This window comes from Copadichromis virginalis, linkage group LG15, assembly GCF_057382275.1.
Source record: "Copadichromis virginalis isolate Kocher_CV1m ecotype Utaka linkage group LG15, C_Virginalis_male_GT1.1, whole genome shotgun sequence".
In the NCBI taxonomy this organism is placed as follows: Eukaryota; Metazoa; Chordata; class Actinopteri; order Cichliformes; family Cichlidae; genus Copadichromis; species Copadichromis virginalis.
This window is the reverse complement of record NC_140632.1, coordinates 10583438-10695840: the sequence shown is the minus strand read 5'-3', so window position 1 is coordinate 10695840 and position 112403 is coordinate 10583438. Positions and strand designations below refer to the sequence as shown.

The 112403-nt window shown below is 39.1% G+C and overlaps 5 protein-coding genes and 1 long non-coding RNA gene across 9 annotated transcripts; 5 read left to right on the top strand and 1 right to left on the bottom strand.

Moving 5' to 3' along the window:
* The first annotated feature begins 27217 nt into the window (after positions 1-27217).
* On the top strand, positions 27218-31074 carry fam110c (family with sequence similarity 110 member C). The gene has a single exon (XM_085431863.1). The coding sequence runs from the start codon at positions 27385-27387 to the stop codon at positions 28432-28434; it is 1050 nt and encodes a 349-aa protein (XP_085287989.1). The 5' UTR covers positions 27218-27384; the 3' UTR covers positions 28435-31074.
* Positions 31075-35250: 4176 nt separating this feature from the next.
* On the top strand, positions 35251-50606 carry fbxo25 (F-box protein 25). Of its 3 annotated transcripts, none has more exons than XM_085431859.1 (11): positions 35251-35434; positions 36210-36390; positions 43664-43767; positions 44411-44460; positions 44580-44672; positions 44772-44865; positions 45429-45610; positions 45918-46100; positions 46578-46721; positions 47508-47534; positions 48166-50606. In XM_085431859.1, exons 2-11 carry the CDS (start codon positions 36263-36265, stop codon positions 48253-48255), a joined length of 1095 nt encoding a protein of 364 aa, XP_085287985.1. In that variant the 5' UTR covers positions 35251-35434; positions 36210-36262; the 3' UTR covers positions 48256-50606. The 3 variants fall into 3 exon arrangements, with proteins under 3 accessions (XP_085287985.1, XP_085287987.1, XP_085287986.1); XM_085431860.1 differs by lacking the exon at positions 35251-35434 and adding an exon at positions 35441-35641; XM_085431861.1 differs by lacking the exon at positions 47508-47534 and having other exon boundaries at positions 35255-35434.
* Positions 50607-51015: 409 nt separating this feature from the next.
* On the bottom strand, positions 51016-65909 carry LOC146691862 (testis development-related protein). Its single transcript, XM_085431862.1, has 5 exons — positions 65854-65909; positions 65350-65471; positions 59054-59110; positions 54417-54532; positions 51016-52897 (listed from the first exon to the last, which is right to left on the bottom strand). Exons 2-5 carry the CDS (start codon positions 65434-65436, stop codon positions 52444-52446), a joined length of 714 nt encoding a protein of 237 aa, XP_085287988.1. The 5' UTR covers positions 65437-65471; positions 65854-65909; the 3' UTR covers positions 51016-52443.
* Positions 65910-81360: 15451 nt separating this feature from the next.
* On the top strand, positions 81361-94538 carry cmtr1 (cap methyltransferase 1). Of its 2 annotated transcripts, none has more exons than XM_085431858.1 (24): positions 81361-81413; positions 83549-83653; positions 86351-86517; positions 86692-86850; positions 86974-87066; positions 87158-87229; positions 87388-87482; positions 87688-87760; positions 87863-88061; positions 88166-88284; positions 88398-88494; positions 89564-89696; positions 90001-90180; positions 90268-90324; positions 90424-90481; positions 90580-90648; positions 90848-90979; positions 91183-91308; positions 91523-91614; positions 91781-91849; positions 92045-92092; positions 92229-92341; positions 92460-92568; positions 93441-94538. In XM_085431858.1, the coding sequence occupies exons 2-24, from the start codon at positions 83554-83556 to the stop codon at positions 93574-93576; spliced, it is 2496 nt and encodes an 831-aa protein (XP_085287984.1). In that variant the 5' UTR covers positions 81361-81413; positions 83549-83553; the 3' UTR covers positions 93577-94538. The 2 variants fall into 2 exon arrangements, with proteins under 2 accessions (XP_085287984.1, XP_085287982.1); XM_085431856.1 differs by having other exon boundaries at positions 81389-81867.
* A 1461-nt stretch (positions 94539-95999) lies between these two features.
* LOC146691860 (uncharacterized) lies at positions 96000-97193 on the top strand. The gene is made up of 2 exons (XR_014915102.1): positions 96000-96244; positions 96978-97193. It is a non-coding gene; the product is annotated as an uncharacterized LOC146691860 (long non-coding RNA).
* A 294-nt stretch (positions 97194-97487) lies between these two features.
* LOC146691859 (uncharacterized) lies at positions 97488-100986 on the top strand. The gene is made up of 5 exons (XM_085431855.1): positions 97488-97883; positions 98152-98248; positions 98622-98732; positions 99181-99347; positions 99680-100986. The coding sequence occupies exons 1-5, from the start codon at positions 97528-97530 to the stop codon at positions 100725-100727; spliced, it is 1779 nt and encodes a 592-aa protein (XP_085287981.1). The 5' UTR covers positions 97488-97527; the 3' UTR covers positions 100728-100986.
* The last annotated feature ends 11417 nt before the right edge of the window (positions 100987-112403 follow it).

Here is a 112403-nt window from a genome sequence, read left to right as displayed (position 1 = left end):
ACACAAGCACGCACATAAGATTAGTGTAGAAACAGAGTTATAATAGATAAATATTAAAATAAATAGATAAATATATGGATATAGGTATACATATAAATATAAAAGGACGAGTATGTGTGGAAATATTTTGCAGTGTACAAAAGTGACAAGGTGCGTTGAGGTGTGATTAATTCTGTTCCACATGTGTGGACCTGACCCAAGTGGATGAATTAAAGAGTCTGATAGCAGCAGGAAGGAACGACCACCTGTAACGTTCTCTCAGACAGCGAGGGCGAAGGAACCTGTTGCTGAAACTGCTCTTCAGATTGTCCAGTGTGTTATGGAGGGGGTGGGAGTCATTGTCCATGATTCCCAGCAGTCTGCCAGCATTCTGTCACTGATGACCAACTCCAGGGTGGCGAGCTTCATGTCAACAACAGACTCTGCCTTCCTGATGAGTTTGTTCAGTCTGTTTGCGTCCTTTGCTTTGATGCCTGCACCCCAGCACGCCACAGCAAAGAAGATGGTGCTCGCAACAACAGACTGATAAAACATGTAGAGCAGCCTGCTGCATAATTTGAAGGATCTGAACCTTCATAGAAAGTAAAGCCGGCTCGAACCCTTTTTGTAGGCAGCATCCGTGTTGGCAGACCACACCAGCTTGTGATCCAGTTGAACTCCCAGATACTTGTAGGATGTGACTATTTTGACATCAGTCCCACGAATGCAGACAAGGGGAGGGTCGGGATCTGTTTCTGCCAAAGTCCACCACCAGCTCCTTTGTTTTGGCCACATTCAGCTGCAAGTGGTTCTCCTCACACAACCTCATGAACCATCAATCATTCCTCTGTACTCCTCTTCCCTTCCCATCTCCACGCTTCCAATAATGGCCGTGTCATCAGAGAATTTCTGGAGGAGGCACATTTCTGTGATGTACTTGAAGTAGGCTGTATAGATGATGAAGAGGAAAGGGGACAGAACAGTTCACTGGGGTGCTCCTATGTTGCTCTTCAGACTCTGACACACAGCTCTGCAGTCTCACAAACTGCGATCTGCCTGTCAGGTAGTCAAATGGAGAAAATGAGAGACAGGAGCACTGATGGAGTAACTGATGGACCTGCTCTACCACCTGCTCTACAGCCACATGACTCGTTGAAGCTAGTTCAAGAAGAGAATCAGCAATATGATTTCATGCTGAGAAAGAACACTACAGATGCAGTGTTAGCAAAGATTAACACTGTGGTACTGCGTGAGGAAGTTAGGCGTGGCAGAGAAGTATGTGAGGGTGGTAAAGGACATGTATGAGCACAGTGAGACAATGGTGAGGTGTGCAGTAGGAGGGATGGATGGGTTCAGGGAGGTGGAAGTTGGGATTATATCGGTATACACTGGCTTTGAGCCCATTCTTGTTTGCAGTGGTGATGGACAGGCTGACAGATAAGGTCAGACAGGAGTCTCCATGGACTATGATGTTTACGAGCATTTGGAAGAGAGCCTGGAGAAGTGGAGATGTGCTCTTTAGAGAAGTGGAAAGAAACTTAGTAGAAGTAAAACAGCATATGTATGTGGATGACAGTGAGACAAGTGGAAAGTTCAAACAGCAAGAAGCAGAGGTCAAATGTCTAGTTCTGCTGGTTCATTATGAGTCAGTAAAGGACTAGATGTTACAATCCCAGACAATGCATTGCTTTTAATGGAGAAAATCTTGAGGGATGGTTGTTATGAGGAAAAGCAGCCCAGAAACTTTACCACATCGTTGTGTGGCACAACTTTAGTTCTTTTACCCAAACTAACCTGCCATTTTCCGCAGTTAGGTTTAGGGATTAGAGATCTGATCTAAATTGTTAAAATTTGGGACACATCGTCAGTAGTGGACCTTGGATTCATCGGGTGTTTCGGCCATTATCGCTAGACACCCTCATCCAAGGAGGCCCTGCCAGGGTTGATCAGGCCCTGGAGCATGTCAATAGTTTATGTTAAAATAAACAATTAAAGGTGGAGTGGAGAATTCAGAGTTATAGAAGTCCAAGCAAAAGACAAACCTCAAAATTAAAAACTAGACATTGCAGGAAAAATTGAAGCAAGAAATGTAATGATAAATTTGAGGCAAAGACTTGCAAAAGACTATTTAATTCTGGTCCCAAGTCGTCAGCTTCAGACTGACTAAAAGGGAATAATCAGAAGAGCAGGAACCAAAGTGAAAAAGCATGTAACATGGCAAGAATCTAAGTGTTATGTACTGAGATCTGAAAATTTGCTGTGCCATGCTTTTTAATCTCTTTTTCTGCTTCTTACCCTCACCTTAGCCAGTGATGACGTCTATTGCTAATTGAAGGGGACACACTAGTTCTAAGAAGAAGCTCAAAATGACATGGGTAAATAGACTGTAGAATGACAGATCAAAATATTACCTCGAAAAACATTTTAAAGAGCAACCTGCCAGGAAATTGTCAAAAAAAAAAGTTAGTTTTAGTTGGTTTTCTTAAATATGTTGCTATTTAAGATAATCTTCAGTGTTTCATTAAGTGAAGCAAGTTTAGGCCTGTGATTCACCTTTGAGGAATGTCTTTTTTTAATGATGTCTTTAAGTGGAAAACCTAGCAATTAGATGCAGGTGGTATTATCTATATCCACCACTGGCCCCAAGCCTAATCCCCCCTTCAATGCCAACTCGAATATGATAATGAAGGATCAAAGCTGTGTAAGTTCAAGCAGGTAAACAAATGTATCTGGATAACAAATTTTTGTATGCTTGAATTATTTATAGGTCAGTGTTAAGTGACTTAAACAAACAGACAAAAGACATTCCTCTGAAAATGATCAGGTACAATGACTGGACTGAAAATTATTTAAAATTCAGCCAGTATCCAAAGAAAATAGGCCCATGAAGTATGTTTCAAGAAGGATAACAGTCATGCTTTCTGTGTACTAGTTTCAAATAATTATAGCATTTAAGTGATTCTCGAGTCATTGCATTTTTATGATATTTACATTTTAAAACAGTTCCTTCCTTGTGGAAATAGATGTTGTTTGCTCATTTCCTCTGGTTTGCCGCTGTATTAAATATGCTTCATTACTAAATTTAAAACACTGTACTTAAGAAATATTATTCCTAAAACCATGTTAAAGGCTGTAATACAAAACAGTCTTTTTTTTGGCACAAATGTCAAAACACAATAAAACTACATTAAATTAAAAAAAAATGGAATAGCAAGCACTCTGCAAGTTCAGACAGTATTTATTATAAATATTTCAAAAGAAATGAACATTAGTACAAAACAAGGCTGTTTGGGGAAGAATGGTTTCAATGCATTTTAATGGCTGGCTTTACTGTTCTGAGAGCATGAATGAATTCCTGGAAAAAATGCTCCTAATTGACTGAAAAACAGCAGCTTTTCATTATTGGTCATAGCATGCGCTCATTACCATGGTCGCCTTCTTTTTCTTTTTTTCCCAAGCTTTATTTTCATTTTTAAATTAGAAAACAAACACAAACAAACAAAGCAACAACAACAACAAAAAAAAAACCCAGAAAACTCACAACTATGGGACAGAGCAAGTATCAACAAATAACCACAACATGGCAGGCCATTGTGACCACAGAAGCACTCCCAGGTACACACTCTTGTATCTATGCCTTTCAAGGATAACCTCAGACATCTGAAAACCAAACACAGAAAATACAAGCATAATAATAATAATGATGACAATAATAATAATAATAACATAACAACATTGATAATTACAGAATTTTTTTTAAAAACAAACAAACAAAAGAAACAAAGAACTCAAAAAAAGTGAGCAAAACACATCATGTAAACCCCCTCCCACCATCCCCCCACCCCTTTACCCCTGTATGGCTCTCAACCTCATCACATTCGTGTATCCAGACAGTTTCTATAGAAACTCTCATGCACAGGAATCAACATCCCCCACGATAAAACTGCAGCATTCAGGAAATCGAGTCAGGAGGGCCTAACCGGGGATCAAATCAAGGCAGACCCAGGGGGATTTGCGTCATCTCTATGATCTATTAGGTCCAAAGACGGTAGTACTGCCAGGAAGGGGCCCCAAATTTCTTCAAAGGTTCCATATTTCCCTTTTACACTATGCGATATCTTCTCAGGTGTGCAGTAGGACGCTAGCTCATTAATCCAGTGTCTCAATGTTGGAGAATTTTCAGATTTCGAATATAGCAGAATACATTTTTTCACTGCAGTACTCGCAAGTAAAATAAAATATCTCTTATGGTAATTCACATTAATAGAACCTGTGTCACCTAGAATTATAGTTTTGGGTCCAGTTCAATTTGGATCCCCATTACCCTTGAGATTATTTCAATGGCCCGTCTCCAGAACTCTTCTATCACTGGGCAATGACACAGCATGTGCAGGAGATCATAATCTGTCACCTTACATCTCAAACATTTGGGGGAATAATTATTATCAATTTTATAAGATAAGATAAGATAACCTTTATTAGTCCCACACGTGGGAAATTTGTTTTGTCACAGCAGGAAGTGGACAGTGCAAAAGTTATGAGGCAAAAATTAGAATACAATAAGAATGTATGTAACCTATAAGGGGTGTAATATATCCTATGAAATATATTAAATTGCATTTGCCTGTGTTTTGTAGAAATTAACATGGTCTGTGCCTGTTCCAGTAAATGGTGCCATTCTACCTCTTCATAGACATGGCCCAGGTCTGTCTCCCATTTTCTTTTTATACACGCTTTGTTATGGTCAGGTAACTTTTCATTCATAATAGCATATATAGAAGATGCTATTCCTTTTATTGACTTCCATGGTTTGGTGCAAAGATGCATTTCTCTTGGTGAAATATTTACAGCAAAGTACTGAATTTTACAGTCAGATATAGAACATAACTGTATAAGGGACAAATAAATGGTTGATCAAAATGTAATCACACTCATCCAGTAGGGGGTTGATATCATGATCATAAATGCACACAAAATCTGTACTTTTATGAATTCGTACACATTATTTTAACTGACTAACGAGCAATTATTTCTATTAGTTATCAAATACCGGATTACCATACGTCGTATCTCCAATTCGTCTGAAAAGTAGAGGATGGAGAGTTTCTATGTCAATGCTTGATGTTATAGTCTTTTCTTCCTTCATTTTGCCCCCACCCCCAAAGTTAACAGTGGAGGCCTTCTCATCTGAGAGTATAAGAGCGAATTGCTTTGTTGAAATCACATTAGATCACTTTAGTCTAATCACTCGGAAGATCTTTCAGGTAACGTTGCGCTTCGGCAGGAGTGGGGAAAATTTTGATAGATCCCTGGTGCCTGATGCGAAGTTGCGCTGGGTACATCAGAGCATATTCAATCTCCTTCTCTCGCAGCCTCTGTTCCACGTCACGGAACTCGTCTCTTCTGCATTGCAGGTCTGCGCTGTAATCCGGGAAAAAAGATATTTTCTTATTCTCATACGTCATCTCTCCCCTACTTCTAGCCAGTCAGAGGACTTTCTCTTTGTCTCTGAAGTTCAGAAACTTAGCAATGAGGGGCCGTGGTCTGTCAGACTTCTTCCCAACGCGGTGTACTCTTTCAAGGGTAATGTGTGAGGTGAAGTTATCATTCCCCAGGATTTGTGGTATAAATTTCTCCAAAAATCCAACAGCGTCGCAGCCTTCTGCTTGCTCAGGGATGTTCAGTATCCTAAGGTTGGACCTTCTACTGCGGTTCTCCAAGTTGTCAATTTTGTCTTTTGAGTTGCGTTGTCAATTTCTCCATTTTATCGACACGGTTGTGTGCATCTTTAATGTCGTCTTTGTTTGCGCTCACTCACGCCTCCATCTCCTCAACCTGCTCTGAAAGCGCATTGTGAGAGGATTCAATTTTCGTCAGGGTTGTTTGTATGTCAGCCGTTTTTTTGGGGGTTTTTTTGTTTGTTTTGTTTTTGGTTCGTGAGGTCCTCTTTAGTGTCCTTGATAGCATTGAGTAATTTGCTAATTGGCAAATCCTCCTTCCCATCCGCCATATTTCTTGTTGCTAATATGTGCAGGTGTCCTGAAGTTTTAGCCGTTTTCTTTCATTTTGAGTGTCGCAAATTATAACTTGCCATACAGAAGTTTCCTTAGTAACCTTGCCTCTTGCTATGGTCCAGAATTATATGAGGGCAAGTCAGGATAAAGATAGATTCCTGGGCCTACCGCCGAGAGCTCACAAATACACGTCTACTCTCTTCCGCACTCAGCCATCTTTTTCATGATCACCTTCTTAAAGACTTTAATCAAGATGGCAATTGTTTTTTGTGGGCTAAACTGTGATTTTGGCGTAGAAAATATTGCAATGGTGCTTTTAATTAAAAGAGATTCCACACATGAATACTGAAACTTAAACTGGCGAATGATTTATGGTGGAAGGAAAGATGTGGCCAGGTTGTAGTCACAGGCTGATTTATTTAATATAGAAAAACTACTACAGAGCAGTTCAAGCGCAGCTGTGACATATTGTACTCATGAAGAAAAAAGTTGGCAAGCAAAACAGCTGATGGCCTTAGTTGTTACTAATTTGAATGCACACTTAATTATTATTTTTGCTCACATTAGCCAGCAGAATATGTTCTTAATACTACTAGCTCACTTTAAAATTAACATCTGGATTTACTGAACATGATACTAAAGTGGGTTTATGGTTGGTAATAGTGTTTTAAAGCTTACACCCAAATCCTTGTTTAACTATTGAACTCTTAACCCACCAGAAACTCTTGGGATTTTACACCAGAAATAAAACAGGTTCACAGCCTGGTAAAAAGTATTAGTTTCTATAGCTAATTTCTGTCATTGTGACAACAGGTGAACAGGTTATTATAATAATTATTATTATCATATAGTTATTTTTAGTTGAAAGTTTAAAGCTGATTAGTGTGTAATCACTTCTTCCAATAAATTGATGAACTCTGATAAACTTAGAAATAATCCATTTAACATACAAAAGAGCAGATTTGTGGAAGCTGTCATGTTTTGCCCCACAATCTTGAATACAGTGGATAAGATCTACATCACTACAACGCTGCCTAATTACATTTTATGTATGTGGCTATAGACTGGCCACATACATGCTTCAAAGAATGTTTCAGTAAAGCTGCCTTACAGCAGCTAATGGCAGCTAACAGGGCCTAACAACATCTAAAACAGTGGCTAACAGCAGCTAAGAGGAACAAAAACAGTGCTCACTAACAGCAAAATTCAGCAAATCCTCAACAGCTCACCTCACTGTCACCAAACAGAAGTGAGCTTTTCTGACCTATTGACTCGCATTAGACTCCTTTCACAAAGTTTTACAGACTCCTCCAGAGTAAATTGATATGGACACATGTAGAGCTGGGCGATAGAAGGATAACGATATGTATCGCGATATAACTTTTACTCGATAGAGAAATTAAGCTATCGCGATAGACCTCGCCGCTCTTGTCCTCTTTAAAAAAAAAAAAAAAAAAAAAGGTCAGCCAATCCAAATTAAGTAGCGCAGAGCCGAACCAATCACAGCCGCAGCGTCACGTCGCGTGACTTGTTACGTACAGCACAAGTGCCAAGCCGCACGTGTGTTTGTTTGGGAAGCAGCCAGCGGGTAATGGAGCCAGCGCGTAATGGAGGAAATGAGTGTGCCGACTAGAAAAATCAACCGAGCGTGACCGAAGAGAAAACAGATGATGGTTCCAATGCCGGAGAGATTGTCGAACGGAAGAGCCATAGAAGTTCCGTAGTGTGAAGGTATTTCGGCTATTTCAAGTCTGACAAAAAACAGAGTAGCGTGCACTGTAAATTGTGCCGAAAGCAAGTCTGGAAATACAATAAACTGGTGCATGCGTCACACTGTGCGCCACGTTATTGTTTCGGTGAAATGAATTTCTACAATACTGTTACTGTTAATTGTACTCTCTGCAGTGTTTAAATGCTTACATACACACAGTTACTGTCCCTCCACACATACGACTCGGTTCTGCTTCTATGCCCCAGCTTTGTTTACTTTTTCCCACCGAGGCTTCTAGACTTCTGATTGGCCAACATTTCTGCACGGTTAGGAATCTAGCTCCACCTGCTGCTTTGGCATGTTCATAGCAGCGTTTTCCTTCATTTTTCCCTTTATGTGTGGACGGGATTATTTTTTAAAACGAAAACGGAAAATCTCCGTTTTCAAAAATACCCGTGTACGTGTAGACGTAGCCTCAGTCTCTGAATGGAAGCGCTAATTCGTCATTCGGCTTTTGTCAGACTAAAGTAACTGTTAAAACTGTTTGAAAAGCTCAGCTATACAAGAAGGAGAGATTGAGAATTTCCTTTTAGTTCTCAGTTTATTTGATATTGACAAAAGTTAGTCAGTTTTGTCTGTTCTTCTGTAAAACAAACTAAGATTTATTTTTAGAATTAATATTTTGTTTCTAAGTGGAATTGACAATTTAGTCTGTTTCGTTTGTTCTATTTTGAAACTTAAACGCTTTAGCGGCTGCCTTTTGTGTAGTTTGCAATATTTGCCTTTATTTATCTGAAAAAGTCTCATGTTCCTTAAGTACATCTACCCTGTTGAACTTATTATGGGAAATAAATATTTAAATAAAAACAAGCTGCTGATTATTTCACATTTTACTTGTGAGCAACGGCACATTTAAATCTTACAAATATAGTTATTTGGCTTATATCGTGATAGATATCGTTATCGCCTGAAATGGAAAAAAACATATCGTGATATGAAAAAATCTCATATCGCCCAGCTCTAGACACATGCTAATTGCTCAGATAAACATTGGACTAACAACCTACACTCACTACAAATGAACAACAGTAAGGTTTCCTTGCCCTATGGTGGCCATCATAGTTTAGATTATACACTTGAAATGGGAGCGGTAAGAGAAAAGTATTCAGTTGATTGTAATGTACAGGGAGTGCAGAATTATTAGGCAAATGAGTATTTTGTCCACATCATCCTCTTCATGCATGTTGTCTTACTCCAAGCTGTATAGGCTCAAAAGCCTACTACCAATTAAGCATGTTAGATGATGTGCATCTCTGTAATGAGAAGGGGTGTGGTCTAATGACATCAACACCCTATATCAGGTGTGCATAATTATTAGGCAACGTCCTTTCCTTTGCCAAAATGGGTCAAAAGAAGGACTTGACAGGCTCAGAAAAGTCAAAAATAGTGAGATATCTTGCAGAGGGATGCAGCAGTCTCAAAATTGCAAAGCTTCTGAAGCGTGATCATCGAACAATCAAGCGTTTCATTCAAAATAGTCAACAGGGTCGCAAGAAGCGTGTGGAAAAACCAAGGCGCAAAATAACTGCCCATGAACTGAGAAAAGTCAAGCGTGCAGCTGCCAAGATGCCACTTGCCACCAGTTTGACCATATTTCAGAGCTGCAACATCACTGGAGTGCCCAAAAGCACAAGGTGTGCAATACTCAGAGACATGGCCAAGGTAAGAAAGGCTGAAAGACGACCACCACTGAATAAGACACACAAGCTGAAACGTCAAGACTGGGCCAAGAAATATCTCAAGACTGGTTTTTCTAAGGTTTTATGGACTGATGAAATGAGAGTGAGTCTTGATGGGCCAGATGGATGGGCCCGTGGCTGGATTGGTAAAGGGCAGAGAGCTCCAGTCCGACTCAGACGCCAGCAAAGTGGAGGTGGGGTACTGGTTTGGGCTGGTATCATCAAAGATGAGCTTGTGGGGCCTTTTCGGGTTGAGGATGGAGTCAAGCTCAACTCCCAGTCCTACTGCCAGTTTCTGGAAGACACCTTCTTCAAGCAGTGGTACAGGAAGAAGTCTGCATCCTTCAAGAAAAACATGATTTTCATGCAGGACAATGCTCCATCACACGCGTCCAAGTACTCCACAGCGTGGCTGGCAAGAAAGGGTATAAAAGAAGAAAAACTAATGACATGGCCACCTTGTTCACCTGATCTGAACCCCATTGAGAACCTGTGGTCCATCATCAAATGTGAGATTTACAAGGAGGGAAAACAGTACACCTCTCTGAACAGTGTCTGGGAGGCTGTGGTTGCTGCTGCACGCAATGTTGATGGTGAACAGATCAAAACACTGACAGAATCCATGGATGGCAGGCTTTTGAGTGTCCTTGCAAAGAAAGGTGGCTATATTGGTCGCTGATTTGTTTTTGTTTTGTTTTTGAATGTCAGAAATGTATATTTGTGAATGTGGAGATGTTATATTGGTTTCACTGGTAAAAATAAATAATTGAAATGGGTATATATTTGTTTTTTGTTAAGTTGCCTAATAATTATGCACAGTAATAGTCACCTGCACACACAGATATCCCCCTAAAATAGCTAAAACTAAAACCAAACTAAAAACTACTTCCAAAAACATTCAGCTTTGATATTAATGAGTTTTTTGGGTTCATTGAGAACATGGTTGTTGTTCAATAATAAAACTATTCCTCAAAAATACAACTTGCCTAATAATTCTGCACTCCCTATATTGACATCTATAGAGATTTATGAGATTTTATACACTGCACACTGTAATTTTAATGTTGTGCTAGACCAGGGGTGCTCACACTTTTTCCGCATGTGAGCTACTTATAAAATGACCAAGTCAAAATGATCTACCCACTACAAAAATCCAAAACATATACTTATTTATAAATATATTGAGGATTCTTTATATCTACAATGTATATACATGCATAACCGCAATATCCAATATTTCACAACACAATTAACTATGTAAATTTTTTGTCATTACCTGAGTTTACTCTGATGACTTGCACTGAATTGAATCAGCCAGGGATGCATAGTCCGGACAGTAGCTGCTGACGGCCAGGTTTAAGAGAAAAAACCGAGAGCTAAAAATTGGAGTTAACTCGCTGACTAGCTTGTCAGTTTTACTACACTTCGCGCCGCTGTTTGCGCATGCGCAGCGACCTAAGCGTCAGAAAAAATCTGCTGTCATCTGACTGGCTTCCCTGTATCAATCAAGTGACGGGATGGATGATAGGCTGGCATCTATTTTTTTTAATGCCATGCGATCTACCAATATTACCTTTGCGATCGACTGGTCGATCGCGATCGACGTATTGAGCACCCCTGTGCTAGACCAAAGTGAGCAAATTTGAGTCCCTGAACTAGACCTCACAGACACCTTTGAGGTGTTGGTGCTTTTTGAGCATTTTAAAGCAGCGATCTGACAAATAGTAAGTTCGGCTCTGTGGTTGATATGTAAAAAGGCTGCGCTTTAATTTTGGTGAGTATTTTATTTCTACATTAGTTAACAGTAATTATCAGGTCTGTGTCTGAGTGATTTACCCAAACAGTTTAGGGATACGCCTTGCTAATAATAATGGCTGATGAAAATTTAGTACACCATCCTCTCATCCAAATTTGTTGTTCTTCTCACAAAATGGTCACAGCCATAATTAAGGTTACCTTTTAGAGGTCAAATGCACTCTTAGTTAAGAATACACCAGCAAATTTAAAAACAAAACAAAACAACAACTGCAAAATCACACAAAATATGACAGAAGCTGAATAAAACACAAACAAATTACAAAAAAAATCTCAAAAACCATAGCAGTAGTGTTTTCGGGCAGATGCTAACATGACGAAGCAGCTGCAGATCCTACAGAAACCAAAACTTGTGAAGATTTGCACGGAGACAGTTTTAATCGCATGACTTGCATGTAATGCTGTTAATATAATATTAATGTTTGCTATTAACTGTTTACTGTTATCTTGTCACTTTTGCATCTGTTTCGTCACCTTATTGTCTCCCCAAAACACTTTTTGAGTGCTTTTGCAGTGTTTATCCTATTAGCTTTTTTTTTTGCTTTTTTTCCCCCCCCATGTTGCAGTATTTGTTCTGTCAGGGCCAGCGTACATGCTGCTAAAACTGAGGCTTTGAAATGGTCCTGTGGAACATCACATTGTGCATCTTCTACATACAGTCTATGTGATGCATAGGGTAGGGAGGGGGGAAAAGGAAAAAAAGATTTGTAAGAAAACATTTTCATGTTTTCTTACAAATACTGATACAAAGAATATACAAATACTCTTAAATACTGATTTGATTTACAATCTTATGAAATACATTTAAATAAACGAGTATCTAAAATTAAGTTCAAAACACACTAGTGTGATAACAACAGATTGAGATCTTGAATAAAGATAATTTGAAAAATAGTTAAGAAAAAGTACGATGTTTTAAGGATTTATACTGCTGAGCTGAAAGTTATAGTTATTCAGATTATTTGAGTTACATATTAATAAAAACATTTCTTTTATGGAGTTCTAAAGAAGCACTTCAGTAAGATAAATACAAGTTTGTTGTGTAGTGAGATTTATGGTGGACTCATGAGGAGATATCTCCAGAGAAGGTGAGTAGTTCAACATGCCATGAAGAATCCGATAATGAGCATATGTATGAGTTCAAGCGTGTTTGAAAAGCATGTGTCTAAAGGTGATGGAGACGATAAGGTATTCACTTAATGTAATTTATGGTGGTGAAAGTGAACTGTGGTCTATTCATGCACATGATAAAACCTCAAAAATTTAATGTCATCCTTCTTTTTTGGTTTCTAAAATTAAAATAATAGTCCATCCTGCTGATCATGCAAAGTCACTTCATCAGTGTATGAGATAATTAATCTATAATTAATCTTCAGTTTCCCACTTTTATAGTTTTAGCAATTCAGGTCAAAGGTCAGGTCAGATAAAAGGTCAGTTTTAGCCCGTTCTTGTGGATTACTGGCTTCTGCATAACTGCTGTATGTCTCAAGAGAAAGCCACTGTTGTTCAGAATCTCTAATAAACTGTAAACATTGAGCCTTTACTCACCTTATATCCTTAAATTCCTGTAATCCTTCTATCTGCATATCTAAAAACTATAGCAACAACCTCACCAGAACTTCAGATTGGCCTTAAACCTGGCCCTTATTGTGTTGATCCCCATCCATGATGATTTACAGCATCAATAAGCTAAAGCAGAAGAAGCCATTTGGGAGTTCTCACCTGGCAGAAAGAAAAGGAAACACTACTCCCATAACAGAAGTAACACCCACCTCAGGGGCCAGCTTTCATGGACCTAGATACGGCCATCTCGTTAGCCTTGTCCAACATCCAGTCTGTCATGTCAATTGCAGACTCCAAAGCCTAAAGTCCGGTTTATTCACCAATCGGTCTTCCTCTCACTCTTCCTCCTCGTTAGCGAGGCCTGGCCCCTTCTTCGATGTTGTCGATAGCAACAGAGCCCTGCTGAGATGACTGAAAAGTGTAGTCCCAGCCTCCACTTTATTTCCTCCCACTGCTGTAGTGTTTTTTTTTTTTTTTTTTTTTTTCTCCAATTCATGAAACCAAATCCTAGCGGGGACTCTCCTTTCTTTTAATGGATTATTAGCTTCTAAGTAGTATACAGACGAGGCCTCCAGGGGTTTTTACGTGGGTTTTTTCAATAATCAGTGCTCTGCTGACCTACAGCCAAAGAACTGTCATCCTTGCAAATTCATGCTTTCTCCAATGCTGGCTCATATGTACATGTTATGATATAACCTCTTGAGTTATGTTTATAAACTCTCTCGTTGTGTTACCTCAAAGCCGCAAATTTGTGAACCTTCAGTTAGTCTTACTACACGTCATACAAGTCTGTTTTCCTTTCCCACGATTGCTGCATGTGCGCTCTCTACCTTGGATTTTCTACATGTGCACACCAGCAGGCATGGAGGTTTGCCCAGAGTAGTTGGTTTGGGGGGGGGGGTTTATGGCTATACTTCCTGCTCCAGGCTTTCACTGTATTCACACTGAAGGGGAAAAAGTTGCACTCTGCTTGGCCTAAAACGGAGTTATACTGCCTTATATAAAATGCTGCAGATAGAAAGGATTTCCTTTGACAGTCAGACAGTCGTGACTGCTTCAAAGTGCTAGTCTAGGCAGGCCATAAAGTAAAACTCAGCCCACATTCCCAGTGCATCAGCTGATTTTCTTTCCGGCCCACATCAGCTGATGGCTCAGCTGATGCCCTTCTAAGCATGCAGTTGGCAAATCTAATATCCTATTAAAGCTGCTTTAGCCTGCCAATCCAAGCTGCAAGCTGCTTCCTCTACAAACTGCTTTGCAACCCACCTCCACCCCTGCTCATCCTCTTCAAGCTATGCCTGACTTAATCAGCTGTCACTGAAGCCAGCACTGTTCTGTGCCCTATGGAGTTTAGGTTGCTGCTCTCCCTGCCTTATCCTTTCTATGTATACACACTGAAGAGCAGGGAGAAGGGCAGGGCCATACAGCCAAATATAAATGACTGCAGATGGAAATAATTTTCCTTGACTAAAATGATTCTGACTGAAATACTATGATTTGGTTTGCAGCATCTGGCAGGCCTGCTGGATCATGATATATAGTATACATCATATACTATGTTGAAAGAAGACTTTTTTTCTTGCTTTTTCAACAACACAAAACATTGTGCAATATCCGTGTGCACACTGAAATTCAATATTTGTTCACAGTGAAAACAATGTGGCCTTCTGACATTTTAACTTGTCATCCAACATATTGCTTTTCATCTGCTCCACACTGGGGATTTAAAGGATGCACATCATTGTATTGTTATTACAGGTTTATCAGCGTATTCGGTCATTAGCTACAGGAGAATGTGTTATATAACATATTTACATGTGAATGGAGGTGTATTAGCAATGTAATTATTGCTTTTCTTTAAAGCAATCATTAAAACTTGAATATGTTAGAAATTGTATGAATCCATTTCGCAGTTATGAGATCTAAAGAGCTAGGATCCAAGAGATATGTTACCAATTACAGTTTAATTTCTTGTTAACAACATGATTTAAGATGTTAAATTTTATTGGTGTTCGTAATAAAGACATTATGAAAATCTAATTTTCATTTTAAAACAAAAACCATCTGTGGCACTATTTACTTTCAAAGTTATGTAACGAGCTTATATCCCTTGTGTGCTGCAATTTCGTGTCACAGTTGATGCTCATAATCACTTCAGTATGAATGTGGCAGAAAGAAATGCACTGACATTTTTTCAAAGAGAAGTCCACATGTGCAAAAGTAAAAAAAAGAAGGATTTACAATGTTTGGGGGCTTGAATTGACTAGAAAATTATTAGCTAGTGTTGACTAAACCAGACTGTATGACTACATTCAAATAAATGTCATTTGTTTTGTCTTCATAAGGGTTTTTTGCCTTTTGATTTGTTTATTTTTACAGTTTCATGCTAAGCTGCGGCGTCTGAAAGCACAACGCAGGTATGAGTACTCCAAGGTTTGCCAGCAAACTGTGACATCACCGATTCTTACAGGTGCAACAAAGCGAGCCGCCCATCCATCCTTTGTGTAAATTACATGTTCGTGTCAGATGATTCTAGAAATTTTAAAAAAGCTGCTGTTATGTGCATAATACAAACCAAAAGGAAATGATTTTTCCCAGAAATTAAATTCCTTTTCCCAATTCAGACACTGTGAGGGCCAGTTTGCCCACTGTCTACAAGCCTTTTATTTCATCTCATCTTTTGTTAGTATAACAGCATCATTTTCAACTTTACTACAGTTTTTCTCCATTGGTTTGGCTCATTTCTTGAAACAGAAATTACATTCTCAAAACTCTAAGATCATTTGGCAAAACACTCTTACAGTTTAGCACAACACTATAGCTCACCTGCAAAAGCTCATATCTCTTCCAAAACTGTTCACTCAGGCGTCAATCTAAATCCCTTTCGCATTTAAACAGTCAGTGTCTCCAAAATGGCAAAGATCCTTCTCAATAGCTTTGGCTCATTTCTCGGCACAGATCGGACATTCTCATCATTCTTGGTGCTTTTGTCAAAATAAACCAAGATGGTTGATCACAACAACATGGTCCACCTGCAAAAGCTCATATCTCTCCTAAAACAGTTCACTCATGTGTCAAAACTACATTTCTTTTTAATCTGAATAGTCAGTGCCCCCAAAATGCATCGTCCCTTTGGCATTGTGTGAGTACTGTCATACAAAATATTTAGATGTTTTGTCACTATGGCAGAGGACCAACAATATACAACAGAAAAGAGCAGCCTCCAAGGTTTGATATCACAGATTGCACTCACACTACCAAGGAAATTATAACCATTTTTTTATTCACACGGAAAGAAAGTTCTCATGCCAAGTTCTCTTGCAATGCAACGAGGGAAGAAACGGCGTGCATGCCGCAACCATCCCCTGCATTGATCTCCTGTAATGTCGTCACACGCTGCGTCCATAGCATGGAGCAGGGACGGCTGATCCTGAGCATGATGCTCATACACTCTCCACCTCCAAGCAGAGAAAAACTCCTCTATCGGATTGAGGAAAGGAGAGTAAGGTGGCAGGAACCCCATGACCATCCTTGGATGCGTTGCAAACCAGCCCCTAATGAGTGGGCTATGGTGGAAATTGACATTGTCCCACACAATTACATAAATAGGTAGGTGAGGCCCTATGAGACCTCTCTCATTTTCAGGGATAAAATCGGTATAAAGGCGATCCAAGAAGATGAGGAGCTTGTGTGTGTTGTATGGGTCAAGACTGGGGATGTGAGTGGCCACACCATTTTCAGAAATGGCAGCACACATAGTTATATTGCCCCCTCGCTGACCTGGGACATCCACTGTGGCCCGGTGGCCAATAATATTATGGCCACGTCTTCGGCCCTTGGCCAGGTTGAAGCCAGCTTCATCCACGAACACCAGGATGTGAGGGGTCTCATGTCCTTCCAATGACATTATTCTCTAAAATAGAGTAAAGAACATGAAATCAGTCATACAGAAGAGTCATATACTACAGTTAGACAATTACCTGTTCTCCCCCACAGGTTCAATATACTACAGGCCACTACTCCAGTGGTTCTAAACTAGTGATAGGCCTATGAGGAAGTACTGCAGGGGTATTTGATAGAAAGGGGAGTGGGAATAATGGAGGTATTGAAACCAAATAAGAGAACTACTGCTTATTGTGATTACAGGTAAGGTTATAATAAGAGACAACCAGTAACTGACTTACATTTACATACTGGTAGCGCAGCTCCTTCACTCTGTCAGAGTTCCTCTCAAACGGTACCCTGTAGATTTGTTTCATTGTCATCTGATGCTTCTTCAAAACCCGGTCTATTGTGGAGATGCTTATTGTGTTTATATTCTGGAATATATGATTGTCCTGAAGGATGGCATCACGGATCTGTCTCAATGTGATGGCATTATTTGCCATCACCATGTTTTTTTTTTTTTGTTTTTTGTTTTTTGTTTCTTTTTGGAAGTGACATCAGAAACAGCAGCATGTGACATCACGTGATGGCGGAGCTTCAGTTCATCCTTTGTCATCCTTTTTTTTTTTTTTTTTTTTTTTTTTTTTAATAGGACAGGGGGAAAGAATGAAAGAAAGAGGGGGAGAGGAAGAAAGAAAACCAAAGGGGAGAAGAGACGGTGAGAAGGGGGGGAAGAGAGAGAAAAAAAAAACAAAAAAAAAAACTCCTGGGTCACCTGTATGGAGAGAAAGAAAAACAAAAAAAACAGGGGAGACAGCAAACAACAAAGAGCAACATAATAATAAAAAAAAAGCACCATCACAATAAACTAGCTAGTCATAGATATCAATAGTTACTAAATAATAAACGATATTGTGTAGCACGCAAGATAGACAGCGCACAGTGTGCTTTGAGGCAGCAGCCAAGAAAGCTGTAGTCCGCATCTGTGAATACCCATGTGTACACCTGTGTGCATACCTGTGTGGATCAGCATGCTTGCATTCCAAAGGTTTCTCCATGTAATGATCTGCTAGAGAGTGTGGGGAGCCACAGCCCTGTCCTATATGGTATCAAGCAGGTATGCCATCACCATGTTACAAATCTCTCTTTCCTGTTGTTCATTGAGCAGTTTTCCTCTGCCACCCACATGAGGTTGTCGTCCAATCCTACAAAAAGAACAGAATACAGTAAGTTACCAGTGTAATTGTATTATTGTTTTACTCACAGTAACTTCACCACAATCCTAATGCAACATTGCACAGTGACTGGAATACTACTCTAAACTTAATTTTCTAATTATGTAATTCCATAGTTTACAGTAATATGTTCAATACATTTCTTGTCATATTTAGTATCAAAACATTCCACTAGTCCTCTCCACCTGCTAGTATAGACCTACAACTGTAGGCAGATGCACACAAAATCTCTACAGTAAGTTATACATTTTTTGCCTCACGCACAGTGCCCTGTCCTATACAACATATAATTCCATCATAGATTACATGGAGTCCATACCTGTTTTCCCTGCGAAAGGTTTGGATGATGGAGGAGACTGAAGAGTGAGACATATTAGGCTGCACTCGACGACCTGCCTCTGCCATTGTGAGGCAATGGTTTATGAGATGGTCTATAATTGTGGCCTGAATTTCATTCGGGACAGCACAGTGTCTTCGCGCACCTCGGCCTCTTCCCCCTATTCCTCCACCACGCATTCTCACTTCTTCTTCTTCTTCTTCTCCTCCTCCTCCTCCGTCGTCTCCTCCTTCTTCTTCTTCTTCTTCTTCTTCTTCTTCTTCTTCTTCTTCTTCTCCTTCTCCTCCTCCTCGAGGAAGAACTTCCCCTTGTCCGTTTGCTTGGCCTTGTCTATCCATGTTCAGAGATCGGACTGGTCCTGATCAAGCTCTATATATCTGTGTTTGGCAGCACACAATCATGGAACACACCTGTGTGTGACACTCCCTCTTAGTCTAGTTTCACCTGACTGTCAATGACTGTCATCAATTTATCAAATATTCAAAGAAATTCATATATGGTATTCATGGTATTATGTTCTTGACCAATTTTGACAATTGAACAGACAGTTGTGCATGCGAGTACTTATACAATGAAATCATGCTGACATGTTTTGGAGGGAATGATCATTCGACTGAGAATCAACTAATCAGTTTAGATCTACAAGATCTATTCATTTGGAAAATGTGCTAAATGTGGGCTAACTGCATAACTGTAGGCTACTTGTACTTAATCATTTGCAAAGATGCACTGAGACAATTGAGACATGTACTAAGGCATTTACCATTTGATAAAATGAATGAGAAATGCCATTCTGTTGTGAACATTTGCCAAGAGGTTTGGAGGTTTGCCCATGTTATTTTGAGAATGTAATTTCTGTTTCAAGAAATGAGCCTAACCAATGGAGAAAAATTGTAATCCATCGGGTAGGTCCAGGAAATTCAGGTTCCAGTAGCAAAACACAGACAAAAATTTGCCTAGTAATAAAAAATTAAAATAAAAAATAAAGGGGAAAAATGAATATCAATATATAAGCATAAATATAACATATATACATGCATCTATAAATACAACATGTAAGAATAACCAGTGTAGCAGCCAAAATATCTATTGCACAGTATTTTGTTGTGCATTCAGAGATACTGTTCTGCATACATTGGTTATTTGAGTTTAAATCTATCAGTTCAAAGCAGCTTGACGAGCAAGGCATTTTTACACAAAAAAACTCAATAATTTTCTTTATTTCACTGTAAACACTAAAAATGTTTGTGCATGAAAATCCCAGTAGATTAGCAGTTTCTGAAATACTCTGATACCAACAGCCATGCCACATTCAAACTCACTTTAGTCGCTTTTCTCGCTCTCTCTGGTGCTCAGTTTGAACTTTAGAAGGTCATCGTGACCTAGTCTACGAGCCTAAATACATTAGGTTCTTGCCATGTAAACAGCTTATTGGATATTCCGCTAACAAGTAGCTGAACAGGTTTAACTAATAATAATGTGTCCAGAGAGTGTATTTTCCACCCCTTGTTAGACATAAAGCGAGTCTGTTATTCATCTTAGCCCAAAGAAAAAATATTAGGTAAAAGGGGGGGGGGAAATCATTTAATGAGGAAAAAAACATTGCATCATTAATCCCCTGAACGGTTGTTTTCTGAAGAATTGTAAGATGAGCCTTTGATTAACAGACACTGAATAATTGAGAGGGAGGTGACCTTATATTGATGACAATTAGCGCTGTATGCATAATTAGCAATTATCAGTTACTTTACATAACCCTCTGACAAGAACTGCAAGCAAAAGATGGCTGCGGCAATAATATTTGACAATTTGCGAGTCGTTTTTAATTGAGTCAACAAGTTTCATTCACGTCTCAGGATGGATGGTAATTGTGAATGGCTTAATAAAAACACATTTAGCAGACAATACAGTGTCACATTAAAACGCAAAATGTGTGGGGGGGTTTTTCAACAAGCGGCATAAGTTTAGAATTAAATAAATGTGAGAGGACTCGGGGGAGAAGTGACTAATGGTGTCAGTCCTCATGTTTACTTTGCTTCCTTTCATCCCACCCTCAGTTTTTCGAATGAGAAACAGATTTCAGCAATCACTCAGACGATATGTTAAATGATCATAAACACTGTTGCCTGCAATTAGTTTTAGCGCTAATCCTTATATCAAAAGATGTGACACAGGTATGTTTGAAGTCATCCACTTGCAACCCTGAGCCAAAGGACAGATGTGCTGACGAACATCTGTCTTTGTAATTCATTTTGGCCGATAGTCACTTTGGCCGAACCTTCAAAAGAGGGCTAGTTTTTAAGCATTTTTCTATTTTCCTCCTTTTTTGTGTTTATTGGAGAAATGGCACGAAATGAGAGGGAGGAAAAAAGAGGTGGGAAACGACTTACAACAAAGACTTTAAACCCTAACCATCGAGGGTGCCCCCAGGGGGGCTGACTGAGGATGAATTAGCTTTGTGTGGAGGTGATGTGCAAAAGTCTCAAGCAGCACCATTTCTTTATATTTTGCACAAAAACCTGAAATAAGTGTTGTAATTTATTGGAAAATGGATAAATGGATATCAAGCATACAGAGCATACAGAAACAGAGTTTGTAACATTTTAATGACCTTGAAAGTCAATATTTGGTGTGACTACCTTTATTCTTCAACACAACCTGAACTCTGTTATGCAAGCTTTCTTGTCATTTCTTTAAGTAGTCTTCAGGAGTAGTTCTCCAGGATTCTTGGAGGACACTCAGAGCCCTTCTTTGGATGTTAGCTGCCATTTGTTATGTTCTCTGTCAAGATGATCGCACACTGCTTCAATTACAGTGAGGGCCAGGGCAAGTTGTTACCAATCAGATGCTTTCCAGATGGGTATTGCGTGATGGATTAAAACCTGATGGTACTTTAATTCCATCAATTTTTGACAAGATCCCCATAACAGAGCCCCTGATTGTTTTCTGATTGGCATAGGCATTCATTGTTGGGTGTTTCTCCTGAATTCCTTTGAAATTTGTATTCATCAGTCCATAAGACCTGTTGCCACAGATTTTCAGTAGAGCTGTTGAGTAATTTGCCATTTTTGTTACCCACCAGTCTAGTTTCTTTAGTTATTTAAGGATGCACTGCTCACCATGCCGGCGGCACGGTGGTTAGCACTGTTGCCGTACAGCAAGAAGGTCCTGAGTTCAATTCCAACATCAGGCCGGGGCCTTTCTGTGTGGAGTTTGCATGTTCTCCCCGTGTTTGCGTGGGTTCCCTCCGGGTACTCCGGCTTCCTCCCACCGTCCAAAGACATGCAGCTTGTGGGGATAGGTTAATTGGATAATCCAAATTGTCACTAGGTGTGAATGTGCGAATGAATGTGAGTGCGAATGGTTGTCTGTCCCTGTGTGTTGGCCCTGCGACTGACTGGCGACCTGTCCAGGGTGTACCCCGCCTCTCGCCCTATGACAGCTGGGATATGGGATAGGCTCCAGCGCCCCCCCACGACCCTGAAAAGGATAAGCGGAAGCGAATGGATGGATGGATGGATGCTCACCATGCCAAGACATGCCATGTTTTCAGGTAACAGCTCTTTGGGAATCATTTGTTGGTGCCAAAATGTAATTTTATGTTTGTTTTTTGTTCGACTAAAGAATAAGATGGGACTAAATCATGTGTTGTTATACGTTGCAATGGGTACCTAAAGATGCAACTGGTTTATTGTTATCCGTTATGTGTAGACACAGCATTAGTTCATCCTTTGAGTTAGGTGCCTTTTTTGTTTGAATGATTCATAAGTTAAGTGGCTTCATCAAAAAATACAAATAATAATTAAATGAAAAGGACTAGACTGGAAATGAGTGAAAAAGCAGCCAATGTCCAAAGAAAAACTTTGAAAAACCTTCAGAAAGCCTGGAGAACTATTGCATGAGACTGCTTTAAAAATGAGAAATCTACGGCTCCTTGGAAGCAAAATATGAAGAAAGGAGGAGTGGCTCAAAACCACAATATTATATTTTTTGTCTTCACCACCTAACTGAATATGTGCCATAGAATATGCAACTTTTCCATCTTCTTTGCTTTAGAGACAACAGAAACAAGTGAGGTGTATCCTCATAAACTGGCAGAGCCATTGTTGATATAAAAACTATTTATTACAGCCTGCATGTCTGTGATAATGATATACAAACAAAACCTTTCTGCAACATGTGTGTTAGCCTCATACTCCCAGTTAATCGTGTCATTAATCATAATGACATGTCTTGGATACCTCTGAAGTTGACATTCATTTGAAACGGGGGTCAAGAAAGTATAAAATGCAAGTAAACAAAGCTAAAAATTGCATGGCTAAGAAATGTAAATGTCAACATGGAAACAGATGTGGTATGAAGATTATGTACAAACATTGAGATGTCAGTTTAAATTATCTGAATTACAGCTTTGGTTTCCTTTAGTCAATCTAACATGCAGTAAAATAGCATCTTCCTCTTTTTGATGTTTAATGGATGCAATAAGCGATGCTGCATGTGGTCTTTGCTCTTGAAAGAAAGTCTTGAAGTGAGGATATGAATCAGATACAGTCTTCTAAGCTAACTGCGTGGTAGACTTGAGGCTAATGGCTTCCATGCTATCCATTCCAGTGCTGCCCTCTGCCTTTTGAACAAATAATCCTGGAGAACTGTTATCTTTCAGGTTCAGTTTGTAGGCGCATACTTCACCTTCTACTTCAATTACTGTTTTCATTTCCATGAGGAAGGAGAAAACAGGGAGTAGGATATCATTCCAGGTTTTGTAATAAGAATTGCAATGTTTCTGTATACGTTCAAAACTTGATCTTGCAGCTATTATAAGCTTAGAGAGGACAGCTGAGTGTTGTTGTGTTTAATTTTATCAGATATGAGAGATGAGAAACCAGCTTGCATAGATTTTCATGTCTGAGCACGTATATCTACCACACAGACTGCATATAAAGAATGGGAATAGTTTCCAGGTCTAAGAGGTAAAGTAAATGCAGAAGGGCCACAAACCTGCAAATCTTTCAAATGACCAACAGGAGGCATCTTGTTGGAAAAAGATGTCCGACATATATAAATCTATGAGAAAATAACTCTACAAGTCACTTTGTTTGGGATTTAGGACCCAGTGTTTTGATTTTCTTTAACTTTTAGTGTTTCCTGGTTTCTTTATTTCAGTTTGTTTTATTGGGTGAGTCCCTTATGTTAGGGAGAATGTAATTCCTCAGTGTTTAGCCTTTGGTTCTTGTTATTCTTAGTTTTCTTTACGTCAGTGTTTCTAGTTTAGACCACCTTAGTTTTACCTATCTGGTTTCTGCTCTCAGTTAAGTTTGTTTTTATTCTATCCCTTGTTTCAATTATCATGCTTGTCCAGTGTTGCCATGCGTTGTCTAGTTTTTATCTGTCCGTGATGCCATGTTTAGTAAATTCCTTTTTTATTTTGCTTCCTTTGTCGTGTCTCCCTTGATTGTTGTCAGCTGTGTCCTTACCTGTTGCCCATCCTCTTGTCATCTTATGAGTATTTATTGTCTGTGTCACCCTTTGGTCATTGTCACGTCCTATCGTCATGCCTGTGTGCTCACTAGTGTTTTACAGTGGCTTGTCTTTGAACATGTTAAACAGCCAGCAATATTCATTCATTCATTCCACTTCACAATCCTAAGTTCTGCATTTGGGTCTGCAACCTGCCTGTTATACAGCACTACGTGGTACACTTGATATCTGACTGCAGTAAACACTTTTAATGAGGTGAGTTTACGGGCTCAGTATAACCAAATACATCACAAAGTTTATTTTGTAAAGCATGGTACTCATTATAGTTTAAAAAGGACTATAAAGAAGTGTACGCTTTAGGGACACCATATTTTGTGATTGACAATCTGCTATTTTATGAGCATGTACAGTCCCTCGGTTCATTAGTCAGACCCACTCACTCATTTCAAAATTTCACTAATCACTAGGTAATGTCATGCGGTTGTGTCCATCTTTTGTATACAGTCTACAATAATAATAATAATAATAATAATAATGGATTGGATTGATGCGAAGCTCGTTTCTCTCTGCAGTTTTAGGTTTAATTTTAGGTCCCACCGTCCAAAGACATGCAGCTTGTGGGGGTAGGTTAATTGGATAATCCAAATTGTCACTAGGTGTGAATGTGCGAATGAATGTGAGTGCAAATGGTTGTTTGTCCCTGTGTGTTGGCCCTGCGACAGACTGGCGACCTGTTCAAGGTGTAACCTGCCTTTCGCCCTATGACGGCTGGGATAGGCTCCAGCGTCCCCCGCGACCCTGAAAAGGATAAGCGGAAGCGAATGGATGGATTGGATTTATATAGCGCTTTTCAAGGCACCCAAAGCGCTTTACAATGTCACTATTCATTCACTCTCGCATTCATACACTGGTGGAGGCAAGCTACGGTTGTAGCCACAGCTGCCCTGGGGCAGACTGACAGAAGCGAGGCTGCCATTTCGCGCCATCGGCCCCTCTGGCCAGCACCAGTAGGCAAGTAGGGTAAAGTGTCTTGCCCAAGGACACAACGACCAGGACAGAGAGCCCAGGGATCGAACCGGCGACCTTCCGGTTACAGATACGCTTCCCAACCCCCTGAGCCACAATCTTCTCATGTCCTTTGCAAGACATGGCCCCAGCATATTTTAAAATAAAAAAGTGAATGAGAAGCGCTCTATGGTTGGCACTTGATCAATTATTCTTCAAACTATGGTTCAGAACATTTTGTTTCAGTAGCACCATTGCCTCTAGGTGCCACTTATTTTGCTGCCTGTAAGCCTGTCAGTAAGTTGCCAAACACAGTCACTTACTCATACACTGACTAATAACACTTGGTGGAAAGTGTGTGAATCTGCAGTGCTGAGCAGAGGTTTGCTGATTTCTCCACTCCTGCAAAGAGGTCTGTTTCCAAAATTGCTGTGTAGATTCACCATAAATGAAAAATCTGATTTTTAAATGACTTTGTTATGTATATGTATTTTATTTTGGCTATTTTACACTGGCCTCGATGATTGCTTAAATACTTATGTTTCAGTGGACATTCCGTGATTTATTTTTGGCTACATTAATGCATGGATGAAAAGTTCTGGCACATAACACAGAGATATATAGTGTCAGAAACCCAAAATCATGACATAAAGCAGGTGTGTAAAAATAAGATCAAAGTTTACTTGAACCAATATCAAAACATTACCTTCAAAGAAGGCAAAGATTCAGGCAGGGTTCAAAAGCAGGCAGAGAAAAAACAGACTAATACAGGAAGACAACCGAGGGGGGTGGAAATCAGCCGTGAACGTGTGCCGTAATGACTAAGGGGACCAGTTGGTGAAGTGGATGCAGGTGAGCAAAGAAGCTGAAAGGAAAGCAGGGCAGGTGGGAATGGTGGGTTTGGAACAACAGGAGAGAAGTGAATGGGAACATAAAAAAACAAACTGCATGAAGACCAATATACACCCAAAAATCTATAATTTTTTCTGCTAATTGTACCTTCTTCAAGAATAGATAAAGAAGACCATAAAGCAAGACAAGACACAAATGATGGGAGAGAAGGCAAAATTGAATATAGTAGTTGTATATAAACACCTGGTAAGTAAAGAGAGGTTAGTGGAGAAGTCCAGTGCATCATGGGAAGTCCCCCAGCAACCTGAGCCTATTGCAGAGGATCACCTGATCTAGCTCACACTATAAGCTTTATCTGGAAGTAAAGTTTAAAGTCAAATCCTCAATGGAGACAGGTCGTCTGTCTGGAAGCTGGTTCCACAGGGGTCTGACAGCTGAAATCTCTCCCTCCCATTATACTTACTACTGGGAACCAGCAGTCTGAGAGTGAGGTGCACTGTTTGGATAATATGGTACTATGAGGTCTCTGACATATGATGAGGCCTGATTATTCAAGACCTTGTATGTGAGGAGAAGAATTGGAAAGTAAATTCTGGGTCTAGCAGGTAGCCAGTGAAGAGAAGATAATATGTTAGAAACATGATCTCTCTTTCTTGTCCCAGGCAGTACTTTCACTGCCGTGTTTTAGTTCAACTTAAGGCTTTATGGGGAATTTTTAGAACCGTCACATAATAAAGAATCAAAATAGTCCAATCTACAAGTAATAAATGCACGAACTAGTTTTTATCACCACTCTGAGACAGGATGTTTATAATTTTATCAACTTTGGGAATCAATCAGTCATTCAAATACCTCATTTATATTTAGGTGATCTCCCACGCAAGGTCATCTTCTCAGATATGTAGACAGCATCTGGTTTCACCACAGCCCTCAAACTTGCAGAGAGAGCAAGAACATCAACTTCTGTTTCAAATAGACCTGAATTTTGTGTTAAAGTTCATTTCTTCGTATGCAAACAGACACTTTTCAAGCCTGAGGAAAGAAACCAGTTTGTTCACAATTTCTTTTTTGTCAACACTCGTCAAATTGCACAGTCACAGTCACCACACTGAACACAGTGGAGAAATGGAGTTTTTTTCCCCCGAAGTATAAAAAGTTCTAAATTGAAACTTACATTCAACAAACTATTTTTTTATGTTTATGGATTAGTGCCACCATGCTTTAAAAAAGCATCACTGTTTCATACCTACCTCCAACAATCCAACTGTTATATTTCATACACATTCTCCAGAATTTAAGGATGACTAGTTGAGGGTAAACACTTATTGCACAACTTTTTCACTATAATGAGCACCAAGCCCATATGATGACTCAGATTTAAAGTCATTAAAAACTATAAACTGTTAATGATTCAGAAGCCAGTTTTCCTGAATGTTGACAGTATGAAACATCCTGTCTTGTGCAACAAGGCTAAAGATCCACATTTTCACCTGAAGGACTGGGAAACACACTCTGCAGAAGTGTCACCTTTCATCGTTCTCACTTGCGATGGTATCAGGTGTACTTTGAACAGGCTTGTGTCTGGCTAAAACTACCCTTGCGCAGGATGGGTGGGGTAATGTGGTGTGTGTTTAAACAGGCAAGGTAAGGTCCCCCGTCACAATACGTGCTCAGGCAAAGATCGGGCTTGAATGGAATCCTTTACCTGTAGCTCTGGGGAAACTGTACACTGAAAATCTACAACGAGACTTCAGTGCCCGTCAAAACCACAATGGAGACAACTAATGATACCACAAAAATCCTGGGGAAAGGTCCTGAATACCTTCGTAAACAAATGGATTTAGAGAGTGAGACAAAAGGACGCATGAGTGCCGTGGAGAGGCTCGCCGCAAGTAAACCAAAATACGTCAAAAGCCAACAGGTGGTTAACTCAACTCAGGAGCCAGTGATTAGCCTTGGATCGGCCTCTGTGAGTAGCACTGGGTCCTCTAACCGAAGCTCACACCAGGATGGGAATCTTCCTACAGGGAGTCACTTTACAGGGAATACACTCACTGTGCAAATCTCTTCACCAGTGCAGGCACATCGCTCCAGCGCCAAAAAACGACCAGACTCTCTTTTAATTTACAGACAGAAATGTGAGTTATTGAGAGGGCCAGCAAATGAACGGAAACACCATATAACCCGTAAGTTGTTGCTCAACCCTGTGAATAAAAATGCCCCATTATCCGAGGGGACAGATAAGGAATGTGAGTCTCAGGGCAACGGGGGAAAAATCACCACGCCTAAGGAAACAGCAAAGGAATGGAATCCACATGTAGTTATCTCTAAACCGGAGAGCAATGGAGTGACAGAAGAGTGCAGAATCAAGAACAGTGACTCTGGTACAAAACCTAAGGCTGGAGTTGTAAATGCATCTAGTGGTCTCCTGACAGTTCCTGAGGTTGAAAGGAGGTCTGGCAAAGGAGTCAGTCGTTCTCACTCTGATATCAGCTCCAGGTATTCCAAAAACTTTGCAGACTTTGATGTTTTTTTCAAGTACTGCGGGCTGGACGGTGAGGTCATTGAGTCTTTGGGGAAGGACAACTTCTCGGCTCGCTCAGATGAAATTGCAATAATGGTTCGGAGTGTCAGTGTTTCCACGTCAGATGATGGCTTTTCCAGGAACAGTAGTGACAGCGATGCGCTCATGGAGGAAAAGCTGCACGAGAAGATACGTCAAGAGACCTCAGTTATTGAGCGCAACGCACGGATTATCAAGTGGCTGTACAGCTGTAAAAATGCTAGTGACACTGGAAAAAAGTTACGAGATCTTCACTGATTGCACTTTTTCTTTTTACCAAGTGATGTTACATAAAAGTTATATTTTGAGGACAAAGATGGAAGTAGTTTCTTGTTTTTGGCCTTAGAAAACACTGAATGATACCCTACTTTTCCAACTGTACCTAAATCTTAGGATATGTATTGTGTATGCTGCATGTGTGTGTGTGTGTGTGTGTGTGTGTGTGTGTGTGTGTGTGTGTGTGTGTGTGTGTGTGTGTGTGTGTGTGTCCTTTACTGATGACTTTTCTGAGAGCAAATGATGACTGGGTGATTTCTTATTTTTTTCTAATTTTTTTTTACTTGCACAGGACCATCTATGATCTCAGTTACACTGGAAACAGATAAAATACAATGTCATAAAAGCGATACAAAAACAAAAAGTATTTACATTATTCAGCTTCAACATTTTTAGGATTACTGGCTTATTTAATATAATACTTTTGCGTTCTATTCAGACTCTATAAAAAAACATTTCTGTATTAAATATGGTCAAACATGCATACAAGAAGGCAAGCAGTAATTCAAAAGAATTCAGTGAAGTGCTGTGATATGAAGCAAAAACATACTAGTATGAACTAGTTTGGGATTATTTTCTTTTTTCATAAAAATAAAATACTTTTAAGTTCAGTGATTTTGGTTGTGAGCCTTTTTAAAGTAAATGGCCCACAGTCATATAGACTTACATTGTTTATAAAAGCTATACTGTATTTTTATGCGACTATAATTTAAAGCTTTTGAAAATGTACAAAATTTGTCAACATGACATACTTCCTGCTAATGATAACTCAACGTCTAACAATGCTGCAGCAATTCTAGCTGTAGCTTTTTGATGAGTTGTCATCAATGTTACATAATTCATCTACAAAACATTTGTGTGTTTATTTATTATTCATTAACATGCAATTATTTTATACGATCACTTATAAAATGTACTATTTGTAAAGAGTGGTACTATTATTTTAAGATAAAAGGCTCACAGCTCATGGCCTTTTGATTCTTCCCAGGAACATTAAAAGGAGTCTCACACTGATGCTCATAAATTCTGCTCCTCTGCGAATACCTTTAGGCCACCTCAAACATGAAAGCATCCCTAAATCAGAATTTGTACAACCTGCCTTTTAAGTTTATAATCCAATAATGTGCACTCCCATTTCTCTCGGGGTGAAAGGTATACATTCCATCACACCAACACACATGAAGACACACACACCCACACACAACCTGGAGACTTACTCTGAGTTTACCCATAACTACTGCCTGCCAAACTCTGACCATAACTTATCCTAATGTTAAAAGATAGCTTTAATATATAAATTTGAATGATTTAGATCATGAGGATTTGTTCCCTTGTCCACATACAAAAAAAAATTTGCATGTATGTGTGTAAATAAATTTAGGTCACCACAACAAGTGTAATATCTGCCACCCCACAGACACTCAAATGCAAACCACAGCAACTGATACAAAAAAATTTACGTATGGAAGATCTGCTTATATTTAACAGATGTATGAAAAAACATTTGAGAAAGTGGTTATTTTCCTCGCAAACTTTCCCTTAGATCTGTTAGGGGAATGTGCTTAATAATCTGATCGGCTTATGTCCAGTGACCCGTTGTTGTTGTATCTCTCTCCCAAGCTCCGTCTGCTTTGTCTCTTCATTGCTTTCTCTCTCTTTTTGTCTTTTAGCCAAGTTTTTTTTTTATTCTTTGAAGCTCAGTGGCTGAACATGAGCTGGGGGAAAGCAATGGAAAGACTGTGCTTGACGCAGTATGTTAAACGTATTGCCACCTATTCAGTTTCACTCATTGTCTTCTTACAGAGAAAGAAACAAACAATATACGTTATAAGTTCATGTGAGTGGGCACAAAGTAGTTAGCTGGTGCAGACACACCTTTCACTTCTCCAAATGCCTGACTGACTGTTTAGTACAAGCCTCCACTTGTTGGTTGCCAAAAGTAGAGGTTACCTGTTGATAATGATAGTCATCAATATGTGATTATTGATTGTGAATGTGAACTCACTATTGCTACAAGTTTGCATTTAATTTTGTTTTTTATATGTAAAACTTAAAATTTTTGTACTCCTAGATCATTTGTATATCTTTACCACCTTTTGCCCAGTTTTACTGCTACTGAAAACATAAAACACAAATAAAACTGTTTTTACAAGTAAAACACAGAGAGACTGAGGAGGAGCTTCTTCCCGCAGGCGATACGGTCTCTCAATCACACCACCACACAGTACTGACCCACACATATGGTTCTTACACACACACACACTGGACTTTCTGGACATTGTTTTTGCACAACACTGGTCACTATATTCTTCATTTCCAGTTAATACTTGTACAGCTGCTGTTATTGTGTATATATTTATTTATATTTAGATTTCTTCATACATTCTTATATAGTTCTATATTGTGTATTGTGTATTTTGTTGTACAGTTATTTTATTTTCAACTTTAATTTATATATTTTATCTTATTCTTCCCAGTTAAATTTACCCTTCATTCTAATTTGTGTTGTACAGTTATTTCATTTTTAACCTTAATTTATATTTTATTCCTTCCTAGTTAAATTTACCCTTTTTAATTTTTCATATTTATTTCCTATCTTATTCATAGCCTTTCCTTTTTTGTTTTCTTTAGGTCACGAGCAGTTGTCCAAGCATTTCACTACATATCGTACTGTGTATGACTGTGTACGTGACAAATAAAATTTGAATTTGAATTTGAATTTGAAATGTTGCATGAGTATACTCACAGTGGGTGGAATGGAAATGTTTGCTAAAGTTTAAAAGTTTTAACCCAGGGTGAATATATTGTCTTTGAATTACTCCCCTGCGACCATGATAAGCGGAAGGGAATGGATGGACGGATGGATTGATGTTAAACTACTTACTCTTTTATTAGTTGTTCTGTTGGTTATGAGAATTATCAATTACCTATACACTGCCATTTCATCAGTTACACATTGCTAACACTGGGTTACCTTCAGGGCTGCCTTAATTCTTCTTGGTGATGTGATATCATTATTATTATCATATCATTACATTACATTGCTGCTGATTTTTCAGCTGAAGATCAATTATGAGAATCTCCTCCTCCACCACATGCCAAAGGTACTCTAGGTGTCTATTAACTGTTTCTTATATTCTGTTTTTCCACTGTACTTGAGCCCTCCAACTGCTTTATATACAAACACACATTCATCAGTGGCATGCCGTGACTTTTACAGAAAGGCAAGCAGAGACAATCGTCACCCCTCACACCCACTACACACACAAACAAACACACCTTCTTCAAAAACACCAATTTAACAAGATAAACTGGATCAGATTAAAACATGCCATTTGTGCTGTCCATCTGCACATCTTCACGTTTCTACACTCCTTCCTGGCTGAAGAGATGTAAAATATTTCTAATAACTTAGTTAAATAAATATCTACCATATTCCCCCCACTTTTTTGTATTGTTAACTGACAATGACAAGTGGTGGAGGAACTTTTCAAACCAAAAAGCAATAAAAAACCTTACTTTACATAAAACTGTATTATTGAAAAATTGTGTATAAAGTATCAAAACTAAAACTATTCTGCAGAAAAATGTCACTAATCAGTGTTAAATATTATTTTTTATCACTGCTCCATATGTTTAAGGTTGATCACATTTTAAACACTGTATTTCTGTTTAATTTTCAGCATCAAATTCTATAAATCACACATTTGTCGTGGCTGTCCTGTGAGGACCGCATATCTATGAAAAAAAAATCATTTGTTCGTTGCCCATCTTTTCTACATCACAAATGTTCTCCAAGGTGGCCAGTAAGACAACTAGTTGTGTTTCCATACGAAGCATATTACTGATCTCAGAGCAATGAAAGCTCCCCTCAGCTTACCATGAAAGACCAGTGGTTTATCCAAAAAGGACATGCACAAATCACCTGAAACAAACTGCTGGCCTCCTAGCTCCAGTTATTGTTAATAGGAGACAGACACGCCTTCAGAGATGGAAACAGCTACATTTTTCTGTGAGATAAAATAAGCACAGCTTTCAGCGACAATAGCCAACTGCAGTCACAAAATAGCAGTAATGTAAAGGACAGATTAACTGACAGGAGGAGCTTTATGATGAGGGATCACTTCACTTTGCTATGTTATAATTCACGTTTATTTTTAGATTTGACAAGGCACGCTACTTGCTTTGCTTGTCCTGATGGAACATCACTGACACTACCAGTCTAAAGTTTGGACACACCTTCTCATTCAATGTTTTGTTTTTATTTTTGCTACTTTCTACATTGTAGATACATAAACAATGTGGGCTTTAAAGATAATTAAGAAACTTTCTGAAGGAAACCTGGGCTTGTTAAGAGAGACGCCATCCATTCCACTTTGGATGGAGAAGCTCTCATTTCTAAGAATCTGGCCAAATATATTAAGCCCCCCAAAACGTGACGATCCAGAGTTGGGACCAGGAAACAGAGTTGCAGTCTTACACGCCTCTCTGCAGCTTCTCTCCTCCCATTATCCCCCCAAAACCCCATCCCCTCAAGGTCTGTGTCAGCTCCCAAGCAGACAAAAAAACAAACAAACTAAAAACCGGCAAAAAACAACTGAAACATAAAAAAACACAAAGAAAGAACAATACAGTATCATCAACAGCACCAAAGACTAAAACAGTGAAATGTGGATTGTTGAACATTAGGTCTCTGTTACTTCATGAGTTAATAATTATTCAACAAATCGATTTATTTTGCCTTACAGAAATACAAAAATGACAGCCTCAACACGGCATTTAATCTGTTGTTAGACTCAATTGGCTCAGATCAGAGCTCAGATAAATGCCATACAGAGTTCCAGTAGCACACACATCCCTACATCAGCTGTTCAAAGGAGACTGTGCAAATCAGGCCTTTATGGTCAAATAGGTGCTAAGAAACCTCTACTAAGGGAAAGCAACAATCAGAAGAGATTTGTTTGGGCAAACAAATGTGTGGGGTTCAACACATTGGGTCTAACCCACAACCCTGAGATTAATAATCTCATAGTCTTGAGCTAATCAAGCTCCACAGTAAGCCTTCAGTTCATGTCATACCAACATTTAAGACAAGTTCTTCCTCTGACCTCTAATATAAATAAAGTATTTACACCCAGGAAACTCTCACTAGATAGTTTTTCTTTTCAAACCAATCTTTGTAAACCCTAGAGATATTTCTGTGAGAAAATTCCAGTAGATCAGCAGTTTCTGAAATACTCAGACCAGTTTTTCCAATGTGACTGATTAACAGGTAAATGTAATAAAGAGGATGTATATAAGTAGCAACAATGCCAGCAGATATGAGTGGGTATATATAGATTCTGGATAATGTTTGAGCTTATTGTATCCAGCTTATGGGACGCAGTATCCAACAACAAGACCAAATTGTCAGTACCTGTTTTACTAGTAATATAAAATTCTTAGTCAGTACTCTCATGTCACTCATTGTTATTGCTTTATCATAAATTAAATAAAATGATAATTGATTTCATTTTAAGACATATTTAATTATTCCAATATTTAATTAATTAATTATTTCATAGTTCCTGTGCTGCTGTCTATGAATTTATTTTCCATGTAAATCTCACTGATCAAAATCAAGAACTATGTCTAACACTGATTTAATCAAAATCATTGCTTTGGTCTGAAGTCAGTTCTTTCAGTGAACACTGCTCAATACAAGTACACAGAGTTTGAACTTGCATGCTTCTAGTTCCTACTTTGCAAGTACACTCAGAAGTCAGGACTTCTGAGCATGGAACATCCAGCTCACAGTGAGACAGTAGAATATTTGATGACATCAGCTCACTTTCACATTGTACTTTACTGCCTTTTAACCCTTATGGTTAATATTCACAATGAATATTGTGAATATTCATTGATTTTTTTCAAGGAGAGGGTAGAGCTGGGTGAATGGGTGGGTGCTTTCACTCCTGCCACTAGCACTGCTACATGATTTTACATTGACGTGGTGGCCAAATAGGTCCTGCAACATTGGGTACGAAGGGGTTGTTCAGTTGGTTGCATTCTCCAACCTTTACCACTAGATGATACTAAATTACACACACAAAATACATAAATGAATACCTATTAAATTCATATTTTAACCACAAAGAACTCCCACTGCAAACCATATAGGACATTAGACTGTATTTTTAAGCTCAAACAGGTGACGTGACAATAACAATAAAATTTTTGAGAGCCGGTGTACAATGAGTCAGGGCTGCTGAATACGTACAAAACTTTGAAAGAAACATGTTCAAACGGGGTGTCGTTTTTGGACATCCGAAATAGCTGCATTTTTTTAAATTTGCATATACAGGCACAGTATTCAATTGACCTTGCTCTGAACGACTTGCGACTTAAACTGAAGAGAATAACGTCATTTGAAACAATCAAAAGTAAACTTATCTTTTCACATCCAGTTTGCAGCTTTACGCCATGCACATCAAAGCAGGAAGGTCCCAGAGTAATAAAACTGTGACCTAGATAACGTGTCATAAAATATACGGCTTAAACTTAAACCATACAACTGATGTGAAAAAACAGTGGGTGGGGTGAGAAAATAGTTATTTATTCAAGTTAAGTCTTTAAAGCGTTTCACAACATTTTTCAGCATCAGTCAGTCACTCAAAGCTCCAGCAGACCAGTTACCATCCCCCATCTCAAAATCAAAACACAAGTACATGTGTGCAGTCCGCTGTCACGTGTCGAAGAAAGCCCCCAACAAAACAAATGGGATTAAAAAAAAGCTGTTGAGTGACAGGAGTGATTATCCAATCGGCCTCCCGAATCTGGGTAGCAACAAGATAAATACAGACCTTTTGACCAATCAGAGAGCAGTAGGGGGCGTGAATTGACGAATTCTCGCGCTTACTTCCGTCAATATTTCCAGCTCCGCAGGAGGGGAAGGCTAGAGACGGAAGCAGAGACACAACAGAAGAGCTGCTTCTCTTTAACGGTTTGTTTGGCCGTTTTTCAGAAATTCACAGTCTTATACCAGCGTAGCGGAGATTCATTATTTTCTTCTTGTCGTCATTATTTGTTTTGGGTCGACTGACAGCTTCGTGTTTGATAGCTAAAACGACTTTAACAGCGCCCGCTAACGCTGTCATTGTCCAAATTCTGAAGGTAGAAAAATATATAATTGCGTCACGGAAATTGCAAGGTATGTTATTTAAGTATATTAAAACGCTGTGGCTTAGTCTGGCCCTTTACATACGAGTGTTAAATCTGTAAACGCGCTGTAACAGGGTAATTGAGAATGGCTGATGGCCCTCTGCTTTATGTGATATGCAGTTGAAAGGTAGCTGCAGGCTACAGTGTCTCTATGAACACTAAGAGAAACCATAATAATACTTTTTATTTTCACCTTTTTTAACCAATGCTGGCATAAAATATAAGAATCTATGTGTGGTGGGATTTGTTTAAAAACAGTCAGTTTCAATTTGTAAGCTTTAAAAAAAATCATCTCAGTGTTTTTGAACTGCCATTAAATTGGTGATATTTATAACTTGTTCACCTTTTCATTTAAAAGTTGTTGTTTTTTTCAGTAGAACCTAATGTGAACATAATGTGAATATAACCGGTTAAATGCTTAAAACTGTTTGTGAAATTTTATTGTAGCATGCTGTATTTAACAAGGACAAATTAGATTTCAAAATTTCTCTCTTCTTTGCATGGTGGCATCAAGAATAAAAAAATCATTTTCTAACAAAAGCTGGTTAAACCTCCAGGTGTGAAGTAGCAGCGGCCCTCTCTGCTCACAGTCTCACACCTGCCAGACAAGATGCCTTTCTTGGGTAAGGATTGGAGATCGCCAGGGTGGAGCTGGACAAAGACGGAAGATGGCTGGAAGAGGATCATCTTGTTCGGAGATGTTTTGGAGGACAACAACGGAGAGATTGATTTGAAAGAGTAAGTTGCCTTCACCTTTATCTACCTTTAATCAAACTTCTTTGGTTTAGTATCATCTCTGTCTGAGCTCTACATATTTAAGTAGTCAAAAATTCACCCAATTAAAGTGCACTTTAGCTCTGTATCACATTGGTGACCTGTCCTGGGTGTACCCCACCTCTAGGATAGGCTTCAACCTCCCTGAGACCCTCATAAGGGCGTGCAAAAGAGAATGCATAACAGTAGTATATCTAAAGTTTTGCTGCTCAAAATATTGATACAGCCTAAAATGGAATGAAAAAAAAAACACGAAATTGCTGGTCATCTTCCTTTAAAAAAACAAGGAGTTTAATCAGTTTTGAGTAAAAGTAGATCATAGTTTATTGGCTTACATTCATTGCCTTATATGGCAATATGTTTGTAGTAGCTTGTATGTACATTGTACTTTGACCATTTTTAGTTTGCTGACGACATTTTGGAGTGCTGTAAAATTTTATGAGTTATATTAAAAGTATAGTAATCAAAACAGGTTGCTTTTATTGTATAATCCAACTGTGCCTTTAGAGGCCAATCTATGCCTTCAGTGGATACTCTAAATTGGATTACAGAATCACAGATTTCTTAGAAAATAGAAAAGGGGAAAAAACTAAAAGGAGCAGTGGTGAATGATTTAATAAGGATACATGAGTGGACAGATATCCGCTGAACAACATTTCTCTGGATATTTTTCACATTTTTAAACTTTGTAAGACCTACAAACTCTTTCAGGCTTCTTTTATATGTGTAAAATAAAAAAAATGTAACCACAACAGTAGGCTAATTACATGTAATACCTGGCTTAATGGATCTAATGTCATGGGTTGCTGTTTGCTGTTACTGAAGAATTTTCTAAGCTATGATATGTGTTAATCCCTAACTGTAAGTTGACTCTCCTTCAGGATAATACTGAAGCTAAAGGGGAACTGGTGTAAAATGACCCGTTTACACAAGTCTGTTATAGAGATACCTAATAGCCCAGGGTTAAAGGGTACATAAGGCAACAATTCACTAATCATTCAACCACTTATTATGAGGGCCATAGCACATACAGTTGTGCTCAGAGGTTTACATACACTCATTATGGGGATGAATGTTGTGGTAATTTGGGTTTTTTAATGATTTCTTTGAACTGTTCTTTTTCAGGGGTGGAATGATTGTACAGCATACATCTTTAATGACTTTAAAAACAGCAGGACTTTCACACAAATTGAATTTATGAGGAGTTTTAAGTTGCACAGGGTCAAAAGTATACATATGCGCCCACTAATATTTGGTTCAGTGTCCCATCTCATGCAGATGCTTTTGCTATCTGGCCCAGCTTCCTCTGTTTTTGCTTTGAGGCAACAGTGATGCTCAAAGCTTTTTCTGTCCAACATTCACACCCATCCAGACTCTGATGAGCACATCGGGAGCAACTCAGGTTCAGTATCTTGGATGCAAACTGGAGCAGGGATTGAACCTTTCAATTTTGTAGGGTACCTGCTTTTCCTTCTGAGCCACAGCCACCATCAGCAATGACATTGGTTCTCACGATGACTGTATGTAAACTTTTGACCTTTTATGAGGTGATTATACTGTACATTCCCATAATTTCAGCTTGGTTTTGCCAAAGAGTGTTGTTACAGAAAAAAGAATTGAGTCGACATATTTTAACATAGTTTTCAATGACATTGATTTGGCAGTGAATCCTGTAGTTCTGTAAGAGCAAAGAGTGTTTGTAGTTGTGTTTATGTGAAAAAGAGTCTCCTAATTATGACCAATTATTTAATTGTGACAAATCTGAATGTGATATCTCATCAAGGTTTCTCAATGCTGCAGACTACTTGCACAGCAAGTGACAAAACACACAAACCGCTCGCTGTGAGAGTGGAGCAAATATTGGTTAGATTCGATTTTCATCTGGTTCTGCGTATAAGTCACATTCTTTATTGATTATTCTTGTGATTCTTCCAGTTTTCCGTGTTAAAAGAAAGTAGGCCTACTTGAGCTTTCAGCGTAATTTCACCTTTTCCTTAATCATCTCTGAGTCTGAACACAGTGTGGAGACTTCGGGTAAAGGCTTGGATGTGACTCGTGTGAAAAAGCTCCACTACTATGAGTTCAGAGTTCAGTTGCTTTGCTCTGTGGTTAACAATTCTAGCTAAAAAAAAACCTCTTTAAAGACACAAAATTCCAGCAGAAGGTCAGTTTAGGTCTGGAATAATGAAACAACCATGTGGTAATAATGACAGAGAGTTCACAGCCAACCTCAGGTAGAGAAGGCTGTTACCGTTTGGGAAAACTTGGAATTTGATTTGCTCAATTTAATACTGGGAAGTGTTACTCCATTTTCTCACAGAGCCCTCAATCGGGGTTTTGAAATCCTACTAAATTCCTAATGAAATAACCAAATTGTTATGTGTGTATGTATGAAGGTCTTTGATCAGATTTATTTATGCTACCTCTACAAGTAGTTCTGTCTCATGCCGTCTTATGAATGTGGTGAAGTTTTAGAATAGTCTAAGCATGTGTGTTTTTGTTTGTTTATTTATTTTAAAGTGTCAAAGTTTTTTGTTTTCGATTTTTTTGGCAAGTTTTCAAGGTTTTAATCACAGCAAGTATAGTCGTGCTTCTCTCAGGGCATAAAGTATTACAGGGTCATAACTTTTTCACTTAAGCATATTAAACTTTATTAGGGTGTTTTGGCTTGGTGTTTCTTACTAAACCAATGTTTCCAATAGTGCCTTAAATCTTAATGTCGCTGCAACTCTTAGTATAAAGATGGACTGACTACAACTGATCGACTGCCAAGTCTCTCTCTAAATGTTGACATGACTGTCAGACACTGTCCAGCATCCGCAGAGCATTCTCAGAAGGTTTTCAAGTAAACATTTTTTTTTCCATTATTAAACAGAAAACAGGGGAGAGTTGACAGGAAATTAAATGATAGGAATATAAAACAAAAGCTTAATGTTTCCAATTACATGGTCCGTCTCAAACCACCAGGACACAGTGGATTTTTCTTGGTGAAATTACAAGAATAAGACCAGAAGTGCTCACGAACCATTAAATCGCTTAGAATTGGTGCCATAACATCTAGGCTTTTATGAGGTGATTTACATCACACAGTTCAACTTTTTTTCTTTCTGACTACATAGTAATATCATACAAACAACTTCTGAATGTGACCTGTGTGCAGTATATACAGCTAATCCTAAACCTCTGTGCATATGACACTTCTTTTTCACACACGTTCATCGTGCATGCTGTTAGATTGTAACAAAATGAGTTGAAGTTAATGTGCTTGTGAGCAGGTTAGGTTTGAAGCATAAGTTGCCATGACTGAGCCTAATCACGGAAAACTACAGGTTACACCTTAGGTTCCCTCTCAGAATTGACATCATAACTATTTTACAAGCCTTGGCTTTTATGATAACAGTGCATAATGATAACCTCCAATTTCAAACACGCTGGCTGTTGTGTGTTCAAATAATGGGGCTTAGTGGATTAAAGACTTTAATGGCAACAGCTTGTTGAGATCAGCTAAACCAAAAAAACATCTTCTGCTTTTCGTCTTTCTGGTTTATATTACACACTGCCCCTGTCTGCAGCTCATGTGGCTTCCCACAGCAGAGCTCATGTTGTTCTCCACAGGAAACTTGTATTGTGCCAACTGGCAGTGAGCAGTTGTAAAAATGAGGAGACAAGAGGGGATTTTCTGTATTCATTCATTTCTTTTTGTATGTATTTTTTTCTGCTCCAGCTTCTTGTTCTGCTTGTGTTTTGGAGTTTTACTGGATGGAGGATTATTAATTGCCTCATTGTATATGACTAGGCATTTATATGTTGGCACGTCCTTCTACATCTTGAATTTATCTGACTCCCTCGCCTCTGTTGTTTAGAAATTTGTTGTTTATTTTGTTGCATTTTCATTAGAGTTTACTGAAAAGTGATCTTCTCAAGTCAACTGGTGACATCTCTGATCATTGTGAGGACCAGAGACTGTTGATATGGTGGACAATAGTTCATGAGCAAGCCTCATAAAACGTAAACACACACGCAGGGTTTGGTTCGTGTCACGCTGGTACTGACAGGGTGGAATTGATGGCATCTCAGTAGCAGTTGGTGACGTCCCCTTCAGGCCAGGGGAATTTTCTGTCTAACTAACAGTACTTCTCGGTACCACAGTGACTCGTCAGCAGTCTTTAGCCTGTCATCAGACAATAACTAATTACATCATTTAGGCAAATTGGCTGCTCTTCAGATGCAGTCTCCCTCCACAAAGCCAGTGACCTCATGGCAACCGAGGTACGTTTGCCAGGCGACCACATGTAGGCCAGAAAGAAAGGAGACAATACACTGGGTGTGTACTAGAATGGTACACAGTGTTACAGAAGTACTTCAGATCACAGTGCGTGTGTAAATCTAAAACAAACTGGTCACTGATCTTCATGCTGTCGAGTGTCAGTTGAGTGTTTGAACCTCAGTTTAATGCTCATTTCTCTTACAAGTAATCGTGTAAATTGATTGAACTTAATCAAATGTGTTTGTCTACTAAGAGACTAGAACATCATCTAAAAGTCTTCATACTATATTTTGTATTCGGTTAATTTCCTTTGGAACTACGTGCTCCCTTCAGGGCCCTGTTTATCTTTTATTTGAGGATTTTAAAATGTCCACAAATCCTTTTGAATAAGTTGTTCCTTTGTGATGTTTTTATTGGTTCCTTGGAGACGGTTATTCCATGTGCAGCCTGTGTAAGAAAGTCACCCTATTGAATTCCACCTTTTTATAATTCACTTTGACAGATTACTGCGCTTGCAAGTGTGTTTGCGTTTATGCCTGTGCAACTGGATAAATGGATAGAGACAAGGGATTACTGTGGAGCTCATTCACTCTGATCAGCTGACTCTGTAGTCAGACAAGCAAAGCCATGTCTTTACTTATGCTGGAGAAAATTTAAGTTGGTCTCTTATTCCATAAGACCAACTTAAATATGCTTCTGGAAGTATATTAGAATTGATAACCAGTGTAATGTAGAACAGCTGTGGCTCAGGAGTTGATTAGATTGTTCATTAATCAGAAGCCTGGTGGTTTGATCCCTGGTTTGACTGTTTTACACGTTGAAGTGTCCTTGACCAGGAGACTGCATACCCAGTACGTCCACTGGTTTATTTGATCAATAAAGTCCACAGAATAATGGACTTAATGGTGTGAATATACGTGTGAATGGTGAAATGTGGCTTGCACTGTTAGTGTTTTGATAAGTTCAAAAGAAAGGACTGTATAAATACCATCCATTTGCCCTAGGGTCTTATTTGGAGCTCTCCTCGAAGATGTTTTCCATGAAAAAATTCCCTTCGTGCCTTAACATGTATTAAATGTAACTCTACCTCTTTTCCTGATTTTATTTTATTTTTTTGATTGTTAGCATGGACAGATCAATGAATATGCAAAGTTGTCCCTGTCCTGACCCCTCCGTCTTCACTAGTCCACCCCCGCTATCTTTGTGCTTCTGCGAGGCCCCACTCGCAAGATCTTATTCTACATTGGGGTAGACAGGATTGGTCCAAACCAACTTGTTTTGCAAAAGAAGAAAATCCAGTGCTTAAGAGCAGGAAAAAGAGAGGAAAAAGTCACAAAACATATCAAATGAAGCTGCATGGGACCAACCGCACTGGACATTTTTGTCAATGCACCAAATATACAAGTTCTTCAACCTCTAGAAAGCAATCGGGTAAAAAAAAAAGGAAAAAAGCATCCACTAGTTCCAAAGGTTAGCATGATGCTAGTCACATCATAGAGATATAGCAGCACAGAAGTTGGAAACACATTTTTAAAAGGTATGAGATTAAAAAACAAGTCTGTGTGTTATCAGCAGACTTTCCAACTGCTCGCTGAGCACTGTTGGGAACTATTTAAAGACTACATGACCCATATGATGACCCTGAGTTGGAAACCCCCACTGACAGGACTCTGACTTACTCAAGGGCTATGGGTGCACCATGGTACAATGTACTATTGCCTCATAGAAAGAAGGTTCTGGGTTCTAATCCCGAGCCTGAGCGGACTCGGTAGATGCTACCTTTCTGTGTATAGTTTGCAAGTTCTCCTTGTACCTGTGTAGATGCATGTTAGGTTAACCAGTGATTTTGAATTGGCTTTAGATTTAAATATAAGCATGTCTGTCTTGTCAGTCATGACAGGCTGGTGACATGGCCGATAAAGAACCCACGTCTCACCCTATGACACCCAGGGAGGGGTTAGCTTACCAAGAATTCTCTCTTAGCTGGCAGTGTTGCCGCTTAATTTAACCAATGGATTATTAATGCAGTGTATCAGATACCAGCTTAGTTCAGTAATTTGATCTGTCTCACAACGCTCATTAGAAAATCAGCGAACCAGAACTCCATAATCACACTCTTATTCATGATTGAAGTTTTGCAGCTTGTTTTTTGTTTTTTATTGTTTTTTCACATAGATTTATTTGTAGATAGTTGTTTTAATTTGTTTGTACTCAACAAGTAATTTGTTTTGTGAGTATTAGTTAATATTTTGACCTGAATTTAGTAAAGACATAGTAATAATTTACCTAATTGGTGGTTTAATTTTGTGGAAGTAGATTGAAAGAGTAGAGAACAGGCACAAAGTAAGCAACAAGTCTCTCGCACAACACAGGACTGTAATCTGAATTTTTAGCCTTTTTATGCAGTAAAAATGGTAAGAAACGTCTTCACAAACCCTGGGAACATCTGTATTCGCTATGTTGACTTGAATGTGACATGTTTTAATTCGTATTTCTGTTGGAGCTCGGCCTTTTTGAGTGTTCTCCGACAGCAATGTGAAGTTGAGGTCAACAACGAAAATGCTAAGTTCTGTGTTATCAAAAATAACACAGCCCTGAGGCAAGAAACAACAAAGATTAGATACAGCACGCTTAATGTTCTGAGACCTCTGTCCGACATGTTTGACCTTGGCCTGCATATCAGTGTAGCAGTAATACAACAGGTTTCCTTCAGTTTCTTTTTTTCCTCTGATCTTTAATTATTTATTTCTCACACTGGTTTTCCCTATAAGTTCAGTAACACTACATCACCTAACTTGGCTATGAGCCATCTTGCCGTGCAACTGTGACACACAGGCTATCAGTAAAAAGTCACTGATTTGCTTCAGGGCGACGCCACAGTGGTTCGGTGGTTTGTAATTACATGGTGTTTTCAGACTTGCGTGGAAGTGTTATTAATGCATTACGCACATGTTTCCTCTGTCCAAACAGGCTCTGCAATGGCAACAATGAAAATCTGTTTGTTGGAGATGTGTGTGAGCTCTCCACCACAAAGAGGAAAAAGGACTTCTACAACAATAACACTAAATCCCAGTGTGAGTTTCAGCTGCACATAATCACTGTTTTGGCTCGGGGAACTTTTTGTGGCATGAAGATTAAAAGCAATGTGTACTAAAGTGCAAAAGTCAGTGAGACAGAAATAAAACTCTCAGGGATTTGGATTAAGGTTGTGCTGCAAATGTTGTCTTTTTTATCAATTTGTAGTGTCCTCTGTCTCCAGATGCAGTGCATCCATTATAATATTAATAAGCACCTTTTGAGGTTGTCTAGCTTACCTAAGTACTTCTGCATTTTATAGCTAAGATTTACATAGAAAATCTGAAGTGAAGTAACTTTTTATACTTTTAATAATAATTTGCCCTTAAATGATCTTGAAACTTTCATAACTATCAGTTCTTCTAGAGAGCACAAATTGATTGTATTATATCATTATCCTACTGTATCAGTAAGACTTGTAATGTAATCCATACAGAAACCCTTAAACAATTTCAGACTTTGGAAATGTTATAATGTTCAATGTTGACTCAAACTTTTGCAAATAAATACATTTTTAAAAAGTCATTAAGTTTCAGGTGAAATATCTTGTCCCTCTCTTGTCATTAAAATATGTAAAATTCAATGATGCACAACTGTAAGAAAGCTTTCATTAAAATGTTTGTTTTTGCATTTTTTTTTTAGTTGTTTTCACAGATAAATGGATCTACATTCAGAAAGGGAGCACAAAAGAAGTGAGTACTGAGGCGTTTCACACAAAGGAGCGATTGTCTTTTAATGGAAAATACACATTAGTCAGTTCTTTAATTAACAGAGCTTGTGTGCACATGTTTTTTCTGATGTGTACCTACAGCGACATGGATACTGCACACTCGGCGAAGCTCTCAACCGGCTAGACTTTTCCAGCGCTATTCAGGACTTGAGAAGATTTAATTACGTTGCAAAAGTGAGCATTGATGCTCGTACATGATGTTAAAGAAACCTTTTAATTGTATGACTTATATAGCGCATCTTAAGCTCCTCCTTTTTTTTCTGTCACCCACAGCTTTTTCAGCTAATAGCCAGATCGCAGCTGACGTCTTTGAGTGGAGCTGCCCAGAAAAACTATTTCAATATCTTGGAGAAGATTGTACGAAAGGGTGAGAAGACCTGACATGGGGTGTCTGAGGGATAAATTGCACATACAGACTCTTTATTTTCATTATTACTTTTGGTGTCAGCGGCTTTCAAACTCTAATTTAGTTTTTTTCAGGGCGTTTTGTGTTGGGAAAAGTAGTTTTTATGTTTATAGATTTTTTGTGTGTGTGCGTGTGTGAATGTGAAGCCTTTGAGCGATCAGAACATGCTTTCTCTCATCCTGCTGTTCAGTCGTTGCAGTCTCATGTTTAACCGCAAAACCAATAGGGCTAGCATGCTCCATCATTACAGGGTTACAAAGGACAGACCAGGACTGTATTTTTTTTTTCATCCTTCAGTGGTGTGTATATTTCTGGTAAACACATTTTAGTTCTTTTGCAAACTTGAAGCTTTTTTGTAAAAAGAAATATTAGTTTTCCATTTGTCTTTTTGTTATGTATATGGGGTGGTTTGCGGCAGGAGCCCGCACAACAACAAAAAATGTGTTATGATCCTTAAAAAAAAATTCCTCAATAGCCCTGGTGTTTTCCTTCATGTTTCTCTTTTGCTTGTGTTTTTATTCCAGTTCTGGAGGACCACTATAACCCACGCCTCGTCAAAGAGCTTCTACAAGACCTGAGCTCCACCCTGCACAGTCTGACCATCCATGGCAGGTGTGTCCTCGTGGGAAACGTCAACATCTGGTTGTGCCGTCTGGAAACCATTGTTAAATGGCAGCAGGAGCTGAACAACCTCCAGATCCCCAAGGTATTTTTATTGAAATCGCAGAGTAGGTGGACCGCAGAACTTCCAGACAGCAATCTAAAATAGCAGCCATGCTGGAAATCTGTCTGCGCTGACTTGTCATAAGAGTGCTGTTTAAAATGAGAAGTAGGCTAAAAATCTGCCTTTTTATTTACAGTGCTATACATGTAGCTCCATTTGTACCTGCTTATGAATTATGACTTATTGACAAGCTGGTCCAATTTACAAGCTGAATTTAATGTGGGAGAAATGTGAAATACAGAAGTGTTGTTAGTCCACTATTTATTTTTGGTGATTCTTGTTTCCTCAGCAAATGTGCACTGGCATGTCATTCAGTGATTTGCCCCTGCACATGCAAAACAAGATCCTCTATAAGTTCTCTGATGCCTGTGACATCATTAACTTGGGACAGGCCACACCAACATTGCACATCCTAAGTGAGAACAACACACTGTGGAAGAAACTCTGCCTCTTTCACTTTTCGGACAGACCGGTGAGTATTACACTTAATCATTTGAGCTTGAATCTAAGGTTTTATTACTTTTAGTCATACATATATAGTCGAGTGTTGTAAAACTGGATTGCTTCAGAACTAGAAGTAGAGCCCATGTTAACCACTAGAGGGCAGAGTTGGCACAATTTATTCACAGCTCGCAAATGAGCTTATCCTCTAGCTCTTACACACACACACACACACACACACACACACACACACACACACACACACACACACACACACACCCAAGCACACTATCTTAGACCTTTCGCACTCTTTCAGGATTGATGTTAATGAGGAATTGTTCTTGATTATATCTAAATACACACTGTTCTTGTTTTAATTGCATCTATCCCCAGAGTGTTTTAAATAGCTGGTAAAAGTTTCTTTCCATCCATTGTGTGTGTGTGTGTGTGTGTGTGTGTGTGTGTGTGTGTGTGTGTGTGTGTGTGTGTGCCCACTGCATTTTTGCAGTTCTGCAGGACTTTAGCCATAACCAGGAATGACAATGTGGACTGGAAGCTGATGTATTTCACCTTGCAGAAACACTACCCCATGAAGGAGCAGTACGGCGACACGTTGCACTTTTGCAAACACTGTAGCATCCTCTTCTGGAAGGTAAACGAGACAATGCAGCAGCAACAGTCTAAGCACGTTTCCTTATACTGATTTATTGATTTTGGTGGGAGATTTGGTGGGGATCAAGATAATCAAAACCTGTAGGCACATATGTAATGAATAAAATCTAACATGACTTGTAGTCATGTAATAGTAATATGACTATTATATTATAAATTTAGTTCACCAGACTGCTATTCTGAAATAACCTAACAGGTTTAGTCCAAGTTTAACTGCTTGCTGTTAAAAGAAAAGTCATATCTTTATATTTTGAATAGTTTACCTTCCTTGGTATTGCTTTTGTATTTTTAACTCTAATTATTTAATATTCAGTTTACTCTAAATTCTTAAAGCCAGCAATAAAAAGGTTTGCTGAATCAAAAAGAACCGCAGAGCACTGCCTGTAGTGCAGATCCTTGTTCACGATTACAGTACAATAATTTAAAAAAAATTATAGTGTCAAGCAAATTAACCGACTGGTTTGCTTTCAGCAGCACAGAAAATCTGATCTTTTAACTAACTAACTAAGACAGAGATCATGTTATAGCAAGATCAGGGAACTTCTAGAGATACAGAAACTGAACAGTGCAGCACTTTTATTAAAAAGTATTCCTATACATTCAGTTTCCTCTGTTTGTTTCTTTATTTACTTGCCACAAACTCGTTATTATCCTTTCCTGGGTACCTAAATTATTTAACCTGCTGCTTTCTCTGCATCCTTCTCCTTGCTTGGCACCCATCCTTCCTGCCTCTTCTCCTGGTTCCCCTTGTCCCTGATACCTTAAGGATTGCCATCTGGCTTTGTTATTGAAGGTACTTTATGTCCCATAATGCTTTTCTATTTCTTAGATTGCCATCTTGTCTCATTTCCCCGATGATTGCCCCGATGGTCCGATTTCATTTCCTTGTATTGAGTTTTGTCTTTTGCTGTCCTGTCATCGTGTTTTGTAAACTCTGACATTGTTTCCGCTGACTTCTCCTTTAACCTGCTCCGGTTAAAATAGATTTTTTTTTCCCCCTGAATGTCAGCTGTCACTTTGTCCAACATAAATATTTGGACACTTCCATGTGCTATCATCCAGAACTTGCTCACCACATTTTTGTAAAATCCTTCCTAAGTTCTGTTTAGTTTTCACAAGCTTATCTATCAAGTGTCACATCACATTTTATCTTTTATATGCACTTAAATAGGCCGTGTGTTTTTACCACGAGTAAACAGTGACACATGGCCCTGAGAACTTTTAATTAAAACTGCCATAACCAGTGCTGTTATGTTCACAGTTTATGACATAATTACTAAATCACCCTAAGAGTAAGAGCTCGCTTCTGTGCTGTAATCAGTTTTAATTCTACTCTAAGTAAATGCTAGAATCATGACTGCGCCAACTCGGAGGTTTCCCAGTGTGCCTTCGTTCTAATGATTAAGCTGTTGACTTCCTTCCAGGACTTTGGCCACCCGTGCACAGCCAACGATCCAGACAGCTGCCTGATGCCCATCTCTCCGCAGCACTTTATCGACCTGTTCAAGTTTTAAACCCTCCATGCTGTTTTTCACCTGAAGCATCCGTTTAGCATCACTCCCACACCAAGAGGTGTGTACAAGAACTTGATGTCTTTAACCCAAATACAAAGGGCTTCAAAGAAATGTTTTCTTTATTTCGTTTACGTCTTTACTTCCTTACGCACAATTATTTCCGTAAATTGAGGAAAAATTAAATGAGAGGATTTCTCAGAATGTTGATAGAAGGTGATATATAAGCAAGGCTTTCTCCTTTCGCATACATGTTTGTCTTTTAAGACAAGAAAGGTTGCTCCTTACACAGGGAATAAAATATGATGTAAATGCAATGTGAATATTTTGAAAGGAAATATATGTAGAGCAAATCTTAGCATGTTTATGTTAAGTACAAAGCCCCCTAAAGATCATGACTGGAGTTCTTTTCATGTGGAATTTAAATTTAAATCAAACATTGAAGATATGACTTTCAGCCTTAAGGGGTTTAACAAATGCTGTAAACCTTAATTGGACACCACTTCTTTGTGAAAATTGATAGTCACCCAAAGCATACTGTAAAAGTAAACAAAAAAGAGTTTCTCAAGGCAAGGAAATGGGATATTCTTCAATGGGCAAGTCAGTCACCTGATCTCAACCCATCAGAGTATGCTTTACAGTTATTAAATACAAAACTCAATGCAGAGACCTACAATCAAGAAGCCATTGAAGGTGGCTGCGGTAAAGGCCTGAGAGAGCAGGTCCAGGGAAAAAGCTCAAAGAATTTTCATCCAAGTATTAAAAACTATCCTCGTACCTGAAATTTTGTTAACTTGTCCAGTCGTTTTTGATCCTCTGAATTTGAGGAACTGTGTATAAAAATGGCTGTAATCCCCAAACAGTTAAAGCAAAATTTCTCTAAAACTGCTTAAATCAAAGCTGAAAGTCTGCACAAATTTTGAACCTAACTGCAGACATGTATTTTTATTTATTTTTTTAAATCACAAAGATGCGTTTCTAACGAACCATAAAATAGTCACATTGATATGAACTTCCTTTCCCCTCACAAGCGGGAAAATGAAAGGATATGATTGCATCATTACAACAAAGCGATCTACGACCATAATACGTTCATTTGTGTTCTGTCAGTATCAAAAGCAGTCTGCCCTCCATTCCCTGTGATTGCAGGCGTCGGTCCAGTTCAGTTACTCTTTAAAACTGATTGGAAAAAGATCTCTGAACTGGTTGGAAGCATTTCTTCTGCCATTAGCTGTTGCTGTATGTTTAGTTAATGTTATTGCACCAGGCCTGTCATAATAGCACTTCACAATATTGATATTATTGCACTACTACTATCTGCTCTATAGGCACACTATATATATTAAAATATTTGAGATGCATTTGACTTTTGTAGCAATAATGCTATCAGTCAAATTCATTTCTAATTTAGTTTTTTTTGTGCGGCTTTGTTTTGTTTTTTGAATATATTAAAATCAGTTACCATAACTATACAAAAAGACACGCCACAGTTATCGCCTTTAGAGAGTTATTGTAACCTCCCCAGCTTGGACTTTGCCCACTGCTGTGTTTCAGTCTGTGGTGCTATGGATGTCCAGCTGTAGCAGGCGTGGTACTTTTGATATTTGTGGTGCTTCTGATTTATGTATCAGCAACATGAAGTAGCATCAACACATTCCTGACCCAGTGCAAGTTTTACTCCCATTAAAAGCAACCATGTTCCAGCCATTATTGCTGCAGTGAAGGCACGGTTGCCGCTAAAGTGACTTAAAGCTGTCTGCAGTCGTTTTCAGAGATCCAGTCTGTTTCTTTTGTATAATACAGCTCAACCTTAAATTCATCAGCCAGATAAAAGGTTATTGCGAGGTAAATGTAGCCTGGCGAACTATTCTGTTGAGTGATCTTTAGGGGGCTCAGTATGTAAGTAATGGTAATGTGTTTAAAAAGAAAGTTTAACATTTATTGTGTGGCAGAAAAAGATGACTTGTGTTAATCTTTTATTTTTAATGGGGTTCAACAGCTTTTTGTTCCGTTTCATTTTGGTGGCATTTTCCTACAATAACTGCATGCCATGTTTGCGTCTCTGTTATGTTGTCCTCTGTGAATACCTGCCGTGCTCTGTGTACATCAAAAGCGTCAATGCGTCACGCACACACACAAAAGAAGTAAAACCCCATCAGCTGATCAGGTTGTTCTACTTTTGTCAGAACTGTCATGTGACAGGTAAATTGCAAAGCATTATTTATGAAAAAAAAGAACATTTTGTATCCTTCCAACTTTTGTAATACCCCTCTACTGTTCCCATACTCTTGATGGTACTGTCATGATTTTTCCGGGGCAGGAAGTAGCTATTCAGTAATAAATATTTCTAAAAACCTGTTTGTACTCTGTTATTACTTGATTGATGAGACTCAATTTTCTGAAGCCATGTAATCAAGTTAAAAAGGAGACTGGAAAACAAGAAGTGAAAGATCACATTTTGCCTATTTGTAAGGGTTAGATTATGTTTTTAATTATTAATAGAACAATATATTTGCAGTATTCTTTCTATTTATCTCGGTCGGTGTGTGTGTGTGTGTGTGTGTGTGTGTGTGTGTGTGTGTGTGTGTGTGTGTGTGTGTGTGTGTGTGTGTGTGTGTGTGTGTGAGAGAGAGAGAGAGAGGGGGGGGGGGATCAGAGTAGACCATTTCTGTTTGGATCACTGAATTAGTCCAGATAGTTTCCAAAAGCAAAGTCCAGTGTGTTTACTTGACTCGCAAAATGTTGAAAGAAGCAGAGGCAGCGTGTCAGTCTAGATCTTTATTCTGGAGAAAAATGAGTCCCAGCCTTTTAGTGAATAAATACAAGTCACAGGCATCCCGGCCAGTGGAGCTGCATATGTGTAGATCTCTGGTTGTGATGAAGCAGATTTTAGTATCAAACAAATAACCCATTTAAAAAGAAGAAAAGATGAGTACATATCAATGGAAAGCACGAAAACAAAAATCATCGTAGGAAAAGAAGACTCTTCATTGTATGTGTTATAGCCAATATACATAATATATCACACAGCATTTAAGAATTAACAAAAACAAAAACACTTCTGCTGCTCCTGCTGGTGAAGCTTATAGCATCCCGAGACACTGGTTTGTAACTGGAGACAGGAAGTGTGGTCGAGCACATACAGGTGCATCAATGAGCTCAGCGGATTGGTCGTTTACAGCAAACACATGATGTCATTTTAATGACAAGGCACAAGTGCACAGAGCTACTGCTTCTCATGAGAAATGGTCCTAGTATTAGTTTGGCGTTTACTTTTTCCATCATTAGCAAAATTACAAATATCCAGCATCAGATTTAAAAACATCCGTCCATGAAACCACCAGCAGAGCTGCTTTGCCATCATATGGGATAGATGCTACAGATGAGATCTTACAAATGTTCATGTCAAAGATGGTGAGTTGATCACAAAGTTGGTCATCTGGGGATTAAAATGCAATGTATTGTCAGCATATTACAAAATCCATTGAGTTTTTAATCACTTTTCAATTATTACATGCCGGAAATGTAGTTTTCTCCGTTTTAATGTAGATTTTGACATGAATGTTGATCAGAAATCCTTATTATAAGTCTGATATGGCACAAGTGCAGCATCAGCCCCAATACAACAGCAGAGATTCAGATCTCAGAGCCGTGATGCCAGCTGTCTTCCCACAAAGTCATCTTCTGTCACTCTCAAACACACACGGGTATTTTACACGTAAATGCTATGTCATAAGCTGTTTCGTGATTGCACAGCCCATAATTAATATACAAGTTAAGGCTTAAGACATTCATCGCTCACATACTGCGACTGCATAGACAGGAAGGAAGTGAGAGCCAACAAAAACGTCTTCAGCAGGATATTCTTCATTGAGTCTCTACCAGTGACGCCCCAAAGATTAAATAAAAATCACTTTTCTTATTTCTTGGCAACATTATTTATGTAATTGCCATGCCAGTGAGTATTGCAGATAAAAATGTACAGCAGTTGAAGGTTTTCCTTTGTTCAGTTGTAGTTTTTGTGATTTAAAAGTCACAAATTCAGTCAGAATACTTCGTCTTATATTCTGATTCACTACAACATGTCAGCATGATGTTGACATTAACATTGGTTGTGTCCAGAGCTAGATAGAAAGAAATATTTGGTTCAGATTGTCAGATTTATTGATAGTACAGAGGTATAAAGTGCTGCTATTTAAACCCCTCCCATACACTTGCACTCTCTGATACAATCCCTCTGCTCATCCTGCTGATGCCGGCCAGCTTGACTTTAGCACGGGCCGTCCACTTGACGGCAGCTGTTGAATCATTGGAGTCCAACAGGTTAGCGTAGCGGGAGGAGTCCTCCTCTTGACCCCGTCCACACCAGGAGGGGAGCTCTAACGCCGTCGCCGGGATGCTCAGGGAGCTGGGGGATGACTCTGCCACGTCCCCATTTTGGCTCTTGCCTACCAGCGCTTCATCAGGAGCAGTCTCAGCGAAGTTCTCCAAGTGTGGTGGTTCCCAACCTTCTATCTTCTCCAGTTTTTTGGCAGGGGAGATTTGCCTCATCGTCATCGTAACACTCTCCCAGAAGCAGTTGGCCTTCTCTGGCTTGTCCTTCTTCTCTTTCTCCTTCTCCTCATCCTTGATTTTCTTGTGAGACCTTTGAGCAGGAAATAAATATACAGTTGTGGTCAGAAATTTGCATTCACTGACATTTTAATATCAAGGCAATTTTGGATTTTTTTAATCATTTCTTTGATTTTTTTTTTCTGGGTGGAATGATTGTACAGCATACATCTTTGATTACTTTTTTAAAAAGCACATTCCAGTTTATAGCAGATTTGAACTTTTTGAATGCTGAACATTTAAGCAATTTTCTTTCATATGAGCATGACAGTTTGGGGTTTCTTCCAAACCTTGGAAAAGTTGTGCCACATCTGAAAAACATCTGATTACGCGCAGTTGTTTGAACTGATGATTTCAAACAACTGGAGAGATTTAAATGAGTGTATGCAGATATGTGAGCCTATGTGGATTAGAAAAAAAAATACTGTAACGGTGGACCCAAGAAATACCAGCCGGAGCGACTTTGACAATGCAGAACTTTTTATTAAACTCGGGGTTGTACGTGGACACATATACTCCCGCGCTCTCTTTCTCTGCTGTCACCTCCGTCTCCGTCTGTCACTGCCAACATATAAAGAGACACAATCACTGTCAGATCCCAGCACACCTGTTCACCCCGCCCCTGCGCCGCCCCGGGAGCTCACTGCGTCACCCCTCCTCTGCAGCTGGCCAAGGACCACACCCACGCCACAAATACATTCACCCAATTCTTGATTTTTAAAGTCATTGCAGATGTTTGCTGTACAATCATTCCTGGTAGAAGAAAAGTTAAAAGAAATCATTCAAAGTACAAAATCACCATGACATACATTCCAACGATGAGTGCCTGTAAACTTATAACCATAACTGTAGTCTTAAACATGTTGATATATAACAGCCACTTACTAAGAACCACCCCTCCATCCTCCCCCTCCTCCCCCGTCCTACATAAACAGGAGTGTCTGGGTGGGAAACACTTACAGTGAGCTATTATATGGGAATTCCTGTTGTTTATCAAAGCAAGTGAACTGATTAAGATTTCCACCTTCATACATGTTCCACTTCCTCAAGGGGTCTGAAAGTTAGCAACAGCTGGACAATAAAGCTTTGGCATGCATGCATACATATATATATATATTTATTGTGGGTAGCTGTGACATGACTAAATATACACACAAGTGGTTTTGACATGGATCCATTATATTTAGTGAGGAGTGTAAATGTTTGTACTTCACACACTTGACCAGTAATGGCTACTGAGTGCCTCTGTATAAACATGATGGAAACCAGAAATGTTGTGGGTAGTTGTGACGTGACTGTGCATTTACTGCATGCTATTAACCAATATGTCTATATAGAACTGCTGATCGGTAATCAATAATTTCAGAAAGACCATTTCTTACAACATTGCCTTCTACACCATGATAGAAGCGAAAACAGTGGAGCGCTTCTTATTCTTATTATTCATTTGGAGTTATTTTCTGTCACATATTCTACTTTGTGTTAGCTCAGTTTTTCCCCCTAGTAAGAGAAATATTTGGAATATGATAAAGGTAATAAGCGCATAACCTCACCCTTTGCGGTCAGCCAGCTTCTCTCCAGTTAGCAAGAAACGCTCGTCATCTTTAGATGAGAACATCTTCTTCTCCCTCCTGTCTTTCTTGGACATGATCTTCTTCACTTTGGCCTCCTGAGAGACACCAGCAAGACAAGAGTGTTTTTGAAATGCCGATCTGACTCGATTTCACTCATCTGTTGCATGTTAGCTTGATATCTCTGTATGCCTGTTTGTGAGTGATTGATACACCCTGAAGACGAGGATTTCACAAAGTTGGCTTCGCAGGAATTGAGAGGAGCAGCATGTTCATACTGATGAACGTGCAATCTTTATTTATTTTTTTGGATTGGGGAGGGGGGAATTTCTGTTATGGGCCTCACTGGCATAGAGCACATTCCACCGGGAGATCCTCCACTCCCTCTGAAAATCCCAGCCTCCCCGTCACATCAGAATTCCTCCCTGCCATGCCCTCGCAGATTTCCGCCGAGCACTGACGCAGCCGCCCTTAGCGACCGCGGAACAAAGTTTTGGCTTTGTTTCTCGCCTGGGAAGAATTCCCAAGGTCAGCTATCAAGGTCTTGACTCCTACTCACATCCGTGCTCGCCTTTGCTTGAGTGTGCATTCTCAGTATACACAATATTACATGATTAATGAGCTTAACCCTGACATGACCTTTCAACTGCTTTTATTGTTCTCATACCTATGAAGGACTTTAGTTCAGGGCTCTGTGTGCAGTACCTGCACAGATCTCTGACCAGAGGATGCCACCAGCAGCTACAACAAACAAACAAACAATGAGCTGGATATGAAATCAGCTGTCTCCCAAAGCCTAACAGGAACACGTATGATAAGATCTGTCACCAACAGATAAAACAAACTTTACAAAACTACCACTACATAGGCTCCACCAGCTAAAGTCATACACATGCAAATACTTAAGATACAGCTCATATCTCTGATGGATCTTTAAACACTTTACTCAGTGAAAATGCATCATATCTCCCTCTGCATCTCACTCAGAGGAAGTCTCTTTGATTATAAGTAGAAAAAAAAAAAATCCCAAATATCCTCCACTCACTTCTCATTCTGAACATGCCTGCAGGCATACTGCCCCCCTACCAGTTTCCTGTTGTTTATTATCATCAAAAAACATTTACAAAACCTCATCTCAGCTGTTTCAGCACCCTGTCTCAACTCTTGACTGCCCAGCTCTTGTTCTCCGAGTGCCATCGAGTGTAAACTGCATAAGGTTTGCAGAAGCAGTTCGAGCTGTCCAGCAAAGAAACCGGAGATCCCGAAAGAGTTGGAGCCTTTCTGAATGGACGTATATGAGTGTATGTGCTTGCATGCATGCCTGCACAAATAGAGGCCTGCCTATTCTGCCACTGTGCTCTAACCTCTGGGCCTCTAGATCCAAAGCAGCTCAGTGACTGGCCAAGAAGGTAAAGCAAATGGCTCTCTGGCTCTCTGTGTTATTCACGCTTGGCAGAACAATGGAGGTGTTATGGACCAAATTCTTCTTTCCATACCTCTGACATTGAAGCAGAGGGATTGCTGCATGAATTGCACACATTGGGGATAAATTCAGGGGGGTTTTAAGCTCACAATCAGGCCTTGGTTATTATGAACATTATTTATATCACCAATTAATTTCATAATTGATCTAAAAACTGTCCAGTGCACCAAAAGCAACAGTTTAAAGGGGTAGAACCACAAACAAACCAAGATACTGAACTTTCATATACAGGAATCAAACCACTGACCCTCCAATTAATAAACAACCCACTCTACGCCCTGTGCTACCTCTCCTCTGCAAGGTGAGAGTTGTCTTCTTAGCCCATATCTTAACCCAATCTTCTTTTTTTATGCATAATTTACAGTCTTTATATTCTGTAAACAGAGCCCAGAGAAAACACAGGACTATGGGTCAAGTGCAATACCTTGAAAAGTTCTAGTGGATTTGCTTTTTCGAATGACACCAAAAACAGCTTTAAATAATAATTTAAAAAAAAACAAACAACAACAACAACAACAACATTTAAGATATAAGCTTGTTTGAATTTGATAAGGTGAATAATAACATGTTCCCATATTTCCCACAAAATTTAAGCCAGCAGCTGGTTGTTTTAGCTTAGCTTTGGACTGAAAGCACACAAGTGGTTTTAGGGGCCTCATGTGGTAGTCATTGGGGTATGTTTTTTGTCCATTAATTTGCAGTTTGACTCGTTAACCAATTAATTATTCAATTCATTATTTTTAGCATTAGATAAAATGTATAGAACAGAGTGGTAGTTCTGAAAGTAAAGAAGCATCTGCCCATGAAAGCCTATTTTTAAGTACAAAAGCATGTTCATTAAGCTTAATGAACATTGTTGAAGCATCGTAGAGTGAAACAGCAACAGGTAACCTCCACTTTCAGGGCTCCCTGTGCACTTAGTGAGTCCTAATATGAGCTGGAACAACAGAGGGTGAAAGAATTGCAGCCTTCCACAGTGTCTGTGGCTATTTTCAGCCTTGTTTTTCTTCCACACTGATTGTTCCACTCCAAAAAGCCCAGCTCCTCGAAAGAATGCTCAGTTTCCTTCCCTTCTCCAGCTCGGCCACCCCGTCCTCACAAACAGGACGGTGTATGAAATATGTCCTGTGAACTGAGTCGAATACAGTGGCTATACAATAAAGCGAGCGACCAGCCGGGGTTGAAAGACAATGAATCACCTGTGTGCGGTTTCAAATCAGACTTAACAAGTTCACACACAGCACGCCTTTGAGTAAAGGACCGCCGTCAGCACAGATTATAAGATGAACAGAGCGCTGAGATAAAACTCACCTCCACAGACAAAGGACACATGTCCTCAAACCCTCAAAATAAAACCACTGTTTATTATATTTACAGCAGTGATGACCAAGCTGATTTAGCTGATCAGAGCTTTCCTCCAGCAGACTCACTTTCAGCTCAGCTAATTTGTGACTCCTTAAATCTTATATTAATTATTTTGGTCATTGTTTCTAAGAGCTGTGAGGATGCAGTACTGACTGACATAATTAGTGCTACATGTATCAGTGCCTGGACAAAGTCAAATATAAGCAGTCAGACAGGTTTTAAGATGCTTGCTTATTAAACAGAAAAAATGTACACACGCACTAGAAGTTTCAAATGAACCAGGAAGGCTGTGTGCAAACTGTGATGGATGCTTACACACAGTCACAGTAATACATTTCAATCATTGTTTCTTTCTCATAAACATGTTTGGTTAATTTTTGGGGTTTTAAATGTATGGTCTTAATGAACATCACTATGATTACACAACCTGTATGCAGTGTGGAGCAGGCCTGGTTGAACCCTGAAACACATCTTAATTGGATGTCCCAAAGCACCGAGAGATGTCTGCTACAGGCTGAGGCATAATAAAGCCGTAAGAGAAATCACCAAATGGACGGTCAAAGCTAATAAACTCCAGGCCGTCACCACTTGAGGCTATCAGCCTCCAAAGGGAAGGGGATGTTGCTTCAAAGGCAACAACAACTGCCTGCCCCACATTTTGCACCACACCTCTAACTAGGAGATGCAACCAGATCTCAGAAAGTCTTCCCGCACTCCACCCAGATGTGATTCTCCTATGTAGGTGCACAAAAACCATCTTGCTAGTCAAACTTGTTGTGCTCCAGGAGGACACGCTGTCCATTTTTCATGATCTGAAGAAAGCCACGTAGTAAAATCTGGCTGATGAGGCCTTTGTCAAAGAATGGCACGCAGTGTCATTTCCTGTCAAAGTTGGCTGTGAACAGTGCACGATTTCCTGCAGAAGATCAGCTAGGAAAGTAAAGCATTAAAGAGTGCCACTAGAGAGTTAGCAAGCCCAATATGGTTATGGTTGATGAAAACTCGCAGGTTGAAGCCTTCTGCAAGTGAAGACTAACTTTATTTTCTCTGATCCACTGAGGCAAGGCATACAAGTTAAGGGGCAAAATGCTGGTGACCCTCAAGTACCTGCTGAAAAACAAGAGGATTCCCAGAAAAGTGGCCTTGTACTTGTCTTCAGCTACAAATGCACCTGCATCATGATTTTGAATGGAAAATATTCCAATTTGTAATTTTGCTTTGCTCAAACTATTTACAAAACCATGTTGTGATATGACATCAGAGGTTCCTACAAAATAAAAACCGATACCTTAGATGACTGAACTGAAGTGATTTAAATAAAAGAAACAGTCCACTGAAAGGTCAAAATAACCTATTTTTTTCTTTCTTGGGATAAGGCTGACAATACAAACGCACACAGTGACAAAACAACCCAGACAGTTTTCCAGCGATAAGGTTAAGGATAAGACGGGGGATGATGGCTGACAGCTGGTGTGTTTACAGATAAACAGTGCAGTGACACTGAGCTTGTGCATGCGTGCGTGTGTGAACTGACAGAGCATTGGCCATTTAAAGCATCTGGATGTTTTGGGCGACATAAAATTGACTCTTTCAGGGTCGATTCCTGCAATGTTCTGAGCGTGTGCACAGAAAGATAAGCGTGGGTCGCCTGAGTGCATATCTTTGAGCGGACAACCATCACGTGTCAACTGTGTAAGCTGATGTATGTTTGGAAGCAGATAGTGTGTTTACGTCTGTGTTCTGTCTGAATAGCTGTGAAGGTGCTGTTTACCTTGGAGACTGCAGTGACGGCTTCCTCATCCTCTTCCTCTCCTTGTATGTCTTTGTCCTAGGACACACATACACCCGCAGTGAGTTAAGACAAATAGCAACCTTTCCCCGCCCCAAAACAGAAACTCTCACATTTTAAAGCAGGGATTGTGTGTTTGCGGACTGTGCGCATGCCTTCCTGTTAAAAAATAAAATTAAAAAAAAAAAAAGGGAGGCAACCGTTTTCAAGTGCTAACACAAACACACCGTATTTGGAGTGCGAGATAGAGGGATGGAGGGATGGAGGGATGGATGGATAGAGAGCTGGGAGAGATGGGGGGAAACCACTAAGCTCTGAGGGCAGATTTAAACAAAAGGGAGAGAAAACAAACCCATGACCTCTTCCCTTAATGGTCCTCAACAATATGTGGACTGAACAGAGCTATTTTGGTCTCATTGTGTTTCAGTCTGCAGACTGTTTTTAATATAGACGTTGTATTTGTGTTATTATTTGACACCCTTTGTTTAGGCTTTTATATAATTGCCAATGGGCTTGTGCATTTTGTTTAACCATGTAAATAACTCCATTCACCAATATTCTACCTCTTATTATTTATATAAGCAATTTTTATGGTCTGCTTTAATCCTTGCATGTTTATCCACTTTTATTCCACAATGACTCCTCAAGACTGTAGTAGGTTATATACATTGTTAAAGGAATATTATAGTGATTAGAGCAAGCTGTAGGTAATAAAAGCACTGCGCTGCAGTGGTTTGACTCATATCTATCTAATAGACTCCAATTTCTTCATGTAAATGGGGAGGCTTCTTCAAATACTTTAACTATGGAGTTCCACAGGGTTCTTTCCTAGGACCAATTCTGTTTACATTACATATGCTTCCCTTAGGCAGCATCCTTAGAAGGCATAGCATACATGTTTTCTAGAGTATTTAAAAGCAGACTGGGATGCAGAACCAGGCTCTCTGAGCCTGGTTCTGCTGGGGGTTTCTTCCTGTTAAAAGGGAGTTTTTCCTTTCCATTGTTGCCAAATCGTTTGCTCATAGGGGTTCATCTGATTGTTGGGGTTTTCTCTGTTTTCACTTTATTATTGTAGGGTTTAACTATAGTTGCACACCCACAAGAAATATGCAAGAAACAGAAAGAAGCAAACAATAACAGTTCACTAAATTTTCATTTTTTTTCCAAGACCGTTATATTTGCACTTCCACAAAGCTCCTCTAGTCTACAATTTGAAGTATCCTCGGCAATCATCCCAAACCCAGAGTTGCCCCTGATGCGTGAACACTAGCTTAAAAGTGCTTAGGTATAGGAAAAAGGGCATTTGTGTGAAATGGATGAATTAGGCCTGCAGCAAGAAAGCACTTGCTCTGAAAGTAGAAGTACTAAAGTTTACTGTAAACCTAATGGAGTTTTTATCAGAACAGTAATCATTTAGTTACATGCTACAAGAGTGTTTTCATTTGTTAGCGTCATAAAATTACCACGATAACTGAATGAACAAGTATAGTTTAATGTATTCAAATAGAGGTGGGTAAATAAAATCGGCATTCTTTCATATTAAATTTGAAATACACTTTTTTATGTTTTTGTGGAAGTACACTCCTAGTAAAACATCACACCTAAATACAAACCACTACAAAATATATTGAGGATCATTATCTTTGTCACTACCTCAGTCATTCCCTTACGACACTTTTTCCACCTCACTTTTTCCTGGAATTCTTGTGGACATTTCCAGGTCCTTTTCTTTTACCACCTGCCCACCAGTTTCAGTCACCTGACACCTCTGTCATCTCTTCCAAATCATGGCATAAGTATTTATACCAGCCATTATTTCGGCTTACAGTGTCAGTGTTAGTTCACGCCATCGTTTTATTTCAGCTGTATTTACATCTAACTTGTATCTCTTCTTAGAGTCTAACTGTCTCAACTTCTACACCAAGATGCCAAATGTGACAATAAGCAAAAGCATTTTTCAAAAGCAATATTTGCACTTGAAAATACTTTACAGTTTGATAAACTTCAGACTCCTTTAGAATTTTAAATGACACATCCCATCATCCATATCTTGCAGTTTTATTACTTAACTTGCCCCAGAAGACTTAAGGATATTAAATCATGATAAGTAGGTTGATTGAAGTCATTAATTGTACAGCCAAGCCTCTATAGGAGCGGCGCCAGAATTCCTGCTAAATGATCAAAGCTGCATTAACTTTTAACATCTCCAAACTCTATGGGACAAAGGAGGAGAGATGGTGGTTGGACATGTCTGAGCAAAGTCTGCTGGGTCTCCGCCACCTGAGCTGATCAAAGATACAGTCTCACACAATTGCTGACTACTGTTTGAGCGTAAAAAGCATTAACAACTTCAGAACAGAGAGTGTGAGGGGGGGGAGGAGATTCAGGGCAAGGGGGAGTAGTGTTTTGGAAAAAAATCCTCCTAACAACAGAGATCAGGAGTTCTTATTTCACACCCCCAGGGCGGCCTTTTTTGCATTCTCACTTTCCCTCTTTGTGTCTGCACACATTTAAGCGCAGTGTTTCACAACCGAGCTTGCCGGGCGATAAAGAACCACTCTGAATTCCAATACCAAAGAAGCGATATTTATACTCCACATTCTCCAAACCCAGGGACACAGAAAGCATTTAAGGAAACAGTTTAATGTCTTGGGAAATATGCTTATTTACATTTTTGCCAAAGGTTAAATGAGGGCATGCATGCCAGTATCACGCCTGTAGACTGAATACCAAGCAAGTTTGCTCGGCTTAAAAGAAAGCCTGTAAATGGAGAGAAAGGCCACATGCTTGTTCATGGAAGCAGAATGAACAGAGCACCACTATTAACACTCTAGCCACATCATTTGAATTGATGTATACCTACATTTTTTGGGCTTATCATCATCTGCATTTTATCCCAGTTGTCATTACCCCTACTTTTCTCTTTGTTTGTGCTGTTGATTCCTTAACATGTACCTCTTTCAGTTTATTTCCTGTTTTATTTTGAAGGTTTGATCCTTTTGTGGCTTTTACTTCCCTCCTTTGATCGTTTCCCCACTCTCCCAAGTGTCGGATTAAACTCACCTGTTCCTTGTTATCCATCCGTGTAGTCTTTATCAGGTTGTTTTTGCAATCCCCATATTTTCTCTGCTGGCTCTCCTTCTTTCTAGATTCATCAAAAAAAAAACTAAATAACCTTATACTAAACGGCTTCATAAAATAGACTCCCCCACTGTTCCCATTCTTCATCCCAAGTTAAACAAGCCATCTCCTGGTCCCCGTATTGAACAGCTAAATGTAGAAAGCATTCAGACAGATCCTATTTATGACATTTTTAGTGTTGGACTGAGGCAAACTTGTGAGACCAAACAAGTGTCTGAGGTCCAGGAACTCAACTCTCTTCCCTTCAGCAGGGGATCACATTTCCTTTACTATCCTCTTTATGACTCAATGATTTAGAAGTGAGGCCTTCAAAGGTTCGCTAGACGTGATGTATACTCTTATTACCCCACTTCACAGTCATGGTGGTTTTATATAAGCATTTAGGAGTGTTACTGCAGTAAGCCACAGACAAACAGGCAAACACACCTTCTGCAAGCTGACAGCTGCTTGCAACTTGTTGAACTTCAGTAGAAGTGAGTGGCAAAAGCAAGCAGGCACAGGGCCTGCTGTCACCCCGGTGCACTGTTCATAGACAAAAGGAATGATAGTAACTTCAGGCTATGCATTTCTCTGCTCTTGCTCTTTTCTCCCTCCCTGTCTTTGTGTTTTACTTGTCCGTATCTGTCCGACTGCAGGTCTCTCCACTATTACAACCAAAGAGATCTGCTGTCTTGTGATGACGATAAGCAAAAATAAGATTTTGATCAGGAGATTTAAATACGTGGAAGTATATTTGTCAGACAAAATAACAGAGGAAGAGGTGTGAGATATAACACAATGAAGGTCGCTGGCTGACTCTTGGGCCACCTGGATATATGTGGGTGGAGAAAGCTAAAGAGCAGGATTTCAGATTCTCCTAAGCAGAAACTTGACCCCTGATGGCTTGAGTGTAGGCGCACAGTAGCCAACAGATCAGACTATTGTTGTTTTGAGTAGTTTCCAGCAATGTTCTCTTTTTCAGGAAAGCTACACTTAATACCGAAAAATGGTACAGAAAAAAAAACTCCATACAGTGTGACTCAGCACAAAGTTCAGGACAGAGCTCAATCGACAGCCTCAACAAGACCATTTTGGTTTTCTTCATGATTATCACTTAAGTAGTCATGTGTTTTTCCCATGTTGTGCTTACAGGCTGTCATCTCGTCTATTTTCTGTCCTCGATTTGTCAAGATAATTAGTAGATTTGGTACTTTTTGTAGCTTTAAAGTGAATTAATCCTTTTTTTGGGGGGGGGGGGGGGGGGGGGTCTTTCTTGTTTTTTGTTTAAAAAGTACAGAAGAATTCAAAAGGCTATCCCTGCAATTTCATTGTGATACAAAAATGCTGCAGATTCGCTTCGCTCTCCTCTTCGGTTGCTCTGCATGTGGTAAATCAGACAGTGCAGCTACGTCAGTTTGAATAACTGGAAGGAAAAAATCTTTCCTTTGCAGACTTTGTTATCATAACTTTAATCCTGACTTCATCCTGTTGGGTCTTTGCTGTGTTTACAGCATTTTATGATCTGACCCCTGACCCTTTTATGTACTTTACTGCCATGCAGACGGGACAAGACCCCCCCTCCACCCACCTCCTCCTTGATTGCTTTCCCAGGATCTCTAAAGAGCAGCTGCTGCTCTGATCCTAGGTCAGTTTATAGTTTTTTGTTTGTGACCACTGGCGACAGAGACACAAAGTGAACTCAGAGCAGCTCTGTCCCCTACACATGTAAGGGAAACATGCGTTATTACTGGAGGTTGATAAAACTAAGCCAAGGGTCACAGATATCAGCACTGTCACAACAGCAGATGAAAAATGTTGGGAAATGATGTTGGTGGATTTTCCCAATTGTGTACTGCATGACAAATGTATACATGTAGTCTGAGGTGTATACAGGGATGGAGGTGCAGGCAGTGAGTAAAATATGACACTGATATGATTAAGGAGAGCATTTTTATGTAATTGGTGTTGCAAATGTCCTTAAAAATGTGATTCACTACTCGCTCTACCAAAAAGAAACCTAAAATCATGGCTGGCCTTTTAAAGAAGCTTTGATCATGCATACAGTAAGCTGATTACATACCGCAAGCATGACAAAGGCACATTATTTTGTGCCTCCAACCTTTATGAGGAATAAAATATCCCATGAGTTTTAACAGATTTATCTATGTATCCAGAGATTTGGAAGCCGCCCGTCCTCCTCCTCTTTCACTGGAGCTTCACTATTCAACTAGATGTGAGCACCTTATGCTCACTCAACATAGGTTTTTACTCAAAACCTGATCCAAGTGGTTAAAAACACCACCACAAGAATCTCAACTGATAAACATGTCACCTTGCTATTTCTTATGAGCAATGAGTCGTGGCTGGCTATCCTTGTGTGTCTGTGGGTGCGTATGCATCCTCCCCCATGCTCCCATCAGCATGACAGAGCCCAGCTGCTTACAAGTGGTGATACAGAGGTTCTTTAGACCTCTCACACTCTTATTGTTTACCTGGAAAATATGGGTAACAAAAAAAGAAGAAGAAAAAAACACAACCCACAACAAACAGGCATTAGTGAACCATGCCTTCTTAAGTACCAATCACACCTCTGACCTTTACGAAAACTGCAAATAGATTCAAAGTTGCATGTAAAACCTAACCTACTGTACATTAAATCATATCCATCTCTATAATAACATGCTGAATTTACCCTCCTGTATTTTATTTTATTACGTTTTAATTTAAATTATATTTCTTATACTTGAGCAGTATTGTGCCAAAATTAGTCCACACACTCTAGCTCTTAGATTCAGGCTCCCTTCTTTGACCTCCAAGCTGCATTTTCTAACCTGAGTTTCAGCACTTGTGCACCTCCTCCATTTCTTTGTTTGAAGTCTATTTGGCAACTTTTATGAGAAGAAAACATAAGAAATAGAAGAATTATGATTTGTCATTATTTAAACAGATGTATAATTATTCAGGCTACTTTATATTCTTATTTGTGTTTATTAAAGTCATTTTTAAAAAGCTTGAACAGGTGAAATCAATCATTTTGATACAGTTTTCGTTTTTTTGTTTGTATTGCTACAATTTTACAGCTTCCCGAGTTCATCAGAGTATAAGCGTACCATTATTAGCAGTGAATGCCTCTGTTTGCTTTTTATCCGTGTCATTACCTTGTAGGAGTGATGATAGTGCCAGGACATGTCGTCCTCCTCTGACGCGTAATCCACCAGCACTTTACTCTTGGTTTTCTTAAACATATCTCCACTTGTCGCTGAAATGGACCGTGTCGGTCCTATAGAGAAAAAAAAAAGTTGTATGAGAAACTCTGAAGTCGACCCCGCACTGTCCTGCGTCGCTTTGTCCGTCTTTTCTTGATAACTCTTTCAGCGACGCATCACCCTAGCCTTTGAACTCTCTCGGTGGTTTCTCCAGCCGAGAATCGAGACCGCTTTCTCCGTTAGCGGCTCATTCATAGACGTGTCAGAAGCTAGGTGACGATCGCGATTCGTTTCGTAATAGTTTGTCGTGCGTTTTTACGCAGTCTGAGCGACCACCTGGAGCTCAAGCGCTCGCTCCTCCCATATCCCCCTGCTCCTCCGACTGCTTGAAGTTGCCATGGAAGACAGAGGAAGAGGTCACACGTTTCATCTCCAGCCAATAACAACGCAACTCACCTATAAATGAAGAGGAAGTATACAAGTATACGCCAAGAATAGCTGTTGTCACTCTCTCCCCCTCTTTTTTTTATCTCTTACCAGGGAGTCAAAATGTATAAATAGCGACATCAGTCTGTTTTGTATTTGAATTAAAGGCGCAGAAGAAAAACTACAGTGTCAAAACTATTAGCTTCAACATGCTCTTATTAGTATGTTGCTGCGTTGTTTATTCTGAAGTGGCACCAGTCATAATTTATTTGTCATTGGGGACATTAATTTATAACATGTTATTGGTCTTGAAAATAACCAAGACTAACATTTCTATGTGTATGTGTTTCGTATAAAGACGCACCAACATGTAACACAGTCTAGAGTAAATTGACAGAAAATCGAGATACCTTAAGGTGCATGGAAACTGTAATTACTCGAGAAAGGCTGGACATGCCTGTTGTGTCACATTTGCTGTCTTATCATTGTGGCATTGTATTTCCATAATCTGTTTCCCATTTGCAGCAAGACTCACTGGAAGATTGGGGAAAATATTATTTTGGTCTGTGTTTCAATTAAGTACCAAACAACTTGTGACACCTGCGCTATTTTCACCCTTAAGAGCACACAGTATTCTTTAATTTTAAATATTTAGTTTAACATTGCACTTTACTTATCTTTTTAAAGAAAGTTTGGAGAATCACCAATTGACCTAATCTCTCACATGTCTTTGGACTGTAGAGGAAATCCATATTACCAGGAAGGAACATACGCAGACATGCAAACTCCTCACAGAGAGACCCCAGCCTGCATTTGAACCCAAAAACTTCTTCTTGCTAAGCGGCAACACCGATAACCACCAGACTACTGCGCTGTCCCAAACTTTTGTTTTTATATTTTAACTGAGCTTCTGTAACAAAGCAATTTCCCCCCTGGGATCCATAAAGTATTTTAATTCTGATGACCACACAGAAGAAAGAAAAATTAAATAACAACAACAATGTACTTCTGGGGGCATAGCTGTGATCCAGACCCTGTTTGATTTTTGTTTTTTCTCACAGCCATTGTTTAAATATTTTTAGCTACTCAGTTTCAGATCAGAGTGTCTCTTAAGATGTGTTGAACTGTTCAAAGGGGTTTTTTCCTCTTGACTATTAGCAGTTGAACTTCAAACTTCAATAAAAAGCTGCTGAGTCATTCATTAACAAGAAAAAAACATGCTCAAAATCTTTAACAGTCTGATCTCATGTTTACTATAGACAGCGACTGCTGGGTTAAGCATGAGCCACTGTGTATTCATTTAAAAATCTCTTTTTCAAAGACCTCTGGTGCTCGGGGAAACAAATGACACATTATCCTGGTGGGCTGGCCTCTTAAAATAGCTGCAGTTTAGCTTAGCTGTAGCTTAAGACCATTCACCTGATTCAAAGATCCTTAAATTCCTGTCTCAATGCCTCATTATACAGTAAGCCAGCTGGAAATGCAAGCCAGGTTGTAAGACATGTAAGAGAGAAAAAACAAATGTTATCAGATTTTTTTTTTTTTTTTTAGAAAAGCACACACACACATAGAGTGAGTGTTTTTGTGGCTTTTATGGGTGTTTCTAACGCCTAGAATAGTGTATGTTTTTGGTCACAGGTGTTTTAACTCAAACAAGTTGTTGTGCAACACTTCACTAAGGTTGTGTTCTGAATTCATTAGTGGGGTAATTTTACTACTTACGCCACAATAAGGTGCAAAACAGAATCATTACACGGCCGACACTGAAAACAGGGTTACATCACAGACAAATGTCCCCAATAACCTGTTTCGGTTTATTCTATTGCTCGTATATAAAGTTTAGTGTCAGCTGACGTAAGCCACGACTGGCCGTCAGGATCCATCTTCAGTCAGATCAGTGACCTTTGATAATAAAGTTAATCACAGGGTCAACTGTTCACCTGAGACCATTTCTTGGAAATGCATCAACACATTCTTACTGTATCAACACAGAGGTTATTTACGGGCGAGGTGGCTCTGATGCAAACAGGCACATCACTAATCAATCCCCTTAATTGTCTTTACCCACACACAATTACCAGCCCCCCAAATTAGAAATTCAAAGGATGGAGTGACGTGTGTTCTTTTATACTTTACTGGGACCTCCTGATTGACGTCTGTACATTTTTGTGTTCCCTTTATTTACGGGAAAAATTATGTTTTACCATTTAAAAAAACAGCATTTTTAAATTGAAACCCATTCGAAAGAGTTCTTTTTATTCTCAGTGGTGTTTTCTCATTTAGACATTTATGACATAATTTTAATTCAGACAGTGAAGTTCTTGTTTTTAACATGTCAAGGCTGGAGTACAAACTAATGGGAAACATAATGCATCCCTACTGAATTACAATCCTGTATTTAATGAATTTCCCCAAGGCTTTAGAAAGCACCTACAGTGTTTACTAATACTGGGTGTCTAATATCTAATAGACTTTTAATGTTTCAGCAAAAATATCAGTGAATGTTAATCACTGTGGTCACTGACAGGAAACATGACAGTAATAATACTGTTTAACTAACATATTTACAATTCATTCTTTGAGAAGTGCTTGAAGGTCAAGTATCATAGTTACTAGAAACTAATTACTCATGTTGTGGTAACAATACCCATTAGTGGACTAACTGCTGCTGTACATAGTCACGTATGGTCATACCTGACCCACGAGATAGTGGGTCAGGTATGATCAGTCGTGGCGGGACACAACGGGGATTATCCGGCCTGCTTTTAACATCTGACATGGACACACACGTACAGAGCTTAAACAAGAGATTTGGGCCATTGTAGTGCTTGTTAAGCATGCTTAACCTGTTAATTGTGTACCTGTGCTTCACTAATACACTAAGACATGTGGTTTAAAAAGTGATGCAGCGGTGACGTTGCAGCTTCTTGTCATTTTAAGGCTGTTTTAATAACCTCTCTGTACTACTGAGAGAATGGAAGTCTTGTAGCAGAGCATTTTGGTGTCATTCAGGTGAAAGCTTTGGTTTTGTTACCTTTGACCACCTTCACTCCATCATTTTGGCTTCAACAAAGAGGAAAAGCTTTAAAAGTGAATTACATGCTCTCTTTCCAGCAGAGGATGACACATAGACAAAGTCAGCAACTATTAAGTGAGTGTAATGCAGAATTTTGCAGTTAAAGAGCTGAACTTTTCTCTCAGGAACTGGCAGAGAATAGAAACATGAAATGAACAACAATGTTGCCTCATAATGCTTAATCATTAAATAAGCAACACTTAAACTTTGTTGACTTAAATAAATATGCCAGTGTCATCTTTGCAACTTATTTCTGCTACCATCATGTGGTCAAAATTCAACATTCTGGGTTTACTTTAAACAAAGAAAAGGAAAATACCGATAATCTGAAGTTTCTTGATTTTTAATAGCATTTAAGTAACAAACCAAAACTGTTACTGTAGTCATTCATACTCATTGAGAGATCTTCACGATGGATCAGCCAGGAGGAGGGGAGGATGACCGCAGATGGATGTGGTGAAGGAGGACATACAGAGGGTTGATGGGACAGAAGAGGACACAAGGGATAGGGTGCAATGGATGATCCACTGCTGCAAAACCCTAAAAGGGAGCAGCTGAAAGAAGGAGAAGAATATTAAATAGCAAAAAAAAGGCTGTGGATTATGCAATGTTAAAGGAAAAAAAAACAACCCACAACGTATCAGAGAAGAAATGTGTGATAGTTTGAAAATTATTTGATAGGGGTGTGCCACAGGGATCAGTCCTTGGACCTCTCCTACTGGAATGTCAAGAATGCAATGTTCCTTTTTTTATGTATCACTGTGCATCAGGCTCCAAGACTGAGTTAGTTTCCCACAACAAATAGTGTGGAGTTATAATTGGTAAGTGTCAATTTTATGACTCACAGACGGCAACTGGTTTTAAAAAAAGTAAAGTTGGAGTCTGGGATTTCTGTTTTAAAACTTTGTAATTAAATCAAATACTTCCTTTAATTTGAGGCAGGTAGGAGATTTTTTGCTACCACTTTTGAATTAGTGCAGGGTTATGCTGCTACGCTATCTACTGAGCACTGAGATTCATCACAAATCTTAAAGCATTTAACGGTTACCGCCTATTTTACGCTTGAGTTATGCTAGTCCTTCTTTTAGACTCAGTCTATCAAGGGCTGAGTCTGCGACCCAGCGTTTTGAGTTTATTTTACATTTTACATTCTTATATTGGAAATACGTTAAGTTCTTGTGTGGTTATTACCAGCTTGGATTTAGTTGAGTTTTACTCTAGTTTATGTTTCACCTATGTCTCCTTTTTTCTGAGTCTTTTTCTGTTTGTCATGTGTTGTCTCCTCTTCTATGTAGGTTCCCCTTGTGTCTCTCTCCTCTGTGTCCCTCTCCCTCTCCCTCTTGTATCAAGCTTGCGTGTCCCAGTTCATGTCGCTCCATTTTTAATCTGTTTTATTTTGAAAGTTCTGGTGTTTCCATGTTCAGTGTGTTTAGTTTTACTTTTCCCTGTGACATCATGATCATTTGTGTCAGCTGTGTCCCCCAGGGGTTTCCACTTCCCTCAGTATCCTTCTGTGCATTTAGGTCTTCTGTCTTCCTCTGTCCTTTGTCGGGTTGTCTGTTGTCTTCGCGGCGAGTCATATCTGGTCACAGAGTTTTTTGGCTGTTTTTTTCTTACTACTGCTCAGGTTCATGTTCATGTTTTTGATTCTTCATGTTCATGTTTTGCATGTTCCTGTTCAGTTCCATGTTCCTGTCTCTCACGTCTTAGTTTTCATAGTTAGCTTAGCTGCTCCCAGCTTAGTTTCTAGTTTTTATTTGTCCCAGTACACCTTGTCTTGTTTTCTGTTTTTTAACATCAACCTGAAATAAACGGCTTGCTTTTTTAGTAAGGATTCAGTTCTGCCTCTCCCTTGTCTGCTTTTGGGTCCACACCATAAACACACCAGCGATCCCCGCCGTGACACAGTCACCTGTATATTCATTTCCACAAAGCAATTTTAGCAATTCTGCTCCAATCTTCCTTAATGTCCTACATACGTCAACAAAATAGTTTGGGTCTTAGAGTTATTCCCTCTGTCAACATCCGTAAATCTACTACTTTCAGATACTCCCTTAAAGAGAGAGACACCACAACATGTTTGCAAAGTTGCATCTGCTCCTGAGATCAAACCATAGGTCTTTTGCTTGTAAGGTGTGTAACCCACTACACTACGAAGCACTATTTGTGTCTACAACACATTCACATTTGCTGCTCCATTCACTTACAGACTGCTGCTTATCCTAAAGTTTTAAGTTACCTTAGCTTTGTGGTTGATATTTGGGAATCTTTTCACTTTTCACTCTTTATCTTGGTTTACTTATTTTGTTTATTTTGCTGTGTGTACATTACAAATCTTTGTAACCACTGCTGATTGCTTATAGCCTGTCTTGAGCAGTGTGTTGTTGCAAAGAGAACTTTTAAAATCATCTTTCAGATTTTCCCGGTCTGATAAATGTTGGAAAACAAGTTATTTTTAACACCTTATCGTCTTTACACTGTATTTATGCTCACTGTGGTTGCTCAGCAAACAGAAGGAGACGGGCTGAGATTAACTGTGACTCAGCAACTATCTGATGAGATCCACAGGTCACTGCAGCAGAACATGTTAGCCAAGAACAGAGATTAAAGCTTTAATTACTGTATGTCCACAGGCCAACTCACCAAGATGTTCCTAAGAGAATATCTGCTGAGCTGAGCTGTGCTTTTGTCACATAAAGAGTGACTTAAACTCAAATGTTTGCTCTCTGAACACTGCAGGACATTATATATATGTTTGATTTAAACATTAGGTAAGAGTAAAACCACCAAACACTCATAAAAATCAGGCAATATGTGCCTAAAAGTATCAATGGGCGAGAAATTAAAGGAAACCCTGATGGGTGTGTTGCTGCCTGTATTTATGGGGCACTGAATGATCTCATGAAGATGAATATTATATGAATTTATGCCATGGCCTTAACAATCATCAGATCTCAGCCCAGCAGCCCTCTCCATCACCGTCATCAAAATACCAAATGAGGTTGTACATTCACGCATCAAGTAAAGTTTCAGAATTCAAACCTAGACCATTCTCACTCAAATGCAGCCATTCCTTCTGTATATTCCAATAAACATTAAAGTCATTATAGTTTTCCTCCTCTCTTTCCTTACAAAAGCCCTGCCTGTATGTTCAAGGACTGTCAATGAAGGGCACGTAAAACACTGAAAGGTGAAGACAGAAAACAAAAGGAAAGGTCAGAAACCATAACCGTGAGGGTAAGTCAGTGAAACAGCATGATTTAAAGCTGTTTAGCAGGTTTTGGGGGTTTTGGACACCATCAGGGCCAGAGCTTGGAAAATGCATGCTTTTTCAATCCTGCATTTGGGATTTTAAACGTAAATATAAATCATGTTTCCACTGGTCTCAGAGGCAATTGCACAAATTGTGCTGTATGTCTGAGGGCATTTCCCCTAAGATAGATGACTTGGCAGTAGCAATGTAGCTCAGCTGCACTGTTATATATGCCAGAGGATTTTCTACATAAGTGTTATCAAACACTTGTAACTCACTGCTTCAGCACAAAGAGAGGAGACATTTACGTGATCACACCTCGTTAATTTTGAAGTGTAGGCCTAACACCGGTTAGATGTGTCTTTGCATATACAGCTCGCCCTTAGTGTTTGGGAACAATCACGCACCCACAACGCTGCTGTTTCCTCTTTAAGTCTATAAATAAGCCCAGGAAGGACAAAACATGACAAAAAAAATACATTTCTACAGAATTAAAGATCATTGATTGAATTTCTTTTTCTTTTGACTAATGAATCTGGGAACACGTGACTGTATTTGCATAGAAAAGATAATGAGCTGCTGCATTTTAATAAGGTTCATATTTTATTGATCTATTTATTCTTTTACTTAGTAAATGTGCAAACTTTCCTTTTAGTATTTTTCTAGCAATTTATTCCTTTTAATAGTTCCAGTCATTTACTGTTTAAGCAAACAAATGAAATGAATGAATGAATGAAAAAACTCTGAAAGCATTATATTTTGTTCTTTTTTTAATTTTAAATGCCAAAAATATAACTTAAAAAAATAAAGCTCTTTTGTTGTTAATGAGGTATTTAAAAGAAGAAAGAATGTGTGAGTACAACATACAAATTCATAGGGTTAAAAAAGGAAAAGTGCTTTCTCACATCAATCTGTTTATGCTTCTGTGTGTACATGGGAATCTGATAGAAATATGTCTTTATTTCCCTCTTTATGCTTCACAGATATATGAAACTATTTGCTGAAAAGTTACATTTCAGCCTATAAATCATCTATGAAAATCCAATCATAATTGAATGACATTCTAAAGTCAGAATAGAAACAGGAAAGTATGTAATAAAGAATATTTTGAAAAGCTACATTTTTGATTCTAGTTATCTTGGTGTATTTGAGGGGAAAAGACAGATTAGATATCTATGCGTAGCAAAAGTTAAAGCGTAGGAGTCTCTCCCTGCTGATGCTGCTGGTGCTGGTGTTTGGTTATGTCTTGTGAAACCCCTTGCATAACTGCTGACATTAGTGGGTCTCGTTTTGGCACCACAAATTTGCAAAACCACCTTTTTTTCTTTAATAATGTGTGGAACTGATTCAAGAAGAGGATATAAGCTATAAGAAAGGGACATACAGTACGAGAGGAATGCTTGCTTTTCTTGTGGCCTGCTGTTGGTCAGAGGCGCTTTAATTTTTTGTTGTCTACATTGACAGATTGTTTCTTGTTACAAAACCCACTGGAGGTGCCGCTGTACAATGCACATTATTAAGTCAGGCCATCTTGTTACAATTTCCCTCTTTTCATTAACATGTGCTTGTATTAGGTGATTATAAGGGAGAAATAACTCTGAAAATACCTACAAACACATACAGTCTCACCAACGGTATCAGGCTTATCAGGTTATGTGGATATGCCCCTGATCCCCTCTCATCCATCGCTCTGGTAGAAAAGACATTCAGCTCTTTGTTGTTGGCTTTAAGGGACGTAACAAGAGCCTGCTGAGGTGACGGCTCTGAAACACAAAGGACCTCTGTGTGTGTGTGTATGTGTGAGTGTGTGTGAGTGTGTTTTTGTGAACTTGAATGAGGCAGACTAAGAAAATGTCTCTCTGTCCTGATTCCAGATGTTCTTCTCTTCTTCTTTTTTTGACTGCTCCCTTTAGGGGTCATCGCAGTGGTTCATCTGCTGCAGTCTCACCTCATCATGTATGTGACACCAACCCTCTGCTTGTCCTTCACGGCATTCATGCATCCTCTCTTTGGTCTTCTGTGGTCTTTTCCTCATTTCTGGCAGCTTCATCTTCAACATCCTTCGTCCATTATATCCACTATGCCTCCTGTGCACATGTCTAAACTGTCTCCACATTGCCTCTCTAATGTTTGCTCATTAGTAAGATTTCCTGATGTTCCACCCCGAGGAAACAGGTTTTTCTTAAAACCCAGAAGAATAGGCATGTTTAGCTGTGCCCACTGTGGCCACCACACTGGTGTGACTGTTACCAACAAGTGGTTAAACCCCATTTTAATCACTGCAAGTATCACAAGTTCCCAGTATATTTCCACTCATTTTCCCTGTAAGTAGCACAACTGCAACCATGACTGGCTCCTACCGACATAGAGCAGGGCTTGTTCCCAAAGCAGCTCACATGTACATCTATAAGTGGGTTAGCCTTCACTTGTTAGCAGTTCAATGGAAATGTGACTTTCTGAAGTGTTTGTCAATTTGGCTGATTTGAAACAGCATGAATCTCCAGCTGTTAGAGAACAATATGTTATTTCCCTGCAGAAAGTAACCAACCAAAAACCTTAAAAAGGCAGAAAGCAAAACAAATATCTGTTTAAATCACGAGATATGATTTAAGCACATGCTCTGGGGATTTTCTCTACTTTGTGAACTGAAGTGATTGACAAACCAGGTGGGACTGCAGTGGAAATTTATGAAATACCAGTATTCCTTCAAATATTTGCTTTGCTGATAATGTTCCCTCAGCTTGTGTAAATGATGGGTCATTTCCTTTCCTCCCATATTATCCAGGTTGTGCACTTGTTGCGTCCTGAGAAAATGGCTAAAAACAAGTACGCTGACATCTAGTGAGCACATAAAGCATTACCTTCTTTTCATTTACATAGCAGAAAGTTGTTTTTCTTCAGATCAGGACTCTGAAATTTGCAGGATACACAAAAAAGACCTTGTGTTGAGTTCTACTGATTTATTAGCACACACGAATACACTGAACAGTACAAAATAATGCATTTTCAGAGGTGCTGAGTTGTGTATTTAGAATGCTTCAGGTAAACCTTAACGATCCATGACACCACAGCTCAGTTTTACTACTTATAAATTAAAAAATAAAAATAATAATAACACAGAAGCACTCTGGTGGCATGCAAATAATCTCCTCTGGCCTTTTGTAACATCAAAAGGACCTAGCTAAATAAATAAAGGATATGATGATGGGCTTAAACATACACAGTTCTAATTACAAACTCAGATAATCAGCAGTATTTGAAACATTTTATGCCATTAGTCCACAAACACTAACAAGAAAGCTAAACGAGTAAAGCTTCAGCAATAATAAAGCATAACAACAACATATTATTTAAAATCACCCTACGGAGATTTGAATCTTTGCCATGCAGTTAACAGACATAAAAAAGCACACTTCTTGAACTGCTATATCTATATCTGTATTTCAGAAGCCTCTCACCTTTACGTATAAGCTTATCTAAAAAAAGACAGAAGATCTTTGAGGGATTGCAGCATAACTGCACCTCCTCTGTGACCTGTTCACGCTAAACTGCTTTAGCCAGGTGATTATGACACAGTCATCTTCACAATTACAGTTTAACTGATCAGTTTTATTCCCTGTAGGCAATACATTCATATGCTGTCAAAGTGTTTTTTCCATTGAAATTTACTGTGCACAGAAGATACCCGCCCCCACTCCCAGAAAAGGAGTCTACCTATGTTAAGAGACCGTAGTGGTCATTCATCTACATTCACTTTGATTTACAGTGGGGTGCAAATGGGAGAGATCCGGGTGGATTCACATGGCTGTCCAGGTGGTACCCAGGGTGGCTGTCCTGGTTCCTATGCCTGACACCAACACAGCAGTGCTGTGTGTCAATCCAGCCAGACGTCCCCCAGTCCAGCTCACATCACAGGCTGGTAGCACACCACGTCATTGGCTACTAATCTCATTCAGCATGCAATATGTACACGATTATATACAAAATATGTACACACAACAAAAAAGTGCAAAACAGCATTGCTCGCATCTCAAAGGCTTCACATTTCTTATGTTTCTGTTAAAGCATTTTTCTTTGTGCTCTTCTGAGCAGCCGACTGTGAGCAGGCAGATTTTCTTCACTTCTCTGGCATTTTGATAGAGCGGAAAAAGATATCAGAAACCCACGCTGTCAACTCTCGACAAGAATTGAGAGTGAAAGCAGACTTCAGTTACCCTGATTTAAATATGCTTCTAATTTGATCTCTCTGTTACACAAGAAATCCAAGAAGCACAAACAGGCCAAGACATCACAACGCTGGCTTTCCTCCTCCAGAAAGAAGAGGGAGCTGGGATCTCTGTGTTACATCACAGAGTTTGCCAAAATCTCACAGATAAAGAAAGGAATGATTAAAAGATTGAGGATTTTGGAAGAGATTTCTTTAGGCTTGGCTAAGCTGTATTTAGTGTCTTTGAAGACCGCTGATGCATTTTGCTAAGTGCTTTAGCCTGTGAATCTGTTTCAAAGGCCAGCTCTGACTGAATACTCCCACAGTAAGGCACCAAACATGGGCTGGGACTGTGGCTCGAGTGCAGCATCAACAACGTTCAGCAGAAACATCAAAAGCTGCCTCTGTGTTACTGCATATAGGTTGAAAAAAAAAATGCACGGTACTTGAAGTAAGAGGGATTTTTTAAAATATGTTTTTCTGCTTTTTAACTGCACTATCTGAGCCTTAAGGCAACAATCTTGTCAACTCAAATACCACAACATTATAACAAATTAAATATTGAACTTTAACCACATGAAGGGAATAATTAGTAGGGATGCACATAAGAAAAAATACAGAACAGAAACATACAATGTGGTAACATCACTTCAATCGACAGTTTGAGTTTTTGGGAAATAGCCTTATTTATTATTTATCCCATCATTTTCACTTGTTTCTGCTTATTGTGAATTTTGAGCCAGGAAACAAAATTCATCAACATCCCTAAACCTCACAAAACTGGAAAGTGTATAAATCACTGTGAGGTTTAGAGGTGTTAGACCGTTTCTTAACTACAAAAACAAACTTGCTGGAGTCCACATTTAATAAGCGTATTTCCCAAAAGAAAAAAGAAAAGTCTGTGTGTTCTCCATCCATTTCATCTAAAGAGGTGATTTGAGGGCTTGTAGTGCAGCGTGAGCTGGCGTGAGCTGTAGCCGGACATGCCGATACCCACGAGACCCAGCAGGAAAGCCATGCACGGCGTAGCAGGGCCCTCCCGGCTCTGCACCACAGTCTGGGCTGCCTGGGTCTGAAAGAGAGAGCAGGGGTCACCACCACCACTCAGCAGCTGCGACAACCTCCACCACCGGGCACCACCATCATCGCCAGGGATGATCCTCCTGGTGATCCTCCTGGCTCTGGCTGCGGTTGAATCAGTGAACAGGTGGCCCTGGTCGCACACCTGCTTCAGCCCAGCAATCGTCTTACCATAAGGGAACAGCCGTGCTAGAATCTCCACTTTTGTGAATATTAAGTATTTGTTCAAGTATTTGTATATACTACATATATATATATATTTAAATATAATGTTTTTCCTCTACACCCCCCCCCCCAATTTTTTTGCACATGTCGAGGAGCGTGTCAGGCTACATTTCACTGTGTGTTATACTTGTATAACTATGCATGTGACAAATAAAGAACCTTGAACCTTGAAGCACCCCATACAGCTGATGCCGGTGTTTCAGTCCTCTGTGGGGGGTTTTGGAGGGGTCTCAAAATTTAGTGCCAATCCAACACATGCCCTAAAGTCAGACACAGATTCAGTTACTTTCTGAGCTCAACACTGGTGTGCCAGGCACTATCCAGTGAAAACTAGGAGTCTCCAAATGTATTTATTTTATTTTATAAATGGAGAGATTGAGCGTTATATTATGAACAGTTTTTTATTTAAATCTATTTTTAGATGTCTGAAAAATTGACTTACACAGAGCTAAAAACATGAATATTCTCCATATTTAGGATATAAAGTTATAAATAGTTAGCAAAGGAGTACAGCCTTTTGTTATATTGCTCATAAAAATGAAGTTCTGTTTACACAAATCACAATCCTGTTTTACCGGAGTACGAGTTAAGCTCCTGAACATAAGCTGGGATGAACTGAGCCACAGTATTCTAAAACCAATACAGTCCCATATACCCTCCAGGGCCGCATGCCATGCTTCTAGAGATCTAATTAGAGGGCATTAACCTGACCCCAGGAAGCGAAGGAATCTCTGACTCAAATCCATTTAAGACAGGCTGCTCTAATCCTCTATCCTCAATCCGACCATGACACACACTAAACCTGGCATTTTGAGCACAGCGATGACTTAGTGGAATCATTTTCAAAAAGGATTTGTGGTGGTGGCCAGTGTAATGCAATAACAGAAACCTAATTTTTACCTATGTTATGGAAAATTCTTTGCTCAAATGGCTGCAAAAAGAAATATTACTGAGGTGAAATTTGTCATGGTTTCGTTTAAAATCTACAGCCTTTTGTTTTTCTTTTACTGAAGCACAGTTAAATTTGTAGGGCCTCGGCTCCAGAGCTCAACAGTTGTTTGTTGTTGGAGACGCTGCCTCCACTGTTTGTGCCACTGCAGATGTCCCCTAATGTCTACCCAAAGAAGAAAATTACCTCAAAGCATCTTACGTACCTGGAGGTATCTAATATATCCAGGGGTCAGCCGAGGGATGCGGAAAAACATTGTTGTTGTTGTTGTTCTCGCTGATGCTTCACAGGTGAGACCACAAAACCCCTCTGCGAGTTTCCCTCAGGACGTTCAGCCAGGCAACTGTTTCACTGGTTATCCCTCTGCTTCTTAGTGTTATGTGTCTCTTCCCCAGCCTGAGTGTGGAGGCAACAGCAACTCTCCCCCGTGTCCAAAAACACACACGCAAACACACCTCACCCACTCACTCAGACACACACCTGCACAGTGATGATCTCCCCTGAAGGAGTCCAGCCTCTGTAGGTAGTATATAAACCCTTGACCTGATTGCGTAAGCTGGTCACATGGTTTTGGACGGTGCTTGTGTCTTCATGCGGTTGTGCATTTGTGTCACTGATGGATTAGCAGAGCTATTGGAGGTGCAGTGAATTATTATCATACTTGTGAGCGGTGTTCCAAGTCCAGTGGCCACCGAAACGTTCAATCAACCGACGACAAAGCAGCATGGGATGTCTGCAGTCTAGATCTGCTACCCATTGAAAGCATTTTGTTTATCAATGGAAATCTGCTCTGTCAAGGATGCGGAAACATTTTGCACACAGAAACATCAGTTTCTGAATGAGAACATATTATTCAAAATATTTCTAAATAACAATATATTATATTTTTAAAAACATGTCTGTTTCCACCCTTTGGTAGAATACAGTACTTAACAAATTTATATACGACCAGCCATAAAAATAAGACAGCAAATCATTTTTAAGTCTCTCTAAAAGCCTCCTTAAACTATGTTTAAATTTTGTCAAAAAACAAACTGAATTCATGTTTTTATTCCCCAAAATTTGAGCTGGGACACTGGACACTTTCACAACTAAAACTAAAGTTTCTGTTTAGGTAAGTAACTATAAATAGGCATGTAAAGAATAATAATGTGCGCTACTGTTTTATTTTTCTTCACCCTTCCAAACTAACCATACTTGTTCAGTCTTTTTCTAACTGAACTTTAACATTTAACATGCAAACTGAGGCCTGTAGAGTTTGAGATGTAGCTCTTGGGGTTTTTGCAGGTTCTCTGAGCATTGCATGGTCTAACCTTGGGGTGAATTTGGTGGGACACGTGCCTGAATGGTCCAGACCAGCAAACATCTGCTTTTATAGAGGTGTTGACACTTGCTGATGATCAATTAATTAAGTGCATTTAATTAGCAATGCCTGGCTGCTACTTTCCAGCTGATGGGGTGAGGCAGAATCAATAGATTTGTGTTCTAGCAATAAACATGCCTTACTATGGAAAAGGCCATCTTCACTGCTCAGTAGGAGTCAGGCCTGCTATGTAATAATGGTGACAGTGTTATTGTCCTGCAGTTCAAAAATTGGAAAATAAAAACTGTAAGGAAGCAGGACTCTGGTTATGTGTTTGGTGTCACGAAAGTGAGGATTTGACACTTGCTTCCAAGAAGGATTTCACAGACTCGGTGGTAGCATGTGACTGACAAGCTGCATCACAGAATGAAGAATGTGGAAACTTAATAACTCTCCACTATCCACAGTGCTTTGCTCGGTGCTCGGATTTTAAAAGTACACCAAAGGGAATATAAATTTAGCCTGTGGAAGAAAAATTATTTTCACTCCGTGTGCAGACTGTCTGGAGCCACAAAGGTTATGTTCACTTGTTCCTGAGTGCCTTTCTTTCTCACAGGAAAGTATACAAGATACTAATATTTGTCTTGAAGGGAGAACAGCTCAGGATGTCTTGAGTCACATGCCAGGAACAGATTAGCTCAATCTTATAGACATGCAAGTGTGATTAAAGGAACCTCTAATCACTTAATCACTCAAAAACAGTGCATTTTAAGTTTTCTGTAAATTTGCCTTCGCTATTATTAGGCACGGATAAATACAGATTCCTTGAATGCGACTTCAAGCTGCCTAAAGCCAGGATGTTGACCTTAGTATAAGCAGACACAAGCGAGTCATATGATTCTGCAGCAGACTGAACCACTGTAAGAGAAATCCATATAAAGTCTATCAATAATCTGTTATTCAGGAAAGTTGTGAGGCTAGTTTTAGGTGGGTACCTGAGAACCCGAGAAGTACATAAAGATTATTGGACATTATGGGCTTAGGAGTGGGTTGAACTGGGGAAACAAGTCCCTAGCAAGCGTGAGAGTGACTCCTGAGAAACAGTGATATATGGCCAATAAATGAGATCAGACGAGGAAGCCTCAAAATGTGTGTGTGTTTTTGTTTTTTTTAAATTTAACAAACACAAATACAATATGCAAAAAACAGGCCTTTTTCAGTTACAAAAGAAGCATATGTAAGTTCATTAAGAAAATAATTCAGGGCATTTTTTGTCCATCATATAGCACTAAGATCTAAAAAATTTTATTTTTGCTAACATACTCAGATTATTTGTCAGAAAGTCTTTAAAATATGTTTAATTGTTAAGAGAAATAAAATTTTAAACAAAAAACAAACAGGAGAGGGCAGCAACACTCCAGTCTAGTCTGTCTGCCTCAGAAGAAGAAGAAGAAGAAGAAGACGACGTCTTTACGCATCATTATTGCGCGTCCTCAGGTAAAGAAGGACCCACGAAGGCTCCAAAAACAACGCGGGCTAATGTAAACTTCGAAACCGTATAGTCACTACAAATTCTCCATATAAATAAACTGTAACTGGGAAAGCCCGAAGCATATACGGATGTTACGTTCTGTCGATGCTGTGTTACAACAGAGGAGTGAAGTTTTCCCTCCGAGCTGGTAAAAACGAGCCGGCTAACGGAGCTAGCTACCGACCAAAGCTGCTGTGGCTGCGCAGTTTCGTTTCAGCTGAACTCACCGAAAACACCCAGTAGACCTGCCAAGTCTGTTCTCGTTAGCTGACCAAATATACTTTTTAAATCGACATGGGTCAGTCTGCAAGACACCTGCAGCGAAAGCAGTAGATAACGGGTCATATTTGAAGTTTTTTTTCTCTCTCACCTTTGAAGATTTAACGTTTTATGTCCAGTCCTGGTAACGCAGGCTAACAGGTACTCCTCGGGTTTCCTGTAACGTTAACTCTGTTCTGTTTATGCTAATTTTCAATGTAACTAAATAATTTGACCTGCTTATTATATTCTTAATTGATGTTTAGCCGTGCCTTATAGCAGCTATCATAACAGGAAATACACAACACTAACTTTGCGCGTTTCTTTCTTTTTGTTGTCTTCATATTGAGCATTCATATTTTATAAAACATTTAAGGGTTACAGCAAAAGTTTGTTTCTATCCTCAGCTTTTTTAAAAATTGTTTTGACAGCCTAAAGCGACATCTTAACCATAATACAAAAATTGTCGAGGATGAATATTTTTTAATTAAAGTGATAATGAAATCATCAACTTATTCTATATCAAAGTGATAAACTTGGATATAGATATAGATTCTTAATTTTTTAGTGAAATCACTGAGAATCACTAAGCCACTAGTCTTGAGCCGTCTCTCATTTCTTTATATTTTGCTAGAAAAATGGGATAAAACATCTGCGAACATAAATGGAAATACAGTTTAAAAGGCACAGCGATAGTTTGTAAAATTCAAGAAAATGAATAATTAATATGATCACCTTTACTCTCAACATTGCCTTGAACTCTCCATGGCAAGCTTTCTTGTAGTTTCTTTAAATAGCCTTCAGGAATAGTTCTCCAGGGCTTTTTTGAAGGACATCCAAGGCTCTTCTTTGGTTGTTGGCTGCCTTTTGTTCTGTTTTTTATCAAGATGATCCCACACTGCTTGAGCAATGTTGAGGTCTGGGCCTTTGGGAGTCCAATCCATGACTGATAGTGCTTTAGTGTGCGCTTTTACTGAATTAGCATTGCGTTTGGGATCATTGTCATGCTAAAAAATAAATGAAGCTGTTGCCAGTCAGATGTGTTTGAGATGGTATTGCGTGGTGGATCAGACTCTGGCAGGACATTAATTTTGATTAGATCTCCAACACCACTTGTTGAAATGCAGCCCAGAACATGAAAAGCCTCCATCATGTCTTACAGATGGCTGTAGACACTCACTGTTGTACCTCTCTCCTGACCGCACTTCATACTGTCAACAGTTTGAAACAAAAGTTTTCATCTTTAAGTATGGCTTCTTGACAGCCAACCTTCCACTGAGACCATTTCTGATGAGACTTAAGTGAACAGTAGATAAGATAAGATAACCTTTATTAGTCCCACATGTGGGAAATTTGTCAACTGAAGGACTTGATGCATCTCTCAGGGCATGTCATGTGCTGTAGATAGTTTTTTAGGTCTGCTATTTCTTTTTTTTTTTTTTTTGTCCTCCTTGTGTCCAGTTTCCACAATTAAAAATAAAGGAAAGAAAGTCTGGCTGTTCGTAAGCAAAATATGAAGAAATGGATGTGTCTTAAAACTTTTTGCAAAGTCCTGTATAAATATTAATTTTGTCCTGTAAGAGCTTGTTTGACCAAATGTTTGTTTTTTAATCCATTCATCAGTCACTAAATTAAATCATTAGTAAAGAGTTCATAAAATATGAGTCCATCTCATACATGTTTGCATCATGTGCCTTTGCATTTTAGTTGATATGAACTTGTGCTTTAGTCATCGTAGTTGTAGCAGTTGCTTTATTCCCATCACATATCTTTGTTTTCTGTGTTATAATCTGTATGTTGTTATTCTTATTTTTTTACTGTTATCTTCTTGGCTCTTTTTCAGCCGTAATGAAGAGACGAGCCGATGTGTCTTTTGCATCACTTCATGGGACAAAGAGGCATCGTGATGACAGCAGTTCAGATGACGAGTCAAGACTATCCCGTCAAGGTAGATAATTAAAACAAACAAAGACAACAAAAGAAAATAGTCTTATATATAGGTACAAACCCGATCTTTTCTTACTATAGTTAAAACTGAAGCACCTACTAGAGATTTTTGGTTATACATGGGCCAACAGCACACTAGTATCTCAGTTTCTATTGTTAACTAAATCATTAAACCAGGCGAAGATCATTCCTGCCTTCAACTGCCCAACCAGTTTTATTTTATATGTGCTCTGAAATTCTAAACTAAGGATGCCTCTCAAAAAGCCCCTGCCACAGCAGCAGCAGCATACAGATGATTATGTGGAGGAAGGTGCCACTGCAGGCTCTGGGGAAGCTGACTTTCAGTTTGAAGTTAACTCCAGTATGTCTGCTGAGCCTAATCTGGCCTCTTTGGCCAAGGTGAATAAGACATTCATACAAATTCAAATGGAGAGAGATAAAAGACAGGAAAAGAAGGCCGCCAAGCAGGAGGAGAAACTGGGCGTACTGTCACGTCAGGTCATGCAGCTTCAAATGGACCTTGAAGACGTCAGAGCCGGTCAGCCAACACGAGTTCCAGCCGGAGAACCTACGTTACAAAGGTTAGAAGAGTCGGACAACATTGAACATTACCTTTCCACCTTTGAAAGACTGGCAGAGGTCTCTAACTGGCCACGGCAACAGTGGGCTGTCCGACTAATTCCACTGCTGACAGGGAAGGCGTTAACTGCTATTCTGGCCATGGACCCAGCATACACCAAAGACTATTACCTGCTGAAGACTGTTATCCTGAAAACGTATGAGATTAACAGAAATGCTTACCGCCAGAGCTTCCGATCTTACAAGACACCTGCTAAAGAATCCCCCCAAGAATTATATGCACGTCTGAAGCATTTGTTTTGCAAGTGGGTGGCTTATGACACCTGCACAAAAGAAGACATTATGGAGAAGATGGTCCTTGAGCAGTATCTTAAAGTGCTGTTCCCAAAGGTGAAGGCTTGGGTCAAAACACACAACCCAAAGACTGCTCAGGAGGCTGCTGACCTGGTTGATGCCTACTTGATTGGTCACAAGGGACCAAGGGTTAACTGCTATGCTGGCCTTCTCAGACCAACACGGGGTAAGTTTGGGGTAGGTGGTGGTTCAGCAAACTGTAGTAGACTATATTAAACCCTTCTGCTTGGTAAAAAACAAACACACAAAAAAGTGTGCTCTGTTTAAAATCCTGTAATATTTACTTCCCAAGATACACTCTCTGTCACTTTTAGTAAACATACTGATAAACGGGACATTGTATCCCAAATACGTTCCTAAAGAACTGTGGGATGTAGAAGACAGTACCTGTGTGTACATAGATGTAGTTTGAATTTGCCCACTGTATAACTCTGCAAGCACATGAAGTACATACTTTACCATGACTTTCGAAAGTAGCAGCAATTCCTGAGTTGCCATATCCTGTTCTTATTCTGTTAAATCTAATACAAGAGAGTAGCACCACATTGTGTGGGAACATCACCAGGGCTAGAAGAACGTAATCAGAGGCTCCAGAAATGTTAGAAAAACCAGCGTTAGTTAAGCTAGACCCTTTATGCTCAAATTTGGCCACAGGTGGTTTTGCTCGGATCGTATTCAGTCTCAGTTCACTTCTGGAGAAGCTACACCAGTAACACACGCAAGCTAACAACGTGGATCTCAAGGGCAGCATATGAAGAAAGGCTGGAGAGGTGCAGAGGGCAGTTTGGAGGAAATGCTGGTTCTGTCCTCAGTAAAGGAGTTACCTTTTCTCAAGTGGAAAAAGTTGATCCCATCATGTCTAAAGTCAAGTGATACTTGGACCTGTGGGTTGGTATACAAAGTTCATTCCTAGATTCTCTACACTCTATAACTTGACAAAGAAGAACCAGGCCAGTAGGGTTCAGTGGATTGTGTGGAGTGGAGTGTGAAGAGCCCTTTCAGACCCCTACTGAAGAGTTACAGCAGATATTCATTGCTCAGGCTGATGCCTGTGACCTGGGCTTTGGAGAAGCCCTGCTGCAGGTTGAACCAGGAAGCATGCATGCCAAGTATTTGAGGATGCAGAATGAACGCCTTGGCATAGAGTGGGAATTGGACTTAAGTGTGACTTGTTGGGAAAAAAGTTCATCCTCTAGAATGGCAACCAAGCACTATAATCACTGAAGAACATGAGAGATACCCCCTCCAAGATAACAAGGTGCTTCCTGGCTGTGCAACCCCTTTGACAATCTCTACAAGAGTGTAAAACAGAACTGCATAGCTGACTGCCTCTCCAGGATCCCGCAGGTGTTGTCTTCAGCAGGAGGAGGGGGAAATTGCAAGTCTAGAAAATTTACATTTTCAACACACTAGCAACTCAATTATATTATTCTGTTTCAACAAGCCAGCAAAATCTCATAAAAATATCAACTACATGGGAAAAATGAGTGCATGATTTGTTCCTGTAAGAGGAGCTAATCATAAGTGTGCTTCCACCCCATTGAGCCTGTTCTCATTTACAAGTATATTAATGAAGATATGGTCAGCCATTGCAAAGAAGAATTTTGACCTAGTGAGAGTCCTTTCCAGGTGCAGTGGTATACCAGGAATGGACATGAGGCTGTAGCTTTTAAATGTATTTTATAGATGCGTAAGATGGTCTAAGATTGTTACATTTGATGGATAATTCGTGTGTGTGTGCGTGTGTGCGTGTGTGTGTGTGTAGACTCTAGTCAAAATGACTCCCTTAGTGACCAGGAGGATCAAAGACCCGGGTTCTCGATGCCCTCCATATCATCATCATCATCATCCTTTGATACCCAGGACAATGATGCCCCCTCGCAGGCCTCCGCCAAGTTCGCTATGTACAACAGTGTGTCACAGAAGCTCATGGTAATGTATCAAAACCCTCTCTAAGCTGAGGTGTTTGACAGTTTCTATGTATTTTAAATTTTTTTTTTGGGGGGGGGGGGGTTTCAACTTTTCAGAATATTTCCAAACAACAAAGAATTTGACCTTTGAGTTTTATTAACTTACTTGATTTTTTGCTATTTCTTACACTTTCAGGCCAAAATGGGCTTCAGAGAGGGCGAGGGTTTGGGTAAGTTTAATCAAGGACGCAAGGAGATCGTGGAGGCTTCTACTCAGCGAGGGAGAAGAGGTCTGGGTCTCACGCTGCAGGGTTTCCAGGGAGAACTTAATGTTGACTGGCGCGATGAACCCGAGGTAGGCAGTAGTCCTTTTTGGCATTTGTGTTTTTTAATCTTTAGGTTTGAAATAATATATGTGAATGATCAATTAACTGTCACCTGATCTCTGTTTTGTCTCTTTTCCTGTTTGTCTGCACAGCCCAGTGCTGTTGAGAAGGTTGATTGGTTCCCAGAATGCACCACAGAGATCCCAGACGCTGATGAGCTTAGAGACTGGATGATCCAGGGACCGGTAAAACCAGAAACTCAGATTCTCACTTACAGATATGCATGCATTGCTTTTGCAGTCTATTTATATAATTCCTGATTTTCACTCTGGACAGAGAAAACTTAAAATTGAGGATGAGACTGAGTTTTGCACAGAAGATCTTTTGCACACTCTTCTACGATGCAAAGTGAGTTACATCAAGTATTTGCTTCTGTTAAATTTATTCCCACAAGGTATTTAAATTGTGGCAAGTGTACACCGGGAAAAAAATGATGGAAGGGTCATAGATAACACAAGTTTACATATTTCTCAGCTGTGTAATCACTGCGCCTCTGTGATGTTTAGTCAATTTTTGATGACCTGGAGGGCGAGGAGATGAGGAGAGCGCGGACACGCTCCAACCCTTATGAGACTATTAGAGGCGGTATCTTTCTCAACAGGTCAGTCTTTCGGTAGTAAAACACAGGCAGGATGAGTAGCCAGTGTCAATAATATATAAGTAGTTTCCTTTTTTAATAGTAGTTTGCTGCTATGAGTATTAATTTAGGTTGCTTCTTACATTTTTTAAAATTTTGCACAGCATTCTATGGCCTGACAGCCGTTTAAAGACAATGATGAGCTGTATTATGTGCGTTGTGTATTTAGAGCAGCTATGAAAATGGCCAACTTGGACTACTGTTTCGACCATATGTTCACCAACCCAAAGGATTCCCAAGGGGTGAGTGGGTCAGCTGATTAATACTGAACTTTTTTAGTTGTATCACAGCACAAAGTTCCATATAAACAGATGGTGACATAAATCTTCTGTCTCATTATGCAGAGACCTCTGACGAAGGACCGCGAGGGCGAGCTTCTTTACTTTGGTGATGTGTGCGCAGGACCTGGAGGCTTTTCAGAATATGTGCTGTGGAGAAGACGCTGGCATGCCAAGGGCTTTGGCATGACGCTGAAAGGACCCTGCGACTTCAAGCTGGAAGATTTTTATGCAGCACCGAGCGAGCTGTTCGAGCCTTATTACGGTACGTTTACAAAACCCGCACGTCACACCCAGGGGACAAGAGACACGGCTTTGTGTTTCCAGTGATGAATGATTCAGTGAAATCGTCACCTCTCTGCATCCCAGGTGAGGGAGGCGTGGAGGGTGACGGTGACATCACTCGGCCTGAAAATGTGACTGCCTTCCGAAACTTTGTCATGGAGAGCACGGAGAGGAGAGGGCTTCATTTCCTCATGGCAGATGGGGTAAGACTAATATTTGTAGGATATGAGGATAAAATAAAGGTGGACAAACTTCACAAAGGTTATTATGGCTTAATGTTTGGATCAGTTTCAGTATGGTCTCTGTTTTTTCCCAGGGCTTCTCCGTGGAAGGCCAAGAGAACCTCCAGGAGATCCTGAGCAAACAGCTGCTGCTTTGTCAATTCCTCACTGCAATTTCCACACTCAGGACGGGTATGCATGTCTCTTTAAAAGCTTGTAAATTGACACACTCACTAGTGTTCTTAAACTTTCTCTTTAACCACCTGTCACAGTACAGTGCACATGTGCAGTATGTTTATAACCCACATTATAGCTGTGTCCCAAAACATAGGCTGCATCCTCCCGAGGCCGCATTTGTAGACCAGTTACGTCACAGCGACGCGAAGAAGGCTGTCTTCGCGTCCGGCCAACAAATGCGTCCTCCTTTTCCCCAGATTTGAAGGATGGGTCGGGTGTATCCTTCGTGGCCCACCATATCCCAGAATTCATAGCACAGCCCAGCCAATTCCAGTTTCCAACAATGGCTGCCGCTACTAAGTTTTAATCTTAATCTTATTCATCTTTATGGGTCACAAAATATACCTTTAAGATATTTTCAGGCGAGAAAGTAGCTGTGTAAACTTCAAATATCTGCTTGGTTTATCAAGACATCACATATTTGCAAAAGTGCTGGAACGTTTTCGGAGACGTCTGTTACCCAAACCGCTCGATAGCAAGCCGGGGGGTTCAATGGTCACTCGAGTTTGCGAGAACAGCAGACTCCCGGCTTCATTGTTTTCAGGCCCCCGCGGTCTTTCGCTACTCAGGCTAAACATGATATATAAGTCGCTCGGATAACTTAAAAATGTTATTGTTGGGCTTTTTTCAGTGTTTTATTTGTTCCTGAGTAAATCGGTTTATCTGAGATCAAAGTTATTAGATTAGATTAGATTAGATTAAATAACTTTATTAATCCCTCAGGTGGGTTCCTCTGAATAAACGTCAGACAAAAAACTGATTAAACAGAAGTGTGAGATGGTCGAGAATTTACGCCAGCTGTTATATTTTAGATAGCAAGGAGCAGACGGCCGAGTTTATTAAACTCCACCGAAACAGCAGTGACGCAAATCTGAAGGCTAGACTGTCCCATTTCACAGCCTTGCACTTCTGGCCTTCTCGGTCTTCGAAGGACCCGGCTCATGTAGACCGCGAAGGACAGGTCCTCAGGAGGATGCAGCCAATGACTTTGGACACAGCTTAAGTCTCACTTTCTCTCCCCTAGGTGGGCATTTTGTCTGTAAGACTTTTGACCTCTTCACTCCCTTCAGCGTGGGTTTGGTGTACCTGCTCTACCTCTGCTTCGAGAGGATCTCACTCTTCAAACCTGTCACCAGCAGGCCTGCAAACTCTGAGAGGTGAGCCCACGTTATAATGTGTCTTTGTACATGTGAGAATACGATGAGAGTGTGTTTGTAAAATAGCTACATTTTCTGCCACCTACACGCTACACTTCAGAAGCTTTTGTGGCATCCCATTCACCAAGATGGGCTCATAGGGATAGCTCGCCAGGGTAAATTGTGCTGCAAGTCTAAACTGCTGCAGATTAAATCTCTCAGCTCACTGCAGGGAAAGTAGAATGATCTATAGATCCGATGTAGGATTTATGAGGGGGTTTATGTAAGTGAGGTTACAGATCTCTTCTCACATTGTCATCCACAGGTACATTGTGTGCCGTGGCCTGAAACCCGGCTCAGACGCAGTCAGGGAATACATGTTCAGAGTCAACCTGAAGCTGAACCAGCTGAGGAACACGGACAGAGACGTTACAGAGGTGGTTCCGCTGAATATCATCAAGGATGACACTGACTTCTACCAGTTTATGGTCAACTCCAATGAGAGGTAGAAACACTCAGAATCCACAAAGCCTTCAATCACTGCTCATGAAACACAGTGACTGACAAAGATGGTGTTTAATTGTCTCTTCAGCCTTTGTGCAGTCCAGATCAAGGCCTTGGCTAAGATCCACGCTTTTGTTGTAGACTCGTGAGTAAACACTGTTGAACATTTATCTTTGCTGCACTATAACCACGTGTTTGACATGGTGTTTTTGTCTGGAAACTGACTGGGTTACACTGTCTCTAGGAATCTCTCAGAGACAAGGCAAGCTGACATCAGGAAGGAGTGTTTGAAGCTCTGGGGAGTGAGTACAGAAGCCAAACTGAAAGAGAATTTTGAAAGAATGACTTAAAAAAGACAAGTTTTTATGTGCACTTTATGTTTATTTATGTCAATTTTTAGGTCCCAGACAAGGCCAGAGTCGCTCCTACTTCGTCAGACCCAAAGTCAAAATTCTATGAGCTGATTAAGGTCAGTTAATAAATTTGGGTTTAAATCAAATCCTACTGGGTACTGTACAGCGCTGATAAATGAGCTCTGCCATACAGACCGTAGAAACGAATGAATAATTAAAAGACAAATGATTTTTTCATGTGAAACAGTGTTATAAATAGGCTCATTAAACTTCTGAATGTGTCTCACTTTCTGCTCTTTTTCTGCTTCATATCAGAGCTCAGACGTGGAGTCGTTCCAGTGTAAGCCGACTCCTCTCAACTCCACCACACTCGAAAAGTTGCGCCATGTCCTGGACTACAGGTGCATTGTGGGAGGTGGAGAGCAGATCTTTCTTCTAGCACTGGGGGTGAGTTGGATGAAAAAATGTGGTTTGTGTGACACGGAAAACAAAGCATAACAAGAAGCACTCCAAGACCTCAAACCTCCACCAAGGCAGTGTCATAAATTCTGTTGTGTTTGCTCTTTGTTTTGATTGAACACTGTAACTACCCCAGAGACTTTACCGTCTGCGCGACTTTGATCAAACCTGGTTTTCGATGACTTTTGCAGAAGTCTCAGATTTACACCTGGGATGGGAAAATGCCTGTGCGCTGGAAGAAAATGGAGAATTTCAAGCTGGAGCTGCCAAGAGATACACTTCTAAGTGTAGAGATTGTCCAAGAACTAAAGGGCGAGGTGAGAGAATGGACTAAAACTCTGTGACAGACTCAGGTTTTCTTATCACTTATTATTCTGATCCTCTTGGACTCAAATTTTCTGTTTAAACATTTTTTAAGGTATCGACCTTTTACAGCTAGCCTCAATCAGAATGCGTGACTTGCATTGCGGTTTATGTGCAGCTGAGTAGGATGCTTTCTGAGCTGTGTTACGCTCTCCCTTTGGTCCTCAGGGCAAAGCTCAGCGCAGAATCAGCGCAGTTCATGTAATGGATGTGCTAATACTGAACGGCACTGATGTAAGAGATCAGCACTTCAATCAGCGGTGAGACATTTTTATCCACTAGCTTAAAAATGGGTCTTTGTATGAGAAAAAAGTAGAAAATCATTAAAAAGACTAGTAATGTATTCCCTGTATATTCAGTTTTATATTGTAATAGTTTCAGATAATCTTCGTTGTGTCTGCTAAATGATGTTTGTTATGTTTCCAGGATCCAGATGGCTGACAAGTTTGTGAAGGCGGTGGCTAAACCCAGCAGACCAGACATGAACCCCATCAGGTACTCCCATCTGCCTTCTTTTAATTTTATTTTCTTACTAACTAAATATTAGTTTATGCAATCTCACATGGTTTATAATACTTAAAAATACTGCTTCCAAGTACTGCTGTGGTAGTTGTGATCGAACGCTGAGCAGAAATCTTACTTGCAGTTTGGTAAATTACAAAGATTACAAAGCATCTTTTTTCCCCCCAGAGTGAAGGAGGTTTACAGGCTGGAAGAAATGGAGAAAATCTTTGTCAGGTATGGGAAGAGAACCCTTTGAGTAGCTGCCGTGTATATTTACTACTGCAGCTTCTTAGATTTGTCCTGTTTTTCAAGATCAAGGCTCCTTTTATGGCGCTTGTCAGAAAAACTTGTCATTTCCTTCCCCACCCAGACTAGAGATGAAAGTGACAAAGAGCTCAGGAGGTGTCCCACGTCTGTCCTACACAGGCAGAGATGACAGACACTTCCTTCCCACGGGCCTCTACATCATCAAGACTGTCAATGGTCTGTATGTTGTGATTTGTTTTAACTGCGAGCACAAACAATGCTGCGAGCAAAATGTCTTTATTTATTTATTAGTAAGTAAATAAATGCGGGATTTCTTTTCTCCTCCACCATTCAGAGCCGTGGACGATGGCGTGCAGCAAAAACTCCAAGATGAAGTTCTTTTATAATAAAACAACCAAGGAGTCGACCTATGCAATGCCACCGAACTCTGCTGCTCCTTTCCAGTATGTAGCGTCCTCTTAATTTCTCTCTTTATTCCAGAGATTCACATTTGAAAAAGTTCATATGCTTTTTAAAATAAAAATAATAAGTGAATGTAAATATTTTAAGATCTCATAAGTAGGGCTGTTCGATATAACGATATATATCAGATAACGATAAAAAAACGTCTATCGTTTCATTTTACGCTATCGTTTGTTTTGTGGTGTCGCAAAATAAACTGTTTATGGCAATATTTTTTTTATTGTTTTGATGGTCACTGTAGAATTTCTTAAAGTTCTCTCTTTCTCTTATATTTAGTAACCACATTTAGTAATAACCACACTACGGATGGACAAGCGACTGTTTTTATGCGTTGTCATTAGCAACAATGATCATGTGGCTCCGCCATCCGCTTGTTTACTTTCCACATAAATCTTTCACAGTAAAGCTGAAATTCCTGTTGAGATTTTTCAAAATAAACTGAATCACGTGACAGATGAGCAGCCAAAAAGAGCCGTCAGGTGCTAAAAAATAAACCTTAGAACAGGCTTTTCCCCGAAGCACGCCGTGTAATAAATACTCACGAAGAAAATTGCGGCCGTTTCAACTTATGTAACACTCGACTCCAGGTACACGGCGCCCAGCTGAAAACACTTCACGCAAGTCGAGTTGCCCAAGATTCACAGAATTAGCTGAAAATGTAAACTTTTTGTGATATATATCGTTGTCGGGACGATAAATGTCTTCTATCGGGAAATTAGATTTTGGTCATATCGCACAGCCCTACTCATTAGCTCATGTTTTATTCACAATAGAACACAGGAAACGTGTTAAACAGCATTTAAGCTGTTTCACTATTTCATGGAAAAATATTGACAAATTCTTTTCCTTGCAGCGTGTGCCACTCCGAGCGGCTCTTCTGGGCCTGGGTGGATGGGGTTATAGTTCATGATTCTCAAACCAGAGTGGACCCTGAGAAACTGTCCAAAGATGACGTGCTGTACTTCATACACCAGCATTACCAGCCCTGAAAGACTCCCAGTCACAGGGCTTTGTCAGCTGCAGACTGTACACAGAGTGCGCTGGATTGTGAAGCCTTGGCAAAGAGTACAATCCAGTTCACTAATCGTCATTTCATTTAACAATCAAAGGACGGTTATTAAAATGACTTTACAGCTGATTGTTTTTATGAATCCGTTGCTTACTGTCTTGTTAAATATCAATAAACTGCTTTATGACCCTTTGGAAGGTACCTCCATGTTATCTTGTTATCAGGTTGGAGTTGTTTGCTGCTGTTTTTAGCAGTGGCATGTCCTCGTAAAACTGACGTTTGACAGACCGGTCTATTTTTCAGTCTTTTCCACTTCCTTTGACTCGACCTTTGATTTTGAATTGTAATGAGTAGCATTGCCTTATAGGACAACATGGAGACAAAGGTGTTTGCTGTGCCCTATAGATTCAGTTTCTCCAGTTCCTCCTCAATGCCACTCTTGTTTTTGTGCACACTGCATTAGCAGTGATAGATGGGGTCACAAGGTCAAACTGTGAATCCACATCTGTAATTATTCTTTCTTCTCACCATGACTGGTCTTCTAAAGAAAACACACGGGTCTGTTTGCCTCATCTTTACACTAACAGTGTCGCGGTGCTTTCCTTTGCAAAACTGTGTAGCATGTAAATCACCCTTTAAGTCGTTCTCACAGTCATTTCAACGTGCATTCAGAGATGGAGCAGCTCTCTCCTTTCCACGCTTCTCTGTCATCTAGACTGTGGGAGTGAAGTTTGGAAGGTGTCCCCTTTAGTTTTGAGGTTGTTTGTACCCCACCTGCTCTTTAAAATTGTGCCTCCATATCTTCTAGTTGTGTGTCTGGTTTTTGTTTTGTTTTTTTTAATGCTGCAAATGAGTTATTTTTCTGGTGTAAATTTAGCTTTCAATCTCTTTGATGTAAATATTAATAAGTAAATAAATGGGAGATGCTGTTCCCACAATATATGTTCAACTGCCTGGTGATATTGGGTGGAGACAGTAGTTGGAGTAAAGGCTGGATTAAGCTGTTAGAAGGCAACGGGTGTGCTCATATACCAACCAAATTACACAAGTGCACACAACATTTTGTAGCTTAGTTGTTTTGCTCACAGCTTTAGAAATGTGGTCAGACTGTGGGAATTTGTTATTGTAGATTCAGTAAAACCCAATTTGAGCCCAGTATAAGAGAAATAAAGCTTTGGGAATACTAATCTGTTCACTCTGGAAGCATGAACCATTATGAATCTATTTCACCTGCTGTGTAAGTACAGGCATTAACAAGTGCAGGTCAACCCTCAAGGAAAAGCAGTGGTTTTGCAGGTGGTTGCCACAGAACTTGCCTTCTCCTGTTTTTCAGCAGAGTCTCAAGAGCTGCACGGTGCTGGTCTGTGAGCACTGGCCCCACTAAAGGATGGCAGAAGCTCATGCTGGTCCTTGTTGAGTCTGTTTCTGATAGTTTGGTCAGTAACACACAGGTGAGTAGCCTGCTGGACATCATTGTGCAGGCCTCCAGCAGTGCTCCTCCTGTTCCTCCTTGCACAATGGACCTGCTGGGTTGATGTTCAGCATATCAGGTCTATCCATAGATTCCTCCACTATGGTCCACTGGTATCTCTGGATGTGCCTTCATAATAATAAAAGATCTGATCCTCTGGGTCATTTATTCCACATTAACTTTCTGAATCCTTTCAGTTTCACTGGCAACTCATAAGATTGAGTCACTTCTATTAACAGCAAATTGTCCTCACAGTTCTGCTGCTTTTTACACATTACACAAGAGAAACATTGTCTTTTACTCTTTTACCTTCAACTCTGAACACAATAAAATCTTATTTCACTGGAATTTTCCAGGCACGTTATCATTTCATTATCTTACATCAAAATAATACATCCCAACCAATTAGAGTAGAAGGTTATTATAGATTACTAAAAGTAGATGTGAAAATTGTTGCTGTTAAACTGAAATTAAAATAAAATTGGATGTAAAACCTGTACTGAAATAAATGTATACAGGAAAACTTATGAATTATGAAAAAAATAATCAAACAGATGCAAAGTTTCAGTAACTGGTTTAAAAATCTATATATTTCTAGTAGAAGAATTGTTGTAAATGACTTCATATATAATTGATTTGTCATGATAAAAAGTCTACATGATGTTAAGCAGAAATTGCAACAAATAAAGCATAGTTCTATAAAAACTTTGTAAGTGGCTAGAAAGGACTGAGCTGATTACAATGTAGAGCACAGTATGTATAATAATAAGGACAAGGATACTTTCAAAACAGGTCATTTCTTTATTTTACATATAAACCCTTTTATAAAGCCTGTTGACCACAGCCTGTATACTAATATAAGCAAAGACATTAGACATTAAATAACACACAAACACACACGGAAATCACTTTTTGGTACGAAAGGGGGACGATCTGATTTCCTCGTGTCAGCATTGTTCCCACATCATCATAATTAATGTTGTTCCAGGTTCAACATTGCAAGTGACCAATCACCTTCTTGTGACGTCATTCCTTTGCGACTTCGAAATACCCGCCTTCGAGTATTTCGAAATACAAGTGAAGAAGCGAAAAACCGCCGCCTGTCCGCCGAATTTGAAGTCAATTCGCCTGTCCGCCGAATTTGAAGTCAATTTAGGATACTTTCCTTTAATAAACGGTAAGCATTATACATATGTTCCTCACTTGGCTTGCTGTTTGTTTGCTAGCGATAGGCTACTTGACGACAGCATTAGCTAACCAGTGTTCTCTAGACCAGCGTTCCCCAACTTTTTGGGTGTTTCGTGGCCCGGGGGTTGGGTCAGGCAAAATTGCAGTAGCTTCCCTGATCATTTTACAAACATAAGTGAAGAGAATCTGGACTAAAAGGCCTAGACTTATGGTTGTGTGCTGAATCTATGAATCAAACTATCACCTGGAAACATAATTAACTGGTCCATAGCTGTGAAACTGGACATGAGTTCTTGATTCTATGGAGATTAACAGTAATCCAGAAATTTACAAATTTGTCCTGGTACATCGTGTAAATGTTGTCCCTGGGACATCATGTAGAAGTTGCCCTGGGACATCGTGTAGATGTTGTCCCTGGGACATTGTGTAAATGTTGTCCCTGGGACATTGCGTAATTGTTGTCCCTGGGACATTGCGTAATTGTTGTCCCTGGGACATCGCGTAATTGTTGTCCCTGGGACATCGCGTAATTGTTGTCCCTGGGACATACCATATAAAAGTTTAGCTTCTTTTAGCCCCTGTTTGTTTTATATTATTTTATATATATATATTTTTTTTTAATATTATATTTAATATTTACATTGTATTGCAAAAAACCCCACAACAAGTTAAAATGAATTAATGAATATTGACTAATTAAACCTTCGTTATTTTTCCACCAGAAATGGACGACATAATTAGAAGAAGTGTTCTGAATGACGAAAAAAAAAGAACTGGAAAAGACACACAACTTTGTGTGCATGTGTCACAATGCCAGGAGGACCCATTCAGTGTTGTGTTAGAAAAATTGAACTCATTAACCCTTCATGGACATTATAAATGTTTAAATGTTGCCTCAGGTAAAGACAGGAAAAGAGACTATTACAAATTCAACTGCATCAGAGCTGGGGGAAAAAGTCGAAACAGCTACAGAGCAGTGGGCTGTAAGGCCTATGTTTCATTTAAAGTACTCAAATGTTGGAAAGACCACACAGTCATCGTGCAGCGTACATATGATAAGCATGATGGGCATGATCCTTCGCACCCAAAAGACGCACATTTCAACAATATTTCCAGTGATTTAAGGAGGAAGATTGAGGAACTGCTTTCCCTTGGAACTAAGCCAGCCATCGTACTAACCGAATGTCATAAATGGGCCAAAGAACATGGACACAGATCTTCACAACAGAGCATTTTGTCACACCACGTGACATTGACAGTGTTAGAACCTGCATGATGAGGAAGAAGCACTTTAACTGTGGAGACAGTCAAAGTGTACATACCTTACTTAATGGAAAACATCAAGAACATGTTCTCTTCTATCAACCATACACATCTGACCAAGAACTAATGATTGTTTTGCAGACACCTGTAATGAAATCAAACATGGAGAACTATGCAAAACAGTTAGTATTTGTTGACACCACGCACTGCGTTAACCAGTATTCATTTCCCTTATTCACACTTGTTGTAAGAGATGATCATGGGCATGGAGTCCCTGTGGCCTATGCTATTGTCAGCAACGAAAGTCAGAAAACCCTGGAAACTGTTCTTGGAATAGTTTGTGAGCATTTCCCAACTTCCCCGAGGTAAATAATACATTGACAGCTATTGATTTTGAAATAATTCCTTTTCAAAAAAGTTATAACATGCCAGAATCTAATGCTATAGCTGCAGCATGGGCTGCAAAAAACTTTCCTTTCCAGTTGTTAAAGTTATTCCTATAGGCTGTATGCAGTATTTTATATATCTACTTGTGAGTTGAAATGTTTAATTTGGCATTGAAGTGGTGCTTTGAGATAGCAAAAACATTTTCATACTGTTTAATCTCATTTAGTGTTTTCTTTTTTTCTGTAGAGCATTTATGGTTGACAAAGACTTTGCGGAAATAAATGCTTTGCAGAAGGTTTTTCCAGAGTCAGCTATCCTTCTATGCTGGTACCATGTCTTGCAGGTAAACCACATTGTTTTCTTTTCACGTTGTCTAAGATGCACCTGAAACACATTTTTACAACAGGGTCCTGTTGTCATGATTTGCCTTATTGTGATATTCACCTACTCAGGTTAATGAATATAAAGGGATAAAATGTTGAGTGACTATGTCCATCCATTTAAGACCACAGTGCACTCATCTTCTGGTGGCTGCTTCTCAAAGCTCTTTTTGACATTTAAAAATATGTTTGCCTGGTTGATTTCTGTAATGCACAGGTCCTCTTGTCCAGTGAGTGACAAAGTTATTTTTGGACGTCAGCTTTCTTTTATGCTTTTTGTACAGCTGCTCCTCTGTCTCTCTCTCCAGATTAACTTTTTTTCTCTTACATTCACAGGCTGTTAATCGATGGCTTTCAAAATCAGAGTCCGGGGTCCATGGGCTTTCTAACACCCAAAAGAGAAATGAAATCATTTCTTTCTTTTGTAAGCTGAAAGCTTGCACATCTGTAAGTGTAATTTGTCTATTTCACATTTTGATTTCTTGATTACACTAAGAGTATAATAACTTTCAGTTGCTAAAAAAAGTTACAGAGAGATACAAAATAGATTTTTGAAACAATTTCTAAAACTGGCTTCTTATCTTGCTTATCAAAACAAGTACTTAAGCTGTGCAGAACATCATTGTGTCACCCACTGTGCAGTAGAACTTGTGAGTGGGATTCTTTCACAGACAGATGCTGAAACCAAATATGCTTATAGGTTTAGTGTTCCTTCTTAGCCATTGTAAGGGAAGAAATAATTGCTTCTTAATACAAAAACACGACATATTATTAATAACTTAAAATTCTTAATGTTATTCAATAAAAGGAAAAGGGCTTCAATACATAATATTAAAGATTTCAATAGGTCTGTTAAATGGATTGAAATATATTCTGTTGCATCCAATTCTCTTAGGAGGACGACTTTAAAGCCACATCAGCAGAGTTCTGCCAGACATTTAAGCAATACCCTTTGGTGTGCCAGTATTTTCAGAAGCACTGGGAAGGCATTGGCCACATGTGGTGTGACTACGGCCGTCGCTTCAGTCACGCTCGTTCTGAAACAAACAATGTGATTGAAAGGTATGATTTATTATTTTGACCTCATTCAATTGTATTGCTGAAAAAAAGATATTATGCTTTAATCCAAGAGGCTAAACTGAGTAGGTTCGTCATGTCATTGCCAGAACAGGTTTTAGGCAAATCCTTTAAATTCTAGCAGCGTTTTTTATGTTATCACAACAAAAAACAGAGTAGGTGGATTTGCCTAAATCAGCTAAACCGGCACAGAGCATTCCTTTATAAAAGACGTGTGCAATAGGTATTCCAATTTGTAAAAAAATAATACAGTCTTGATTAAAACTTTAAATTCCTTCAATTACAGTTACTAATCATTTCAAATAACTGTTTTTCAGATTTTTCCACCGCCTGAAATACCAGTTTTTATCTGGCTACAAGAATAGGCGTCTGGATGATCTGATTGAAGTGCTCCTAGGGAAGGCCGACGACTACTTCTCAGTCATAAAAACCCTGCAAGATGTGGGCCGCATGAAAAACAGGTTTGCTGACACCTTGTCTCAAGTTTCAGACTCTGCTTCAAGACTGATGGAAAGTGGTTGGGCTCTTAAAATTACAGTCAAGAGCAGCCATGGAGTTAATGCATATCAAGTCCCATCTGAGTCAAGAGAAGACATGGTGTATGATGTCTGCCCTGTTGAGTCCTACTGCAACTGTACATATGGCTTACGAGGACTTCTTTGCAAGCATCTAGTGTTACTTGCAAAATTAGCAGAGGCTGACAATGACATCTATCCAAACATGGAAACAGACATTTCTACCTTGGCAAGAATTGCAGTGAAAGAAAGGCATTACTTTGTACACTGTGAGGACTTGAAAGTGATAAAAATGCCAAGTTTGTTTGGAAATCTGTGTTTTTTTGCATCGGCTGAAACACTTCAGTGCACTTGTTGTACGTTCTCTCACTATAACACATGTGCTTGCCTGAAGGTGGCTTGTAGCCATTTTAAACAAATGAAAAACTCTCTGAAAAGTCCTCTATCAACTTTGGATGACACTCCTGTAGTTGAAAGCACAGACAAAAAATGCACAGAAGATGCAGTTGGAAAACTAAATGCTGTTTTAGACACAGTTAAACAGTGGGCATTCATTCCAGAGGGTATTACTCCAATGATAGATGAACTGCATACAAATGTCTTAAAAACAAAACAAGTAGGCAAAAGTATATGCCAGTACGAAATAAAGACGACAGATAATGCACGCAAAATTAGGCCATTGTATTCTAGCAAGAAACGTTCGGCCAGCATCGACATTCCAGCAGTCTGTGAAAATGAATGTGAACAGTCGATAACCACTGAAAGAGAGACATCCTCTGGAGAAAATGAAAACCTTTTGGAATACAAAACAAAAAAGAGAAGAGTTAAAGCTAAGTATATGCACAAGTAGACTTTTGTGTGACATTTCAAAGGGACTGCATCCATTACTTCTGTTTATTGAAACCTAAAGCTGAATAGCTGTCTTAACTTTCTGCCAAGGAACAGTTGAAAAGAAATTGTTTGGTCTCTCAAGCAGTTGTTATTTATGTGTGTTATTCATTACTTTGGCTTGGTTGCTGTTTTTGATACAAATTCATCTGTGCCCATTGTAATATTTTCATATGTTACTATTTTTATATTGCTATGCATTATAAATAAAGGATTACTTATTACTACTAGAAAGTGCATTTTCTGAAGAAACTGCAGTGTGAATGCTTGAATCTGAATGTATGCATTGAAATGAAATAATTACTGAATTTAAGTTAAAAATTTTGAATGAGATAAAAAAAAAAAACAACCCGAATTTAACCTGAAAACAAAAGTGCTGAACTGCTAAAAGCTGAAGGTTACACAGAAGAAGAAGTTGGAAAAAAGCTGAAAATGTTTTAATTGTAAATTAGAAAAACCTAAGAAATGAGAAAAGAACATTTAGAGTCAGAAAACATCTGAAAGAATATTAAAAAGTCATATTCTTTGAATCACTGAATGACTAAAATGTGATCCCTCCACTTGGACCCACACAGTTTAAAAAGTTTACATCTCTGAGCTTTGAAAGACAAGATGTTGGAAAAAGAACAACGATGGCGACGTTTTGAGGGTAAAATGATGGCTTTAACACTGTGGACACAGCAGCAGTTGAAAGAGAAGTATTTAAGATGAATCTTGGTACAGTGGCAGGCAGAGCTCGTTAAGCAGGCAGGTGTGAGCCTGGTTGCTATAGTGACCGCACCCAATGGCTCCATACACACGTACACAGACATGCGCCTCACTTTTGCTGCTTAAAATGAACAGAAAAGTCAGGCCGAAACAAATCGCTCCCAAATGAAAAGTATAGGTCGTATTGACAAAATTCTTTCACCGTGAGCGACAGCAATGTCTAGTCTACCTAATTCTCAGTTTTCATGCCTGTGGAGCTTATTATATGGACGTGGTGACAGTGTAAAAACACCATGCTCTTCTGATTTTCAAACGAACCTTCTGAGCCATTTTAACATTAGAGTCTATGGAAGAGTTGGAGGGAGGAGGCTGTGCATTGGTGACATTTATGAAAGAACCATAACACCTAGGACAATAGTAAACACATTGGATGAAAGAGGACAGCCATGGCTACGTTTTGAGGGTAAAATCATACCTGTAGAGCAAACGCTGCGGACACAGCAGCAGTTTTAAAAAAGATTTTAAGATTAATTTTTTTGCTCCTCTCACTCTAGCAGTTGAGCTGCCTCACTCTAGCCCCAACATTCCGTCCCATACACACCCATTATAAACTCTGAAACGGGTGAAAAAACATCATGAAACTTAAACTGGAACTGAAGAAAAAGTATAATAGATATTGAAAAGATAAATACAAGTTGAATAGTTGAATGTCTTGTCTTCGTTTTAAAGTTTGAATGGTGGCTCTATGTCAATGTATGTGGAAGTAGTAAGAGTTTAAAAATGAGTAAGTTGAATGAGGATTTGAAGGGTCTCCCCATTGAAATACATTATAAATTTTTGTTGAATAAAGTTGAATAAAATTAAAAATATAAATGTTAAAAATATGAAAAATAGAAGCAGTGTTGTCCAAAAGAATAGGAATCTAACGGTGTTTGAATGGTTTTTCTAAGTTGAACGGTTTTGAAGGAGTAGGATTACAAAAAACGTACGGAATACAGAATAAAATATAACTAGAAAGTGCATTTTCTGAAGAAACTGCAGTGTGAATGCTTGAATCTGAATGTATGCACTGAAATGAATTAATTACTGAATTTAAGTTAAAAATCTTGAATGAGATAAAAAAAAAACCCGAATTTAACCTGAAAACAAAAGTGCTGAACTGCTAAAAGCTGAAGGTTACACAGAAGAAGAAGTTGGAAAAAAAGCTGAAAATGTTTTAATTGTAAATTAGAAAAACCTAAGAAATGAGAAAAGAACATTTAGAGTCAGAAAACATCTGAAAGAATATTAAAAGGTCATATTCTTTGAATCACTGAATGACTAAAATGTGATCCCTCCACTTGGACCCACACAGTTTAAAAAGTTTACATCTCTGAGCTTTGAAAGACAAGATGTTGGAAAAAGAACAACGATGGCAACGTTTTGAGGGTAAAATGATGGCTGTAACACTGTGGACACAGCAGCAGTTGAAAGAGAAGTGCTTAAGATGAATCTTGGTACAGTGGCAGGCAGAGCTCGTTAAGCAGGCAGGTGTGAGCCTGGTTGCTATAGTGACTGCACCCAAGGGCTCCATACACACGTACACAGACATGCGCCTCACTTTTGCTGCTTAAAATGAACAGAAAAGTCAGGCCGAAACAAATCGCTCCCAAATGAAAAGTATAGGTCGTATTGACGAAATTCTTTCACCGTGAGCGGCAGCAATGTCCAGTCTACCTAATTCTCAGTTTTCATGCCTGTGGAGTTTATTATATGGACGTGGTGATAGTGTAAAGACACCATGCTCTTCTGATTTTCAAACGAACCTTCTGAGCCATTTTAACATTAGAGTCTATGGAAGAGTTGGAGGGAGGAGGCTGTGCATTGGTGACATTTACGAAAGAACCATAACACCTAGGACAATAGTAAACACATTGGATGAAAGAGGACAGCGATGGCTACGTTTTGAGGGTAAAATAATACCTGTAGAGCAAACGCTGCGGACACAGCAGCAGTTTTAAAAAAGATTTTAAGATTAATTTTTTTGCTCCTCTCACTCTAGCAGTTGAGCTGCCTCACTCTAGCCCCAACATTCCGTCCCATACACACCCATTATAAACTCTGAAACGGCTGAAAAAACATCATGAAACTTAAACTGGAACTGAAGAAAAAGTATAATAGATATTGAAAAGATAAATACAAGTTGAATAGTTGAATGTCTTGTCTTCGTTTTAAAGTTTGAATGGTGGCTCTATGTCAATGTATGTGGAAGTAGTAAGAGTTTAAAAATGAGTAAGTTGAATGAGGATTTGAAGGGTCTCCCCATTGAAATACATGGGAAATTTTGGGAAATTTTTGTTGAATAAAGTTGAATAAAATTAAAAATATAAATGTTAAAAATGAGAAAAATAGAAGCAGTCATGTCCAAAAGAAGAGGAATCTAATGGTGTTTGAATGGTTTTTCTAAGTTGAACGGTTTTGAAGGAGTAGGAGTACAAAAAACGTACGGAATACAGAATAAAATAGAACTAGAAAGTGCATTTTCTGAAGAAACTGCAGTGTGAATGCTTGAATCTGAATGTATGGACTGAAATGAATTAATTGCTGAATTTTGAGTTAAAAATTTTGAATGAGATAAAAATAAAAATAAAACAACCTGAATTTAACCTGAAAACAACAGTGCTGAACTGCTAAAAGCTGAAGGTTACACAGAAGAAGAAGTTGGAAAAAAGCTGAAAATGTTTTAATTGTAAATTAGAAAAACCTAAGAAATGAGAAAAGAACATTTAGAGTCAGAAAACATCTGAAAGAATATTAAAAGGTCATATTCTTTGAATCACTGAATGACTAAAATGTGATCCCTCCACTTGGACCCACACAGTTTAAAAAGTTTACATCTCTGAGCTTTGAAAGACAAGATGTTGGAAAAAGAACAACGATGGCGACGTTTTGAGGGTAAAATGATGGCTTTAACACTGTGGACACAGCAGCAGTTGAAAGAGAAGTGTTTCAGATGAATCTTGGCAGAGTGAGAGAGAGAGCTCGTTAAGCAGGCAGGTGTGAGCCTGGTTGCTATAGTGACTGCACCCAAGGGCTCCATACACACGTACACAGACATGCACCTCACTTTTGCTGCTTAAAATGAACAGAAAAGTCAGGCCCAAACAAATCGCTCCCAAATGAAAAGTAAAAGTCGTATTGACAAAATTCTTTCACCGTGAGCGACAGCAATGTCTAGTCTACCTAATTCTCAGTTTTCATGTCTGTGGAGTTTATTATATGGACGTGGTGACAGTGGAAAGACACCATGCTCTTCTGATTTTCAAACGAACCTTCTGAGCCATTTTAACATTAGAGTCTATGGAAGAGTTGGAGGGAGGAGGCTGTGCATTGATGACATTTATGAGAGAACCGTAACACCTAGGACAATAGTAAACACATTGGATGAAAGAGGACAGCCATGGCTACGTTTTGAGGGTAAAATCATACCTGTAGAGCAAACGCTGCGGACACAGCAGCAGTTTTAAAAAAGATTTTAAGATTAATTTTTTTGCTCCTCTCACTCTAGCAGTTGAGCTGCCTCACTCTAGCCCCAACATTCCGTCCCATACACACCCATTATAAACTCTGAAACGGGTGAAAAAACATCATGAAACTTAAACTGGAACTGAAGAAAAAGTATAATAGATATTGAAAAGATAAATACAAGTTGAATAGTTGAATGTCTTGTCTTCGTTTTAAAGTTTGAATGGTGGCTCTATGTCAATGTATGTGGAAGTAGTAAGAGTTTAAAAATGAGTAAGTTGAATGAGGATTTGAAGGGTCTCCCCATTGAAATACATTATAAATTTTTGTTGAATAAAGTTGAATAAAATTAAAAATATAAATGTTAAAAATATGAAAAATAGAAGCAGTGTTGTCCAAAAGAATAGGAATCTAACGGTGTTTGAATGGTTTTTCTAAGTTGAACGGTTTTGAAGTTATAGGATTACAAAAAACGTACGGAATAGATAAAATATAATAATAATAATAATAATAAAGATTCGAATAACAATACTGTGAATGCTTTTCAAGCATTCACACTAATAAAGATTAGAAGAACAATACTGTGAATGCTTTTCAAGCATTCACACTAATAACTAGAAAGTGCATTTTCTGAAGAAACTGCAGTGTGAATGCTTGAATCTGAATGTATGCACTGAAATGAATTAATTGCTGAATTTTGAGTTAAAAATATTGAATGAGATTAAAAAAAAACAAAAAAAAAAAAACGAATTTAACCTGAAAACAAAGGTGCTGAACTGCTAAAAGCTGAAGGTTACACAGAAGAAGGAGTTGGAAAAAAGCTGAAAATGTTTTAATTGTAAATTAGAAAAACCTAAGAAATGAGAAAAGAACATTTAGAGTCAGAAAACATCTGAAAGAATATTAAAAGGTCATATTCTTTGAACCACTGAATGACTAAAATGTGATCCCTCCACTTGGACCCACACAGTTTAAAAAGTTTACATCTCTGAGCTTTGAAAGACAAGATGTTGGAAAAAGAACAACGATGGCGACGTTTTGAGGGTAAAATGATGGCTTTAACACTGTGGACACAGCAGCAGTTGAAAGAGAAGTGTTTAAGATGAATTTTGGCAGAGTGGCAGAGAGAGCTCGTTAAGCAGGCAGGTGTGAGCCTGGTTGCTATAGTGACCGCACCCAATGGCTCCATACACACGCACACAGACATGCACCTCACTTTTGCTGCTTAAAATGAACAGAAAAGTCAGGCCGAAACAAATCGTTCCCAAATGAAAAGTAAAAGTCGTATTGACAAAATTCTTTCACTGTGAGCGACAGCAATGTCTAGTCTACCAAATTCTCAGTTTTCATGCCTGTGGAGTTTATTATATGGGCGTGGTGACAGTGGAAAGACACCATGCTCTTCTGATTTTCAAACGAACCTTCTGAGCCATTTTAACATTGGAGTCTATGGAAGAGTTGGAGGGAGGAGGCTGTGCATTGGTGACATTTATGAAAGAACCATAACACCTAGTACAATAGTAAACACATTGGATGAAAGAGGACAGCGATGGCTACGTTTTGAGGGTAAAATCATACCTGTAGAGCAAACGCTGTGGACACAGCAGCAGTTTTAGAAAAGATTTTATGATTAATTTTTTCGCTCCTCTCACTCTAGCAGTTGAGCTGTCTCACTCTAGCCCCAACATTCCGTCCCATACACACCCATTATAAACTCTGAAACGGGTGAAAAAACATCATGAAACTTAAACTGGAACTGAAGAAAAAGTATAATAGATATTGAAAAGATAAATACAAGTTGAATAGTTGAATGTCTTGTCTTCGTTTTAAAGTTTGAATGGTGGCTCTATGTCAATGTATGTGGAAGTAGTAAGAGTTTAAAAATGAGTAAGTTGAATGAGAATTTGAAGGGTCTCCCCATTGAAATACATGGGAAATTTTTGTTGAATAAAGTTGAATAAAATTAAAAATATAAATGTTAAAAATGAGAAAAATAGAAGCAGTCATGTCCAAAATAATAGGAATCTAACGATGTTTGAATGGTTTTTCTAAGTTGAACGGTTTTGAAGGAGTAGGCTTTCAAAAAACGTACGGAATAAGAAAATATAACTAGAAAGTGCATTTTCTGAAGAAACTGCAGTGTGAATGCTTGAATCTGAATGTATGCACTGAAATGAATTAATTGCTGAATTTTGAGTTAAAAATATTGAATGAGATAAAAAAAAACCAAAAAAAAAAAAAACCCGAATTTAACCTGAAAACAAAAGTGCTGAACTGCTAAAAGCTGAACGTTACACAGAAGAAGAAGTTGGAAAAAAACTGAAAATGTTTTAATTGTAAATTAGAAAACCCTAAGAAATGAGAAAAGAACATTTAGAGTCAGAAAACATCTGAATGAATATTAAAAGTTCATATTCTTTGAATCACTGAATGACTAAAATGTGATCCCTCCACTTGGATCCACACAGTTTAAAAAGTTTACATCTCTGAGCTTTGAAAGACAAGATGTTGGAAAGAGAACAACGTTTTGAGGGTAAAATGATGGCTTTAACACTGTGGACACAGCAGCAGTTGAAAGAGAAGTGTTTAAGATGAATCTTGGCAGAGTGAGAGAGAGAGCTCGTTAAGCAGGCAGGTGTGAGCCTGGTTGCTATAGTGACCGCACCCAATGGCTCCATACACACGTACACAGACATGCGCCTCACTTTTGCTGCTTAAAATGAACAGAAAAGTCAGGCCGAAACAAATCGCTCCCAAATGAAAAGTAAAAGTCGTATTGACAAAATTCTTTCACCGTGAGCGACAGCAATGTCTAGTCTACCTAATTCTCAGTTTTCATGCCTGTGGAGCTTATTATATGGACGTGGTGACAGTAGAAAGACACCATGCTCTTCTGATTTTCAAACGAACCTTCTGAGCCATTTTAACATTAGAGTCTATGGAAGAGTTGGAGGGAGGAGGCTGTGCATTGGTGACATTTATGAAAGAACCATAACACCTAGTACAATAGTAAACACATTGGATGAAAGAGGACAGCCATGGCTACGTTTTGAGGGTAAAATCATACCTGTAGAGCAAACGCTGCGGACACAGCAGCAGTTTTAAAAAAGATTTTAAGATTAATTTTTTTGCTCCTCTCACTCTAGCAGTTGAGCTGCCTCACTCTAGCCCCAACATTCCGTCCCATACACACCCATTATAAACTCTGAAACGGCTGAAAAAACATCATGAAACTTAAACTGGAACTGAAGAAAAAGTATAATAGATATTGAAAAGATAAATACAAGTTGAATAGTTGAATGTCTTGTCTTCGTTTTAAAGTTGGAATGGTGGCTCTATGTCAATGTATGTGGAAGTAGATACAGTTTAAAGAGGAGGAATTTGAATGAGAATTTGAAGGGTCTCCCCATTGAAATACATTATAAATTTTTGTTGAATAAAGTTGAATAAAATAAAAAATATAAATGTTAAAAATGAGAAAAATAGAAGCAGTGTTGTCCAAAAGAATAGGAATCTAACGGTGTTTGAATGGTTTTTCTAAGTTGAACGGTTTTGAAGGAGATAGATTACAAAAAACGTACGGAATACAGAATAATAATAAATAAAAAAATAGAATAAAGATTAGAAGAACAATACTGTGAATGCTTTTCAAGCATTCACACTAATAATAAAGATTAGAAGAACAATACTGTGAATGCTTTTCAAGCATTCACACTAACTAGAAAGTGCATTTTCTGAAGAAACTGCAGTGTGAATGCTTGAATCTGAATGTATGGACTGAAATGAATTAATTGCTGAATTTTGAGTTAAAAATTTTGAATGAGATAAAAAAAAAGTCCGAATTTAACCTGAAAACAAAAGTGCTGAACTGCTAAAAGCTGAAAGTTACACAGAAGAAGAAGTTGGAAAAAAGCTGAAAATGTTTTAATTGTAAATTAGAAAAACCTAAGAAATGAGAAAAGAACATTTAGAGTCAGAAAACATCTGAAAGAATATTAAAAGGTCATATTCTTTGAATCACTGAATGACTCAAATGTGATCCCTCCACTTGGACCCACACAGTTTAAAAAGTTTACATCTCTGAGCTTTGAAAGACAAGATGTTGGAAAAAGAACAACGATGGCGACGTTTTGAGGGTAAAATGATGGCTGTAACACTGTGGACACAGCAGCAGTTGAAAGAGAAGTGCTAAAGATGAATCTTGGCAGAGTGGCAGGCAGAGCTCGTTAAGCAGGCAGGTGTGAGCCTGGTTGCTATAGTGACCGCACCCAATGGCTCCATACACACGGACACAGACATGCACCTCACTTTTGCTGCTTAAAATGAACAGAAAAGTCAGGCCGAAACAAATCGTTCCCAAATGAAAAGTAAAAGTCGTATTGACAAAATTCTTTCACTGTGAGCGACAGCAATGTCTAGTCTACCAAATTCTCAGTTTTCATGTCTGTGGAGTTTATTATATGGACGTGGTGACAGTGGAAAGACACCATGCTCTTCTGATTTTCAAACGAACCTTCTGAGCCATTTTAACATTAGAGTCTATGGAAGAGTTGGAGGGAGGAGGCTGTGCATTGGTGACATTTATGAAAGAACCATAACACCTAGTACAATAGTAAACACATTGGATGAAAGAGGACAGCCATGGCTACGTTTTGAGGGTAAAATCATACCTGTAGAGCAAACGCTGCGGACACAGCAGCAGTTTTAAAAAAGATTTTAAGATAATTTTTTTTGCTCCTCTCACTCTAGCAGTTGAGCTGCCTCACTCTAGCCCCAACATTCCGTCCCATACACACCCATTATAAACTCTGAAAAGGGTGAAAAAACATCATGAAACTTAAACTGGAACTGAAGAAAAAGTATAATAGATATTGAAAAGATAAATACAAGTTGAATAGTTGAATGTCTTGTCTTCGTTTTAAAGTTTGAATGGTGGCTCTATGTGAACGTATGTTGAAGTAGTAAGAGTTTAAAAATGAGTAAGTTGAATGAGAATTTGAAGGGTCTCCCCATTGAAATACATGGGAAATTTTTGTTGAATAAAGTTGAATAAAATTAAAAATATAAATGTTAAAAATGAGAAAAATACAAGCAATCATGTCCAAAAGAATAGGAATCTAATGGTGTTTGAATGGTTTTTCTAAGTTGAACGGTTTTGAAGGAGTAGGCTTTCAAAAAACGTACGGAATAGATAATAAAATATTATAACTAGAAAGTGCATTTTCTGAAGAAACTGCAGTGTGAATGCTTGAATCTGAATGTATGCACTGAAATGAATTAATTGCTGAATTTTGAGTTAAAAATATTGAATGAGATTTAAAAAAAACAACAAAAAAAACCCGAATTTAACCTGAAAACAAAGGTGCTGAACTGCTAAAAGCTGAAGGTTACACAGAAGAAGAAGTTGGAAAAAAGCTGAAAATGTTTTAATTGTAAATTAGAAAAACCTAAGAAATGAGAAAAGAACATTTAGAGTCAGAAAACATCTGAAAGAATATTAAAAGGTCATATTCTTTGAATCACTGAATGACTCAAATGTGATCCCTCCACTTGGATCCACACAGTTTAAAAAGTTTACATCTCTGAGCTTTGAAAGACAAGATGTTGGAAAGAGAACAACGATGGCGACGTTTTGAGGGTAAAATGATGGCTGTAACACTGTGGAGACAGCAGCAGTTGAAAGAGAAGTGTTTCAGATGAATCTTGGCAGAGTGAGAGAGAGAGCTCGTTAAGCAGGCAGGTGTGAGCCTGGTTGCTATAGTGACCGCACCCAATGGCTCCATACACACGGACACAGACATGCACCTCACTTTTGCTGCTTAAAATGAACAGAAAAGTCAGGCCGAAACAAATCGTTCCCATATGAAAAGTACAAGTCGTATTGACGAAATTCTTTCACCGTGAGCAACAGCAATGTCTAGTCTACTGAATTCTCAGTTTTCATGCCTGTGGAGTTTATTATATGGACGTGGTGACAGTGGAAAGACACCATGCTCTTCTGATTTTCAAACGAACCTTCTGAGCCATTTTAACATTAGAGTCTATGGAAGAGTTGGAGGGAGGAGGCTGTGCATTGGTGACATTTATGAAAGAACCATAACACCTAGGACAATAGTAAACACATTGGATGAAAGAGGACAGCGATGGCTACGTTTTGAGGGTAAAATGGTGGCTGTAGAGCAAACGCTGTGGACACAGCAGCAGTTTTAAAAAATATTTTAAGATTAATTTTTTTGCTCCTCTCACTCTAGCAGTTGAGCTCTCTCACTCTAGCCCCAACATTCCGTCCCATACACACCCATTATAAACTCTGAAACGGGTGAAAAAACATCATGAAACTTAAACTGGAACTGAAGAAAAAGTATAATAGATATTGAAAAGATAAATACAAGTTGAATAGTTGAATGTCTTGTCTTCGTTTTAAAGTTTGAATGGTGGCTCTATGTCAATGTATGTGGAAGTAGTAAGAGTTTAAAAATGAATAAGTTGAATGAGAATTTGAAGGGTCTCCCCATTGAAATACATGGGAAATTTTGGGAAATTTTTGTTGAATAAAGTTGAATAAAATTAAAAATATAAATGTTAAAAATATGAAAAATAGAAGCAGTGTTGTCCAAAAGAATAGGAATCTAACGGTGTTTGAATGGTTTTTCTAAGTTGAACGGTTTTGAAGGAGTAGGATTACAAAAAACGTACGGAATACAGAATAAAATATAATAACTAGAAAGTGCATTTTCTGAAGAAACTGCAGTGTGAATGCTTGAATCTGAATGTATGCACTGAAATGAATTAATTGCTGAATTTTGAGTTAAAAATATTGAATGAGATAAAAAAAAAAAAACCCAAATTTAACCTGAAAACAAAAGTGCTGAACTGCTAAAAGCTGAAGGTTACACGGAAGAAGAAGTTGGAAAAAAGCTGAAAATGTTTTAATTGTAAATTAGAAAAACCTAAGAAATGAGAAAAGAACATTTAGAGTCAGAAAACATCTGAAAGAATATTAAAAGGTCATATTCTTTGAATCACTGAATGACTCAAATGTGATCCCTCCACTTGGATCCACACAGTTTAAAAAGTTTACATCTCTGAGCTTTGAAAGACAAGATGTTGGAAAGAGAACAACGATGGCGACGTTTTGAGGGTAAAATGATGGCTTTAACACTGTGGACACAGCAGCAGTTGAAAGAGAAGTGTTTAAGATGAATCTTGGCAGAGTGGCAGGCAGAGCTCGTTAAGCAGGCAGGTGTGAGCCTGGTTGCTATAGTGACCGCACCCAATGGCTCCATACACACGACACAGACATGCACCTCACTTTTGCTGCTTAAAATGAACAGAAAAGTCAGGCCGAAACAAATCGCTCCCAAATGAAAAATACATGTCGTACTGACAAAATTCTTTCACCGTGAGCGACAGCCATGTCTAGTCT

Coding starts and splice junctions, on each gene's coding strand:
- cmtr1 (XM_085431858.1), top strand. CDS start 83,554: ATGAAGAGACGAGCCGATGTGTCTTTTGCATCACTTCATGGGACAAAG. Junction 90,482..90,579: donor AGTGTTTGAAGCTCTGGGGA/GTGAGTACAGAA, acceptor GTCAATTTTTAG/GTCCCAGACAAGGCCAGAGT. Junction 92,093..92,228: donor ATGGAGAAAATCTTTGTCAG/GTATGGGAAGAG, acceptor TTCCCCACCCAG/ACTAGAGATGAAAGTGACAA.
- LOC146691859 (XM_085431855.1), top strand. CDS start 97,528: ATGATGAGGAAGAAGCACTTTAACTGTGGAGACAGTCAAAGTGTACAT. Junction 98,733..99,180: donor AGCTGAAAGCTTGCACATCT/GTAAGTGTAATT, acceptor CAATTCTCTTAG/GAGGACGACTTTAAAGCCAC. Junction 99,348..99,679: donor ACAAACAATGTGATTGAAAG/GTATGATTTATT, acceptor ACTGTTTTTCAG/ATTTTTCCACCGCCTGAAAT.
- fam110c (XM_085431863.1), top strand. CDS start 27,385: ATGGAGACAACTAATGATACCACAAAAATCCTGGGGAAAGGTCCTGAA.
- LOC146691862 (XM_085431862.1), bottom strand. CDS start 65,436: ATGTTTAAGAAAACCAAGAGTAAAGTGCTGGTGGATTACGCGTCAGAG. Junction 59,111..65,349: donor ACTATCATCACTCCTACAAG/GTAATGACACGG, acceptor TGTGTGTCCTAG/GACAAAGACATACAAGGAGA. Junction 54,533..59,053: donor CCGTCACTGCAGTCTCCAAG/GTAAACAGCACC, acceptor GGTGTCTCTCAG/GAGGCCAAAGTGAAGAAGAT.
- fbxo25 (XM_085431859.1), top strand. CDS start 36,263: ATGCCTTTCTTGGGTAAGGATTGGAGATCGCCAGGGTGGAGCTGGACA. Junction 36,391..43,663: donor GGAGAGATTGATTTGAAAGA/GTAAGTTGCCTT, acceptor CTGTCCAAACAG/GCTCTGCAATGGCAACAATG. Junction 45,611..45,917: donor ACAACCTCCAGATCCCCAAG/GTATTTTTATTG, acceptor TTGTTTCCTCAG/CAAATGTGCACTGGCATGTC.